Source organism: Mchenga conophoros, linkage group LG19 (genome assembly GCF_057382185.1).
Source record: "Mchenga conophoros isolate Kocher_MC1m ecotype Shallow Benthic linkage group LG19, M_conophoros_male_GT1.1, whole genome shotgun sequence".
In the NCBI taxonomy this organism is placed as follows: domain Eukaryota; kingdom Metazoa; phylum Chordata; class Actinopteri; order Cichliformes; family Cichlidae; genus Mchenga; species Mchenga conophoros.
In genome coordinates, this window is record NC_140544.1 from 25,867,179 (window position 1) to 25,985,669 (window position 118,491).

The following is a 118,491-nucleotide window of genomic DNA, read 5'->3' on the forward strand; positions in this document are numbered from 1 at the left end:
GAAACTGAAATGATGTATTGTCTTCATATGTACGCATATAACCTCTCTCAGACTGATTAAAGTCTCTAAATTTTCCCACAAATATGGATTTTCTGTCCCCTTTTTAACTCATGATTTTTTCCTCATCACCCCATACCAGTAGAGGCAGTCTGACATCACTGACTGAGTGTAGTTCTGTTGAAGATTTCTTCCTGATAACAGGTAGGCATCCAGGCAACTGCTGGCACACAGCTGAAAGAGTTTATTTGCATTTCCAACTTTGCTATTTAGGGAAATAACAATAGTCAGTTGTTACAAAGACCTGTAAAGTCAAAGATTGTGATTGGGGATTTTTCTCTATGGATGGATGGATGAGATAAACTTTTTTGGTTATTTGGAAGTACATAAATATATCTGAATTAACTTGAACAGTATGTTACAGAACAGTGTGAGTGCACTGAAGGCCCACCAGGAGCCACACTGTTTCTGAGGAGGAGCTGGTGCTGTGGTGTCCATGAGCTGATGTTGGATGGCATGTGATCAGTTGGTTAGCTGAGCTGTTTGCTAGATTAAGGCTACCAGACTTCACACACTACCTAAAAATTCTTCCTTGCTTGCTTACACTTCATTACTGAGTTCCTATACGTTTACATTTGCCAGTCAAATCATCTTTCACTTTTGCATCTTTATTTTTTAGTGCTTTTGATGAATGATTCAGACTCACAACCTTTCAAAAGGCACAAAATACTAAAAATAAAAACAGTAAAACTGTAAATGGAAACATTAAGCAAGAAATGTTACTTTAAAAAAATAAGTTCAAACACAGAGGAAACCACAACGGAGACATTTCTCTACAAAATGAAGTTCCCACTTCTGAAACTTCTTGCCCACAGCTGTTATTTTTCACCTTAGGTTTGCGAGCCAAATGTCAAAGAAGCAGCCAGTATGTGAGGGTGCATCTCATTCCACATTTCAGACTTTTCTAGTTCGTTTTGAATTAATTAGCCCAGCTTAAAGTAATTTATGTCAGCTGAAGCTCAGCTAATGTGGCCAAAGAACCATGAATAAAATTAAGCAAGAATCAGTATAACATTAAACGCCCCTTTCACATATTTTGAGAAAATCATAATTGATTGTAAAACACATAAGTTCTGAGTGAGGTGAAGCAAACAGACGCTACTTTTCTGTAATCTTTAGAAAAAATTACAAATACATAATTTGAGATAATGATCAAGTATTCTTTCTATCAGGTACATAACTTCATCCAGATAAGTTGTTGTTTGCTTGTTTGTTTGTTTTTTAACTGGTATACTACATGCTTATTTGTTTGTTTTTTATAGAAATTCATAAAGTCTACCAAACTAAACTTCTGTCTATAAACTGTTGGACAAAGACACAATTTCTATAGATTTGCTGCTGCACATCACCGCAATAACTTTTAAATCAGCCATATTTCAGCTTTAATTCGGTGGTTTGGCAAAGATTTTAATTAACGTAAGCACCTGTTAATTAAATTTTAATTACGTGTTTATGAATTAGCTGCATCAAACTGGCTGAAAGTATTAGCTATATTTATACATAGACCTTATTTACAAACATTCATTCTGTTTAGGAATAAACTAAGTCATAAATGCAGCCTAAAGATCAGACGATCTGTCTGACTTTGTTTGTTCCATCATTTGCACCAACATCTCTTTAGGTCCTATCTTGAAATTACAATGAAAGGTTTAAAAAAAACAAGGCCGCACTTGCCACAAAACAAAACTGTTTGTCACTGACTTCTCTAATTACATTTGAGGCTCTAATGAAGAACTATAAAAATGACTATAATAAAGTAAAATGTTTGTTAAACCTGCTGAACTAAAGTTGAAGGTCTGCACTTCAGTCACATCTGAACTGTATGATTTAAAATTGTGTGGCGGGACAAAAAAAAATCCCACTGAGGTTGAATATCTCTGTCTGGATAAACCACTGAATGGTTACAAAGCCAAACACCCCCAACAAAGAGAAACGCACAAACAAATGTTTAAATCACTGTGAAATATTTTATTTATTTATATTTATTTACAATTTTATATACCTTTCTATTAAACATAAACCAGGGCAAAGGGTGACTCTTTACCCTGAAAAAAAAAATGAAATAATAAAAATAAAATTAATGTTGATTACATGCCACTGATCTCCGCCTCACTGAGGAAACCTGCAAATGTAATCAATCAGTCAATAAACTGTGGGATGCACAAATATTTTTATATTAATCTGTGCACATGATCATAGGTTTGATATGTTTAAAAGGAATTGTTAATGAAATTGTTAAAAAAAAATCTTAGTAGAGCTAGAAAGAAAAAGTAGTTTAAGTTTCTTCTGACCTCTTCAGACCAGAGGGTAGCTTGCTGCAGTAGCAATCCCACACTGGTTGGATTTGTTCCTGCTCATCTTAATGTATCCCTTGTCTCCCCATTCAAGACCCCAGCTGCAGAAAGAAACAAATTAATAAACATTTAGCAGATTAATATGTAACTGAATGAAGAGACATATTAATCTACATGTATAAGATGCCTTTATTCAGTTGTGTATCAGCCCTCAGTAACTATTAGAAGAAGTCAAGAACATGAATTAAAATATGAGCATCACATGAAATCATTTACCTGTTCTTGACCAGCCAGTAGTCATTTCCGTCCTCAGTACCATAACCCACAGCCAGCACACCATGGTCCAACTCTGAGCTGCTGCACTGGGGCTCATTGTACACTCCTAGAAATACATATCATTTAGACTGAGAGGTTTAAAAATCAATAAGCAAATCTTCACATTTCTTTCTCTATATAAGATTTTTATTTGGCTCTTTCAAAACAGTGTTTTACCTGATTCGTAGAATTGGAATGACATCTGAGAAGCATCAATGGCTACAGAAACGGGTCCGATGGTGGCCACAGCCTCTTTCAGGGCGTCTTCATCGCCTTGACTCACATCAGTATAGCCGGTGGATGTGGCTCCAATATTATCAGGATTATAACGGCATTTTCCATCCTAGTCGAGAAAAAAATATGCAAATTATTCACTCACACATTTTCCAAGTATATTGCAAAGATATAAGAGATCAGAGCATTTACCAAGTACTATAGTTTTAAATATAGATTTAAAACTAGTCAATAAACTGGACTTGAACAGATTTGCTGAGCCACTAGATATATAGTGTTTTTCCACAAGGTGGCAGTAAAGTACACCAGTTGCTTGCAAGTCTATCATGAATAATTGTCTTTTCATCTCCAACTCTGTCATTTGTCAAGATAATGACAGTCAAGTGATGAACAATAACATTATAACATTATAATAAGCACATTATTCTCCACTCTTTTATTACCTCGGCCTCATAAGGGTAGGACTCCTCAGTGTCAATCCCTCCATTTGCTTGGATGTACTGGAAGGCGTAGTCCATCAGCCCTCCCATGCAGCCCATGTTGCCATAGTCTCCCGAGCAGTCGACCAGCTGCTGCTCGCTCAGAGACACCAGCTTTCCTGTCTTCCTGAAGTGCTGACCCTCCAGTGAGCCAGTCTGCAACAAGCGTCAGTCAGTTTGAAGCCAACAGTCGAGCAAAGTTTCCTGCTTTACAATAATAGAGAAGACTACGTTATATGTACTCACTGCACTGAAGGCCCAGCAGGAACCACACTGCTTCTGATCCTTGACATCAGTGACATATCCCTTATCTCTCCAGTCAACAGTGTCGGGCAGATCAGTACCTTCAGGTAGTCTAAGTCTGAAGAAGGTAGAGCCACGGTGAGGCAGAGAAGCATTGAAGGAGTGAAGGCAGCCCTGGGAAATCACTCGCTTGTACTCTTCATTTTCCTGATGAAGAAGAACATAATTCTGGGCTTATTGGGTTGTTATCCAAAATGCTATTCTCTGTGTCGTTCTCTGCTAATTGCAGTGAAAAATGCTGATGACCTACACATAAAAACCTAAACAGACATACAAACATACCATGTCAGCAAAGTAGGTCATGCCGAGGCGGTAGGACTTCAAACCCTGGTCTGCCAAGATGTTGTGTACAAGCACAAATTTGCGGTTGTTGAGCCAGATCTGCCTCCGGTGAGCCTCCTCTGATGGAGAGTGGTAGGATCTTTCTGCCATTTTGAAAAAACAATTGTCAGAAAGAGAATGAAGGAACCAGGATGAATCCTTAAATATTAACAATCTAATTTCCAGTAAGAGATTTTCCTTTATTCTAGTCTTATAATGTTTTACAAGCATGTGAGCGTGAGCAAGGCCAAATTTAAGGGTTCCTTTAAGACCACGAAACATGATGAATATCATTTGACAAAAAGCTCAAACAAATAGGAGAGGAAGAGTCTGCTGTCTCACCAAACTTGAGTTTCCAGGCATGAAACTCCAGATCTTCCAGAGAGATGCTGGCACAGCTGGCCACAGCCAGAACAGCAGCAACAACAAGCAGCAACTTCATCTTGACTGGACACAAGCAGAAAAAGACACAGATCCTGTGTGGTGTGCAGAAAACCAGACAGATTGTTTCTGATGCCTGTCACATCAGCTTTAAAATACTCTCTATCGTGATGTTGGATGTCACTTCCACACTACCACAGTATCCGCTCTACGTCCTGGTTTCTTTAACTTTCTGTTTCATCTCTCCTTTCTATTCTTTCTCAAATGAATGACTCTTTCATCATTCTGTCACTAAAAAGTGTAGTCTGTGTGTGCAGTCGTCTGTGCTGTAGCTACTCACCTGGCTCGATGTCAGTGTACGTGCTGAAGACTGAGGTAGAAGCACCTGTGGGTGTTGTAGAGCTGTCTGAGGAGTTCTTATATAGCCAGCTACAGTTATGACTACAGTATTCCAGTCAGGTGGCTGTCAGCAGGTCACAAAAAATATGGCACATGAAAGTCAATCACTGAAACAGACAAAGGTGGAGTTATACATTAAGAGGAGGATCGCACGATGACACTGTTTTGAGGAAATATTTTAGTCAACCTCAGCAAAAACACTGAACATTACTGTCATGAATCCTGTTTACTGCTTTTTTCTTTGGTTTTTAGGTTTTTTTGAGGGCATGATCAGTTTTGGTTTAGTCATATGGATTCACGTTCAACAAACACCATATGTCTGTATGTGTTATTGTTATGTGTTTTCCCCTGTAATCTGTTTCCCACCACAAAGAGATGGGAAGTCTCCAAAACGAACAACAGCAGAAAAAACAAACAAACAAAAACAAAGCAGACATACAGAAACAACACAGCGTGTGTGCTAATGTGTCATCCACCTGCGAGCTGAAACCTTAAGAAGAAACAGATTACATCATTCTGGAAAATATGCAAAATCCTCATAGAGGTGCTTTTATTTCTTGAAATTGTAGGTGGCACCTCAGCTAACACCCACTCAGTGAATGTTGTTTAATGAGTTACATGAATGATCAGGATGTATTTGAAGTGTTACCCCATCTTTTTTCTTCTTTAAGAAACTGAAATGATGTATTGTCTTCATATGTACGCATATAACCTCTCGTAGACTGATTAAAGTCTCTAAATTTTCCCACAAATATGGAATTTTTGTCCCCTTTTGTCTGAAAGTTTTCTTAAGGTTTTGAGCTACGGTGCAAACAAGCACACAGCCACACACAACTTCCGATAAACTCTATTCTGAGTTTGATATTGTTTGATTTATGATTCATGCGGGTTTCCACTGACAGTTATTCAACACTTCCTTTCTGTTTCCACAAACACATCCTGTTTTTAAGCTTGACTGTAAGGCCTGATTTTCTGGGCAAATCCCACCCATCTTTATCAGTGCAAATACAAAAATGTGCATTTTGTCTTTAAATTCTTCCCTGTAAGTAAGATATCAGCCTTTTTTTTTACTGGCAATTTATCTTCTGTAACTGACGTCTGTCTGTCTGGCTGACTAGTGGTCACAAGGCTTTCAGTGTTACGATAGCCATAAAGAAGATGTGGAGTGGGTGGGAAACTAAGAACTAAGCAAAAGGTTTACAGATTTCAAGGAACTCTTATTTTAGTTTATGTCATGCATCTGACATCCCAACTGAAAGCACAGATATCAGTATTTTGTACACAAGATTGGGGTTATTTCTGTCAGAAAAGTGCAAATAGTTTGAATTCTAATACCTCTGGATCAATAAAAAAAAAAACAATATGCTGTTTTCTTTCTATGATAGAAATGCATAACTATTGCTACAGTGTAGCTTTGCAGTAGTATTATAATGCTTTATATATTTTCAGCAGTGGCTAATGTAAGGCATGAGAGGACAGTTCATTAGTGGTAGAAGAACACAGTTTTTGTTTCGTTTTTGTTTGTTTTTTCACTTAAGTGAAAGTAATACTACTCTGTAAAATATATTTAAAATTAAAGCCTGAAAGTCAAAATCCTCTAAAGTGAAAAAACCTATAATGTGTGAAAAAAAACAACTACAGCTGTTAGTATGGGAACCAGACAAATGTGTAGAGTCATGAAAACTATTCACAATAGACGATCGTAGACAAACATGAAGATTGTAATAGATAATAAAGTTATCTTTTTATTATTATTTTTTATTATTAGGAAGGTTGATTTTATTGATTTTATGTGTTTAATTATTTTATTATAATAAATAAATGTCATTATTTTTTTCCTGGGGGGTGGCATGTCTCCCAGCTAGATAAATTAATCTCACATAGTATTAAAATGATTTGTTTTTATTGTGAAGTCCAGCAGAAGTGGTCAGGTGCAGCATAGCGTGGATGCATAAGAAGTAACAGGTTCACTGTGAGTCAGCACAACAGCAATTACGAGGATGGAAGTTCACAAATCAAAGTTTGCACATTTTTGTCTGCTTGTTTCGGGAAAAATGTGGAAGTAAAGCATGTGAACATGTTATGGTAAATGGGTCTAGGGACTTATCTGGAAAAATTAAAAGTGAAGAAAAAAAGTTTTGTGTGTGTTTTGTGATTTCTGCTACCACTTGTTTATACTACATCACATGTGTTTCTTGCTTCATTTTTATTTGTCTCCTTTACCTTGCACATGATGATTGTATCAGTTAGATATTAAAAGTTAAAACAGCAGGAAAGTCACATGTTTAAGAAATTCAGATGAGTAAAGCACAAAACTCAAGTTTACTGTGTTTTACACTCAGTAATCAGGTTATAAGATTCCAGTTTATTTAAAGCAGGGAGGATGACAGTTGATCACTGAGTGAATCATATGATTATTAAAATAAAAGTTGAAGATTTGGATCACAAACAAGTAGTAAATCTGTATTTGTATATAATGTGCCATTTGACTCTAGAACCTGTATCATGTGACTACCACCAATGAGCCATCATATGACTATTGTTTTGAATCTGGGTCAGCATAGGGTTTGTCTTATTATAAACTCTTACTGAAACCAATGCATAGTGCAAGTGAGGCAATCAGTGGTTCTCAGAAAGTGCTCAGTAATGTCGGCCACTAACCTTTGCTCCCATATGTTGAGATGTTGTCCTGAACATGTTGTTCTCAAATTTCTGTGCCATGTTTTTTACACATGATTATGTATTATTTTTTATTAACAGACAGTCTGTGCACATTTATGAAAATGTCTTTTGAGTGTAATGATTATATAGCTGGAGCAAATGCAAGGGGGGTTTTTTTTGCATTGGGCTCGTTAGTAGCTATTGATAAAGCTATATATAATCAACCAAGTAATCAACAGTGACCTCTGTACTAAGAGATAATACTGGTCAAATAGTTATAAAAAATGAGCTAAAGTAGTTCTTGGTTTTGACAGTTGATCTGACAGGTGCTCTCCAGTAGTCACGGATAAATATGCAAAGCAATTTATTCGCTCAAAGAAGAAGCTCATGCTATTTTTTAATTCTTAATTTTGTGTTTTCATAGCTAGTTTTAGTTAGTGTTGCTGTAAAAGCGCCATAAACTGTGTCTTGGCTGCATTACAGCAGCTCAACCTGTTGTAAGTGTGCCCTGTAAAACCTTTATTTGTTGTTGGCTTTGCAGTGCTATAAACACACCAGGAGATGTCACTATTTCATTTGGAATATTTCAGTTTACTAACAAACATGGAAACCACCAAACCAAATCCACTTTCTGTTAGTAATAAAACTAACGAATCAGTAATTAATCAAATTAAGCTACAACTTTAGGTTAAATCAATTTTAATTTTAATCTTGGTGTTATCCATAGTGAGTCAATTTATGCCTTCCTCATACAAACTACACTTGAATGTGCTGCTTCACATTATGTGGGATTTATTGACAGCCATGTACTGTAATGTGACAATATCTGTGGCTGCACACTTACTATGGATTAGATCCTGGAGGGTAAAAAAAAAAGAGGCTAGTGCCAGCAACAATACTAGCATGAAAAGGCTGTAAGGTGGTTGGAATGGGAAGCTGACAGGAAAGCTATCCCTGGTAAACTCTTTTAATTTTATTACTCTACATGTTTCCTCAGATTAAAGCCAATCACATAGTTGGCTGCTCTCTTAAGGGGGCGAGGGGTCACACATAACAGCCACTAAATTGTGACGGTGGCCAAGACTGGCATACCTTAGGGCATAATCTGATTATCAGATCAATAACACAGCAACATTTGGTGCATAGCTGGGATGGCTTGCTTCTTCTCTGGTTACACGTGGCTGGCATTTGCCACTCATTCCCACTTTATAGGTGACAAAGTGTGAATGCAAGCAGGAATTCAAATGGAAGGCCTTTTAAATAAGACGAGGTGCACAGCGTAACCTTGATCACATCTGGCTCTGCTACTGTATCTGGGAATCAGACAGCTATGAAAATGTCAGGGCACCCAACAAGTGTGCAAAATTAGAAACAGACCGAAAAGCCTTCATCACAGATATGTTACCTGACACCTGGAGTCTTCCCATGGAGCCAAATTTCTTCAGGCTAATATTAGTATTTATTATCTAGAAATATTACTCTCTTATATTCATGTTGCTAACATCGTTCAAGGTAAACATTTATGAGATGTGACAATGAACCATAAAAATATTTATTGACATCACATTCTTGGACACGAAAAAATGAGCACACCGAAAAAATAATCCCACAAATATTAAGAAAGCCAAAATTCAAAATTTCCACGAATGACAGAGAACAAAAGGACTAAAATGGAACAGCATCAAATTGAAAGTTCAGTTTTACCTGATAGTTCTGAGCAAACAAATCGTGGTAGATGCGAGAGATATTCTCCACATAAGATAGATGATAGATCTGGTATGGTCAGCTTTATCACCTCTTTTAAAATATATATATATATATATAAAGCACAATCAGCTTGACACAAAAAAATTCAGAACACTGGCCAACCTAATATTTTAGAAATGCACATAAACACCAATAAATATAAACACTTTATTTCAGAGAGCAGTATTATATAATAACAAACACAAAAGGCCTCATGATAACAGTCACAGAGCTTAAACTGCCATAATTGCTGCTCTTGTTTATCACTGAATGTTGCATTTGTGAAATGCAGATAAGTGGATAATGAAAACCACTGTACCAACACAGAGCATGAGACAGAGATAACCAGGGACATTGGAGGAAATCCCTACTCTCTGCTATTCATCCCTCTGTCCCTCCATTCATCCTTCCATCTCTCTGTCCTCTGCAAAAAAAAAAAAAAGAAGTCTGTTGTGATCCTGTCTTTCTCAGTCCAAACAGGTCACTGTGGCTCCCACCTTGCCAAGGTCTGTGCAGTGACAGCAGAGGGAGACCAAAAGAGCTGAGAAAAAGAGAGCAACAGCACAGATTACAGACAGTTCGGACACTCTCCCTCTCTCGCTCCCTCTTTCGCTTTGCTTTATCTCCATGGTGCACACATGTCGACCTGGAGCAAGGCTGTATACTGGCAGGGGAGGCTAGAAACAGAGTGAAGGGGGTGGGTAGATGGGGATGCAAAGTGTGTATGGTGGAGGGGGGCGGGGGATAAAGGGACCTGCTGCGACAATAGCAAAGTAGGTCCAGGGACTAATTGGATCTGGTAATGGCTGGTCACTGTGACTGAAGGGCTCGTTAGAACCAGTAGAGCTCCTTGCCTTTCTTGTGCTGCTGGAGACCTGAGGGGAAAAAAAGAAAAGGATACAATGAGGAGGACAATGGTGAACACAGAACACAGGTTGTCATGGAGTCTACTTGTGCCAAACATCCTGTTTTTGTGGGGTGGCAGGGCTCCTGTGATGATTATGATGTGTTGTGTGCATTTGTGAGTGTGTCTGCATGCGTGGGAGTGTCTATAATGGTGACTGAGTTATTTAACTTCCTGAGCGTATATATGTTTGCATCTGATCATTTGTTTTCATATATAGAGCATTACAGGGGCTGAAAGCTGGTATAGCAGTGTGCAACAGAGTGTGGGTGTTTGTGTAAATGGTTATTTGACTGTATATTATTCATGAATCTTTGATATTTTAAAGTCAGGATTGCTTGGTGTGTTGTGTTGCTAAATTTAAAGGGATGAAAGTTCAATCTTGCACAAAAACTGCACTGTACCATCCAAAAGCCTCACATGGTTGAGTGGTTACCTGCATCCATGTTGAGGGCCAGGGTCTGGCTGACATCTCCTGGGGGGAGCAAACTGGGCCATGAGGTAGCGGGCTCCAGCTTGCTCACTTCATAGTGGCTTGGCAAGGTGGGAAGATGTGGTGGCCTCACGGTAGGCATGAGTAGGGGCCCATAGTGGGGCTCCAAAGCCGAAGGTGAATAAAGTTCATGGAGAGGCCGTGGGGGGCCGTAGGCTTGGGCCTGAGGATATCCCCAGCTTTCTGGTGGGTGAGGGTGGGAGTGTGGATGAGCGTGTGGATGAGGATGAGCGTGTGGGTGCTGCAGGCTGGGGTGTAGCCCTGATGCGTACGGGTCCATGGAATAGGAAGGTGCACCGGTCTCACAGTGGGAGCGACTCTGAGGCGAGGAGTAGTTACTGTCCCAGAAGGATGGGGGGAAGCTTCGTCTACTGCTAGGCGACGGGGTATCTAATAAGGGAAGAGGTGGGAGAGAAGAGGTAGGAGGAGGCACAACAGTCAAACTTCGGCCAAGTCATGAACTGTTGCACAACTGCGTAGTGAATTGAATTGATTTATAGAAGCAAATGGAAAGGCTGGAGCTGTGCAGGAGGAGCAACACATACTAAAACATAGATGTCACTCACATGACTGCTACACCCTCTGGCCCAGATATCTTCCCCATTGGATCATACTGTCACACCGTCCTAGCCCCAACAAGACACAGAAATAAACACAACCACGTTCGAGCAGACAGAGGGGAGTGAGCGCTAAAGAGAAACGTAGAAAGCGCGATGTCCCTATACCCTGGAATTCTATATAAGGCAGGCGCTCTGACCTGGAACGAGCCCAAGACTCACAGGGTCTTAAATCACTTGCTGTGGTGACATCGCTCACTCTCCTGTCAGCTCACTACTTTTGAAAGTCTCACAACACACTCAAGCCGACACAGACACACACACACACTCAAAAAGCAATTCTAGCCCCGTTCTAGCACCCGCCAACCCTCTCTTCTGTCTCCTGCACCCCCACCTGTTGTTTTCTCTGCTCCCCCACCCTCCTCGCCCTTGACAGAATGTCAGCAAGCCATTATATGTTTTTAGCAGTATAATTTTCCCATGGGATAGTTATATGAAAAAAAATGCCCTATGCATCCCCCCAAGAGGCAGCGTTTCCCACTGCCCATATCACAATGACCGCAACTTATATAAATCTGACTGGCAGGTGGGCAACTGACTGAGCAACCATTGTGGGGCAAGAGCTGGAGCAAGAGACAGAATGGCAGCCATGGAGACGTTTGAAGGGGATACCGCAGCGAGGCTGTGCGCTTACGGTCATGTATAAACATAGCATCTGTTGTGAGGCAGGGAGCGTGCACTGGTGCTGAAATGAAGACGTCCGACTCAACAAGGAAAGAGACTAAAACCGACAGAGCAACAGAGTGAGTAGACGCTTTAGGCCCTACATGGATATCCAAGGGATATCGTCAAGCTGGCAGCAAAAAAGAACACTGGCATCTTTAAAATATTCATTTCGACATTTTTGTTTACTTTACATCCTGGTGCAATCAGATTTAAAATTGTAAAAAGAGGAAAGGAACATCTTTACTTAACACTAATTTGAGCTTTTATAGGATTCTCTGGATGATAGTTATGGATTATCTGTACTTGGTATTAACATAAGCCACAATAAACTCATAAATCCATAGCGTTTCGTGGAGATAAAGTTGCCAAAACATACTGCAATCACAGAGTCATATTTAGACCCGGGAGGCAGATATTAGAAATCTGACTATAGCTAGGTCTGATTTTGGGATTTTCACAGACAAAACCAACAATGCACGCTGACTCTCTTGTGTCTTTTTTAAACCTTTTGGCCTGGAAGAGTCAAAGTAGACCCATTTGACTTCCAACTGCTCCTAACCTTCCTGACCCGATGCCCCGACCTTTCCAGGGACAACTTTTTGAACAAATGAGCCCTTCAACTGACCAAATTACCTGTGTGACACTCTGCTGCGCTCCCTGTCAGTTCAGCATGTGTGGCCTCAAAATCTCATGCAATATATCTCAACTGTGACAAATATGCCACCTGTGCTTCCCTAAATACATGGGAGGAGAAGGATTTAGTTAGGAGAAACCCAACAATCGTCATGTAAACACGCCTAGAATAAATTAGTCTATTAAAGATTTGATCAAATTGATTGGTGTTGCTTTATTTTTGTGCATATACTGCACAAATTTGATTTTTATAAATACATCTTGAAATCTTTTGTTTTTTGTTTTCAGTTTCTTTAAGAACACCAAACATTCACTATGACTTTGTATTGCTGGTACAAGGACCTTTATTTGAGTCAAATAATCTTTCTGCATGCGCAATGAAATTTACCTGTTCCCCGATGTTCTGGTGCTCGACGTTTGCCCTCACCATCCATATAGGAGCTGAGGGCTCTGGAGAAGTGCTCATCCACAACGCTGCTGATGTCTCCCTGGTAGTAGGTGAAGAGGACACAGCGAGAAGTCAGGTATTCTGCCTCGGGAGCTTCCTGCTTCTCTTTGGGGCCTTCTTCTGGTCTTGAAGCCGCAGGAGTATAGGAGGAAGAAGAGCTGGATGAAGCAGAGGAGGAAGTTGATCCTCCAGTGCCTGGGCCCCCAGACATCCCCTCGGGGCCGTTGGGAGTGTCCATAAAATCCCGGCAATGAGATGAAGTGCAATTTAGACCTGTGGCAGCCTGGCGCGGTGTTAGAGGGCAGGGAGAGGAAGAACAGGGAGAGAGTTGAAACAGGTGTTGCAGAAGACAGTTCTGGAGCTGACTATGAGACATTTTGACACGATGCTCTTCTTTGTATGAGGCAGCACTGGTATGTGTAATCTGTGTGTGCGTGCGAGCTGCTGTGCGCTAATTAGTGGGTGCAGAGTGACTTCTGTGCTTGGTGTGACATGTACAGATATAAAGAAAAAATCTCAATAAATCAAACTAATTCTTAAATCACAAACTTAAACAAATAAATAACTTTTTGAATCGGGTTGTTTGCTTTTACGCACAAGCTGCATAAATTAGCATATCTGTTAACTAGCACAACAGGCTCCAATACTTGAGATGAGAGTTATCACAAGAACGTTTCCACATGTGCTCATTTCTTACCTGGAAGTTACTGATAAAAGCGGGAGCAGTCGGTGCGTACGATGCGTAATGTCCATAGGCTGGGTACATAACATCCAAACAGCTCATGGTAAATGAGCGATGTCTTCAATGCTCTGTTGAAACCGACCTTAGTGAGAGAGAGAGCGTCAACATTCCGTTTATGTCGGAGAGAAATGAGCTTCTTAGTCGCCGATCAGTGCACAAAAGCCCGTTCCAGGCTCGGCATAGTCACTCCAGGAGGAGCGCACCTCTCCGCTTTCATTGCGTGCGCCACACAGCTGCGGTACCAAAATGTGGTGAGGTTTATGGAGCAAGCATGAGGGTGTCCTGTCCTGTACATCTTTGTGTCAACCCCTCCCACCTTTACCAGCTCTCAACACCCCACATCACCGACATTAAGACTCCCACTGGCATAACATCTATAACAGATCGCTTTCGAGCAAATTTGACACACTACTGAAATTAACTGCCTGATGGGTGTAATCGTGTAAAAGCTCATTTAAAACATATAGGCGTAAATTATGTCAATATTTGTGAATATAAAATTGAAAGAGTGGGCAAGAGTGTATTCTAGAAAAGCTGTAAGCACACAGTAAATCATTATGACTCCAGACCATCGTAATCCTGGTGTAGAAAAAAAAGGGTTAAATAGAATGTCATCTAGTTACACAAATAGATTTGGATGAAGTCACTGAGCTTTATAACTGGCCACACAACAATGAGCACATGATACACGTGGTTCAGCGACTTTTTATTCGTCTCCATGTACTTTGGATACTTAAAAACTTTGTGTTCAGTCCAGGTCGAAAGTGTATCCATGGTCTTAAAACAGCTATCGGTTGCCAAGTAAACCCTCAAGTCATCTGAAGTATTTAGTGGGTTCCGAGAATGACACATAGGTGTCAACTATAGGTTGCATACACTGGTCATACCAGCATAAAGGAGAAAGGGACTCTGCACAAATCTATGACAAATTATCACCTATCAGAAGTGCAAATAAAAAGATATTTTCACACACACTAACACAAACAGTGACAATCACAAGCACCACAGAAACACGGATTTCAAAACAACAACCATTCAATGTGAAGAACACTTTTTCCAATAGTGCAGCCTCTTTTGCTTGTTTTAAGTGTTTACGGGTGCCTGATGTTTAGGCATGCCAGTCTTTTTGACAGGCACTTCAGAATGCCTGGGAGAATAGTGTGGAAAGTTCGCAGAATTCCATGGACGAGTGTCAGATGAGGTGGAATGTCTCTGATGTATGCTAGTGGACGAGCTCCTCTGGAAGTTACATCGTTCCTTTGCTGCGTTCTCTAGATGCAGAACATGACCAACATCTTGCTATGCATACATCATACATACTGTGAATAACTGGTAGCAGGTTATTGGCATGCTAGTTAATCAAGTATGCTCTCAAATAGCAGTGGATATGCTTAAATATGTAAGTTTTCTCTTTTTCTATCAGCTTTTAATCATTATTATTTCAAAGCTGTGTGATATAATTCTCTATAATGCGCGGCACAGCATTGTATATAATCCCAAGACAGCAACAGAATCTCACTTTCTAAGCCACGTAAGTATTTTAATAACCTTATTTGGGCATTAGCCCTGCTTCCAGTGCATTGCCCTTGCAGTAAGTTGTGGAATAAGGGCTACCAGATCCATGTGCATGCAGGGTAATGTAATGCAGGACGCCACAGGAGTCAAGGAGAAAGAGAGTGATGCAATGCTAGAAAGCTCACTGTTACACCAGCGTGATCAACAGCTGCAGCTGACGGAAGGGAAGGGAGGCCACTATTAGTATTAATGGCCATGACTAAATTTCTCTGTCTCTGTAACTCTTTCTGTCTCTGCTCCCCCCACCCCTCCACTTGTCTTCCCTAGTGATACACACACCTTATCTCTATTTAATCACCCTGTCTTCCCCAGCCATAGCCAACCCCTGTGCACATTTGCGATTGCGTGTATAAGAGAGTGCTGCTGAGTGTGTGTGTGCACACATACATGTGGCCACATTTGTCATCAAGTGACCAAACTAGGAAGACAGCGAGAGAGACAGTCAGCCTGCAAGAACATGGCATTGGTCCCAAAGTCCAAAATTTAGTCAGCTGCTTCATTTGTTTTTGTCAGTGATATTTAATAGTGTATGCCAAACTCTATGCATGGGAAGAACAGTGTGCACACATCTTTAATTTATCTTGTGTGTGTTTCTGAGGGGAAATGTGTTTGGTGGTGTCTACATTTACGTGTATAGGCTGAAAATAAACACAGGTTACATCATTCCTTGTGACCCCTCAGCACATTTAAGCCCCGCCTCTCTTAAAAGAGGTCTGACCAGGCAAAGTCTTTCATTGGCTGAGATTTGCGGGCCGGCTGAGGTAGTAATGGCAACCAGGTTTTATTTAGACCACTATTCAAATTGCAACACCACCATTAATAGTTTATACTCTGTGCTAGAAATACCTGAGAACATTAAAGAAATAATTGTGAATGCTCCGTGTACCACTGTCTTTTTAAAGATCACTGAAGTTAAACTGTCAAAAGGAATATAAAGTTTATTAAGATGTAAATGCCACTGAGGAAAATGTGATCAGTAAGCATATGGTGATGGTCTGTAAAGTGGGGCTTGCAATATGAACCTGAAACCATATAACCTACCTCCTGAAACAACAAGTCCTTTATTAAGGTCTCAGAGTGGCTTGGTCCCGAGGGGGTCGGCCCCTCAGGATTCCACTGTTGTTTATATGCTTCAGTGAGTATGTGTGCCTGTGTGTGCGCGTACGTGTGTGTGTATATGTCCAAGACAGAGATGTACAGCTGCCCCGTTGTCCAGTTCACAAACTCATCTCAGCTGTTCAAAATCATCACCAAGTGTCATCAGAAACACAGACACCCAGGCACACACACACACTCACACATGCATACATACAAAGGGCCACATATGGACAGGTCTGGCTCATTCAACCTTCTACACAAATGTTGGTGATAAATCCTCTGTGATAGAATGTGCATGTGTGCAGCTATTTTCTTCGTCAAACAACCTCCGCTTTGTCTCCGCGGACCACCGAGGCCCAAGTTTCCAGAGTTTGAATCTACAAGTTAGTTAACAAAAGTTAAGAAACATGCACAAATTTACCGTTTCAGTAGAAATCACATGCATTTGGCATTAATCGCCATTTTCCACAGCAGTGTTTACAGTGAATATAGAATGTATTTTATTTGAGGAAGTCTATGGTTTCAGGAGCCTACAAGTTAAAAAAAAAAATCAATTCTGTCGCCTAAATGCATCTCAGTCTGTCAACAATTTTTTGGTCTTAAGTTGTACATTACAATTCAATGTTTACAGCAAATTTTTCTGTATTTCTTGAAATATTTAAGAAATAATTTAGAAGGTACAATAGATAATCATCATCATATTACACAACTGCCACGCCCCAAAATGATATCCATTTTCAGGTAATAACACAATCAGGGAGCTGTTGCTCCTTCCAGCACTAATTTACAAGAATTACCTTCTTGAGCAAGCAACCATGCAATAACACCAGTACTGTTGAGGGCTGGGAAAAACGCTTTCACAAATTTAAAACCAAGGTTTGATTTGCAAAGAAATCAGCAATAATGTTTTGGTTTATTTTTAGAATCAATGCTCTTAAATATGCAAAATCGCTGGTTATTTAGAAGTACACAGACAGATTTAAAAGGCTTTTTTAGAATATATTTATTAAACAGATCTGTAATACACTGACAGAAAATAAAATTTCACTATTGCTGGGGAGTCAATCATACAACAAGCAATGTGCTCCCTAGCTAAATATACTCAATTCCCACTGTATTGGAGGCTAACCTTATTAAATGGGTAGAATGTGAATTAACAGCATCCTCAGAGAGCCTGACAAGTGCTACATTGCTAACATCCTATTGCTGAGACAATTTTGCCGCCACATAACTGCATTGGTCATCGGAATGAGGCACACAAAAATACAAAATTACAAACTCGTTGAAAAGCACACACAGATATACAGTAAGGCCAAAAGAAAACATACAGACACAAGAAAGATGCACACAGGACCTCTCATCTGAGCATGTGGGATTGTCACCTTACTGCCTGACATTCCTGCTTCAGGGTGCCAGCAAGGCCTGCAGTTAGAAGGGCAATGCTGGTGGCAAGGGGGTGGGGGGGAAAGAGATGCGAGGGTGGACAGAGGGCAGAATCAGAAATTTGTCGTGTCACATGGTCAAACAGGGAAGATTTACGACAGATCAGGTTCCTCATCAGCAGCATAGTGTTGTGGCTTTAGAATGACAGGTATGGGAGTGAGATCAGACTCCGGCTTTAGTTTGTACACCCTTTCTGGCAACTGCAGCCAGTGTGACTGGCTCAAGATGGCAGTGTTGCGGATGGTAGGCATGAGTAATGCAACAGTCTTTCCTTGTGCTCGGTTTAACATCGTTCTCAGTGTTTACACGTGAATCTGAAAATGCAGACGTGCCAAATTCATAAAGAGTACATGCAGAGACTGACACAAACTTAGACAAATTAGGTCGAAAAACAACAAGACAAACTTTCAAGAGAAATTCTTGAAAAAAAAAATCTCGTGCAAACATGCAAAACAGAGATTAGCAGTTATTTAATCATTTTATGTCTCTCTCTTCCTACTCTCAGAAGCTATGATTTACTCACCGGCGACATCATGGAGACCACAGCTATTTTTATTGGCTGGTAAGCAGCCAGCTCTTTGCCATGCTATGCCACCTGTCCAATCCACAGCAGTCAACAAGCCCCAGGGGAAAAAAAGTCAAGCACCCAAAAATGATTGAGAGATGAAAGGTGGAATATGAGACATGCATGCCATTCTACTGTCCTAGGCATGTTTCACAAGTCAAATGTCTTGTCACTGCTACTGGTTTGTCATCCCTATTTGCATTTGTTCTTCGTTAAGTCTGCTATATTTTCCATTCTTCAACACTTATCTGCGTTACTTCATCTCTGGAGTAATGGCTTTTACGCTGCTCTTGGACCATCGCTGACATTGTCTGAGCTGCAAAGATGGGGTTATTCCTGGCCCTGTATCGTGCCTTCTTAGGTGCAATTTAGTCACATGCCACGTACAGTAGATTGGGGTGGAGGGGGTCACCATTTCACTCAAGTGCCCTGCATGATGTTAACTATTACAAACTAAATATTACAGAGGCTAGAAGCTGGTGACATAAATGACTGTATATAATACCACATGTTTTGGAAGATTACAGTTTGTTAAAATATATTAAAAGTTGGTCTTGAGATGAAAATGACTCTGGGTCTTTGAATGAGTGGGTGTATTCTTAATAAGTTTATAAAGGATGACTTACAAGCTGAGGCAATATCAATATAGACACATTTGTAATTAGTGTCACTGAGTCTTGCATGGTCAAAATCAAACACATGATAAACACATAAAGAAAAAGTTAACTTCAAGAAAAGGATCTTCTTGTGAAATGCTTTTTATACTCGTGTAAGTGAGCAGAGTTCCTTTATAATGGAACTCATGGGAAAATAAGTGGAGGATCATTTGTGATAATTGGATTTCTTGGCCTTGCCACACACAAGAAAAAAACAACAACTTGATTTTAAAAGTTAAATTGAAAATTCAGGATTGTGTCTAGGTGTCCATCTTGTGGAAAGAGCATGAAATAGCAAGTACTAGTGTTGGAGTATTATCCTCTGAAACAACACTAGTGGGTGATAAAGACCTAGAAAACTAAATAGTGTCTGCAAATGATGGACAACTGGATGATTTGGTTTTTGTCAGAGGAAATCAAAGTTTTGGTTTATTTAGGGAAGTTCCAAAGAGTTTCAGCTGTCTTTGCATGCCCCAAAAAATACATTCACACAGTACTCAGTACTCATAAAGTACATTCATTCATTCAGAGGCTCAGCTTACAACCAGGCAAACTAGGCAATCGCTAAGTGCCCAGGGGTCTGTGCGTCCCCAAGGACCGACAAACTTTAAAATACAGTAGTAGCAGTATGCAAAGTTTGCAATGACAATAGTGGAGCCACACTTGACTCCACTCACGCTGTTCCAAGTAGCCTGTGTGATTCAGATTACCACAAATCAATAAAACAGCAGTGTAGTTTTGTAGCGACGAAAGAAAAACAGCAGTGAGTGCAGCAGATAGCAACAATTACATACAGTCCCGATCCAAAGTTTAAGATCACATGAAAAATGGCAAAATGGCATTGTGTACTGTAGCGTTGTTCAGTTGAAAAACCCAGTCGTTACCACACAGACAAGGGTCCTCAGTCATGAGGGATGCTCTCTGCAACATCTGGACATAGCCAGCAGCCGTTTGACACCCCTGCACCTCCTGAAGCGCCATTGTTCCACTGAAGGAAAAAGCACCCCAGACCATTATGGCACCCTCTCCACTGTGCCGCGTAGAAAACATCTCAGGTGGGATCTGCAACGTTGGAAACCATCAAGGTTAAATTTTTCTCATCAGAGAATAAAACTTTCTTCCACTTTCAATGTCACATGTTTGGTGTTCTCTTGCAAAGTCCAAACAGTCAGTTTTGTGGCTTTCAAGGAGATGAGCCCTTTGAAGACATTTTTTTGTTTTTGAAGCTCTTCAGTCTCTGATGTCTGATGGTTATGGAGCTGCAGTCGGCACCAGTAACAGCCTTGATTTGGGTTGAGAATCATCCAGTGTCTTGACAGACAGGCAACTGGATCCTCCAGCTGAGTGTTGGTGAAATTTTTGGGGGTCTTCCACTTGACGTTTTTGTTCCCTAACTCTCAGGATCATTTAAGAAATTCCAAATGTCTTACTGCATCCCACCTCAGCAGCAATGGCGCACGGCGAGAGATCCTGTTTATGCAGTTCAACAACCCAACCAAAAAGGGAGAGGTTTTTTTTGCCTTTGCCATCAGAAAGTCATGACAGGGTGACTATCTGACAGAAAATGACAATGAATCCACATTTTTTGCACAGATTTAGCCTTTAAAGGCATGTGGTCTTAAACTTTTGATCAGCTGTAAAACAGCCTGTTTCAGTTTAAGCGCTGTTTTCAATAAACTGCATGCTAAAAAAAACATGTTTTTTCTCTCTTTTTTCACTCCCATTTCTTCTTGTTGCAAGTTGAAGCTCTACTTGGAACCTTTTTATAAGATCCAATCAAGTAAAATGTGATTTTTTGCCATTTTTTAAGTGGTCTTAAATTTTTGATTGGTACTGTACAATATTAAATAACTAAACTGCTGCCAGATTAGCCTTAACTTTTGGGTGAGAAATACTTGCTACCCACTAACGTCACAGTATTTATTTTAGTCTCTTTGACATTTAATATTATTTAGCTAAGCTAGCAGAGCAGCCAAGGGTGTCCAGCTGTGGTGGCTGTGACAGTGAGTGCGAAATTTCTTTTAATGATGTCAGATTTTTTTAAACCATAATTTTAATGAATGGTGGTTGAAGGGGCCACCTGTGAATTTTTGCCTAAGGCCACTATAGACTCTAGAATCGGCACTGCATTCATTCATACCTCCAACCTGTACAATCACAGACTTCACAAGCTTGTAGCTCACACAGCAGCTCCCCTGGGGCAGGCTGGGGGCTTCTCTGAAGAAACACGTAATTTTGCAACCTACAACATTCACTCTGGGGCAACCTTCTGCTCTACTGATTTGGAAAGCAGTGCAAAAACAGCATGAAAATGATTTAAAGGTGCAACTGTTTCAGCAGTGAATTTTGAAAATAAATTCCTGGGTAAGTAACAGTTATATAACAGATTAGTTTTTAGGATTTTTAGATTAGAAATCCTGATTTCCTGATGTGGTTTTGTTTATCAGAATCAGAATCAGAGAGACTTGATCAATCCCAGAGGAAAATTGTTGTCATAGCACCACACATTCAGCAACCATCAAGCACATATATATGAAACATAAATAACATATTTATGTTATATTGTATATTGTTATGTTGTATTCTACATCCTACAGTGGTTTTATAAGAAATTTATATCTCAAATATCTTTCAGATGTTGATGTTTTATAATGAAAATAATAGCCTCTAACATCACCCTGGCTCCTCCACACCAATGGGGGGCGCACGTTTTTTGTAAATAAATACCATCGTGGGTTGACGAGGGCCGCCCAGCCATGTTGAGGAGTCTGTCAAGCAAACTGCAGCCCGCCATTGTGTAGAACCAGGCTCTGTAGAGAGATAAGGGTGCTTGGCTGAAACGCTTCAATAGCTTGATAATTATTTTACCCTGCCGCTTTTATTTAGGAGTAAATACAGTTACACAGGCTCCGGGGGGGGAAAGACATGTCAGCCAGCAGTCTTCTTGAACAGGTAAAGAGAGGTATTTTCTGAACATTTACGGGGGCCAAATTTCTCAGCATCGCGACGGGCTAGCGAGGATAGCTTAGCTCAGAGGCAGCGGCTCCGTAGTGCAGTAGGCCTGACCACCTGCTAAAGGAACTGACTGCTGAAAATATATCTCTTCATCTATTTTTTCCCCTTCCTCTCTTCTCATAAATCAAACCTTCATGAATCACCTGGACCCAATCCAGAGACCGAAAGGCCAAGCTAATAAAGGTAAGACCAAATATTATCTAACATTGTCGACTTGGGTTTGAGAGAGTGCGAATCTTTTTATGTACCTTTCGCTTTAGAAAATCTTGCGTGCGCGAACGCGATAGCTGGCTTCCTAGCTGCTCGGGTAGAATGGGCCTCTGTGTACACGATTTAAAGGTTTTCATATAATTTATCACTTGAGTGAAACGCCTAATGATACTGTGTTTCAGGTTGGGATTTTTCAGGCTTTAAACAAAGCAATTTTAAGTGTCCTTTACATCCCAGAAATCGCACAGGTTCCCACAGGTAGCTTCAGGCTAGCTGTCTCCAGAGTGGCTAACTTTAAATGGCAGCATGATACACATGAGCATCCTTTTCCTGGTTCTACTTTTAATGCCTTTTATCACCCATAGTTGCGTGGAAAACACCTTACTGCTCAGTGTCTTTAATTATCAGACATTATGAAATTTCTTTTGCAATATTAGGGCTACAGGTGCCACCCTATAGCACGCTGGCGACCTGGCTAATGTTAGCCAACTCCGTCAAGTTGAAAGGACTCTTGGCGCTCGTTAACATGGAGACGCTAGCGTGCTAATGTTAGCTGGTTGCTAGGTTAACCAAAATGACACGTCTTCCGACATGCTTTTCCTGTGTCAGAAAGGCCCTCGCGCTTTCCCATCATTATGCTGTCAGTCTATAATGTTGAATAAACACATTGAACAAATAATTTTTATTTTAATTCTCTGTCCCTTTCTCCGAAAAGCTCTGACAATCTCGTGTTTTCCAGCACATGAACATCACCTGTAACAGAGAGCGCTCTTTAACTCGCGGGGGCGGGGGGGCTCGCTCACACGCACTACTCATCTACCTGCATTTTAACATGCATTTTTTTTTTCTCTCGAAGTGATGTCAGTATTGGTTTTATCTATTATTTTAATGTGTCTATTGCTGTGGGAATCTAAATTTCTTTAGTGCTCTTTTATGCCAGTATTTGACTACTTCCAAGTCCATTTAATTTTTCCTGGGCCTGATTCAAATAATTGAGCATACTATGTAATCTGAAGCATACTGAGCAATTATTGCTTTTTTTCCCCCTTGTTCTAATTTCAGGGAGTGGTTTTGTTATGTAACGAGTGGCGTTGGTGCTGATGTTAATTGCCTGATAATGTCTAATCCATTGCACCTCTGGGGTTGCACAGGCCTGTTAACACAAGTGTTGTTTCATTTACAGTGCAAAACGGAGCTGTGACCCAAAAGGATACTTTGAATGACGATGAATTTGAGCCTTACCTGAATACTCAGGCCAGACAGGTAAATGTTTTCCCAGTGTGTGAGGTTTTTGTTTTGTTGGGTTTTTTGTTTGTTTTTTTTTTTTTAAATCTGAATCTTTCCCTTTTTTTTTTTTTTTTTTTTTTTTTAAAGTAGTCTGTTACTGGCTTATCCTTAAATGTTCTTAGTTGAACACGAATCTTTTTTGTTTTATTGCACTAAAATTCAGATAAATCTGATAAGGGTTAACTGAAATTTTGGTTTAAGGAAGTTAAAATGGTGATGTAGAGATCAGCTGATATTCTCTAGCTTGCATCCACGACAAGTTTCATGACCGTGCATATATGAATAAATATATCCTAGTTACTGTAATCTTAGCACATCTGTTAAACCCAATTTCAGCCATATTATTAATTGTAAGTGAAACTATAAAAAAAGGTTTACTTTGCACATTTTTGTGTTTTGATTACGAAGAATATTAATGTGCATCTCTTTATTCACCTTTTTTATTGCTTTAATTTTTGTTAAATGTGGTTGTTCCCTGTGCAGTAACTAACACACGTACACATGCACTGTGAAGTGGGCTGTAGAGGAAAATAATAGAGCCTGTCTTTTGGTCCACTCAGAAGAATAGCTGTCCTTATCTTCTTCCAAGACACTCTAAATGGTGGTGGGGGAACAGTTCATTGTTTAGTTCTGTTTATTTATAGATGAGTTTAAAGGAGGAATAGTGAGAGGATTGTTTACATTGTTGTCACAATCGGTGGTGAGCAGTGACAGTTCAATTACTTTACTTATTTTTACTGTGGTTTCACTCCCTGGATGAAGAACAAGTTGCGCTCATGTTAAGAGGAGTGTTCAGCTGTTAATGTTACAAAATATGTTGCTTTAATAATTAAATGCTAGGGTGCTTTTCCACAAATTTTTTTATTTATTTATTTTTATTTATTTATTTTTCCCCATGTTGTCACTAAATCACATTTTTCTATTCCATTTAGAGCAATGCCTATACGGCCATGTCGGACTCGTACATGCCCAGCTACTACAGCCCCTCCATAGGATTTTCCTACTCCCTGAATGAGGCAGCATGGTCCACAGGTGGGGATCCTCCTATGCCTTACCTGGCCTCCTATGGACAGCTGAGCAATGGGGAACCCCACTACCTCCCGGACGCTATGTTTGGCCAACCAGGCCCCCTGGGGAGCAACCCATTTCTAGGTCAGCATGGCTTCAACTTTTTCCCCAGTGGCATCGACTTCTCAGCATGGGGTAACAACAGCTCTCAGGGACAGTCGGGGACACCGCAGAGCTCTGGCTACAGCAGCAGCTACGCCTATGCTCCCAGCTCACTTGGAGGTGCCATGATTGATGGACAGTCCCCATTTGCACCTGCTGCCAACGAGCCCCTTAACAAGGCACCTGGTATGAACAGCCTGGACCAGGGCATGGCGGGACTTAAGATAGGTGGTGCTGCTCCTGGTGGTACCGGGGACTTGGCGCCTAAAGTAGTTGGCTCTGGATTACCCGGTGGGGGTCCACTAGGCCCTGTATCATCTGTTGGACCTCCCAGCATGCCTCCTGTCTCAATTGCCCCTGCCAAGCCTGCCTCTTGGGCTGATATTGCCAGCAAACCAGCCAAACCCCAGCCCAAGCTTAAAACTAAGGGTGGCATGGCTGGTGCTAATTTGCCTCCTCCGCCCATTAAACACAACATGGACATTGGCACTTGGGACAACAAGGGCACAATGCCTAAAGCCACCACTCCTCAGCAGGTGCCCCCTATTCCCAGCAACGGGCAGCCGCCCAATCAGGCTTCCCCGCAGCCTGGAAGTACTGCTGTGGGGAATCCACAAATGCCCCTGAGCAATGGACAACTGGTTCCACCTGTTTCCCAGATGGGTCAGCATCAGCTTCCACCCACTGGGCAGCCAGGTATGGGTCAGATGCCCCAGCCTCCTCTCTCCCAGGGTGGTCCTCCTCCACCAAGCCAACAGCAACAACAATCTCAACCTACCCGCTGGGTCCCACCACGGAATAGGGCCAATGGATTTGGGGATACGAGTGGGAGTGGTACAGGCCAGTCACCTCCCTCTTCTTCAGGAGTGGGTGTGGTTCCAGGGGTCCCTTCGGAGCCTCACCCAGTTTTAGAGAAGTTGCGTATGGTCAACAACTATAACCCGAAGGACTTTGACTGGAATCCCAAGCAGGGCAGGGTGTTTATCATCAAGAGCTACTCCGAGGATGACATCCACCGCTCCATCAAGTATAACATCTGGTGCAGCACGGAGCATGGCAACAAGAGGCTTGATGCAGCTTACCGTTCACTGGGTGGTAAAGGACCACTTTATCTTCTGTTCAGTGTCAATGGGAGCGGTCACTTCTGTGGTGTAGCAGAAATGCGCTCACCCGTGGACTACAACACGTCTGCTGGCGTGTGGTCGCAGGACAAGTGGAAGGGTCGTTTTGATGTGCGCTGGATCTTTGTTAAGGACGTTCCCAACAGTCAACTGAGGCACATTCGACTGGAGAACAACGAAAATAAGCCAGTGACCAACTCTCGGGACACACAGGAGGTGCCACTGGACAAGGCCAGGCAGGTGCTAAAGATCATCGCTGGATATAAACACACCACTTCCATCTTCGATGACTTTTCTCACTACGAGAAGCGTCAGGAAGAAGAAGAGTGTGTGAAAAAGGTAACAAAGTCACTGTTGAATAAAGTGAATGACATAACAAATGAATGAAAAACAAGTGTGATCTTCAAAAAAGGTGGAGTGTTTGAAGCCTGTGTATGTGTGTTTGTACAACATTGATGTTATGCATTACAAAGAAACGGTACAATACAACCCTTTACAGATGGGCTGAGAGCTGATTTTCATGTGCTTATATGGATTAGAACAATTTGTCATCTTTTTTTCCTTTAGCTTTTATGTTCTACCTGTTAACAGTCACATGTAATGTTCTACTTTAAGAGTGGACAGCAAGAGAAAACATTTACAAAGATAAAATGGATAACATGCATGGTGTTTAGTTGTGTAATTATAGCAACTTTATCAGTGTTATCTTGTTCACAGCTGAAGCTGCTGTGCTGCTAAAACTATGAGAGATGTGGTCCCCTTTACTGCTTTATGATATTGATAATCTCTTTAGCTTATTTGAGCATGAAGGTAGCGGAGCAAAAATGGAAAAATGTCAAACCGAAAAGGGAAATTTGTTAAGTTTATACTGGGATCGTTCAATGGTTTGTTTGTTTTTTTTCTAGGGTTTCTTTCTTTTTCAAGCAAGCGGTGTGTTTTGTTTTTTGTTTTTTTTTTTCGTGTTTTACTCTTTTTCTTTTTTCTTTTTTGACTACAGATACATTGATCAGTTAGTCTTGATGCCAAAATAGAGACCTTGTCTTTAGTCAGTTACTAAATCCAATACCTGCGTTACTTTAATAAGCTCTGTTACGAAGAGCACCAGATATGACATAACATTGCTTTTCTAGCTAACTGAAATGAAAAGTAAAATGTATCGATTAAAATTTACTTAGTTGTCCGTTATTAGAAGGATAAATGTCAATGGGACCTCTGCCCTCTCCCACTAAAACTCAAAAGGGGGTCAAATAAAAAGGTGGGGAGGAGGGAAGTGAGTGCTTAAAGTATTTGTATGCTTTCATGTCCGTCAGATGAGACATGTGTTTTGTCATTTTTAATCGTAATTATTTTGCCTCCCCTGTTAGTTTCTCTTCCCGTGAGCCCATCCTCACACATGGAGTTGAGAAAACGGGTGAAGGAAAATGTTACTCACTTTGGGTACAACTCATGCCACTTTCCTATTGTCAACTCATTTGACCAGTGTCAGCTGGATCACAGCTAAGCCACAGACTGGTGCAAGCACACAAAACTTGTTGGTGTAGTAAGCAAGAAATGACTCCATACTGCCAGCCCTTATTTCATCTTAATTGTGCGTTTCCTCTTTGGCAAATGGATTACATCCAAAATATGGGCGTATCAAGGTGGAGACAGTATTTAAATTTACATAAGCATACTCTGTATTGGAAATTACACCCACCCGTCTCCAAATGCTTGTTGATTTTCTATTTGTTGGGCAAATCTAGGGACAGTTGTTTTATTCAGTGTCATCTTTAAGTTTGCCTTCAATGAACTATACTGAACCCCAAGTGTGTGTGACACAAGGGTGGGGATTGTTGCTTTTGGGATTCTCCATCAGTTGGCTGGTGAGTGGATTATTCAGACAGAGCATATCAGAAGAATAATGAATGGCGAAAAGGCAAGCGGATACTGGTAACAAAGATCCACAATGCTTAACATCTGTCATCATTGTTGGGCCACAAAGCACCCACGTAGCAGTGTTGAGCTGGAACCTAATTTAAATTAGCCTCTTAATTATTTTTTAATGGTGTGCACTGGCATTATATAGATGCATCTATTGACATGATTTTGCATTTTATTTTTCAGAACTGCTGTGATTGGAAAAACACGTGTAGCTTGCTAAAAACCCAAATGCGCTGCCTGGAGGTTACCACTTAGTATCTATGAGCTTGGATAGATTTAAATATAACTAAAATAACAAGAGGGGGAAAAAAGCAAAAACTTATATTTTTCATGAATATCTTTGTCTACACAATGTTTATGCTCAAATACGTAAGCTCGACTATTGGTGGAGGTGAATTTGCAGTATGTAGTTTAAATTAAATTTTATTGGGTATTTTGGCTTTCTCCTTCCTCGCTTGATGGCAAGACATCTGTTCAAAAATGAATTGAGAGCATAACTGCTCTTTTGTGGTCTCTGTAAGAAAGGGAAAACCTTTTAAATTTTATCCCAGGTGTTCGAAGTCTTAAAAACAGCATTTTAACCTGTGGTGATTTGTTCATTTTGAGTTATGTTTACACCCAGACTTGAAACTGAGCCACTTAATTGAGGACAGTAAACCTGAATTAATTGCTTACTGAAAAATAAAAAATGATAAATGGACATTTGAAGAAGATTCATCTAGGGTACATTGTCTTATATATGTCAGTTTGAGATGGACAACATTTGGTTTTATCTATTTTAATATCTGTTATCTGTATATAGTTATTGATATTTAGCTGTTGAGCTAGGCCACTCAGAATCTGCTCTGTTTCCAAGTAATCCTTTGGGCCAAACTACTGAATGATCTTACTACAAAGACCTGGCTCTTTCAATCTGAAGTGCTTCAGTTGTGCTCAGTTTTTGCTTCTTTTGTGACAGGTGGAGGTCCAAGGCAGTGAGCCATATCCCAGCAACCCAAACAACAGAAGTCATTACAGGCTTCAGGTAACTGTATTCTGAATAAATTTAGCCTGTTTTCATACTTTGAGTCTGTGCCACTTGGATATTTTTCACATACATTACGTAGTTGATATTTTGGTACCTGTAACGCTGCTAAGTTATCGAGCTTTTCCTCCTTAAAACCCACAGCTGTTTAGGTTGTCGTTTGCAAACAAGAGCCGTGGTTTTATGAAACTATTAAAATGTGTATTAAGTGGATGCCCACATTTAACAAGAGAAACTGGAAGGATCTATTGCAATGTGCCTATATTTTGTATGATGTAATTTCTGCTTTGTGTGTAACACGCTGTCCTTTCATGTTCTAGGAGCGCCAAGGACGAGTCAAGTAACAGTTGGTGCTTTGGTCAAAGACTGCAATGGCCCCCTTAAAGCCCTCTACCCCATTACGTCATTACATCCAGATCTCTTAAAGAAATTCTAATAGGGGTGAAGAATTAACAAAGGACAGAAACTAAATGAAGACTTTGATTTCTTTTGACTTTAAAGACTTACTTTGAACTTGTAGTAAAAAGAAAAGGAAACAATTATTCATAGGACTACAACTAAATGCATAGCATCCTTAGGTGATTTTTTTTTTTTTGCCCTCCCCCATTCCACTACATATGCTTTCTCCCCTTGTATGCTGCTTTTTTTCCTTTTTGAAATGAATGGATCAGCTTGTTGTTTTTTTTCTTTTTTTTCTTTTTCTTTTTTTTAAATGGTCCAAGAGCAGGTCTGTAATTCTCACACAAACACACAAATCAAATAGAAATTGTAGTGTTGACTAATAATAGTGTCCCAAAGTGGAAAAATGGGCTGTTTGTCTCATTTTCTTTGTAACCCCACCACCACCCCACCCCAATCTGTCTTTTGAGGATGCTCAAATGTTCAACCGGGACCCAGCAGAGTTTCCTCCTTGGTGGATTTTCATCGTAGGCGTATGCCAGCTACACTCACTCCAGAATCTCTCTACACGCTTACCATGTTTTTGTTTGAGAGGACTGCAAATGTTCAGAAGGCCCTTCATTTTGTTTTCCCAGTGTGTTGGATGGAGTGTGTGGGGTGGTAGGGTAGGGAGGATCTAGAAGGGGATGGAAGAGGTTTAAGAGTTCGAAAGTAAAAGAAATGTTAAGTTGATAAAACCTTGCCCACTGTATAATTTTTAAGGTCTTAAAAAAAGGGGCCCTCTGACAGTCTTTGGACCTAATTTACCCCCCCCTTTTTTTTTTTTCCCTTCTTTCTATTGGACAAGTTGATTCGTTGTTGCTATGGGCTGCTTTTTGTTTCTCTCCTTCCTCCGTTTTCTAAAGACAGTGATGCGAGTGGTCTTGACCCACTCTTTCTATTAATCAGTTCAAAAGTAATAAATGTGGTATATTAAGCAGAACGGTGTGCATTCCCCTTGTTTGGAAAGCAGTTTTGTCATGCAGCATGTCTGTGTGGGTTTTCTTTTTTTTTGTTTTGTTTTGTTTTGTTGATTATTTTCCCCTCCCCTCTCATATGGGTATCTGAATGTTTCTTCCTGCCATTCTTCATCCTCCAACACCCCCCCCCCCCCCCCCCCCCCCCACCACTGTGCTGCCCTGCATTTCTTACCTCTACTTTCCAAACCCGCCTTTGTGCTACACACTCCCGGATTCCCGTTTCTGCTCAGCCAACCATACATACTATATCACAATCAGCTTCGACCATTTTCAGAATGTCATTGTTGGTGAGTAAAAAGCGCAAGGTCCTCTTTCAGAACTACTGGCTTTTATTTGTGGCATAATAAAGATGCTCCACGAAGTCATGTGTGGTTTCTCATTGGGCTTTGCTTCCCCCCCTTTAGTACCTAGGTTGTTTATACAGACTTGTCTGTGTGCATTGTCTTTGTGCTGATAGCAGGCAGGAATGCCATTTGGGATGCACAGTAAGATTGTTTTTAGTGTTTTGTTTCATCTGTCGCTGGGCCAGACACCACTTGTATGGTCTACTGGCATAAAAGACTGCAGGTGTACAGTGCGCAACACATGATTTGCAGCTCATTGTAAAATGAGCCTGATCGTCTTTAGTTTCAGATTCTACGCACTCAAAGGGAGCAAAGAACCGGAAAAACTGGTTCCTCTTACCTTTTGATATGGCGGAAGTAGAGTGAGGAAATGTGATGTACAGCTGTTTAACGTACAGTCCGCCATTTTCTCACCTTTGCTGCTTGCACTGAACATAGCAGACACAAGAGGGCGACACAGGACTATTTACTGACGCTTCAACATGATCAAGGACGAGGATTTTCAGCCTGGGCTCGATGGCGTTCCGAAACTGGCCTCAGCATCAAGGGCCTGCTGCGACTTTATTTGCTCTGAGATTCGTTGGTTTTATTCTTCCTGGCATTTTTCTTTTTTTTTTTTTTTTTTAAATTCCTCCAAAAGTTACTGATAATAGAAATGGCACGTGCTCTTTAACCCTCATATTTTGTTTTTGTGAGACCTTAAACGCTGCCAACAGCTGGATAAAGATATGTAGTCTACAAAATTTCTAATGTATCTTTAAAATTGAAAAGCTGGTAGACAAAATTAAACAATTTAGCCTATTTCTGCACAGATAATGTAAACACTACAAAAGAAAGTCGTCGGTTTTTAATGCAAAACGCGTCCAAAGAGCCGTTCAATATTTTTAGAGCTTATGCGGCTTTACATCAGTCTTGCAAACACTGAAAATGTGGTATGCTGTAATTGCGAAACACTATTACTACTTCTTTATTTGCAGCCATACACGTTACATTCATAACTGACTTAACATAGATTCCATAGTCTGTCAAAAGAATATACCTCATAACGCTTTTATTTAAAGGAAGGGGTCGTTGCTTCAGTTCAAGTCCTCTTTCTTGCACACTGCCTGGAAAGCTGTAAGGACCTGCTGGTGTTGGACAACATAACTACAATGTGCTCAGTGATGGGCTTAAAAATATATATATTATTAAAGTACACAATGTAACAGAGAGAGGCCTGAGAGGAAAATATGAGGCGACACGGGCAAGCATCCTTTTGCTCTTTGGGATGAAAGTGCGGGGTCTGTGTAAAAGAACTGTGTGTACAAAGATAGAAGTAGCCTGCGAGGATCTGTGTGTGTTTGCGTGTGTGAGTGTCGAGAGGGAGGTCGACGGCACGTGTCGTGTCTGCGTGGAGGGTGCGTGGCAAACATGCTGCCTCGAGGGGATCTCCCGTGACCCTTATCTGCGCGTCTCTGGGGACGCCTTTTAGCCCCTCCTGGGATGCAAATGAGCGGCCATAAAACAGAGGCAGATACTGCTACAGAGACGGTGGTGGAGGAGAAGAAAGGGAAATGGGACCAAGGGGAGAATGGAGGAGGAGGAGGTGGTATAGAGGGGGGTCACCACTCACATCTCAGCGCGCGCATGAACCTAAATGCATGAAGGAGGTGGAGGCGAATATATATATATATATATATATATATATTTTATTTTATTTTTTTTATTTTTATTTTTTTAAACCCAATGTAGATATGATGGCTGCGTGTGTTGGTGGAGGACTTCTTGTGTTTTTCCATGTGTAGAATTCGGCATATTGACTGAATTCACAAGAGGCACTTGAATTATTATCAGTTAAAGTCCCTTTCCTGACTTCTGTGATTCGGAAAAAAATTTAGCTGTTAATACAGCAGCACCACAAACAATCCAATGGATCTGTCAGCTGATTAAAGAAATGGTCTGATGTAGGCCCGTGGCGGGTTATTTATTTCATATTTCAAACATTAGTCCCTGCAAATTTTTCACACAGGGGAAAAAAGATTATTAAATATTTTCTGTTGGGAAGTATTGTTTAGAGAGAGCTACTTGAATGCGTTGTGTCGGTGGGTTCATATTGCGCTACAAGGTCATGGATCTGCTTTATTTTCCCCTCATTATCATAAGGCATCCATCTCTTTCTTCCATTAGTGACGCTTCACCATGTCGCCAAACCGACCTCTATTTACATGACTAAATTAGATTTCGTGCATTTTGTTTCAGAAAGCCTGCCCATAGCTAAAAGTAAAAAATAGAAGCAGTCCTGAAAGAATAAGGCACTTAATATAACTAATATGTATATGGACTGATATTTTTCTAATAGAAAAGAATAATATATGCATACACTCTGTGTTCTTGGACCTCACTGGCTGCAATTTCAGTCACTTTATTATATTTTGCATCTAATTTTCAAAGTGGATTTTTTTAATCAGGAATTTTTCACTATGTATACCTATATATATCTATATATATAGATATAGATATCTATATATATATATATATAGAGAGAGAGAGAGAGAGAGAGAGAGAGATAGATATATAAAGAACAGTCAATTCATGTTTTTTACCACATGATGGGGGGGTTTACACTCAGTCACCTGCTCTCCATTGCCAGGGGTTCCACACCGTTAATATATTTAGTGGTACCCCCTCATTTTGCCCATAGTCTTCCAATCGTATTGAGAGTTTTACAAAAAATGCATAATGTGTAGACAGCCATAGGGGCCTGAAAACAGTTGATGACCTCTGTCTTAACATATGTGGCACACTTGCCCTGTGCACGCTCTAATTATGTGCAGATGACAGTCAATAATGAATTGTTCTTCACCAGCATATCAGCATAACGCATTTAGGCCTACAACAGATGCAGATTATTCTCGGGAAAGAAAACAAAAAAAGTCTTTTGTGTTTTTAATCTTCAAGTCTCTTCAAAATGTTGTCTTTTGGGGATGTTTTTATCCAGTTTTCCTATACTGAACACACTGAATCAAATTTTGAATATAAACTTTAATAATCGAATAGTATAGATATATAAATAAGTAAAATTAAACAAAATCAATTTATAAAAATATATATATATAATTTTTTTTTTTGCCTGTTCTGCTTCCATCATCCGAGATGTAGGTCAGCTCACATCTTTATTGCCTACAGCGATGTACAGCTTGAATCATCTGACACATCTCTGTGATTATAGGAGTAAAACCGAAGCTCGTCTTTTAAATTACTTTATTCGTTATGTTTTTTTATTTACTTCTTCTGAATTTTTCTCTTTTTTTTTTTGCTTTGAAAAGAAATACTAGATACTACAAATAGAAATGTTGTCCATGAAACGATGTCTTTATTGAGACTTTTTGCAGAACAAAAACACAAAGGTGTGACACAGAAACTGACAAACAAAACAAATATCATTCTAAATGAGCAAAAGTCATATAAAGTCAAGTGAAATCAAATTTTAAAAAGCCGTATTTTCAGACTATGAATAGCAACAGAAATCGGTTCAGTGGAAAAAGAATAAATCGGCATGCATGAGAATGGTGGAGGTGGTTGTTGTGTTTTATGATAGGCCTAAAAACAATAATTGTGTAGTAGCACATTATCCCCTTGTAGCATTTTCATCCTGTTTTTCATCTTTCTGTCAGATAGGGCAAGTGTACGCTCATGCGGAAATACACAGACCTTTGAAGTGGCTCTCTGTCACCACATGGCAAATCCCCCTAGTGTGATCCCTCTGTCCATTTGGCCAAAGGACCAACACTGGTAGGCTGCCTATGGCTCTGTCTGTCCTGACGTTATGGAAAACCAGTTTATTAGTATAGGCTTAGCCTGGCACCCAGTGATTGTGGTGTCCTTATTTCGCCTATTTTCCCTCAATGTCTAAAGAATATATGTTCTGTGGTTTGCATTAACTCATCTGTACACCTGTCTTAGGCCACTGTTTAGTAGCTCTGCCTAATGCCTACTTTCCTGATTCTCTTCCTAATCCCATAGGATGGTAACAAACACCCATCTGTGCAGTTACCAGTGCCACTTTCCTGTGTTGGATGGGCTTTACACTGTTTTCTCAGGTGAGCGAAGACTGTGGCTTCTCTCTTGGCATTCACCGCGTGCCTTAATTGTATTGAAATTAAATCAAGGTCCACTGTGAACACAAAGAGCCCAAACCGAAACTTCCAAAATGTTCCCAGCTACTTCGATGCCTCTAATCGCTTCACTTACCATGCTTGCACTACAGCAATTTTTAACATGCGCATTCTTTGCTAAACGCTGTCACTTTCTCAGTCTTCAATGGGCGTTTTGTTTTGGATTTCGCCACTCCGTCCCTGTTTGACTTTGTCATTCCTCTCTCCTCACCTGTGATTCCTTGTCCCTGAAGCCTCAGGGGCTGCTATGCGGTCCTTCTACACGACAAAGTACATTGCATGCTAATCCCACACTAACATGCACTCTCCCTTTGCAACGAAAACACATTTTCAATATAAACAATACAGAAAAAAGCATACACAATACAAGCCAGTGACATTGTGATTCTTCTAATGGAACAGCTCACAGTATGTAAATGCATGCATGCAGTTCTAGCTGTGCAAAAGAAAGGGTTTCCAGCAGAAAAAAGATGAAAAAAAAATACATTTTGTGATCATCAAAATAGAATTCACACCATTAAGACATGTGTACACATTTTGTATACACATACTAAAGCATATCATAAAAACACCACAGAGAGAGGAAAGCACAGAGAAACAGGGAGGGAGATAGAGCAGGCGAGCAAAGCTACCTTTGTTGCACCATAAAGAGAGCAGCAGCCCAGCTACCTGATTGCTACCATTCCTGCAGACCATCTTCCCCTCAGAGCAAAACAAAGGACGACGACTAGATATTTATGAGAACACGTTACGATGCACAGCTACGCCTTATCCTCGCCATAGCACTGCCTCCACTGTTCCTGGTTAAGAGCTTGGTACGGTTTAACCAGATCAAGCAGTTCTTCATTACAGTTGGTAAAGCTGTGTCGTTATCTCCCCCTTACCCTCCCTCCCTCCCACTCTCCATCTCTTCTCTACTGTTCTCTCTCTCTCTCTCTCTCTGTGCTGCTCTGCGCATGCAACTATAGCTATGTACAGACTGGAAAACAGGATCTAAATAACAACACTCTCCATCCTGTAATTAAAAACTATGTATGTATAAGTAAATAAGTAACTAAAAAAAGTGAATATTAATGTTTGGCCCAAAGCAAAAGCGCAAGAGGAAAAATTAAGCTTGTTTGCCATTACGCAAGACTCTCCTGAAAAACTGATAGCGTTACAGCTAAAATCGCTCTTTTTACAACTCTTGATCACTGCCCTCAGGTCCTTTCTATTTTTAATACAGTTTTTGTTTTTTTGTTTTTCAGATCAAATATATCCTTCCTCACTAAAGACGTAGCAAAAAAAAAAAATTGCAAAGAAGGTGCAGTGTATTTCCTCCTTCGGGTCCTTGGTCCTGATTCTGTGATTGTTGTCGCTGTAGTTGTAGCTGTGCCTGCGCAGCTCCATCCTGTGAAGGTCCTTGTGGGTTGGGAAGAGCAGGGGAGCAGTCACACAGGGGGATGGTGGGATGGCGGACAAGGGGCTGAAGGGACGGGAGGCAGGCAGGCAGGTGTCACGCATGCAGTCAGGGGAAAGAGGAGAGGGTAGCAGGAAAAACAAAAAAAACAAAACTAAATTCTACCCAGTCACCACAAAATAGAAAAATCCATTCGGATCTGCTCAAGACAAAACCAAAAAGGAAGACAAAAAAGCCCAAGATGTAAAATATACATATATAAGCCAGGCAGGTATATATGTATAAGGATCCAAGGGAGAAGGAGGAGAAGGAGAGAGATAATGGATGGACGGACGAGGAGGAACAGGCAACTGGCTCACACACAGACACACTGCGCCGAGGCGAAGGCACGGGCTTCAATTTATGCTTTCTGGTCGACACCACCCCCCACCTAACACACACGCACGCAAACACACATGCAGACAGATACACGCGCACACACGCACATAGAGTGTCCCGCCCCTATCTGCCCCTGTCCCTGTCCTGTCCCGTACTGGATGCGTGGCCCAGCTGATCAGTGCAGAGGGATTAGCCAACAGGGCCAGCTGGCAGGGATTACACAGGCAAAGTGGGGGAGGTGTGTGTGTGTGTGTGCGTTAAGGGGGGGTGGGGGGTGATGGGAATGGGAGGGGGCATGAAGGGCGAGGAGGGTATGCCTACTGGGGGAGGGGGGATGGGAGGCCTTGTCTTGTCCTGGTAACACACAGGCGTACACACAACCACACACACACAGATGTGCAGGGAGACACACAAACTTGACCAGATAGTCGGCGCATAGATGTTTCATGCAGATGCGCATCCACGGCATGCACCAGTGCCTGGACACAACATAAAAAGCTTGCAAATATGATTTGAAGGAATGCATGAGCTGCAGTAACTGCAGGGGTAACGCAGCGAGTAAGCCGTGCAGCGCAGCCTCTTTCCCGACAAAACAGGGCAACACACAGTGTTGATAAATGTATGTAAATGTGCAGGAGGCTCCGGGGAACGGATGGCAGAGGGGGGCAGAGAGAGGGAGGGAACCCCACGGGAGAGTGGGGCCAGGCTGACAATGCAAGGCTTTGACCCTTGACCCTTCTCCGCTCCTTCATCCGTAGCCATCAGCTGATCCAGAGAAATGGACAGCCACAGTAATACCCCCCCCTCCCTCCGCTATCGCCCTCGCAAACACATGAACACATGCACACGGGGCGCTCGTCTGCTAACAACACTAAATCCACCCAGACCCATCTCACCTCTCTCTTTTTTTTTATTACCACTCCTTTTCCATCTCTCGCTCCCTCCATCCCTCCCTCCATTTCTCTTTGCCGTCTCATGCCTCACTTCACCACTTAGCTCAATCCAATATCCCCGCTCCTAACCTTTCTGATTATTTTGAAATGTGTCGACATCTACAACTTTCACATCTCTGCAGGAAGAGATTCAGCCTGCATGAGAATATTTTTCTCATACGTTCATGTTTTGATTTGTCCCTGTGTTATACTTAAAAAAAAATCCTAATTCAACCATTTTTAGACTTATTTTCAGCTATGTCACAACACAGTGACACATACTGTAGTTAAATTTTATATTTGTAGGATGAAACAATTTTTGCTTTTATAAATCAATCTTTTTTTGGAAAGTGTGGTAACTGTTTTACAGTAATAAACACTGAACAGCACGTAGTGTAAATTACATGTGCGGCTCAAACGATTAGAAATCATATAAGCAGCATCAGATTCTAATCTTTTACCTCCTGTATGTTCAGCTATCTATAATGATGCAGTTTAAAATAATCCTGGAAGCATGAATCATATGGTTTGGCCACTGCTGTCAGTGTGATTTTTGTCAGGCATTACCAAAATCACGCAGGCTAAACTACCCGCAAGTCTCCACAGTAGCAATTTGACACACATTTACTTCACACCCCTTTGATCTTCATTTCTGCAAAAGCGTCAAATATCTGCTTTAAATATCGCACAGAATTACATACCTTGATGGAGTGAAATGGTGTAGAATTTGATATATTATTTTTGCACAGAAAATATGATCTGTCTCGAGCCCGTCACTAAATCTGCCCAAACTGCCACATATACGGGGATAATTCGGGGATATTTTCAGTTAGCGTTAGCTGCGTCGAGTGTTATTTTGTGAAAAGCTAAAAGTCAAAAGTTATTCAGACTGTCAACAGCAGTTTGAGCTACAGTTTGTTAGACAGAGACACACATCAATCCAAACACACTCTTACACAGACGGGTACAAACACTACGCAGAGGTACACACTCACACACACAGTATGATTTATGAAAAATCAAAGAGACATTGTGTGAGGCCTTACAGGCAAAAAAGAAAAGAAAGAACTGTGCCACTGTTTTATAATAAATATATAGAATTAGACTTGGTTGACAATAACACCGCAGCAGAGCTCAATAGCTTGGCCACAAATGGAGGACAGCTTGGCCTTCTGTTTATGAGGCATGGGGAGATGGATTTTATGAGGTAACATAAGTTAAGGTTTACCTCAGAGGCATTTAGAAAAAAATTGTTTTATGTTTTTGTGGAATACACTTTTGTCAAAGATATATATACTTTTTTGTCTATGAACTGACAAAAGCTTGAACTTAATATTTATGCTCATCAATTACATGCCATACTTTTCATGCATATTGCAAATTTTATTTGTTTGTATCAGGTGTGTTGAGGATTTTGCACTTTCGCATGGCATTGGGAAAAAAAAAAGATTTGCAACTGCATTTTAATGTCCTTACAACCCCGTCCTCCATTTTAAAGGCTTGTACACGTGAGGATGAGAGCGGGCGAACAGGCATGCAACCTTACAAGCGCACAGCTCGGAGGATCATAGAGAGGCTAGCAAAGACTTTTTTTTGTCTTATCATACAGAAAAAATAAAAGGAGAAATAGACGAGCGATTATACAAAGAGACAAGCTGTCAGAGACAGACAGGCAGGAAGACAGAGAGACAGGCAAATAGACAGTGCTCGTCCCTACTTTGGTAATCTGATGGAGAGATTAGCAAGCAGGCAGCATTTGGGTCGGATTATCGAGTCATTAGAAAAGACTGATGCTCCAGAGCCTCTCTCATGTGTTAATGTGGCTTTACAGGTCCTCCCGGCAGTCTGTGCAGATTGTCTTGTATTGAGAGTATATATAGTAGATAGTCCTTCAATATGCAAATTCATAAATCTCACGCACCAGTTTCTGTATGTATGTATGTATTATTTACATCCCACCGGGATTATAATAGTCTTTATGAGTGATGTTCTAATTATTCAGAATATTTTAATTATCTTTTAAGAATGGCTCATAGTCAGAATTACACACGTTTTCTTTTTATTTGTATCTATTTTGTAAAGGTTGTAAAGGTAGCTCGTGCAATGCTTTAAATGTGTTTTAAAGCATGGTTGTGTTGGTACAAGAAAACAATATAAATCAAATTTCAAAATTGGAAATCTTTAGTTTTTTTATAATCTATATATTTTGAAATTTATCACCTGTAATTAGACTGTATTTATGTTAAAGTACCACAACATAGTTTCTTTTTTTTTTAATTGAAAACTTTATTTTTTAACTACACTGAGGCGTTAGTAAAAAGTCACTGAGAAAATGCATCTTCACTGTCCTTAAGTGTACTGCTAGGTAAGCTGTAGCATTTAGCACCATGTAGGTCAGTGGGGAAAATGGTGCTATATGGCCTTCTTGCACTTGCAAATCATATAGATGTGACGTTCAGTGATGATGGGATTTAAACAGGCTCAGGAAGGAGCCAGAGAGCTTATGAGTGTGTGGGTGTCTTTGCAAGGGAATACATGTATTTACAGTAGGTTATATGGATTTGGGGTATTTGCTCTCTAAATATCGGCGGTGACACACACAGCTCAGTTGTATGTGTATGTGTTTTGTTGTGTCAGGGGTCGGGGCAGCTGGGCTGTTCATTGACAGCTGATCAATGCTGCTGACGCTCTCTGTGTCAGTTGCGCTGATATGGTCGAGTGACTACAATATCAGTTTCAGTTTCACTAGAGTAGGCAATACAGCTGCTGATGAGTGTGTGTGTTTGGGTAATATTAGCTAGCCTTTTTTTAAAAAGAAAGAAAAAAGGAAAATTCCTCTCTGTCCAGACTCCTCATTTAGCTTGTGACCACTTCGCTACTTCACTTCCAGGTCGATCATACGCGCGTTCAGCCACTATCAAACAAACACACACGCATGCACGTGCAAACTCACACTATCTGATCTGCGTGTTCCCAAAAACCTTCCCTTTTGCTGCTGCCTCTGCATACAGCATGCCCCAGTTCCCCACCCCCATCCCTTTTTGTCAAATAAATTGCTATGTGACCTACTTCCCATTTTGCACCATTTCTCTCATGTTGAGATATTATTGTTTGAATGCGAGTGATTTGCTTTGGGGCATACAGTTTCAAAGAAATCGCAGTGTACAGTAAATCTTATGGGACAATCCATACTGTAAACTGTAATGAATATATATTTTAAAAAATATGAAAAAGTTAACATCACCATTGATTTTTTTTTTTCATGAATTGCAGTTTGGTGTTGTTGCAGTGTTGCACGTTCTTTTAATGTATAGGCAAGCTTTTTTTTTTAAGGCTTTTGTTATTAAAATTGCTCTAGTATGATTTGTAATTAAAATACATGGTTCACATATTTCCCGATTAACACATACAATAATACTCATAGCCCTCATAATAGCAGGATGTCTTTGTGGTTGTCATAGACTAAAGAAATAAGGTAAATCAATTTTGCAGCCTAGTCAAGCAGAAAGCACAGTGGCAATTTCCAGTAATAACCATGGCTAATTCATTGGACCTCATTGCATTTATAAACCAGTTATGTCTGCAATAGTTGGCATCCAGTGTTTTCTTTGGAGTTGAGGTGGATTTATCAAATCACTTCACGATAAACGGGCTTTTGTAGCAAAGGGTTGAAAATCCAGAAAATTACAGATAGGCAGGTTAAACAGCAGCTGAGCTTTACTGACTTATTGTGTTTCGTTATTTTGCTTTAATTCAATTTTAATATATAATACTTCAAAAATAGCCTTTCATAATTTGTTTCAATTAAATCTTCTTTATAAATTGTACTCATTAACTCATTTATTCATATATCTTATATTTCTTGTTCATCGTTTTGAGCCTTACATTTAAATAGCTGTCTTCGTGAGAGTGTGTGTGTCCATTATTGTGACTTTCCATGTGTGTATATTTGTATATGTGTACCTTTTCCTGCATCTCAGTGTATCAGATCAAGGCTCCCTTGTGCCTTTGCCCAGCCATGAAGAGATGGCACCGGAGACCACACTGACCCTGATTTATTGGGATCAGAATCCACATGACAGCAATTAATTTACATCCATTAACCACATCGCTCGCTCGCTCTTTCTTTCGTGCTCTCTGTGGACGTTTGGCACTCTCGCACAATCGGTTTGAACATTTTTTCGCTTCTTCCACTTGCTCTAAGACTTTCTCCCATCTCAGCATGTTCTCTCCGCTTTAATCAGTCACTCTCACGCTACCGGTAGCTCCCACATTTCCCTCTTAGTGTACCGGGATTTCATATTCCTAATCCATTTAGCAGACCTTTAGCATCACTTTTGACCTAGGTCTCTACATAAACGATAATGCCATCAAGTTCATAGTATTTGTCTGTGAGTTTGTGCTAATATAGTGTGTATGAGGGAGATAGGGAGGGAGGGAGTGTGTTACTGCCTCCCGAAGAGCTGAGGAATCTCCTGTTTAATTGTATAAATAATCCCTGTAAATAATCATTATGTTACATATACTCACTCTTTTTAATAAATGAACACACATTGTGTAATCAGAAGGAATTAAACAGTGCTCAGTAAATTGTCTGATTATGATTAAACAAGGAATTTAACATTAACATTATAAGCTCAGCACCTTTTGTTCATTTGAGTGCATCCTTCATGCTGTTTTATCGTTAAAGCATCCAAGTTGTGCAGTTTATATGCTCAAGGGTGTTCCTCTCTTCCCCTTACATTAAGTCTCTTTATTGCTGTCCTACATCTGTCGCTGCTACCCTACCTCTTACTCGTCTTTTCTACCAGTATCTGTCTTCCAAATGCTTTTTGCTGGCCTTTCAACTCAAGACAGGAGACTTTGCTTGAGGGAGAATTTGCCATTTATTTTTGGAGACAAAAAAAAAAGGAAAGGGGCTTTAGTGCTTTGTATCTTTTCCCCTTTTTGTCTTCTTTTTCTACGCATCTTTGCTCTCAGCACCATTGTGGTGCCTCTTCATCCAACTCAGGCCTCCATGCCTTCACTTTGTCCTTGGGGTGAGAGGAACAGAAGAGCGTGGCTGGCTAAATGTGTGCGTGATTGGGACAGTACAGCAGAAGATGAATTCTCTACTGTCTCATTTATTTCCTTACCCTATATTGACAAGCACTCACGTGCAAACACATAGCAAGTCTTTTTAAAATAAGGCTGCTTCCTATGTATAGTCATGTATTACCGCATGCTCATATACACATACCCAAGCAAGCGTTTCGTTTTAGCATAGTGCGTGTGCAAAACTTGACACTTCTTGCCTAATTCAAAATTTATTCTGAAGGGAGAGACAATGAAAAAAAAATCCTTTTCTTGCATCTCTTAACCAGCATAGCTCGGGGACAGGTTCTACCAGTATCTGTTTAAGGATTGGCTCAGGATGTGGTGCGGGAGGAAAAGTTGCAGTTGGCAGCAGGCAGAAAGACACTGCAAAGGGAGCGGGGGTTCACAATAAAGGATTTTAAACCAAAGCCTCTTTGGTAAAGAGGAGGGAGGAAGGGAGGGAGGAAAGAATGGGGCTATGGGGGTGGTGGATAGAGACAGGATGACACCAGGTCCAGATTAACCCTAATCTCAGGCCTGGTGCTTTAGGTGAGGCTGAGCGACTGAAGGAAGCTATCCCATGCCAGGTGGTCATGAGGAGGTTAAAACTGGGAGAGGGTGGGGGGCACTGGGAGTATGAGGATGGGACTGGGTGTTGCTAGGGAAGGCGGGGAGAAAAGAGAGTGAGGGGGAAGCGACTGAAATGTAGGTATTTTGATATCTGCTTATCCTGGGCTTTTTTTTTCTTTTTCTTTTTTTAACCGATAAAACTAAAACCAAAAGTCCAAAATGACTGACCGTAAACAGAAACTGAGAAGATGTTATGGATTGAAGTGGGGGTTACAGAGCTAACAGAACAGCAGGGACTGTGGTGGTGGCTGCAGGGTGATTGGGTGGTTGGTGCATGGTGACAGTGGCACATGCCCTAGTGCATGGGATTAGAGGGACAGCCAGTAATCTGCTGTTTAGGCTGTATGTAGGGCAAGAGTAGCTTAGCCCAGCCACTCTTAGCATGGGTGAAGCACCGGTGTGAGAGGGAGAGGAAGTGGGCTGGTGTTACATAGCTACACTCAAATCACCCCTGGCTTTCTCTGTGCTTATCTCCCCCCCTTCCCACTTTATCCTTATATTTCTACACAGAGTTGGCTGATCAACTTTTTCATGACATCAATTTAAGGAGAAAATCTTTCTAATTTTTTTTTATTTTTATTTTTTTTTGGGGGGGGGGGGGGGGGGGGTGTCATTCACTCATTTGCTTAGGCAAGTATGAGTACATCACAACACATTTCCATTTAACCCCTAATTATTAAAAACAAAACAAAGAAACAATGGAATAGTTACTCAAATGATCTTTTTTGTAAATCTTATAAAATGTTACAATTCCTATTACAATATTGTAATGTTAAATTGTCTATTTGGGAGGAAAATTGCTCTATAAAAATGTTTCTAAAAAAGGTTCTGCAAAAAAAAGGGACTTAAGTATGAATATGTGTGAGCCCGTGTTGTAGCCCTTCTGCCCCCAACCACAACAGTGGAAAAGCCCTTAATAAATACATTACATTTTACTGAGGGGAGAAAAAAAAATAAAGGTATAAATATAGAAAAATCTGATGGGTGCAGGTGCAAAAAAAATAAGTGCTCCCACTTACCATCACTTGAGAAGGATCTATTAAATATAAAATCTAGGCCTTAACAACCCCTTTAATACTCCATAACGTATTTAGTTGCAGTAGTGCTCCAGATTTACAACATAAGTATGTCTTAGACTACAAATGTTTTATAGTGAAGTAAAAATCAGTGGGCAAAATAAATCTAATTATTTGAACCACTGACAAAACAAATGCAAAACTCTCAATAAAATGATATGCTAGATGACTCTAAAGAGAGAGTACAAATTGGCCGACTATCTCTGCAGAAGCACGGCCACATCCTGACCGAGTTTACAGTATAGTGACTGTCAAATGAGAGGGAGAGAAAAATGCAACAAAAAAACGAGTGCATACAGTTTGTAATCACTGTTGAACAGGGACAGTTTAGACAGAGATGCACTTTCTCCTTCACTGTGGAAAGTTCTCATTGTTCTCGTTGTTTTCTGAGCTGACAGAACACACTCCACAGAAATTCCCTTTTATCTGTCAAGACTGAGAACATTTATGAATAAGAAAGCAATCTTTTATTATTCATTGGCAATACCTCTTGGCTTCTGCATTTTCTGTTGCTCTGAAACACTGAAATTATTATAAAATCAAAATAAAAGTATTTTTGGTACTTGGATGTTGTGTGAGTGAGTTTTTAAGCAAAATTCAGGTAATTGGTGGGGCTGAACTATTCAATCGTTCAAGCTTCAAAGACTATGAATATTTTTCTTTTTTGGTCTTCTGTACACAGAAGTAATCCGAGTATCTTGGAGCTTTTTGTTTGTTTTTGTGTTTTTTGCTTGCACAAAATCAGATACTTGACAGCATCACAGTGATGAACATTTGTCACTTTCTTAAGACATTTTAACAAAATTTGCAATAGTTTAAAAATTAATGAGGAATAAAATTAAGTGATGGTTGCAATTATTACCTGCACAGTCAACATTAATAACAGACTTTTTATAATCCATGCACTTTTTGATGAATGACGAAGCATTCTGCAAACACAACGTCCAGATAAACAGAAACAACTTTTTGAGCTATTTTTATAATTTAGGTTACTGCCTTTGCCCTTGTGTCAGTGAAGTTCATTGAAATCAAAGAAAAGAAGAGAGCAATGAGTTTATACAGTCATGGTAAAAGGAAACGTCACCCCCTTTTTATTCTATTATTTTACATATCAGGCATGAAAAATAACTTGGTCTAAATTAAATGCTCTTAAATAACTGATCAACAGCAAGCGTGAGCACCTCGCTAAGAGCAGACGTTTTGGCAGTTTGCTCCCTGAGCCATTTCTATGTGTTAAAACAATGCCAAGGAGGAAAAACATGTGCAGTGATCTTAAGTAATCATTGTTGCCCATCAATCTGGGAACGTCATTTCCAAACAATTTAAAGTCCATCATTCCAATCTTCCTAGCAAATTTAACCCAAGGTCACGCTGTGAAATGCCAAAAATAAAAGGAAAACACCTCCTCTCTCTTTTTCCAACACAGCATATCAGCACAAATGCCTCATCCCAACTGTCAAGCACAGTGGTGGAGGGGTTATCATTTGGGTTTATTTGGTACCCACAGGAGAAGATCGCTTTGCAGTCAGTGAGTTTGACGAGTCCATGTGACTTTTGAATACATGAAAAACATGTGAGGCCATCTGTCGAACAGCTAAAGCTTGGCTGAAATCGGGTCATGGAACAAGGCAAGGATCCCAAGCACATCAGTAACTCTACAATGTAATGGCTGAAAATAAGAGAATCAAGGTGTTTCGATAGTGCAGGGAAAGTCCAGACCTCAACTTGTCTCACGTGCTGTGGCAGGACTTAAGTTTCACTGAACTTATAATATTGTAAAGAAAATTCTTATTAAGCTTGCAAATCATGGGTGTACTTTTCACATAGTTTCTGTATTTTGGCTTATTTTTACTAAATAAATAGTGACACTGTGCAATAGTTTGTAGTTTATTTGAGATTGTATTTGCCTTATTTTAAGGCCTGTTAAAGACTACATTATTATTAGTAGTAGTAGTATTATTATATCCTGATGCACAAAACCTTGCTTTCTTTTTACCAAAACTGTACTATTAAATCTAATATAACATGGACAAATATTATATTATCATCCATAGTAGCTGTCCATTATAGTGTATATTTACTTTCCTGTTGAAACAAGTGAAGAAAGGTACTGCCATGGCTCAGCCTTTCATGTCATTCAAACAGGCCCCCATCTCTTCTCCCTATTTTCCAATGAGCCAAGTGGTTTATGTCAAGTGAAGTCAAGCATGGGCCAGCATATGAATCAAAATTTGTCAAGTTTGTTTTTTCCCACTCTGCTGTATGAATTGATACAGCCTTACTTTTTAATATGAATCCCCGGAGAGCGCCATGTTGCTTTTAACTGACTGTAGGTTCAGCAGAGCAATCAAACCCTTTGTTTTTTCACACCATCCCACAATCCCACCTGCTTCGACGATACGATAGAGGGCCCTTTGAAAAGAACGAGGCGGCATGATTTATTATTCTAATTAGGTGAAGTGAGACTTTTGCAAAGCCACAATTACACTAAATCGCCAAAACAGTTTTCTGGTTGGCTGGCTCCTGTTCTGTTTAGATGTTAATCAGAGGCAGCTATTGAGTTGAGGTGCAAACTGCTTGTGAGTCACACTATTGCTTGGTAATATCTTCAACAAACACACAAACAATCAGATGTTTGGAGTCCTTTACTAAATTGCAAATAGGCTTTTTGTCTTATTAAATAAAATTGTGTAAACCAGGTATGCAAGCCTGCTTCCCAACCATGTCGCCATCTAACAGAAGGCTTAACATGCAATGATACCGAGTACTGCAGTGTTTAATTCCAGGTCATTTCATAATTTCTTTGATACTCACTCACATCTGCACATCTCTTTGCTCTCACTCACTGACAATCAAGCAGCTGCAAGCTGGCATGCTCACTAAATCCTCTGCTACTACACACGAGTCACACGCCAGACATATGCAGTCGCTCTCCGCATGCATATATGAGCACGACCTGCACTAGTGCCCATTACGGAGCACGCACACACTCATGCGCACAGGCCCTCATACATGTTTACGTGGATGTAAGCACTCAGGCACAAGCAAATCCAAGTGCAGGCACAACTGAGTACTGCACTCGTGGAAAAAAAAACACTATGCATATTATTAGAAATTAATGTGTTGGCAGAATGAACATATATACTTTTACAGACTCAGACTGACACGCAGGAGGAAATTAACCCACAACACAGAGTCCTTTTAGATCCAATCCATTCCTGTGGTTCTCATCTTCCACCCCTTCTCCCCTTTCCACTTCCTACATTCCCTACAACACCCTGAAAACACCCCAATCATCCTGCATCAACAGGCATGTGAACCTTGTGCTTGGTTCATCTCCTTCTATCGCTCTCTTTCTCCCTCACTCCCTCTCTCCGCTGCCTCCTCTATTTTCATCCGTGTGCTTCCACTCTCCTAGCTTTCGGGTAATTACCTGGCATTTGCATTGCAAAGTCCCCAATGCCGCCCTCAGCTCCTCCGCAGGTGATTGAGCTTCATTTCCCCAGCAGATAAGAGAGAGAAAGAGGAAGAGGGAGAGGAAAAGAGGATTGCGGCAGGGTGTGATGTTATTCTGGATTGCAGGATATAGGAACAATGCCCCAAATTCTTTGTTATTCTCATTGTCTGGTTCAGAGCGCACACAAAAAATTTTTTTTTAAGTTTCCGCACATAAATAATCACAGTCATTACTATCGCATCACCTGGTCTGGCTGTATTTGCAGTAAAACTCTGCTTTTTGACTGTTGCAGACTTGTAACTCTGAGTGACTTTTTTTAGACTAATAGTTTAAATAGTTTTGTGCCTTTGCCTTTTTCTGTGGGTTATAATTGCAAATCACACATCATATTAGTGCCAGTTAAAGACAGTGAAGGACACAATGATTGTTGTTGACTCCTGGGTGAACTTTCTCCCAAAGTAGGAGTTTTATCTGCCCAACAGTCCTAAACTAAAGATTTAGGACTTTTTGTTTAACAGACAAAACCAACAGATTCTAGAGTAGAAATTCTGGCACAATTAATTAGTTGTCCTTAGTTATCCATCAGCTGACCAATACTTTCAACTTTTCTTTACCTCTTAGTCTCTGTCTCTTTTGTCTGTTTCACAAAACTGAAATTATGTTCAGCTTTCAATCCAAGGCATCAGCTTTCATTGCTAATGAGATGTCAGATGATTGATAAGTATGCCTTTCTTGAAGACTTCAGACTGGAATTTGCGCCTTTTTAGTCATCGAATCATCATGAATGATGTCTCCAGACATAATATACGTGCACTAGTTGGGATTTTACATTCCCTCATCCAAGCATTTGTAAGTACACATTCTTCATTCTACATATTCTTCCATATGATTTTTCTAAAGAAAAATATAGGTGTCAGGTTTATAAGGCGGAAATAACCAAGAAGACCTGTGTTGTCCTCGGGATTCCCATATACTTGTTTGCCATTCACCTAGGGGTCATTTTTGACCCGAGGACAACACAAGGGTTTAAAGGGCATGACTTTTTCGATATTTTAGGATCGTTTATGTGGTCAGAGTTGTGTCCACGAAAACGTGGCCCATCTTCGTTTGCATTTCATTTATCCTGCAGGGCTTAGAGCCATTTTGTTAGATATTAACTGCGAGCTCTTAATGCTGTTTCTCATCAACGTTAACCACAAACGAGCATTACTTTATATAAAATACCACAAAGGGGAAATAACCTTCCATACATCTATATTCCAACCCGCTCCACCAGTAGCACCTCCTACAGAATGAGCGCTGATTACTGGCGAGTGCTCATTTACATGCTGGACGCCGTGGATATTTATTTAAATTTAATTTCTTTCCCGCACACGGTGCTGTGCAGGCTTTTGTGCCAAAGTCATATTAACCCCTTGACTAGTTAATATGCAGTGCACGGCGTTGCCCACGCGCGATGAATATTCATATTGATGGCGTTTTCGACGACGTCTCTCCATCCCTTCCTCCCTCCCCTTTATCCCGCTATGTAACGGAACGACGTGGCGCTATGGAGGCATGCCGGAAGACTCGGGCAACCTCACATTTACGCCCTCAAACACAAACACAGATCGTGTGGCTCCTCGTAGTTTACGTGTGCTTCGCTGTCGCTGAAACAATGAGCGATAAAACATTTGATAAAACTCAGATGCCGAGCAGAGAGGCCGCGCTGAAAGGAAGGGAGGAGAAAATGGTCGTGGCAGGTAAATATCGCACGGTGGTGAGTTTGTACCAAGATAACAGTTGGCACGGGGGTGACACCTGGTGCTCCAGGTTACCTGTGGCACACGCACACGAGTGACATCAGAACAGCTCGTGTGAAAAATAGTGACAGAAAACAGCGTCGTTGTTAAGAAATTTTAAGTTCAGAGCAAGCAAAGTAAGATGTGCAGTTGGTACTGCTTTATAAACTAATTATTAAGTGTATAGATAGTTGAAGTACACAAGTAAGTAGCTGAAGTATACAAGGATTAAGGTGACAGCTTCCAAACAGTCGAAGCCTCTGCTCCATCTGCAGAATACCTACCAGCTGAGAAACTTGTTCTGCTGTTATTTTCCACTCTTGGTAGGAGGTGCTGATGCCCTGCATGACCACAGGTTTGAACTCGTTCCATTCTGCAGAAAAATAGGGGCAGCACAAATGAAAACAGTATTTTTCAGATTATAGTTATCAAGGAAAACCCAGGTTTCAAGTGGGTGTTAGGTTTCGTTATTTAATTTTTATTTCTTTTTTCACTTGTAAGTCCTTGACTTCATCTTGGCACAACGTAGGTGTTGGACGTTTTGTTCAGGGATCAATCCAGCCATATTAAAGGTTGAGACATATCACAACAGACACACTGGTTTGTGTTAACTGAAGTTATATCCCTGCGCACTGCAGTGTGTGCAACTGATTGTAAGGGCTTGTGACTGTTTATCCCGGACATTATGGCTGTCTTATGACAGAAATTGAAAATATGATCAGATCCAGAATCACGTGAAAGTCTGTCTTGGTGGATTTTCAACAAGTAAATCTTCCTCCACTTTTGTAACTGACCAGACCTGTTGTGTTGTCAAAACTCTGCAGCACAGTGAAAAATAGAAAGGCTTTCAAAAGTCAGGCAAAAGGAAGAGTATATATATATATATATATATACATATATTTACTCTTCTTCTTCTTTGCATGCAACTTATTAATTTTGTGAAGCTATTAGTTACTGTTTGATGAACACTTACTTACAGAAATGAATGCCAACACATTGCAATAACCCCAAGGTGACACTGAACATAGTTTAGCAAACCGTGCTGGTAAACAACAATGGTAAATGTAACATACACGCAATGGTCATTTGCTTTAAGATAACCTACTACACACACACACACACACACACACACACACACATATATATATATATATATATCATTTGTAATGTTTTGAGTGTTAAGAAAGTATTTTACAGACGCTATATAGATGTTGATAATGGTGGCAGTTTATATAGCAAGAGTTAGGCACCAGACATACATACACTACGATCATTATAGTAAGAGAAGATTATCAGATTTCGGGTTGATTGGTAGTCAAGAAAATTACTTAGGTTCAGGAAAAGCTCGGGGTTTGAATTAAACCACTTTCACAATGTTAACCACGTCTTAAAAAGCCTTCAGAAACCCCTGAAAGCGTACTTCTCCTGAAACTATATTTTTAGCTCATCCTGCCTGTGAACTTATTCCATGGCGGGGCATTTACAGTTCGTCCGTCCATCTACAATTCCTCAAGAATCGCTACTCCTCCTACAGTATTGGTCAGAATTTAATCAAACTTGCACACGTTTATCACCTAATGGGCCCTCACCTAAATTGTGCTCAAGGTGAAGGTCATACTTGTCGTTTTACGGGCAATAACATGAATTGCGATGGATTGTGAGCCGGATGAGTTACAGTGTCATTGACGTTCTGGCTCCAGTCTTTTCTCCACCTGAGCTGTAAAACTCAGCACAGCATCCTGAACAGTCAGTTTTTCAGTGACGGTTTTGGAGCAGCATTAATTACGGTGGCGTAAGAACAACACCAACACATTGATTCATTCTCCATTTGGGTTTTTCCCATGGAAGCTCTAGTATACTACAACCCTTCCATCCAGGCAGACTATGTACCACCATATATAGTTTTAGTTTTGTTTTCCAAGCATTGCACAGTAAGTGAAGAGGCCATTTTACGATGACTAGAATGGATGCAGTATTTGTTGCTTAATTTATGTTGAATTAAATGTGTTTGAGCTGCAGGTCAGAATTATTTACTCTTTAAATTACAGTTTTTATTGGGTGGAAATAAAAATGTTAGTATTTGCTGGACTTTTGACATCACACTATGGGTTGCTGATATGGATACGATGACTAAGTAAATTGTATCCACAGAACTCTTGTGTTAGCCTGACATTTTCACAACTGTGGAGATATAAATATGGAGGTTTGGAGCTTTTTTACCTGCCCTGACATTAACTTTCCAAATCAAGTACCTCAGGATACATTTGCTGTGATACTATTTAGTAGAGTTGGAAATAAAAGTTATTTAATGTCTTTTTTTTTCTACAAAAATGATAATAATCAAGCATGCCAACACCTGCCTTAAATGTGTCCTGAAGACGGAGCCAGTCTGCTATCAGTCTGCGATTGAATGGGGTTAAGTTAGCAATTACATGCAACCTGTTTCTGCAGCAATTAACTGTGATAGGTCATAGAAAAATCACATAACTGTTGCTGTCTACATGGACAGAAACTAATATTTAACTATTACATTTGTGCTCAGCAACTTTCCCTTTGTTTGAGCGGTTTGGTCGAGTAACATTATCTCAAGATGGTGGTGCATGAGATCAGCCCTCGCGTTTGTTGTATTTCCATAGTAGTTTGATTTAATGAATAAAATGTCGATATTTGGTGTCACTGTACTGTATCTGTATTTTTCCCCTCACCCCTCTGTTTAGCCTGTTTAGTGAATGTGTGTGATGTAGTCTGTGGACAGTAATAAAATCTTTCAGTCAACAACAAAATCTGTAGTGGCAGCAAAAGCCTGTTGGGATATGTGGTGGGATTGTGTACAAATAGTTGTTGATTAAGTCAGGATAACACAAATCTGTTTGGATCAAGTCCTCAGCTCTGTTATAGCCATCCTGGCACAGAAAATGTCACGTTTAAACAACTGAATGAAATCATTTTACTACTTTTTGCTGAACTGTTCGGAATATCATTCATTCTGTGAGTCAAACATCCCTGCCTCACCTCAGCTCGTCTTGTCGTTTCATTCACTTTTTCGTCTTATTAATTCGGGACCGCAAGGCCAGTATCAGTGTACCACCAAGGGGAATCGTGGTGTGATATGAACATAGATAGCTCTATCCACAAAGTGCATTGTGGGACCTGGGTGTGAGCGCATAGGATGAAGCCGTGCCGCAGCGTCCAGAGGTCCATCTGGGCATTATGCGCATGAAGGCTCCGCCCCGTCGTAAGTTCCTTCTCCGTCTGTTGAAGCAGCTCGGAGACACCGCATGGCAGAAATCTGTTCCTCCCCTTTCACCATGGGGGAGCAGTTTAGATGGGGTCGTTCAAGTGTGTGTATGTGTGTGTTGGAATAGCATGCTTCTGTGTTTGACGGTGTGAGCCATTAAGCATGAGTAATTTAAGGATTGCAAGAACGGTCTCCACATATGCCCTGTGCTGTCCCAGCCTCGTGTGTGTCCGAGTGCACGCACTTGCGTCCTGTCCACAATGAAGATCGCTAATTTTGAAAGCTACTTCTAGCCTTCCATTTAAAGAAGCACCCCGTTTCTTGTTCAGATGTCCTGTTGTCCTGTGTTCTCTCCCTTCCTTGCTCCAGTCTGTATAATGTACTCAGTGACCTTGGCGAGAATGATCCAGTGGCAGATTGCTACATGGTAGGGGCACAGTAGCTATTATTTTGAGTCAGTGCGGGATAGACTGCCAATATTTCTTCTAAACAGGATGGGGGAGGTCAGCTGACTAAAATCAATCTCTGCTACATGTTTCACTATAACTCTTAAAAGCAGCTTCATAGAGAAGATATATTTCTGGTGTTATACCTCTGTTGCTTCTCTTCCGTCTCTCGATGCCCTTGGGTTCCTAGTTTTGGAAAGAGCTTGGAGGGGGAGAAAGCATGCATGCGTTGAGTAAACATATAAATTAAGTATCCAAACAGAAGATAAATAAATGAGAGATTTGCTTATGGGCGGTCCTGCAGCTCACTGATTTTTACTAGAATGTCAGCGCAAGAACATAACCTGAAATCTGTCATTTGATTCTTGTATGGTTTCCATACCACAGTCAGTCAGTGAATTGGAGACCTTTACACTCTTCATGCATCTTGGTCAGTGCACTCTGGAGTAAACCCCTCTGTGACACTAGCTGTATAGAAAATCATTGGATTTGCTCTCATATATGTGTAGGGGGAGAATGAGCATTTTTCTTGGGCCACTTGGAGACTGTTTTATTTTTTTCCCATCACACCGGCTTGTGTTAGATTTACGAGCAGGCCCAAACAGGATGCTCCTCCATCTTTGAGGAAGGGGAATAGTGGAGCTGATGTAATAATCGCAATCTTTTTCCAACCCAGAATAGTGACTGTGTGAGGTGTATGTATGCATCACAATAACAAGTTGGGTTAGTTGTTTACAGGCCACAGCAGCAAAGTTTTCATTACTTACCTTTTAATGGTATTTTTTTTTATCCCCCCCTCCCCAATTTGTTCCACTCTTTCTCGCCCCTACCCACCCTCCCATTCAGCAGAGGAGTAGTTGGCAGCGGCATAAAGCATCAGCCTGCTCCGACGACTCGTGCCTGAGTCCCTGCCAACCTGTGTGAAGCTAGGAAGGGGAATAGGAAAGAGGGAGGGAAGGGGACGAAAGAGAGGAAAGCGATAGAATGGATTTTTTTTTTGGAAGGAAGTAAACAGAGCAGCCTGGAAATCAACCTTCCAATGCCAGTTTTGGCATCCAGGGATAGAACCTCTCCCGGGTCCCTGTGAGGAGGCAGGAGCGCTTGGACTTCAGTTTTACGGGTGAGAAACACGGGATCACGGGTAGAAGCGGAGGTTAACAAAGACTAAATACCCACTAAAACAAGTCAAACTGGGCTTTATTGTCCGCTAAACAACAGACAGATTGTTGTCCCCTTGACTGGTGGTAAGCTTGATTCAAGCAGAGTGGCAGGGTGTCCGGGTTTGATTTTTCTGGTTCTGGTCCAGCCGCCTACAACCGACATCCTAAAAGCAACAAAAGGTGACCAACGTATTCCGCTTCTGTCCTGCTGCACTGTATAGAAGGCGCAGTGCTTTTCAGATATCCGAGAAAGCAAAGACACGCAAAAAAATTACGCCCATATCTCATCCAAGTTGGGAAAAAAAGCCTTTTCATGAATCCTTCCCCCATATTCAGCCTGTTTTCTCCTTTTGTAAGCCCAGTCAGTCACCCTCCCTGCTTGTTTTTTTTTTTTTTTGTCGTCCTCTGTTCTTTCTTTTGCTGGCGTAGTGAGGGAGCGTAGTGAGGGTATTCAGTTCTTTCTCAGTGCCTGCGTGTGTTAGATGGGGTAATTCTGGCAGAGTGGGGTGTGGGCGCTGGTCTGGAGGGGGAGGGCGGGGGGTGCTGGACCAGGCACAGTGAAAGGAGCCAGCCTGGCACTGTCTGGACCTCTGCCAGATGCTCCCTGGGAGAAACACCCACTGCAGAGGTTGGTGTGCAGGTGATTGTGTGGCTGGTTGCGTGCATGCAGGCAGCCGCGCACATGTTTAGCAAGAAGGGAGTGAGGGATGATGGGAAGGTGGTGCGAGGAAGAGAGTGTGAAGTGAAGATGGAGAGCAGCTGACAGAGATGAGAGGGCGGGGAGATTTGGCTCTGAGTTTCCTTCTTTGGACAGTGCTGTGTCGGCATATTCTTGGCTAACTTTGTTTTTACCTCTCTCTCTCTCTTTTTTGTTTGTTTATTTGTTTGTGTGTTTGCTTTCTCCGTGTTCTCTTGGATGAAGTGCTTGGTCTTTTTATATAGCGCCCAAAGGCATGGTGGTCCGAAAGCCAAAAAGAATCCTTCACTGCCTCTCTGCTACCCTCATCTGTTGCTTCTCACTGGCTATTTACGCCTTTTATTGTTTTGGCAAGCTTGATCTCTCCTCCTCCCACTTCTCCTCCTTCTCTATCGCACACTCTTCTCCCTCTCACTCTCTCAGTTTCGCGCTCTCTTTCTCTCTCAGTCGTTTGGCAGCTACAGTACTTTTTATCGTCGTGGCCAGAAACAAAGGACAAGAGGGTGAGAGTGAGCGGAGGATAGAAACAATGCAAATTCACAGGGGAAAAACGGAAGATATCTAATGTTCTCACACCTCCTCAAGTCACCTCCATCGGATGAGAATATTTTGCCCGTACAGGCACTCATATACTTTGACTGGAGTTAACTGTGCTCGTGAACATGACCTAGCACTGCCAAACAACCTGCTGCTGAAAGACAGCACTGTCGCACAACAGGAGGGCAAGAAGAGACCGCCTTAGGGCACCCAGGCCCCCGTGACATTTTACTTCTTTGTGCTTGTGCAGTGTGCTACTCCACAGTAAAAAACAAACAGTTTTTTGTCAAGTAACAGAAGTGCCTTAGCACGCCAAGAAAGTATTATCAGCTCAAGTGTACTCTTTTATTGTGTAGTCTTCCAAACACTTAATCTTAAGGGCCCAAGCATTCAGAAACTGTTTCTTTTCTGTGCTCTGCTGTCTGGGTTCGGAACGATTTCTGGAAGCCTAAACTGAAGGTAGCTGCTGTTCTTTGGCCTTTTGTCGCAGAGGGAGATCATCCCATCTAGGAAATGAACTATTATGTCCATATCAGATTAGAGATTGTTTTTATTCAGGTCAGTGTTGCACATAACATTTCTGAGCAGCCAGAAAGTAATCGCACATTGAACTCAGCGCAAGCGTCCATTATTGGGATGTGCCTAAGCTCTTAGTGTACCCCGTGGCCTGTTTATCTGTAGACTAATATTAGTGGTTGCAGTACAAACCAGCCTTGCTTAGTGGAGATTTGCACGCTAAGTCACCTCAGTCTTCTTAAACCCTAATCCCCCTCACACATCTGCGAGCTACACACTCACACACACACTTCCTTTTTAGCACTCTAATTCCACTCAGCACAGTTGGCAGTAGAGTGCTACCTCTCAGCACTCCAGTTTGTTTTACTTATTGGGTATTTTTAACATGATGAAGATTAGGGTGGCATTGAGTCTACTTGCAGTGCTCTTCCCCACATGTGAGGTTATACAGGCTCACGCCCTTGAAGTGTAGTCATCTTTTTTGCTTTGTGGACGCCCAGTGGTGTCGAGCTGCACACTAAACACGCTTTCATTCCACATAAAGTGAAGTAAGAGGGAGAGAGATCAGACAGAACTGCTGCTTTGTGTTTAATTGTGTGTATTGAGGAGAGGACAGCAGGGATAGAATAGCAGTCAAAGCTGTGTAATCCCTTAAATGTCTTTCCTGCACAGAAGCCTCTGGCTTTGATTTGCTGGCCCGGGGCAGCCTGTAAAGACTTGTGAGGCCAAATCGAGGCGCCTAATAGGCCTCTTTGCTCTCGTATTGTAATTTGTACTGTTGCAACACTGTGTTATGGTCTGAAGCCATATTTGCACACTGTTTCTCTTCACAGACAAGCATGCAGTCAATGGGAATCCAACTGTGGAGCCTTTCCCAGAAGGGATGGAGACCATCATGTTTGGTGAGACTGCACAATCACACTTTTGAAAAATCAGAAATAAACCAATATGGCATCCTCTTTTACCAGTTTGTGGTTAGTAACACATTTTGGCGAGAAGCTGGTTTTACTGTAGCGCTGAAGCAGGGGCGATTCATGCATTTGTTTGTGCGCATCCAGGAATGGGCTGTTTCTGGGGAGCCGAGAAACTTTTCTGGCGACTTCCGGGAGTCTTCTCCACACAAGCGGGCTATGCAAGTGGCTTCACACCAAACCCCACTTACGAAGAGGTCTGCTCAGGTACTGCGCTTTTACGCATTTGTGTAATTATACCTGCACTTTGATTTATAATAACCGATCATGCTACCTTCCCCTGAGCAGGACATTTTACTGTTACATCTATGGCCAAAATAAAACAGATAAACAGCTGGAAAGGTTGCTTTAAGTAAAGCTATCTCTTCCTCTTGCTCCTTCCCTTCATCTGCAGTCAACTACTCAGAATGCACCGCTCCAGATGGGCTGCACCCACCCGTCCCCACCCCCCCATGACCTACTTGTAAGGATTGGGCTCTGTACTGTGCTGTACTGCGGCGTTTTTGCCAACAGAGGTTACTGTGTATGAAGTAGTGAGTTTGATTTGGCGAACGTGCCGGAGATGAAGGCATAAATCCTGAGTATTTGCAGTCGGAGGCTTTGAAAATGTTTGGCTACCTGTCTGAATCCCTCTAAATTAGTCTCTCAGCGGTCCTCATCATGACAGTCGAAAAGATTTATGTAGGCAGTTGATGTATATATTCAAGAGAATATGTTAGATTTTACTCTCCTTTTCCCTCCCTTGTGTTTTAGGAGATATGAGTGTTAGTTTGAGGCTTCTCCATCACTCCATACTGGCATAATGTCTAGGTGAAGGCACAGCATGTGTAAAGGAAGGGAAAGATGCTCTGGGCTTAGTTGGCAGATTTTCTGAGCAGAGCCCTTCATAGAATTTCTATGTTTCTATCTGTTCTCCTCCCAGTCCTGCTTTCTGTCAGTTTCCCAGCAACACGATGGTCAGCTATGGAGGAAGATGGAGATGGAGACAGATGACAGAAAAAGAGAGACTGAGTGACGAAGCAAGTGGGGAAATGGGTAAAATAAACTTTTGAGGAAAAAAAGTGTGAGAAAGAATGGTTACCTGTCCATCGGCTGAGAGAGTGCAGGCGTCGCTCCATTGGCCATGACGGAGCAGAACACTGCGACGGCATGAGACCGAGGAGCTGTCAACACAGCCAAGGCAGGACAGACAGACAGACAGAAAGAAGGGGTTGATGGAACTGTCAGAAGAGCCAGGGAGGGATAGAAGGACAGGCTGGATGCTCTGACAGACAGAAATAGAAGAGGTTGAGGTGCAGTCAGATTCGACAGACACAGACAGACAGCTGGGAGTGATGAGAAAATGATGTTATTATCAATGAGCATATTTGAACTAATTTGTAAAACAGTCCATTGCACGAGATGTTTGCGATACAGAATCAAAGGCTAATGCTGATACCTTTCAGTTCTACCGTGCTGCATGAAGATGAATCCAGTCCTCCAACCATAACAGTCAGATAGACTGCTGATCATATCAATGGATTTTTAAAAATCTCTCATTAGTTTGTTATTTTCTGCCAAACCTTAGTAAACTAACAAGTGGTAAAATTGGTTACAAAAAAAGGTTGGTGATTGTTATTAGAACAAAAAAAACCCATAAATTCCAGACTCCAGTGTTTTGCTTATATCCTCACAGCGACACAGCACCACTACACGACTTCCATGTTTTCCACTTTAGTTCAGTTTATATCTTACAGATAGAGTTAATGGAGGCCATGTGTAGATCTCTAAGGTATAGGCCGTAAATTCTATTTCAGTGCAGGATCTGAACTATTAATATCACAACCACTATAATAAATAGGAGTGGAAGAAAGGAGAAAGACTGTGACTGTTTATATAGTCTTTCATACACTTTTGATTTGGGTTGGAAGGTCAGTTGTGTTTTGTGATTAAATATAGGACTTTTCTATAAGGAACCACTGTGATTATGTTGTGTCATTCACTGTGACTTGGAGCAGTGAGCAGAAAGTTTGCAGTAAATATGGCTTTGCTATAGGGCCATTACTGCAATAGAGAGTGTGTGTTTTATTGCTTCATGCTGTTTTGGCTCTGGATGATTGCTACTGGCATAAGAAACTTGTAAGAGAAATGTCAGAAGGCAGTAGCCCCAATGTGAAGTTATATTTTTCAAGAATGCATTCTTCAGCACAGGCGTAGCTTCTGAGTGCATTCATATAGCCACTGTGGGTGAAATAACAATAATTATACTTAAGACTCTTGTTTGCTCACTGAAGGTAATTCCAAGTATTTCTGTGGATTTCCAAAGCTTTTTCACTCATTGCTGTTTATAACAGCAGATAACAATTAAACTAAAAAGGCCAACGGGATGCCATGTTGGGCTTTGAGGTATTTTTCACCCAGAGGGCTGTTCACCTTGCTGAAGGGTCCTTCAGCCAAAAATTGAATCTCTAGCAGCTTTAGTGTTGCTGGCCTTTTCCACTTTCACCCCTTTCATGTGCGACAACCCTGAAGAGTCATACCACAGTCATATTATTTCAGATCTTAACAGCTATTTTTGCTCCAGCTGAATTTCTACCATTTTTGTTGAGTTGCTCACAGCATGACTGCCAGTCTGCAACCACACTCACTGTTCTGTGTTTGCAGAATGTTTGCAATCCCACAGAGTTAGAGGTTTTATACAGGTAATACATATTAAATATGCCAAGTCCAGTATTATGCATAGTCTCGAGCCACCCCTCATTTCTTTATATTTTGCTAATATATTTAGCTAACTGTGTTACACCAGATAAATGACATCTGAAAGTGATGTCATTAAGAAATAATCCAGACCTGACCTAACACAGGACCCAAGAGATGCATCTGGCCCATCAGCTGATCCACCAGCTGTTCACTGAAGTCATAAGAAATGATTTCAGGGTGAGGGTGGCTGTTAAGAATTCAGTTCAATTCAATTCAGTTTTATTTATACAGCACCAAACCCCAACAACAGTCACCTCAAGGCACTTTATATAGTAACGTAGACCCTACAATAATACATACAGAGAAAAACCCAACAATGATAAGATCCCCAATGAGCAAGCACTTTGGCGACTGTGGGAAGGAAAAACTCCCTTTTAACAGGAAGAAACCTCCAGCAGAACCAGGCTCAGGGAGGGGAAGCCTGCTGCAACAGAGAGTATTTAAAGCATTTTTTAAAGTATTTAAAGGTCTTTTGAGACGATTATTGCAAATTTGCAATTTTTGGTTTAAATTGTCGTGTAACTGAGATCCAACAGTTAGTGTCTTCAGCCATCTATAAAACACAGTGGAGGATCTGTCATAGTGGTGTTGAGGATCGTATCATAATTGATGGAATAATGAATGCAGAAAACTGCCATCAGATTTTTATCCACTATGCAGTGCCATCTGGAAAGCATCTGAAAGCAGTGGCTCCATTTTCCAGCATGATAATGATCCCAAACACACTGCCAATGCATTTAAAGCATACCTGGATAGAAAAACACACAGAAAGCTTGACTAAGAGAGTTCAGACTGTGTTGAAGAATAAAGGTGGTCATATGAAATACTGTCTTTCAAGCTCCTATATACTGTACTTCTATGAGTATTTGCACATTTCATTAAATAGCTCCACCTGTTTCCAATTTTCCTTGCAAAATATAAACACTTGAGGAGTTTTGCTGCACAATATGCTTATATATTACAATCTAAATCTAAAAATATGCTTAAAGTTTCTAGCATCACCTTTTTTTTCAGAAATTAGTTAATACACACTCCTTGACTTTGGTAACAACAGTTTAAATAAACGAACTCCTCCATTTTCATTTGGCACACCATGTTCCTCTGAGCATCATTTAGAAAAGAGAAAGTTGGTTTCAAACCAGATGCATGAATTTGGCAGACATTCATCTATTATCTGCAATGCACCTGATAAATCTTTCTGTGTGGGCATCTTTTGTGTGTGTGCTGTATACTGTACTTACAGTTTCTTCTGAAGCAGTTCCAAGCTGACACCTCTGTCTTTATGTTTAGAAGAAAAATGTGTTTGCAAAGGGGTGCTTGGCGTTTGAGATTACCTTTTCTGCTCTAAATGTGTTTCCCGTTGCGGATGCACCTACATGTGAGACTTAAAGCAGCTCCTACTTTGTGAATGCCTGCAGGCAGCTTGTTGAAGCTTCGGGGTCCTGGCAGCTGCAGACAGGAGTGAGTGCTTTTGGCAACCTCCACCATAAACCCCAACATTGACTGCTTTCTCTCTTGCTCTCTCTTTCTATCTGAATCTCTCTTTCTGCCACTTTCTCTCTCCCCATTGTGCCATGAGCAATGGCTGACTGTCTTCTACCTGTGGCACCTGAACTCACTGCACAAGCATCCCACTCATGAGCTCTCCTTTGCAGTTTTCAGTAGGCAATTGTTTTAAATTTAATCAGCTGTTACAGTATGTCCAGTGTTTGTGGTGAAATGTAGGAGAACAGAGTGAAATAAGGAGAACCTGGATCGAGTGGACATCATAAGAGGGGATGTCGTGTCACTTTACTTAGATTAATGCAAATTTGTGCTTCTCCACTAGGTCTGACAGGTCACACCGAGGTGGTGAGAGTGGTGTTCTCCCCCCAAGACATCAGCCTTGAAGAACTGCTTAAACACTTTTGGGAGAAGCACGATCCAACACAAGGTAGCAGCGCACACATACACTCACAGACAAACCCCAAAGTTGCCCTCAAATAAGTCCTCTCCCAAGGGGCACAGGGTGTATTAGAGCAGAAGGATGATGCCCAGACGTGTGCCTGTGTGTGTGTGTGTGTGTTGTGGTGGGGGGAGGTCTCATGGGTGTAAGTCAACGCCAGACAGTGTTAATGTGTCTGAGATCCAGCCATCCATGGAGAGACCCACCAGTGCGGTGCATGTTCAAGCTCCCGAAAACCTCACTGAGCATGTGCGTCTTTCTTACTTTATTATATGTATACCAGCCTTTTGTCGTTCACTACACATATTGGATTCTGGGTGACGCAATGATGATACTAAATTCGCTCATTTCTAGGTTGAATAACGTCTTTGGATTTTTATGTTATTGTGCTCACTTGTGCTTCATCCGTGGGTTTAGTCCCTTAACGACATATCTGAAGTAGTCAGTGACAGGAAGCTGGTGACTGTTCAGAAACTTTGGAGCGACGTCGTAACAGCTCGCTTAACTAATTCAGATGCTTCACTTGTGATCACTATTCCATCGCACTTGCACAGCATCGACAAGGACCACATCCCCCAAAAGCCATATCTCTTCTTTTCTTCAAGTCTGTTGCTCTCTTGTTTTCTGTGCTCACTGGAGGAGGTGATGTAAGAACATTAATGCACCGGGAGGATATGTAGAGGGTGTGTGCATCTATGTGTGTGTGAGAGACAGAAAGGACAGGCAAAGAGGTACTGTGCTCACTTATATTGAATGTAGGGAGGGGCATGACAACTTGGGAAGAGATGGATCAAAGATTCATAGGCCCAACCTTCAGGCTTGTGTGCACGCACGCAACACTCACAGTAACGTTGCCCGTGACGGTTTTGTCATCCCTTTTGCATCTGTCATGATTGCTCTCTCATGATCGCTCCTGGTGTGACCTACATACACTGGAATGTCAGCCATGTTTGTGCATCTACCGCAAATACCCAGATAAATACAAGCATAAGCTTTTCACTTCGGCTGTTCTACATGAGGCAGGATTTTGGAAGGATGCAGGGGAAGAAGAAGCTACTGAGCGCTGAAGATCATCCAAGAGCCCCATCCTCCTAATCAGAAGGGATTCTTCTCCTGTTGACCACAGCTGAGAGCAGAGACACGTCTTACTGGGGGCAAAGAGTCGAGCTGACACACCACGGTGAAAAAGCAGTGAGGCCAAAAGACTAGTCATGCATTTCCCTTGACTCGCTGCCTTGTCTCATCTCATGTTTTATTAATAGTGTGCAGCTTATTGTCTATGCACTATGTATTTTTATTTTTATTTTTTTGTCACAGGTAAGATCAGACGACATATTTTGGAATAACCACAAACTCAAATGTACTTTTTTCTCAGTCTCCCTGAGTGTTGCTCCTTTGCGCGTGACTTAAATGTGAATCCCGGCCGTTTCTCTCTTCTCAGATTCCGGGTTCACGTGTAGCAGAAATTCCTCTGATTTGACAAATGTAGCATGGAGTGGTGGAAAAGGGCCCGCTGGCTGTGCCTTCACGCATGCTTAAGCTCCAATTTATTCTGTCCACCTTAGAGCTGGGCTTAAAAGAGAATGGAGAAATTAAGGAAGTTCACTCTTTTCCCTTTTAACTGCACACATTCACTAGAGATCGTATATGAAGACGAGCCCGGGAGCATTACGAATTCTGTTTTCTCCTGGCACGTATCAAAACAGCAGAGGTTTGATAGATATAGATATATATCTATAAAAACATATGCGCGTGTGTGTGTGTCGGGGGGGCAATGCACAGGTGCATATTCAGTTGCATGTAATGCTTCCCTTTTAATGCGTTCATGTGGGTGTGTGCATGCACATATGTGTGTGCGCACGTGTATGTGTTTTGATATCTGTGCCTCTCTGCTTTGCCTCAGTTCAAAAGGGTTTAGTCCCGACAACGTGATGTCGGGCTGCGTCAGCTCCACCAATCCCAGCCTGGATAGCAACATTAGCAGCCAATCAGAAACTCCCAGCAGCCTTTGCTGTGTGCCCCCTTTCCATATTCAGCAACACTTGTCTCAATCTGCTGGCTTCTTTGGGATGTTGCATAAAGCCACCCCCACACCCCCCCATTCCAACATGCTTCCATATTATAAGTTTCTCATGTCTACGTTCAGTCAACTCTTCAGGAGCACCCCTCCACGCCAGTGAATGACAAACTCTCAACAGTCGGGTGACATTGCATGTCAGAGGGCAGCAGCCATTTTGTTGCATCTTGAAAGCTGAAAACGTGATTTCGTTGAGGATGATCACCGCTGACTTGCGAGCACATCCAGTTTTTCTTTCGCTTTAATGCGGACTCCGGCGCAGTAAAATTTGACCTTATGCACAAGTGCCCACTATGCCTACTTTAAGCTTTAATTAAGCTTTGCCTCATTTGAACATACACTTAAGAGCACACCCATGCATACTGTGCATGCAGAGAGTGTACACAGCAGCATAGGCTGCTTGTCAGTGTATTCACTGGACGAGTCCTTGTTACAGAGGCCTGTAGGCCCGGTTTCACTCTCTGTTTTTGCTATCTCCGCACTCCCTGTGGAAGATAGGAGCACCTAATCTGGTCATTTCTTTATCCTGCCAACCTTTCAGCGCAAACCCCACTGTTTCTCTCTGTTACTTCAATATTTGCCTTACCACCCTTTTTTTTTAATCCTTAACCCTTTTAAACAAGCACCCCCCCCCCCCTTTTTTTTCTCTGATTTCTTATTCTGTTTTCTATCTTCTTTCCTCCAATTCTTTCCTCTGTGTTTGCACATTCTGTCCCAGTTTCCCCCTCTCCTCCTGTCTCATCCTATCACCCCCTCCGCCTTCCCACCCCACCCATTTCACCTGCACCCCCTACCCCTGTCCCTTTTGCAGTGAGTGGAGCGGAGGGGCAAGTGAGAGAGCAAACGGCCCGGAGCCCGTCAGTACATCCGCAGAGCAGCACAGTGAGTCGACCGCTCCCTGAGGCCATCCGCTCATCACACAAACACACTCACATTCACTCACTCCTCTTTTATCTCTTAGTCACTCTCTCCTCCCTGCTCCTCATCCCCCCCCTCCCCCCCGCTCTCCTCATCTCTTCCTCCATTCCCCTTGTCCCCCACCCTCTCCGCCGCCCTTCATCTTAACAAGCGAGGCTTTTCCCCTCCTCATTGTTTCCTCCCCATCTCTTTTTCCCCTTCTTTGCTTCCTCTTCCCTCATTCCCTCCATCCTCTCTATTTTTTGAGGCCATGCAGTATTTATGTTGTGGGCTGCTGATGCTGCGTCAGTGAACAGACATCACAGGCGTACGCCGATAGACACAAAAACACAAGTGTACAACTAAAATGGCCGACGCATCTGTCCTCATTTGATAGCGTCTGCACCATACATGCATGCTAACCTTTGTAAGTTAGATACTTTAAATAGTTTAGTTAAAAAGAAGAAAAGAAAAAAATGATTGTGAGGGGTTTTTTACATTTGAGCTTGGGGTTTTTCTTTTTGTTCTAAAATCTATATTTTACAATATGAATGTAAGTTGCACAGCATTGTTGCTGCATTACATTCTATATGACAAGCTGTATTTAAATGGATTATTGCCTATCACACATAAACATGATCTATTTGAGTCACCCTAGCAGCGGTTACTTTCTGACAATTGCAATGAGCATGAATATTCCTTTATGTAATATCTTCACCCCAGCTGGCGGCGACACACGTCAATTCCCTGTTGGGGTACCCCCGTGTCCCCCCCGTGTCACCACATCCCTCAATTTCAGGGGTGCCCGTGCACATCCAAAGCCAAAATCCCACAGGAGATGACCTTGACATATAACCCATGACCTCTGCAACCCCCCACACTTCTAATCCAACCCTGTTTCTCTCCTGTGGTTGGCTGAGGTTGGCGGGCTCATTACCAGGTGTCGGTTATTACACCCTCACACATGCTGACGGCCTTAATTTATGGAGATTGAGGCACGTGTGTTCACAGCGTGGGGGTTGAGTTCTGCATGTCCATTTGAATATGTTAAAGTTTTCTAACATTTTCATACGTCAATATTTCGATGTATTTTTTTCAATTTACAAATTTGCAACCTTTCTTTCTGTGGGTTTTTGTGAACGTATTCATATTTCGTGGTAATAACCCAACACTGATGACAACTGGACTGAAAAAATATATTTAAAACAAACAGAGCTAGACATGAGATTTGGGGTTCCAAAGGTAAGTGTGGTTTCTTCTTTCAAAATTAAAGTCTAAACTAAAGTGTTTTTCAGAATAAAGAGTGATAGTGTCCTAAACATTTTAAGTTTTTTGACTGCCTGTCGTACATTTAATTTGACAGCACACAAAATGAGATCAAATTTATTAAAAGAAAAATAAGATGTGCAGCATTTGAAAAATCAATATTTAAAAAAACATTTTCCCTCCAGGGAAGAGAAACTGCATGTACTTAATTCTGGACAGAAACTCAAAGAAGTTAGAGTGTTATTATTGTAACTGTTAATTTGGAGCAGTCAGGGTTTTTTTTTTTTTATATTTCTGTTTACTTCATTTTTACATAATTATATAATATGTAAATTTGATCCCAGTAGGAGGTTTGGGTTTGCTGAAACTGCTGACCTGAACTCTGTCTAAAGTAGAGAGGGATATAACTCGAGGAATCCAACTTATGCTCTCAGTATGGACTGACTGGAGTACAATGGTAGAGCTCGCTTCACTGTTGGAGCAGCTAAAAATAAACAGCTCAGGGTTAGAGTCACAGTGGTCTGACAACATGCCCAGAACTATGAAGTGATCATGTTAGAGAGCACTGCTCCTGTATGGAGAAATTAAAAACAGTAAGATGAGGCAGCTTTTCAAAAGAGGTAACTGCAGCGATCTACCTCATGCATTGTCACATAAACAGATGTAGTCGCGGTAACATCCCTGAGAGTCACAGCTCTGATTTAAAACTACCTCCTTTCAGTGTTGTGTCACTACCTCACAGCAAGCTTTGCAATGGCTTATTTTTTTCCTTTGAATGGTTATGTTATATATGCATACAGTACATCTGTCCGTATGTGTGCGAATGCGTTTGCACGTGCAGGAGAGAGTGTGTGTCCGCTGGGGATGCTCTCCTCATCCCATCTCCGTACTCTGCCTCTGTCTCCAGCGCATCAGGAGCGTCTTACATAAGAACAGGGCAAAAATAGCATCTGAGAGTGGAGAGGAGGAGAGAGCTCTGCTGGCACGCACAGTCGTAACAGGACCGCGGGGCACGGCACAACCCTGAGTACTATCACACACACACAAATGCACAGGGAAGACTGCAGTTATCAGTCATTATACATCTTTTTGTGTTTCCGTGCGTGTGTGTGTGTACTTTTCTGACAGAATAGTAGAAATGAGGACTCCGCGAACACCGAATAATTCCCGATGATCTTTCAGCATGGGCACAGGGCTGTGTTAAACCTCCTCCGTAACCAGAGTTGTGTATGCATCGCACTAAACGGAGGTAGAGAGTAAGGAATCAAGAGTTGAAAAATAAAAAAGAAACTACATTAGTTCATTAGTTTTCACTGTGCTGCAGTGTAATTGGTATGTGCTGCCAAGTGCAGTAGTTCTGAATTCACTTCACATGTTTTTCCCGCCGTGTTCAGAAGCATGCAGAAAGTCACCAATTATGCAGAAGCGTTTCTTAATTGCAGACACCTACAGAAGCTTGACTGCTGAAATGTTTGTTGTTCTTTCTTCTAATGATTTTTTTGTGCCTCATTTTCTTGTTTTACATCTATTTAAGTGTCAACTGCGTGTTTGAAATACAGGGATGGTAGAGCAGCCGATGAAGACCGAAGGGGAGGTGGGAACGGTACGTGAAGCGGTGGAGTGCTACCAGATGAAGGATCACGGATAAAAAAAATAAGCCCCCACTTCCGTAGGATGGCGGGAAAGTGGAGCATGTTTAAAGTGTGCCACTCGCTCTTCCCTGGCTTGTAATTTCTACCTTCATCACTTGTTCGTCTCCTCCCTCCCTACCAGTTTGTCACAACACCAGCCTTCATTTTAATCTGATTACTTTCTTACTATTTCATCTCTTTTCTTGGCCTGCAAATAATTTTTTTTTTAATTCACAAGTCTGGCTACTCGCTGGTGCCAGAACACGCCCCTCTCTGCATCCTTTCAGCACAAAAAACATATACGTGCATATGGCAAAGAAAGCAAGGAAAGAAATCTGGAAACAAATTAGTAAGTGGGCAATGAGGCAAGAGCTAGAGAAAGAAAGTGAAAAAGCCCAGAGTGCTGAAGGAAGGAGGGAAAGTGAAGTTGGGAGTGGGAGAAATGGCGTGCTTTTATCCCCAACAGCCAGAAGGGACAAGCTGAGTGGAGCCTTTTTGTGTGTGTGTGTGTGTGCAAGGACAAACATTGGAAGAAATTGTATAGAGTTGCAAGAAATCTCAGCAGGTTTAAACGCAACAAGACCCAGAAGAGTTTGCTTCTGCATACGCTGGTTTGTGTGCAAGCGTCTCTTGAAGAGAGTAGCTACTCCCTGTGAGACTTCCGCCCTCCCTCTTTTTCTCACTGTGGCTTCCATTTGTGTTAAAAGATACACTTTAAAGGTTCTCATTTGGTCAGGGAGGGGGGTTGGAGGTATACATCAGTAACCCAGAGAGGCAGTGTTCATATCTATCCATTCACTTCCGTTTATCCTTTCCAGGGTCGAGGGAGGTGCTGGATTCTATCCCAGCTCTCATAGGGCAAGAGGCAGGGTACACCCTAACACATAGAGACACAGACAACCATTCGCACTCACATTGACACCTATGGGCAATTTAGATTAACTGCAGGTTTTTGGAGTGTGGGAGGAGTACCTGGGGAGAACCCACACAAACACAGGGAGAACATGCAAAGTCCACACAGAAAGACCCCTGCCTCAGGACAATTGAACTCAGGACCTTCTTGCTGTGCGGCAACAGTGCTAACCACCGTGCCAACGTGCTGCCCTATAGATATATATCTATATATACATATATATGTGGATGAGTGTGTTTGTGTGTGTGTACATGTGTCACCTGTAGCCCCTCCTCTTCTGTCCACCCCCATTACCCTCTGCTTTCAGAGGCAAGGCTCTCATGCATAATGCAGAGTGAACAGGGAGGCTCTCATTAATAATTACTGCTGCCTTTGATGGATGGAGAAAATAACGAAGGGGGCTGTTAAAAATGGAGAGACTGAGAGAGACGATGGAGGCGGGAGGGGAGAATCAAGAGTTTTTGGGGTGTTTCCCCCCCTCCTGTTTTTTTTTTTTTTTTTTTTTTTTTTGCCATCATAGTTGAGGGCTGAATGCTTATGGGGATGGATTTGGAGTTAGTATAATCAAAGGCTAGGCTCATATTTTGGATGGTGTTAATATTTTGATTAGGGAGTGACTCCTTCTGATGGTGGATGGATCTCAGAACTTAATTGTGTTGGAAGCTGCAATTACCACTCCAGGGTGTTTGTCTCTTGGCTTTTCTCTGATATTCCATATCGTCTACCACTTCTTTGTGATGAGAAGCCTTTTTCATCTTTACTTTTTTATGTGAGATATTAAGCTTCCACTGTTTCTGTAAGGTGGAAAATTAATTATGTTCAGCTGTATAAGAAAAAAAAAAAGCTTTAATCAAATTAAAGCGGAGTAAATTTCGAGATATTTGATGGTGTTCCCTGGCATAATTAATATATGTGTTGCTGCATACGACACCATGCACGTGCATATGCAAGCGGTGCTCTGTGTGTGGTCAGCATGCTCAGGACCACAGGTCAGCAGGATAGGTCAGAGGGAAGCGCCAAGCTGCAAAACCCCTTCGAGTTAACCAATCAGAGGAAAGACTCTGAGTGAGAAGCCAATGGAAGATTGAGTTGGTAGCCTTTGATAGAGGGGCAACCATTTACACTGAACAGCAGTGCTGGAGGGTGGGGGGTGCACAATGCAGGTTTACGGAAGATGGAGTTTGAGGGTATAGATGCAGTAAATGCTAAATTAAAGATATAAAAAGGTAAAATTAGAAAATATTACAAAATTGCAGAATATTTGTATTTGAGTTCCAAGCTGGTGGATCATAGAGAACATACACACTGATTCCAAGCAACAGGGTGACATTTTGAAACTTAATTACTATTAGTTGGTTTTTACTGAAGGTCAGAGCAGTTATGTGTTCATTTTATTTCACTCACTATCCAAGTTACTCCAAGTATGCACTGTCGTAAAATTTACCTGTATATCACTTTTACTTAGGATTGCCGATTTCAAATGTATTTATTTTAGTGCTGTCAATAGATTAAAAAAAATTAACTAACTAATCTCACAATTTTCTGTTATTAATTGCGATTAATCTCAATTACTTTATTAATAGCCTGGCTCCAATTACATTTTTTTATTCTTTATATTTTAAGTAATTATCGTTGTTCACCGAAGTCCAGTGGTCTCCGGTGAGAGCGACATTCCTTACTTGCACAAGCTTGCTGGACTGCTGAGCCCTCTGGTCCCCATACAAAGTGTGCAGTCTCGACACAATGGTTCCTCTCGAGGGCAGATTGTAACACTCATCTCCTGATGCAGCACGAATGACTTCTCTCAGTCCATCATCTTCTACTATGCTAACTGGTCGGCAGTTTTTAGCTATCCAAACAACCAAGGAATTGGTTACCTTTTCTCTCACATTTTTTGTTATTCGTCCACAAGCACCATACTCCTGAAGCGTAGACTGGCGAGGTCCCGTAGAGGTGGATTCAGTTGGGTGTTTTGCTCTCAGGTGATACGCCAGTGATGAACTGCTTCTGTGGTACTTGAATTCAGCGTTGCAAATTGTGCATCTTACTCTCGTTTTGTCCAACAAGCCATCAGGCAACTTCTTAAAGAGAAACTTTCCACCCAAAAGTCCGCCCTCGTCCATGCTTGCGTGTGTTAGCTAGTGTTAGCTAGATAGTAGCATGGTGTCACTTCTTCTTCTTCTTCTAATCATTTCTGTCAGGCCAAACGCCAGCATAGCACACTGTTGCCCCCTCCTCCAGAGGTGCTCATGAATTTAAAGGTCTTAGATTACAGGAAATTAATAAAAAAACAAAATCAGCGTTAAATTTTTTTAATGCATTAAACATTTCGCGTTGATCTTAACAATTAACGCGATAATTTTGACAGCACTAATTTATTTGTATTGCATTTATGATATGTATGCCTTCTTTGTTTTTAGATCATGTTTTAAGTGTACGAGCATTTGATATTGTTCCAGAAATATTCAGTGAAGCAAATTCCTCAAGGCAGCAACATTAGTAACAGTGAGTTTATTCAACGTGTGTCGGAGAGCAGTCAATGCCTGCTTGTCTGCTCTGATTTGAATGAAGACCAGATGAATACTTATAGCCATTATGCCTGAACAGACTGTGTCACAGATAGGTTGTGACACTCTATGATGTAAGGTAGCATTTAGTCTAAAGAGAACACGATATGCAGATCACTGTGTCAGGGAGATATCTTGTCCGTACAGTGAGTGGAAATTGTTATTCTGCCACAGTATAGATTGAACACCCACATCTGAGATGTAACAACAGACATCGCTTACAGTGTGTTGTTTTACCTTACACGTACAACAAACCTTACATTTAGTGACGTAAATATTTGAAGTATGACACGTTTTTTTGTCGTTTTGCCATTTTCATACATAGTTCCACATAATAGGCTGAAAAAGTAATTGGACAGTTGACTTACAAGAAGCTCTGTGACCAGGTGAGACCTGTACCTTTGTTTTTCCATGATAAATTAAGCGGATAATAGATCTGGAGTTGCTTTAAAATGTGGAATTTACATTTTTTATCTGTTTACTGGAGCTGTCAGCTCCAGGTCCAAAGAGCTATTGATGCAAGTGAAGAAGGCCATCATTAGGCTGAAAAGTTAAACCTATCGTGGAGATAGGAAATCTTTAGGAGAGGGGAAATTGAAAGTCTGATGCACTTTTAAAAAGAAGCGCTGCACTGACCAGCTCAGCAAACCAATCCCCCCCCCCCAAAAAAAAAACACCTAAAGACAACTGAAGCCACCATTATTCAAACTCACAAGGCTGTAACCATTATTTTTACGTTAACAATTGGTTTGAGGAACACTTGTAATGAGAGCAGTTTCATTCTTAGTGACGAACTAGCCCTTATCATCTCTTTACCATCTTTCAGCTCATTGTTTTGGTTTGAACAAACAACACAAATGTACAATATGGGAATTTTGTTATTGTTGATGTCTGTAACGTAACTTCAAAAGCAAGACCATTCTCACCTTTGTTGGTTGCTTTTACAACTTGTGATTTTAGGGGTAAATCAGATTTTGAAGGTGGTTTACTTTTTGCGAGAGTATATCACCATGGTAACTTGTGCTGCAGACCTAACCTCCTCTGGAACAGGTAATGTTCAACATTAGAGATCTGCAGCTATGAAATCACCACATAAAGATCAAGCAGATCTATGGAAAATAGCTTTACCATTGCATTCATGGATCCAGAGATAGAAGGAGGAGCTGAATTTTTTAAGAGCATCCAAAGTCTTTGCTTTTCCCTCCTGAGCCTTAGTGATAAATATAGATTCTTAATGCACTTTTATTCCTTTATGCTTTTTCCCTGTTGGCTGTAAACTATTTTACAACAGTTGTTTTGTTCTATAAGCATTAATATACAAATTTAAAACAGGACAGCTATTTGTACTTGTGGATCTTACACTAAATTTTTGAATGTGAAAAAAAAATCCTAAAACTTACTTACTTACATTAAAAATGTTAAAGGAATTTAACAGAATATTGAAATCAAGTTTTCTCCCACGTCTTCCATTATAAAACTGTGATATCAATAATTCTCATACCTCACACAGTCTGTATTTTTTCCGGCTTTTCTTCCCAGCTTCAAATAGGCTAGACTTTATTAATGTGGGAGGTGTTTTCCAGTCTTACTGACAAAAGTGCTTAAAGTGCTCACACATTCATACAGGGCTTTTAATACTAAACTACTGTTCAGCACTTTTCCTCTCACACACACACTCTCATACTAGCACACATTGTCTGTGGCAGTCGGTTTTATATGTGTTTATTCTCTAAATATTTTTCTAATATCATTGTATTATCTTTCTTTGTAAGATCAGTTGCTCTTCTGTCAGTAGACCTGCCCACATTTGCAATGCCTTTCATGTGAACACACTCGTAGCTAGATTTGGAAGTCCTGGGTTGACTTACTGAGTCGGATTGCCTTGCTTTGGTACAGGGCCCAGCACAGTTTCAAAATACAACACAAATGAGCAAAACTGTTGTTTCAAAATGTTGTGTGACTTTTTTCAAGAGTTGCTTCTTGCCAGATGTCTGAAGAGGCAGATGTTTGCCAAAATGTTCACGCCAGTTTGATCCCATGCTGCTGCTTTCTGGCCATGTAGGATATGGTGCCCCAGAAAAATCTGTGTTAAAACAAGAAAAAGAGAAAGGGAAGGAGACACAAAAGCATATTACCTCTACATGACAAAGACACAGCAAAATGTTCTGAATATGGTGACAGAAACATGACAAGCTTTAAATGTAAGAATTAACCATTTGTTTTGCTTGCCAATCGCTGACCAGTAGCCAAAAGTGCAGTAAAATGAGAGTGGCTGGAAGGAGGAGTAAACGTGTTGTCCACATGAACTAATCCACCATCAAAATCAGGCTGAAAGGCATATCTGACAGGCCTCTAAACAAGAACACATGTATCAGTGATTCAAGCCCATAACAAAACGCCAATGACTGAAAAAGACAAGGATTTAGAAAGATAGAAGAAGACAAGAATGACACACTTCAGTAAAGAAAGGAAACAAATGCAGAGTGGGAGATGTGTCCACGGATGTCTGAGCTGCTCAGGAGTTTAGCATTTGAAAAGCATAGAAAGGATGGCAGCTGTTTGGCCCCCTAATCAAGTTACAGTATACCTGGATATCCTCCCAAACACTCTGACGTAAAGCTGATGAAAATGTTTGACACTGTCACATAGATGACAAACAAGAGGAAAATGTGTCCACCTTCATTTGCCCATATACCTACACGACTCAGGCCTTCCTAATGAAAGCCTGAATCTGCTGTGAACTTTGAATTCATTCGGCCTCGTGAATTCAAGACGTAGGATGATGACATAATTATGAAAGCCTTTTGCATGCAAATCACATTGTGTCTGCTCTGATTGTGGTGCTTCATGCATTTTTGTGGGGTGTCTTATTTTTCCTTTGTGTGTGTGTGTGTGTGTGTGTGTATGTGTGTTTTATGCAGGTATGAAGCAGCACAATGACCAAGGTACTCAGTATCGTTCAGCCATTTACACATCCAACCCCACTCAGCAGGAGATTGCGCTGAAGAGTAAAGTGGCCTTCCAGCAGGTATGATACCCCCTCACACACATCAGGAGGTTTTATTATTATATTTACTCAAGTATGGGATTGCATATAACCAAACTATAAGCCAAGTAAAGCAGTAGCCACGGAGCGACTCTTGAAAAATGTGAAGAAAGTCTCACACACCTTTCCAGTTAAAAGACTAACGTAATGCATGTATATAAATATGACTGAGTCATCATATATAGGTTTTATCAGTATATAGGAACCTTTTTGAGTGTTGCAGCAGTCTAAGTGGTAGTTTGGAGCTTTCTTTATTATTTGAATGGCAATTAAAAATTAGTGTCTGGAGTAGCAACCTCTTATGCAGTTTAGTCAAGCAAAACCATCTTTTTAGGTGATATGCATCTAAACCGTCTTTCTTAAACCGAAAGAGAGGAAGGGGGTCAAAAGGCCATCTTAACTGATTTCTAAAGCTCTCCCTTTCAGTGGCGCACGCGTGCTTCTTTTGTTCGTTCTATTGTTCTGCCCATCAGCCTGCCGATCCGTCCGTTGTTCCCGGCATCACCCTCTTCGCTCCTCCAAATGGTATTCATGGATGAGCTGGCAGGGGGCAGAGGGGAGCAAATTATGATCGTTAGGGTTACTTGGGGCTCCCGGGGTCAGCAGCCAGGCGCTGCGGGCCTGTTTTGTTGCCGTGGCAACAACCTCCCAACCTTGGCCTTGGGCTTGGGTCAGAGGTTAGAGAGGAGTGGCAGCTGGGACCATAAAGGTGGGGGAGGAAGAACATGAAAAGTACGAGAGAGCCAGTTAGATCAGAGAGTCATCGCTGACAGGTTATCAACTGAAGATGACCCTGCCCTTTGGCTGTCAACTGACCACGACCTCATCACACCCACACGCACACAAGCACACATACCACCAAGATACACCCTTGAAGTATTTTTTAAAAAGCTAAAGAGCATGGGGCAAATGGATGAAGCCTGTAACAGTCAACAAAGAAACAGGGAGAGAAATGCACAGATGGCACACATCTGCATAGTAAGAGACAGGAGGAAATTACATGTGTATATTTTGAGTTTAAAAGTTCATCTTTGAACTTAGAAACGGCATTCGACCAAACAATCTTACCTGTGATCTGTTTGGCAGCTCTTTGGAGTTCACCCGGTTCACTGTAGGGCCTCAAATGCAAGTGAAAGTGAAAACTTTTAGGAGACCCAGAATAATCAGTAGTTGCGAAGTGCTTACATTGAATTTTCTTGTTACCTGGGACCAATAGCAAGTAGTTTCAATGACCCATTTTCACCTGGAATTTGAGCGTGCGGCACCCTCAACCTCTGGATGCTTGCAGTTGCAAGGACTGCACAGTTCACCTGGTGGGAGACAGCCTGTCTCATTTCAACCTTAACTGGCAAGAGTCAGTCTCGAACAGATTGGAGAAAGGCCTGCAACTAATTGCTATTCAATTTATAAAGGCAGACAGATTGGCATGTGCTCCTTCAAATAATGAAACACACAAACCTGAGTGACTAAGGTTTGTGGCAGGCAATTAACTGTAAATTATGCTTTTTACACCAAAAGCATGTCTTATTTTGTGGCTGATATGTGTGTGTGATAATTGCCTCTAGGAGTGTTTATTTATTTGGAAAGACGGGGGAGATGTTATCAGAATGAGTGTGTAATTGGCATGACTGGATGGCTCAAAGCTGTGAGCACAGTGCTAAAACTTTGGCTCTGTCCTGTCGCTCTTTATTCAGTCCCCGCTCTGAGTGTTTAGAGACGAGCCACATATTCCTGCTCCACAGTAATACTGGGATTTTATTGAAGCAGAGCAGAACTGAACTGAACTTAATGGAGCGATGGAGGGAGGGGAGGAGGAGTATCCTTGTATGCAAGGCACATACAAGGATACATCTTGCTTTCCTTTTTACAGTGAGCAGAGCCGGTTCCAGTGTTTCAGACATTTCTACACAGACGTCAGGACATAATTCAATCATCTCTCCATGGCTTTTTTTCCAGGGTTCTGTTGCCTTTATCCCATTTATCAATGCTCCCCGTCTAGCCCAAACTCAAATATATGTCAAAGGTAGCATCATGATGGTGTAAAATCTTTATAAGATCAAACAAAAACATCAAGAATGAGATTTCCATACCAGATCGGTTGGGGCCCCGAGTTAAAAATGACCTCCTCCGGTGCTGTTTGCCAACAAGGTGCTGGTGGAAACTGATCTATTGTTGGCTAAAGACAAAGAAAGCAGAGATATGGAAGTTGTGTTTGGACTCAGTGAGAGAGAAGGATGATCTGTACATGAGAGTAAGAAGCAGGTGAAAGAGAGGTGGAGGCATGCTCTGGAGACAAGAGGAGTGAAAGTCTGTAGAAACAAGGCACAATACATGCGTGTGAATGAGAGGGAGACAGGTATGACAGTGAAGCTGCAGGTAGTGAAGGTATATTAGTTTCAATACCTGGGATCAACAATCCAGAGCAAAGGAAAGGGCACAAGAGAGGTGAAGAAGAGGATGTAGGCAGCGTGAAGTGGGAGGAGATGAGTGTCAGGGTAACTTGTCACAGAAGGACAGCAGCATGAGTGAAAGGAAAGGATGTATTGTTTGGAGATGGTGGAACTGAGAAAAAGACCAGAGGAGGAGCTGAAGACAGCAGAGATTTTTTTGGGACTGACCAGACAAGATTAAAAATGAGTCCATCAGAGCTTAGCTGAGGTTGACCAGTTTGGAGAGAAAGTTAGAGAAGCAAGGCTGAGATTGTTTGGACATGTGCAGAGGAGGGATAGTGGATATATTGGGCATGTTAAATACGGAAGCTGCCAGAGAGGAGGAAAGGGATAGTGTGAGACGGAGGCAACCGCTAAAGGGAGAACCTGAAAGAAGAAAACCCAGACCAATGCACGCATTTGGTACAGTAACAATATCCTCATTAACACGTGGATCTTATATAGCGCTTGTCTACTGTAAGTACTCACAGTGCTTTACACAACATGGCTCAATCACCCATTCACGCTCCTTCATACAGGGACTCTTTTCTATACTAAACATCTGATATGGACGGCAACAAACATCCACAGATTTGTGATTTATCACAGTTAATCTCTGTTTTATTGCAAACACATTGCATGTAAGTGCCAACTTGACCCAATTCAAAGGAAAAATCAACAGCACGCCGACTGCCTCTTATTGCCGTTTTGTCCCTGTTTTATCGCCTTCTTGACACACCAAAGTTGCTTTGAAGATGGCAACTGACTGAGTAGTCTCAGATCTGGTCCCCGTCTTTGATGTGATCATTTCAAACATTGATGGTACACAGTCATAATAACTTCGGTCACATACGACTAAGACTTTAGATGAACGAAATCAGGCAGATATAAAAGGTTGCTTTGGCGTTTTTTTCTCCTTAAGTTCATTGTTAAATATCTCTTTTTTATTAGCGAGGATAGCAGCCATGCTAAATCTTTGCGTTATTGTCCAGCTGTTGTGTTTCCTTATCATTACTCAACACAAAACATTAGTTTTAAATGGTAACTTGCTACTTAAGAGGACATGTTATGTCTGTATATTTGAAACTTTTCACATGTCATTACATTATTCATTCATTCATTTGTTACCAACTATGAGCAGGGAAATTATATCATCTATTTATTGCCCCTCCACTTTGAAATAATTCAGCCATCCTGAATCTCCTGTAGAACTTTCAGTCATTTTAAACATTATTTTGTACACCGAAAAGGCATAACATTATGATCACGTGCCTAATATTGTGCTGTTGCCTAAACAGCCCTGACCTGTCGAAGCGTGGACTACATGAAGGTAGAAGGTGTGCTATTTTATCTTGCAGATCCTTTTAAGTCCTGTAAGATGCGAGATGTTGGGTTTGTTTGTCCAGCACATCCCACAAATGCTTGATCAGTTGAGATCTGGGGAATTTGGAAGTCAAGTCAACGCCTCAAACTTGTTGTTGTTCTCCTCAAACCATTCCTGAACCTATTTTTCTTTGTGGCAGGGTGCATTATCCTCTCCATTAAGGGTGTACATGGTGTACAACAATGCTTAGATACGTGGTACGTGTCAAAGTTTCCTAGAAGAACATTGCCCAAAGCATCACACTGCCTTCACCGGCTTGCCTTCTTCCCCTAGTGCATCCTGGTGTTTCCCAGATGAGTGACGCGCACTTACCCCATCATCTATGTGATACCCCAGACCAGGCTACCTTCTTCCATAGCTTCTATTGATCCATTGGTCTAGCCATCACAGTTTGGCCCCATTTGGCTCTGGTCCAACTCAAATCCTTATTTTTCCTGCTTCTAAAACAACGTTGAGGACAAAATGTTCACTTGCTCCCTAATGTATCCCACACAGTAACAGGCCCCATGACCACCTGTCAGTGGTCAAAATGTTATGCCTGATCGATGTATGATCCCCAGCAGGTCAGCAGATTAGGGTCATCTTTTCCAGGCAGCTCTAGACTAGAGAGGTTTTGTACATTGTACTCATTCAAAGAATATCAATATCACCCTTAAATATGTCATTGCATGATATGATATGTTATTGTAATATTATTAAATGATTTTCTATTATGAATTTGAGATTTTTTAAGACAAGATGAGATGTTTTTCTTTTTTTTAATAATTAAAATAGCCAGAAAAATTAAATGTAATTATTTACAAGTAGATGAATGTTAAACAAACAAACTGAGTTTGTATCACAGCACAGAAAAGGCTGTTATAGTGAGCATTATATCATCACCTGCCTGAGAAGGGCTGAGAATAAATAACCAGTCCATAGAAGACCCTTCAAAACACACACACTCACATTTGCAAACTTCTAGAATAGAAACAGTATTCACTCAATCTCCCCGACTCTCTGGAACGCTGCTGACTCCACCAATCTGTCAGCCACTTCAGTGGCACCCCAGTTCCATCTGAGGGCCACTGGGACCACTGGGATACGTGTCTTCCCAAAGCAGCTGACACACTCTGAACCAAAATGGCAGCTTCCTGCCCTGAAATGGTTGCCTCGCCACATTGATGCTGAGTCTCAAGAACGTCTGGCTTGAAAACAGCATCTCTACGGAGGAAGAGCTTGCTGTGTGTGTGTATGCGCTTGTGAGGTTGTATGTGAGTGTGTATTTTATCCTGAAAGCCCAATGCTGTCTGGGAGAGCATCAGGAGAAGTGAATGCATGTTCAAGAAGAGTGACAAGAGAGAGTGGGTGGAGGCGATCTAAGACAACCAGAGATAAGGCATCACAAAATCCCTATTCCACCCCACTGCCAGCACATGACTCACCCACACTCGCGTGTACATACAGACGCACACAGACATACATTTGGCACATACAGGCACAGCCCAATGAATAATTAACCCATACGAAGAGTCTCTTCTGCAGGGCTTTCAGTTTCTTAACTTCAGCATTGAGAGAGGGGGGGGGGGGTGCATGGAGGCTTGGGAGAGTGAGGCAGAAAAGCTTGTTTAAGCGCGAGAGCAGAGAGGGAGGGGGGAGGGGGTGGGTGAGGGAGAGGAGGGGAGGGGAGGAGAAGGGGGTTCTCTATAATGAAATTTGAAATTTGCAGAACATCAAAGGCTTCTGTAGCCAAGCTGCTGTGGCAGCAGAGCAGAGAGGAGGAGTGCATCACTTTCTCTCCCTCTGTCTTCCCCCATCCCTCTTTTCCCCCCCATCTCTTTTTCTTTCTATCCCTCCCTCTCTGCTAAAATGTGTCTCCCTTGAGCTAGGGTGAGGGGCGTGGGGGTGAGTGGAGGGTGAGAGAGAGAAGGGATGGGAAGAGTTGATTAGGAGAGTCGGGGGGTGGGGGTGGCTTAGAGATGGGTTAGGGGAGAGAAAAATGGATGAACGGGGGGTTCTATATATATATACACGTGTGTGTGTGTGTGTGTGTGCATGTATGAACAATAGGTTTTATCAAGCCAGCTTGAATACTGTGTGCGTGTGTATGCGCACATGCATGTGTGCAGGGCCTTGGAGGGGTGAGTGTGCCCTCTGATAAAGCATCCTAACTTAATGAGCTTGAAATGGGTGGGGGGTGGAGGGTGTAGGGGTGGTGCGCAGGGGTTCGGATGATGGCTGGGAAAAAAAAAGGAGGAGATCATTTGAGGCTGGAAGTCTTGAGGAGAAGCCCGGGGGCTGTTAAAACAGGGCACAACATCAGCAGGTTTCAGAATCACGCTTCTCGTCGCACAAGCTCACGTTCCACATTTTGGAAAGTCGTCAGAAAGTGAGATTTACCCTTCCAGTGATTCCCCGGCTCTAGCGTTCTCAACCCAGTCTGTGCTGCACATTTTTTTTAAAAAATTGTTTAAATTTAGCCGCACGCCGAACTGATCAATATTAAAACAGCATTATCGGCTTAGATGAATTAATAGGTAGAAAAATTTTAGTGGAATATTGTTCGCAGGCAACTTCTTTTTTTTAAGTCGCCGCCTGCGAGTGAGATGTTGCCGATCGCCTTGCAGCTGCGATGTTCGAAGGCGATCGCTTTTCACGGGAACGTCGAGCTGATCTTCTGCATTTGGGGTCTTCTGATAGCGAGCTACTTGTTGTCTGCCCTGGGAAAAAGAAAAAAATGCAGGAGCGTGCACCACCTTGCTCCGAGACTGAAGAGCGTGCATCCTCTCTCTCCCGCTCGAAATGTAGGAGTGTTTTTTTCTGCTCACAAAATGTAGGAGCCCTCGCTTAAGAAGCCCAGCTAAAATGGATGCCTGACCCATGATGACAGAGGGAAAGAGAGATGAGCAGAGCAGGCAAAAAAAAAAGAAAAAGAAAAATCACAGTTGCACACATACAGATGCAGCGATGTGCATGATGAGTTTTACACTCATTGCATTTCACAAAACCTCACATGAACAATACAATATCCTTTTTTTCTGTTATTGTGTATGACCACACTCTGGTCACTGATCTTCACTCCATTTCTTCAAAAGTCGCTCTTTTGCTCCATTTTTTTCTCTTTTTGTATTTCCCTTAGAGTCCTTCCATCACTCTCACTCTGCCTCTCTCCCCGAGGTCACTGAGGGCAAGCATGGTGCCGTGGACTGGAGCATGAATATCACGTCGGGCTTTTTCGTGTATTTGCAGGCAGAGCCGCAGCCCGGCATTTCGCCACAGAGCAGGTTTGCCGTCCGTAGTACTCAGAGTGTATTTACATTTTTAAGATGTTGAAGAGCTTTTTGTGCTCCAGAGTTCATGTTTGCAGCTGCAGTCAGTGCCGTGCTGGCTTTTAGATCTGAGCGAAAGGAGATGGATAGCGGGTAGGAACGCGCAAATCTTATTTTGTCTTTGCGCAAACATGCGAACAACTGCTTTGCTCGAGTATTAACATTTTATGCTTCTTTATATTTCCACTTCTTTTGCCTTTTAGCTGTTACATTCAGTACATTTACACGATAAAACATTAATTCAGTATTATAGAATATATACTACCCAACGCTTCGTAAAAGAGTCAAAACTCGCCTAATTACGCAACTTTAAAGTCTGATTACACAGTAAGTCATCAACACAGACAGGCAAAGCACGATGAATAATTAACCCATACGAAGAGTGTTTTCTGCAGGGCTGCAATTTTGCTTAAGGTCTCAGTACTTTTTCATCCACAGTTAAACTATCAGATTTACATTGTAAATATACTGAAATTTATGGCAACACTGTACTTAATTATGATAATGGCAATAAAGCTAATTGGAATTAGCGACCAAGACGGAGGTGAGAGCTCAAAAGAAAAATGGAGAGACCCAAATAGCAGCAGTGACACACCGGTGAAAGTATAGCAGACTAAGTCATGATTACATAAATCACCGAATTGAGGTCATATCCCTCTTTCAAATGTCTTCACCATGAGTCACTGAGTGTCACAAACTCTATGTCAGTGCCTGACTCTTCCCCACCACTCTGCAGCCGTAGGCCTTCCGAGGGAAGACGACACAGAGAGACAAGGCAGTGGGGTAAGGAAGAGAGAGAGGGAGAGAGTACATTTTTCCTCCTCCACCTCAACCCTCTCTCGGGGTGTCACGTCCTATTTGTGTCCCGGGGCCGCCTCTCTAGCGATGGCGATGGTGCGAGGGGCTCTCTCGCTTGGATGGCGAACGGGGAGGACTTGGTAGCACGAAGCAAAGTCCTCTGTGCTCACATGGGAGAAAGAGCGAGAGAATCGGCAATGGAGGGAGATGCAGAGAGAGAGAGAGAAACAGACATGCACCCATTCAGCCATGTCTTTGACATGGGAGTCTTTCCGACAGGCGTGAAGAAAGGAAGGGCTGACTGGGCTGAGTGAGCTCAGCCCTGGACACACACACAAACATGTTTTTGTCACTTAAGAGGACATTGCATTGACTTGCATTCATTAGCTTCAAATTTAATCCAGCGTTAACTGCGAGCCATGACTAGCTGCAATGCTAACTATGATCTTTGCTAAATAAAAACATATTAACCCTAAAATACTTCGCTTTTTGGGGATCAGGTCCCCATGATGTGGATTTGTGACAAGATATCTGACTCCACAAATTGACTAACAGCACACACACCTTTTGCATCAGCCGTCTCACACTCATATACATATTTGCACATGCAAACACGCTTCTGCCTGTCTCTCGGTAACCATCATTTGAACGTCATCAACTTTTTCCTATCTAGAATTTTCTCCCCCTCATCTTTACATCCTTTCCTACCCTCCATATTCTTCCTTCCATGCCTTTGCTGCTGCCGCCGCTGCTGCAGTGAGAGAGAGAGAAAGCAAAGCCACATAAGGTTATACACAGTGGCATGACGCCATGCATTTTGATTTATAGATCTAAAATGGCCGCCGTGTTGTGACTGCTGTACAAGGCTGGATGGAGAGCGAGGGAGTGGTGTGGGGGTGTCAGGGTGGAGGTGTATGTATACTCAGAATAGCAGACCTTTGCTTGGACGTGGCGCTCCCTTCACACGGAGCATCCTCTGCCCCGGAGGGTTCTCTGCTACTGTGGTTTGGTGGTGATGGCGGATTAATTAGGCCATGATGTACAAAGCTCTTTGCTTGTGCCGGCTGGCTAACCACAGTGCTGGTGGATACAAGCAGGAAAATTGGTTCTTCTTTAGCAGACTGCTCACAGTTTGCCTTTTTAAAAGGTAAATACGTCTGTGCTCCTGAGGCTCGGGCTCTGTGTTAAGGACTGCATTGTGTTGTAGTTTGGATTGTGGACACTGGGTCCTTCCTGCAGGGAGATTAGAGCCCTCACATTGTAGCGGCAACCACTGAGGAGTTAGAGGTCAGCTGCTGCCTCAGCCTCTCTGTGGGGTGCAGAGCTTTGATTTACTGACTCCACTGCATCACCTCCAGCAAACCCGAGCACACACGGTTAGTACCACACTGCCTCCATGTGGGCAACATCACACACTACCCTGCTGCTTTTCACTGACATTAGTCTCAGTTAGAAATTATATTTTTTCTGATATTGTCTCACTCTCTCATCACACAATTACTGATGACCAAAGGTATGAGGTTAGCTTGTTGAACTCTCACAGCTAAATAGCTCTAGGCAGTGAAAAACAGCATACCGCTGCTTCATTGTGAGTTTTTATTGTTTCTCTTTTCCAACAGACTCATCAGCTCAGTTATAATTAGTAATTTAATCAAAGAAATTGTAACAGTTTTGATGATGGACTGACTGATTTAACAAGCAAAATCTGGTCATGTGGGTTTTTTACTAAGTATAGTCACTGTCTACTTCATTGGCTGGAGCTATTCAAGTGTTTGTTAATACAAATATCTAATCAGCCAATCACATGACAGCAACTGTATGTATTTAGGCATATAGACATGGTCAAGATGATGTGCTGAAGATAAAACTGAATATCAGAATGGGGAAGAAAAGTGGTTTAAGCTGCACAGCCGTCCCTTGGGTTTAGCAGCAGTTCTCTGAATGACAATGCCAAAGGAGAATGGCCAGATTTCTTCGAGCTGACAGGAGGGCAACAGTAACACTATAACAACTTGACACAACCAAGGTATGCAGACCTTCTGTCAGCTTAGAACAGTAACGTGAGGCTACAGTTCACAAAATCTGACAACATAGAAAATTGGAAAATGCTGCCTGGTCTGATGAGTCTCGATTTCTGCTGAGACATCAAAATTTGCCATAAATTCCTGAAAACACAAATCCTTACCGCTGGTGTTTCGTGGCACACTTTAGGTCCCTTAGGACCATTTGTACATGGTTGCTAACCATGTACATCCGTTTATGACTGCAGTCAATATGGAGCAAAATCCCTGATTATGTTTCCATTGGCGTGAAGAATTAAGGAAAAAGGGATCCAGCCTAGTGCTGGCAATATGTACCCTATCCCTAACCCTAAAGTGACCGGCGAGTGTATAAAAATGTCAACTTACAGTTTTTTCTGATTGCTTAAGCACATTTTTTGTAACTATTGGCTAATTTTGCAAAACTCTTCACACAAATAAGAAAACCTGTCACCCAATAATCAAAACATTGTAGTTCTCTTGCAAAAGCAAACACAGCTAGATTAACTCTTCACACCTTCGTAAAAATGGTGTTTCCGTATCAAACAGTACACACAAGCCATCATCTACTAAGCACACAATGCGCCAACTGCACACTGATGGTATGAATACAAAACACATCTGGCTTTTGCTTTCTCTGCGCACAAGGTAGGCTATGTCAGTTTGAGCTCATACTTCTGTCATAGATCCATAAGCATAGAGGGATCCAAACTTCAAGTACTGGTGTTTATTCAAACACATCAAAACAAACACAAGTGTTTATTTCCAAGTATAGGATTATTTGCAATCGCCATAATGACTATATGGGTTACTTGGTCTGCAGTGAACATGCTTCCTCTGCCCCCAGCATCTGGTCATCTAGCAATTCTGTAAAGTAACAATTTCAGTATTTTTACATCAATGGTATTGGTGTGTTTCTCATTGGCATATGGCAGTGCTACAAATCTTTGTGCGAAGTGACTGTACTAACCGATTCTCATTTCAAGATGTCCTTATGATGCTTGCTACAGTGTAGCGGCTCGAGTTAGGCTGGACCCGTTGGCCAGCTACCCTCAGGGTCATTCCACGGTTGATTACATGGTCCACTATTGTAGCTCTGATGTCATCAGCAATTCTATTTCTTACTCTTCCTACCCTTCCTCTCCCCCCTCCTCGTCTTCCTCTTGCTCCTCCTTGTCCTTGTCGTCCTCTTCATCCTACTTCTTCACCTCCATGTCCTCTTCCTCGGCCTCCTCTACTTCTCACTCTTTCTGCTCCCTCCATTGTACTCCGCACACACAGCTTACCTGTATTATAGTGCTTAGGCTGATTGCAAAGTGAACTAATTATCTAAAAAAGTTTTCACATGTGAAAGTGTGCCAGACAGTTGGCAAATTAGTGTTAATGATAGCCATACATGTGTATACTTTTGCTAGGAGTGTGTTGGAAATTTGGTAATTGAGTGTTGTGCAGTGAATTGTGCCTACAGTTTTGCAAAGTGTGTGTTACAAAATTGCAAACTGAGTGCAAAGCAGTTTTTGTGCTTTTAGTTTTGCAAACTCAGTGAGTGGTTTTGCTATAAGTCTGAATAGTTTTAGAGATTGTGCTACAGGAATCACAGTTAGGGTTTAAGCATTCAGAAAAAACTGTAATACAAATATCTAATCAGCCAATCACATGACAGCAACTGTATGTATTTAGGCATATAGACATGGTAAAGATGATGTGCTGAAGATAAAACTGAATATCAGAATGGGGAAGAAAAGTGGTTTAAGCTGCACAGCCGTCCCTTGGGTTTAGCAGCAGTTCTCTGAATGACAATGCCTTGTTGATGCCAGAGGTCAAAGGAGAATGGCCAGATTTCTTCGAGCTGACAGGAGGGCAACAGTAACACTATAACAACTTGACACAACCAAGGTATGCAGACCACACCCAGCGCCACTTCTGTCAGCTTAGAACAGTAACGTCAGGCTACAGTTCACAAAATCTGACAACATAGAAAATTGGAAAATGCTGCCTGGTCTGATGAGTCTCGATTTCTGCTGAGACATCAAAATTTGCCATAAATTCCTGAAAACACAAATCCTTACCGCTGGTGGATGTTTAATGGTGTTTCGTGGCACACTTTAGGTCCCTTAGGACCATTTGTACATGGTTGCTAACCATGTACATCCGTTTATGACTGCAGTCAATATGGAGCAAAATCCCTGATTATGTTTCCATTGGCGTGAAGAATTAAGGAAAAAGGGATCCAGCCTAGTGCTGGCAATATGTACCCTATCCCTAACCCTAAAGTGACCGGCGAGTGTATAAAAATGTCAACTTACAGTTTTTTCTGATTGCTTAAGCACATTTTTTGTAACTATTGGCTAATTTTGCAAAACTCTTCACACAAATAAGAAAACCTGTCACCCAATAATCAAAACATTGTAGTTCTCTTGCAAAAGCAAACACAGCTAGATTAACTCTTCACACCTTCGTAAAAATGGTGTTTCCGTATCAAACAGTACACACAAGCCATCATCTACTAAGCACACAATGCGCCAACTGCACACTGATGGTATGAATACAAAACACATCTGGCTTTTGCTTTCTCTGCGCACAAGGTAGGCTATGTCAGTTTGAGCTCATACTTCTGTCATAGATCCATAAGCATAGAGGGATCCAAACTTCAAGTACTGGTGTTTATTCAAACACATCAAAACAAACACAAGTGTTTATTTCCAAGTATAGGATTATTTGCAATCGCCATAATGACTATATGGGTTACTTGGTCTGCAGTGAACATGCTTCCTCTGCCCCCAGCATCTGGTCATCTAGCAATTCTGTAAAGTAACAATTTCAGTATTTTTACATCAATGGTATTGGTGTGTTTCTCATTGGCATATGGCAGTGCTACAAATCTTTGTGCGAAGTGACTGTACTAACCGATTCTCATTTCAAGATGTCCTTATGATGCTTGCTACAGTGTAGCGGCTCGAGTTAGGCTGGACCCGTTGGCCAGCTACCCTCAGGGTCATTCCACGGTTGATTACATGGTCCACTATTGTAGCTCTGATGTCATCAGCAATTCTATTTCTTACTCTTCCTACCCTTCCTCTCCCCCCTCCTCATCTTCCTCTCCCCCCTCCTCGTCTTCCTCTTGCTCCTCCTTGTCCTTGTCGTCCTCTTCATCCTACTTCTTCACCTCCACGTCCTCTTCCTCGGCCTCCTCTACTTCTCACTCTTTCTGCTCCCTCCATTGTACTCCGCACACACAGCTTACCTGTATTATAGTGCTTAGGCTGATTGCAAAGTGAACTAATTATCTAAAGAAGTTTTCACATGTGAAAGTGTGCCAGACAGTTGGCAAATTAGTGTTAATGATAGCCATACATGTGTATACTTTTGCTAGGAGTGTGTTGGAAATTTGATAATTGAGTGTTTTGCAGTGAATTGTGCCTACAGTTTTGCAAAGTGTGTGTTACAAAATTGCAAACTGAGTGCAAAGCAGTTTTTGTGCTTTTAGTTTTGCAAACTCAGTGAGTGGTTTTGCTATAAGTCTGAATAGTTTTAGAGATTGTGCTACAGGAATCACAGTTAGGGTTTAAGCATTCAGAAAAAACTGTAATCTAGCTGTGTTCGCTTTTGCAAGAGAACTACAATGTTTTGATTATTGGGTGACAGGTTTTCTTATTTGTGTGAAGAGTTTTGCAAAATTAGCCAATAGTTACAAAAAATGTGCTTAAGCAATCAGAAAAAACTGTAATTAACCCCAACCCTGATTACCAGCGGTGCTGGTTAATAAAAATGAAGCAGAAGAGCTCTCATAAAACCAAAGTGATGAGCCAAAACCTGCTGAGAAGGAGTGTAAAGTTTAGGGATAGATCTTTGAGGTTTGTACAATCACAACCTTCTACACAATACTCTTATCGGATATAAACAACATACTTAATGACTTACATGCAGAAGGTAAGAACATGCTCATCCTTCTTGAGCACATTCAGCTCTTGTTTTGTTGTACTTTCTGAGCCCATCTGACGCCCCCACAAAGCAAAGCACCTCAGTGCTGCAAACTGCTCTCTCTGAGGTGTAGCAATCTGTTGTACACACAAGCTACTTGTTGCCCACAGACAGTCCCAGTGCAGCTCAGACTTGTTGTTTGTCAGCTCTCAGGAGCACTGATCTAGAGAGGCCTGAGTGCTTGTATTATTAGATAGAGAAAACCACTCAGCACAGCAGGTAAACCTTTGATATATCTGTCAGAGGTGTTTTTCAAGGCGTTATGAGTGTCTATGTGAACGAGCGTGCTGCTTTAGTGGGTTTGAAGCCTTCTCTCAAGGTGTTTAGAAAAGGCTAAGTGTGAAAATGTCTTAAAGAGGCCTCAAAGAGAGCGGATACTCTTTGATGCTTTGTCCCACAGAGAGAGCCACAGAAGCACGCTGCACTACAAAACAAAAGATGTTCCTTTCTTCTGTCACTCAATCACCCTGCTTTCTAGTTGAGGAGCAGAAACCCTTTACTGTATGAGGGAGATGTATTGGAAGTTCACACGCAATACACTACAGAATTTGAAAAAAAAAACATTTAAGAGGTGTGTTCATTTGAGGAAGCTAAGGGAGTTGGAGAAAGCAATGCTGAATATATTTCATGAGTGTGGTAATGAAAGCAGTGTGGAGGATACAAACCCACAACGTAATGACAATGACTAACCTCAGTCAATGGCATCACTGTGCTGAGCATCAGCTGAATAACAAACAGTGTACACTATGAACAGGTGCTTTTTTTTCTTTTCTTTTTATTTCTCAGTTTGCATTCAGTTTTAACTAAAGTGGTGAATGTTTGTGTTTTGTCTCTAGGAGCTGGAGAAAAAAGGATATGGTCCCATTACAACTGAGATTCTGGTTGGGCAGCAGTTTTACTACGCTGAGGACTATCACCAGCAGTACCTGAAGAAGGTACCTAAAGGCTACTGTGGCCTCAAAGGCACCGGGATTTCCTGTCCCATCGGCGCCAGAAAGGATGAACTGTGAGCCACGTGTGGTGAGAGAGGGAAAATACTCAGCTCGCAGAATATGCTTCAAGGCACTAATTTCATTGTTCGCAGTCCATGCATCTAATTTATTTTCTTTTTCTTATAAATGGACTGTATCTACAATGCATCTGTCCGTATTTGTAAGATAATAACACATTAGTCAACATCATTACTGAGCCTCATATCTGTTATAAGCTTCAGTAATTCCTGGCTGCCTTCCAGCTATGGAGAACACAAACATGTGTAAAACATTTTTGAGAGATTTTCTAAATAAAACAAAACAAAAAAAACCTTGAAAAACTTGGAGAGCAATGACACAAAATAAATGTTTAAAAGCTGCATAAAAATTAATTTGAAACATGATTGAATTTTGTATTGCAGTGCTCTTTTTGACTGCAGTAACTAACAGCTTCCAGAGGGTGGCGAGATTTCACAAAAGAAATCCATACGTTATGTATAAATATACATATAATGTGGGATGAGTGTATAAACATTGTCTTGGTAAACTGGAAGATGAAACGGTTTTCTAACCTGATCCGTGTAATCCGTCTCACCTCCAACACTGCCACAGCACTGTGACAAAGCTCAGTTTCTTATACTTCTTAGCAGGCAAAGACACCAATACTAGCTTGATTTTAATGCTGTTTTTCTTTAGTTTTTAACTTTTCTAAACACTGCAATTTAATTCCTTTTATTACTTGTTGCCTTTCTTATTATTACACTGGAAATAAAAATGTTTCTCCTCCTACCTTATGTTTAGTGTGCAGGTGTTTGTGTATATATATCAGTATGTGTTAATTTATGCATATGTCTGCCCACAAAGCTCTGTATATATACACACACAGATATCTATATTTATAAAATAAAGAAAAACCACTGCGTAAAGTATTTTGTCCCCTTTTCAGCCCCATTTGAGAAGGGACGTACCACTGGGGGGACAAATGGGTGACTCACTGTGATAAACAGATGCACATTCAAAGGCCATTCATTCTGAATCACACAATGACACACTTGAATACCCGTGCATTCAATATGATACACGGTTTGCTTAAACTTTCACTCTACGCTACGTAGCCCATAATTAGGAATGAAAGGCTCATTATTTGACATACTTAAAAGAATTGAATTTCCGATTCTGCCTTGTGTGCAGAATTTCTTGTGTGTTTTTTATAATTAAACACATCAACATGAAAGTCTGTTTAAAAATGAAAATCACACACATGGTTACACTCCAAAATACAGAGATGATATCTAGAAAAAGCTTTCTGGTCGACCGCAGTAGTGTGATTCACCCCGCTCTTGTTCTTCCCCCTCCCTCTCTGCTATCTCTCTCTGTCTGTGTGTATGTGTCACATCCTGACACCTGTGTGTAGGTGTGGACCAGGGCACAGGTGCAGGTGCAACCTCTGTGGGCCTATTTTAGTATTGGGACAGATATTTTTGCATGTGTCTGCATGCAGCAGCTCTGTATGTGTGTGCGTGTGTGTCGAGGCATGTGAAGCTGTGGCTTGCTTGATCGAACCGCGCTGAGTGGTGTGTGGTTGGGCCAGCTTGCTGTTTTCCAGTGCCTGCTTATATTTTTGCATTCTGCTTTGCGTCTCAAGTGTGTGAGAGGAGATAACCTTTTAATGAAGCGAGCTTCATTTCCCCCGTCTTTGACGAAGAGGGTGGCATTAAAGCCTTAATCGCGCTGTGACATCAGGTTTTCCGCCATTTGTGATGATTTCTGACTGAAACAAGAGATGCCTGAGTGAGCCACGGTATGATTCTCCCACAAAGCAGAGACGCCGTTATCACTAACTCAGGTTATGAGTTGATAATACGTAGGGAGAGATTTTTGTGTGGAAAATTACCGGCTTTAACACAGACATGTAAAAACGAGTGCCATTTAGAGTGTAGCTGCGTGAGTAAATGTGTTTTCTCTGTATTCCTTTGTAATAGATTAAAATGGGGCTTGGAAATGCTTGGTACTCTCATGTACGCATCCATACACAAACACAGTGAGGCAGAACAGGACAGGAACCAGGCTGTGTGCGCCCTTCAGACAGAGCCTATTGTCTGCAGATGGGCCTTTAATGGCCCCACAGCTGGCCACAAAGGGCTCACCGCTCCAGCGTGCTGCTTTGCCTCTCACTGGCCTATACTCCAAGAGAGGGGGCAGCTCGCATCCATACCAGCATCACGCATTTGATATATTCTTTTTTTCTGTCACAAGAAATCTTTTTTGTGTATTACCCATCCGTTTTTAAACAACTGTGCTCATGAAAATCGTTGCCAGATGATTTGAAGAAAGCTTTTGCAAAGACCTGTGGCACTGTGGAACAGTGGGCTGAAGCTGGTGCTGGTTGTTTATGAGAGGTACTCTGCACTCTTACCCACACGTGTACACTCAACCCTCACAAACACAAGTCCCAACCGCTACCTCGAACTCCGTCCTGTACTGCCGCCTAATGCAAAAGGCAGCGCCCACGCAAAAGAAGCAAACACACCAAAAAGACACCTTGCAGAGACGTGCACCCACACAAATTCTTGCACTCTGATATGCTCTCTAAGGTGTCCTCCTTTCATAGCTTTTCATGTATCTTCCCTTTAAGAGCTTCAATCGAGCTAACTTTATTTATATACCATACCCTATGTGCATACACCATTGGAGAGAGCATTGTATACCATTTCCTGTTTTAGATACCATGTGGTGACATAATCTATTGTTTTAGACACCAACACAGCTTTTCTTGGAGAGCTATATATAAAGAACAATAGCACAGAGCGGTGTATACTGGTGCTGTCCTACCAGCTGGAGGATTGTTGTGCCTTCTTGTCCTGCTCCTCACATAATTATGAGAATTTGGAGCGAGGCAACCATTTGGTTGTGTGGGGGTGCGTATCGTCTTCCGCACGTGTGATAGCGAAGGGACGGGAGCGCTTTGCTTTTCTATAGGGCCTGTACATTACTCCGTGATGATATGAGAAGTTGTGTGCGGGTTTTGCAGATGCCAGATGTGTTTGCATCCCCTCTGTTGCTCTCTCTTCCCCTCCCTCTGGTTCCTGCATGGGCGCAGGGTCTCAATCAGAGCATCAGGGCTCCAGGAACCAGAGCACAGCAGTCTCTCTGTGCTGCCCAGAGAAGTGCAGCCTTGTCTGGGTCGATGCATCTGTGGCCTGGGGGCGAGCTGGGGGAAGAGGGCAAACCCTGGTGCCCCTGCATGCCGGTTTCACTCGAGGTCGGCTCTGTTAGTGCAGCCTGACCCTTTAACTCTGAGAGAGAAACACGAGCATATTACCAAATACGGCAGATCAGCTACAGCATGCCAGTCATTGACAAAGCAGTGATGTTGTGTTTAAAAAATGTACTCTCAAACAGGTTACTTTGGTGCAGCAGAAACGCAGGCTCACACATGTTCACATACACATGTGTTTTCCCAAAAAAGACAGAATGTTATAACTTTGTTCTTCTTTGCCACTGGGAATAGCACTGGGGGGGTGGAGGCCAGCACGTGCTGCAGGGCCCTGTTGGCTGCTAACTGGCCCACAGGCTTTCTGGCTGACAGCCCACTCCGTGACACTCTGCACCTGGGAGCCTGTGTGTTGTCAGCCATGCTAGCTAGCTCAAGCTACCACCACATGACACACAGGAAACACAGAAATAACTGCTGAGTGTCTTCAGCACAGTTATCACGTACTGGGAGTGTGCTGCTGACAGAAAATGGTTGAGAGGAGCTCTTAAAAGAAAGCAGAAAGATGTAGGAGTAATGGCTGGAATTGGACTGAGTAATAGCAGTATGGAGCAAGAAGAGAGAAAAGTGAAAAGAAAATTGAAACACCAAGATGCTTAGGCTCTTGCACCTGTGCCTCTTTGTGTTAGAAGAAGATTCCACTGGCCTTGATTCAAACACTGCTGAACATTTCTCTGACACATGCAATGCATCCTGTTTATCATGTCATTTTTATAATCAAGCCACTACAGAGATGATTGTGTAACAATCAAAAGATTGACATTTTGCAGCTGGGGCGCCCATATAACAGATACATTTCCAAACCATCTCTCTTTTATGTAGTGTGTGTGTGTGTGTGTGTGTGTGTGTGTGTGTGTGTGTGTGTGTGTGTGTGTGTGTGTGTGTGTGTGTGTGTGTGTGTGTGTGTTTTTTATAGCTTTATCTGCTCTGTCCATCAACTGCTTGAGTCATTGCAGCTTCACATCGCGCAGGTGCGCAAGTTAAGTAAACTCTTAAAATTGCTAGCAAGCTCTCAATTAGAGCTCAGTGCAGGAAAGTATTGAGTAACGTTTGGGCTTTCAGGTGGCAATGTGCTGATGTGTAACCATTCTAAGGAAAGAGGGCAGAAACAGGACACACACACACACAGTCTTTGCATTGCAACATGCGCAAACTGTTTTCCGTGTGCTTGCCACAGCCAACTAATTTCTGTCAACGGTGCAGATTGAATCTTGGGTTCAGTTTCCTGATGAGACTCATCATAAAGATGGTGGCATGATGATGTTGCCTATTTGCAACTAAATATATGTTTCTGTCTAGGAAGTGGCGACAACAAAGGAAGATTAGAAATAAATGTGTAGGAAATGAGTAGATGGTGGGAGAGAAAAAGAAAAGGGAGGAGAGATGGTGCTCGCTGCACCAGGAGGAAGCTGGGTCTGATGCCACTCCATGCAGCTGCTCCCAAACACCCACACTCTTCCTGTTGGAGTGTGTGCATATGTGTGTGTGTGTGTGCGTCTATGTTTAGTTTCTTTGTATAGAAATTTACTTCCAACAGGTTCCAACACAGAATTATGTCATTCTGTGAAACATTTCAGTTGATGCACGCAAAAAGAAAATTATAACCTCCATGGTGTATGAAAGAGAAAGGGTTCAGCAGCGAGGCACGAAGACTCTTGGTATCCTACTGAAGACATAATTTTCTCCTGTGCGGCTGAGGCCCTCTGTGTCTTTTCAAAGAAATACTGGCCTCAAAAAACATCCGCTGGTGGAAACGCTGGCCTGTCAGTCAGTGAATGGAAAAGTTTGAGGTGAGAATGTGGCCACATTGAGGTGTCAGGGTGTGCAATTGTGTATGTGTCAATATATGAGTTTGGCGGTCTCTCTAAGTTTCCAATACAATAAAATGCAAAGAGTTTTCGTTAGCCACATTGCACTTGTGCTTTACACTGCACATTTGTCTCTGATCACACTGACCTCTGACATATACATAGTAACATGCACCATGTGCATCATTTCCTATTTATAGACCTCTGTGGGAGAAAAAAAAAATATCAATACCTCAGAACGTTCAGCATATACATGATAAGTAACTATGACATATTAGACTATTAATGGCTTTGCATTTTTCTCATTTAACTGAATATTAAAAGTAGCAAAGCTGCTTCACAAAGACTGACGAAAAAAGAAAAGGCAAAAAAGGTTAAATTTATGCAACTTAATGCGTATTTATCAGTGAGACACCATCAGGGCTGTTACTTTAGATGCAGCCATAATGTCCTATTGTGTCAGCTGATCAAATATTGTCCTATAACGTGCTATTAAATTGGACTGGGTCAGTCGGATGATTAGAGACTTGTGCTACTGATTTTTGTTGTTTTATTGCTTTTTTTTTTGCAAATCTCCTTAATTGTTCATGATGATCCGAGTACTGTGTAATAGTCTATAGTAGACTATTACACAGTACTGCAAGTTGGTGTGTGGTTCTTATTGAAGAGAATCAGATTTTAATCAATTAATAGCATAATATGTATGCCACAATTTAACATACATATGTTTTTATTTTCGATCCCTAAGACTGACTGTAACCATGCTCCAAAAACATTGTGTAGCAGCCTCAGATACGAGAAGTGGACTTAGCCTAGTCCAAGGCTAAAAATGCTTACAGGGGCAACAAAAAATTGTCATTTAGTTTAGACTAGTTTTAACCAATGTCTACGAAATTGGCTATAAGGAAATAAAAACTAATGCATGAGGACAAAAAGTGTGAGGAAATGAACTGACGCTCACTGTGCATGAATAAAAACATCTCTGCAGAGATGAGATCCAATCAGAACTACTTAATTGCGTAGAAACATGGGACGAGTTTGGAAGTGTGCAGTAAGATTAGATGCGCACATTTGAGCTGCCCCGGGGAAAGGGTAGAGCTTTGTTTATTCTGGTAAAATGCTTTTTAAACTGTGTAAACTGTTACACTTTATATTTTATTCAAATGACTCAAGTTTAGATCTAAATTTAGTCTAATATAATCTCACGATATGCAGTCGACTAAAGCAGAGTAAAAAGAATTTAGATGACTAAATTACGGTTGAATAAAACTGACGTTTTAAATAAAAAACTATGACTAAACCTGCTTCTTTAGCCATTTAACCATGCATTTTATACACCTAAAGGACTTTGTCTGCTTACCTCACCTCCGTGGCCAATAGATGTGCATGTGTTTGGACTGTAGGAGGAAGCCCTAACTGGCACAGGAAGAAAGTGCAAGCTCCACGCAGAAAGGCCCCAGCTGGGGTTCAATTCAGGAACCTTCTTGCTGTGAGACGATAGCACTAACCCCTGTATCACCAGGCCACCCGTATATGGTAGCCTAGAAGACGCTTAGGTTTTAGGAAATCATGACTGGTGGGACTATATATGCTTTTTTTGCTTAAGAAGTAATCTTCTTCACTGTTGTATGAAACAACATGTATTGGCTCCCTTCCCAAGACCTCGTTCTGTGAGACATTTTATGAGAAGTGCAGTACTTTTGAGAAGAAACACACCAGCACCAGTACAAATGGAGGCCATCAAATACGAATTAGGCCAGCGGTGCATACTGATTTGTCGGGTATTTTCTAAAATCTCCTGTAGTGTGCAAACCTTTTGATGACAAATTTATTTTCCTCCACCTCATCAACTCGTTCTTTATCTTATCTGTATTTTCTGATCTGTCTTTCTCTTGTTCACTGGCTTCTCAGTCTGTCACACACTTTTTCCCCTTCTTCTGTTGGGGCCATGTGAGATGAGTACAAGACAGAGGAGAGTGTGAGCTGTGGTGAGCCACAGACCAAAATAACTGGTACTTTTTTCTTTTCTTTTTTTTGTTATAAAAACACATGTGCATCCACCCACACGTAAAGTCACACATGCGTGCGCTGTCCCACGCATAAGCACAGTCACAAAGAGGTCCCTTTTACTTTAGGATCCCTGGAGAGGGGTGTCACTGGATGTATGTTTGGCTCTGTCAGTGGAGATGCAAGTATTGGAAATGAACCCCCGTGAGGTGACACTGTTTGGTAGAGCAGCGGAAAGTCTTTTCGGCTGTCTCGACTTAATATTAGAAGGTACCATTTGGAAACAAAGCAATTATTTCATTCTTTCGGTTTCCTCGTTTTGTGCGAGATACTGCTCACTCAGTCGGGCTTGCTTTCTCTCTCGGTCTCCGTTGCCGTCTCTTGTGACAGATCCTGCAGCCTCCCTGTCAAGCTGGCATAGTGGCATCATTCTAAAACTGGTATTAGGCATTTCCTGCTGCGTCCGTTGGCGGGTGTAAGGGTGTGTGTGTGTGTGTGTGTGTGTGTGTGTGTGTGTGTGTGTGTGTGTGTGTGTGTGTGTGTGTCAGCGCGCGCGTGTGTGTGTGTCGGGGCGGAACGCACCTGGTCCGCGCAGCTGTGGGGATCCTAGCAGGGGGGAGAGAGAGAAAGAGAGATATAGAGGAAGGAGAGAAAGAGAGATGGATGGGAGGAGACGAAAAGGGGGCCCTGTGTGCTTTATCGGGGACCCAACAAGTTCAAATAGAAAGAAAGAAAGATGCGGGTAGAAAAAGGGGAGTTTTTTTTTTTTTCAGTCTGTTGCCGTGGCTTGTCGCGCAGGTCTTACACCGTATTCATTCCACAAGCTTCGAACTTTGTGAAACTGCCCTCTTAGATTGAGGTTTTCGGGCTGTTGAAGACAGATTTGTGTGTCAAAGTTTCTCCGTCAGCCAGATGCAACTGTGATCAGCCAGATGCAACTGCGACGGAAATCTGTACGCTCTGTTTCTTCTCTCCTGGAATGGTTTGACAATCATCCCAAACACCCCACTTTTTCTAATAAATTGTTCCTGTGTGTATTTGAGAGTCATTTAAGTGAGACCCGTCCAAATGGCATTATGCATATCTCCACGAGGAAAGGAAAGGAAAGGAAAGGAAAGGAAAGGAAAGGAAAGGAAAGGAAAGGAAAGGAAAGGAAAGGAAAGGAAAGGAAAGGAAAGGAAAGGAAAGGAAAAAGCAAATATTAAATACTAGGTAGTGCGTCATCTATTTGGTTAACATGTAAAACTTAACAATATTAGGAAGTAAATGCAGCTCCTCTTTCGTTTGCCTACTCCCAAATGCCTTACTGTAAGTTGTGTCAGTCTGCGCAAATGCAGTTCCTCTGGTCCTCTGCAGAGGGGGCAAGGAATCTAGGGGGAAAAAACCTATGGAAGAACAACGATAATAGTAAAGATTCTAGCATGCAGATTTAGAGTGAGCAAATAGGCCAATCGCAGGAGGAAACCACGTAGGAACCCACACTGTGAGAAAACAAACAGATGTGTTTATGAGGCTTTTTCATTTAAAGAGCACAGAACTTCTTCAGGATGTAACCAAAGCGCAGATGTGCACAGTCTGTTTTACAGCTGGATGACCAAGGACGGGTCAACACTGGAAAGGTCAAGTGACCAGGCCGGAGGTCACGCTACAGAGAACCGCAACTCAGGAAAGATGAGCACAAAGGAATCTAGTGCACAATACACACTCACACCCTCTCGCACACATTCACTCAAGCCATCATTAAAACTGTTGCAACTCTTGACCCTTTGCTCCACATGGGTAGAGAAAGCAGATAGTCTCAGTCTGCATTCTGACGGCAGACACACACACACACACACACACACACACACATCACCACCCCCTTCATTAGGTCATTTGATTAGAAGCCACTGGGATGACATGGGTCAACATCAAAGCAGCATCTCAGCAGAACAGATGCAAATAAAGTTAACTTCATTCTCTGGAGATTAGATTGTTACAGTCAAACTCGTGCAATAAAATATGGAACATACGGGGAAATGTTAGGCTTTATGAGAAGAAGGTTGCAGATATCTGGTGAGCTCTTTCTAACTCAAAACTACCAGCTTTCCTTCACTTCCAGACATATTGTCACTTATAACAGCAGAAAAACAACCAAATGCTACCTTACTCACAACATCTGATCTAACCCATTTTAACATTGCTGCAGAACTTACACTTGTGCCCCTGGTACACCATGTTTTACCATTTACTCTTTCCTTAATGTCCCTTAATGTTACTTGTAGCTATAGTTACTACTGTTGAGCAGAACCTAAACTGTCTCCTTTTAACTAATGTGCAAGTATTTGCAAACTATTAACTGTGGCCTTTTTTTACATTCTCACACAACCTCGAAAAAGCTGCTTTTTAATGATATTCAGGAGATGTCGGGTCACAGCAGGTGAAATGAAATGTCGTAATTACATAGAGGTGACTGGACTAATGCATTACAAATTGTGGTACTACTAAGTGTTCTAATTAGAGCAAAATGGATTTAGCAGCTATTTCAATTTGCCTAATTGCTACCTAATTTGACCTTTCAGTAGTTAGACTTTTGTATGTATGTGTGAGTTACTTTTTGGCGTTTCTTCATGTGGGCGGTTAATGCTGGCCATCTATTTTGAGAAGGATGCAAAATTAAATTAGAGAGCATTTGTGGCCTCTTAATATGCGTACAACATCCAAAACATCAGGGGGGGAAATTTCCTGAGATGGGAACAAACGCTGGTTGTGATTGTTATTGTCCAGTTACATGCATGAATGTATATACTTTGTGTTTGCATGGTTTGTTTAATTGCAAGCTACTTCCAATTTAAAACCTCTTGTTCTATAAACAGCAGTGAAACAATTGTGGTTATTATCACAGCAACGTGTGAAAAATGCCTTTGATGGTCTGTGAATGTCATTTCCCGTGACACCTTAAACCACTTAACTGTAGTCATTCCTTATTATGGCTACCTTGGGTTCTGTTTGCTGTTTTACTTTAAATTACCTGCAATACACACAACCACGCGTGCACACACACACACACACACACACACATGCACACAATCTTATCAGTAGATATGCTAAGTAACACGGTCAGTGATGCGCGTTAGTGACCCTGAGTTCAATTAGCCTTGGCATGCAGCCTAATTTCACAGTGTGACCCCTGCCGATGCACAGACACACTCGCTCAGCGAAACCAGTACGACTCTCTTAAACTGTCTATCCACTGATGATCAATGTGCGCTTTGAAGGAAGCACTGGAGCGGGGGAACGAAGGAGGGGTGAGCAGTTGCAGGAACCATGGATGACAGTGTTGAGGAGGAGGAGGAGAGGTGCATTATGGGACAAGAGGTGAGGAAGGTGACATTGGGTCCACTTTGATGAATGGCCATTCGCATGCAGAGATAGTAACTTTAGAGGCTAAGTGTCCTTTGACCCAGCCAGTAAAGTGTTACGTGAAGATAACAGTTTTAGCATTTGTTTTAAAGCTAAGAGAGAGGGAGGGATTGTGTGTCTGAGGTGTGTGTGTGTGTGTGTGTCTGTGTGTGTGTGTGTGGGGGGGGGGGGGGGTGTAAAGGACGCTAGGTTGTAACATCGTCCAATGCACTGAACTTCCATCAGTCTTTTCCTTACAATGCTCTTTTACTTTTCACATATAATCCTATGAAACTTGCCTTTTAAAAAGAAAAAAAAATCTTTTATTTCTGCACCTACTGGCCAAAAATGTTGCTTATACTTAATTATTGTAAATACTACATGTAGCAAGCTGTAGTCCTAAACTATAAAGATGTGTCAATGGGCACTGATACTTTATTAGGTTGTACTAAATAAAACCTGTCATGAATAATGTCAGACAATAAATTGCGTACTTTTGTTTGGTTATAAGGTGTATCAGAACTACAGCAAACTGTTATGTACAACTTTGTGAAGTTTTAGTCAAAAATATCTCGTTTTTAATCTGTTAAATGTTGTTTTAGCAAATCAATGCAACAATGAAACGTAAAATAAAAATAGACAAAACTGAAGAATAAACAGCAAATGAGGACAAAGAAAATTGCTAATGCAAATGTTTTTTTGAAAGACGGAATTTTTTGTTGTTGTAGTGTTTTTATAATGAGAATTAAAACTGTGCAGAAGTCAAATTTCTTCATGATCATAAAATTGCACACAAAGGACAAAAGACACACACAAAAGTCCTCCCTAAGAAAAAAAGCTAACATTTTAAAGATCAAATAAGATCTGGCTTATAGTGAGGTGAATGACAGTAGAAGAGGTTATGAGAGCCAGTCTCTCAACATCTGGACTGTTGGTACAGCACAGCTGGAAAAATGGATAAGAGCAGGCGATTTAAGAAAAGAAGAAAAAGAACAGTAAGATATGATGGTGACAAAAGAAATATAATGTAAATTAGAAATATAGACTGAAGGGGGAAAATAAGATGATTAAATTATTTTCCAGAAAAGCCAAAACATCATAGCCATCCCTCCAATATTCATTTTAACATTTAGGTCTCATTCACTTTATAACAGAATAAAAGACCAACAGAAAATGAAGAAAGGGATAAAGAATCACAAGTAAGAGAGATTATTTTAATAATAAATTGTACATAAAAAAATAAATAAAAGGTATATAAGTAAAACTATGCAGCAGTTAATAACTCAAAAATGTAAATGTAACAAACACATTTTTCTTTCTGTTAAAATCATTTTTTACTAATTGAGTAACTGAACCAAATTACATGTTATTTATACCTGCAACTCTTAATATTTTAAGCATTTTTAATAGAGATTACAAAATGATCATTGCTGGTCAAAATGATGAAGTTAATTTCTATCTTTATTAACAATCAGTTTATGATTAATGAGCACAACCTCTAAATTGGAAAAGAAGGACTGAAGCGATTTAAAAGTCGGCCCATAGATTGTTGACAGTTCAAGATAATCTCATCATCAGGTTTATGTTTATTACTCTCAGTTACTGAAGAACGTGTCATTTACATGAAAAGTAAAAAGAACAAGCCTCGGTACTGAGTCTTCTTGGACGCCCTTTGCAGTTTGCACAAATTCAACTGTAAGGGTTCCCATAATCAGACAATGCTGCCTGCCAAGAGATCACCTATATCAAATCTGAGAAGATCCCTGAAAAGAGGCGCAAAGTGTTTTTTTCTATTCAAAACACGAATGGTGTCAAAGAGCAGCAGTAATGACTAACAGTAACTCAACCGGTGTGTAAAATGTGCTGAGAGGAATAATGATGGAAATTCTATTATATCGCTAAGTGCGATAACTTCCACTGCCCTCATGTAACGAGACATTAGGGCACTTTATCCAGCCTTGGAAACTGATTGGTTAAAAATATATGGTTTGTAGCTGAATGGAGCAGATGACTCTATCAAAGGGTTGCCAAGCTTATCTTCACCACTGGAGTTCTTTAAATCTGCTTTGCTTTTGCATATTATATACACAATATTATATGTATATCTATCCATCTATCTATGTGTGTGTGTGTGTGTGTGTGTGCGTGCGTGCGTGCGTGCGTGCGTGTGTGTGTGTGTGTGTGTGTGTGAGAGAGAGAGAGAGAGAGAGAGAGAGTGTGAGAAACACAGATGCATAATCAAGCTTAACCATAACTCTGTTTGTGCTCTTGCATCTGTGTTTGTGGCAGGTGTGAGTGTGTGAGTGTGTGTGTGCTGATGATTTTCCAGTGATCATGTTCAATGCACAGCAGAGAGTGCATGAACACTGGTTAGCTTGTGTGGCGAAACACTGAGTGTGGCAGGAAACAGAAGAACCTGTGATCTCTGCAAAAACGCTAATGGAAAACCTCACTCAGAAAACGTCAGCGTGTGTCCATAAAGACTAAGTGTGCGTTCGCGTGTGTGCATTCCACCTCTGAGCACAGAACGTCTTGCAAAGTTTTCTAATTTCACAATTATTCTCAAAACTAAGCAAACCAAAGGTTATGTCAGGCTCTCCAGAAGAAGAAGAAGTGCAACGTACAGCTGCGCTTGCAGCAATTAACTTGAGAACCACAGACCTTCCTTTACAGATAACAAGTGAGACTTCCCTCACTTTGTACAAACAAAACAGACGCGATCACAAACCCTAACCTTTAAATAACATTTAACGAAAGCTTTTTTTAACAACAAAGATTTCAAAGATACTGACTTGTTTTTGACATTTAAGCTGCAGCTTAGTTTAATAACTAATTTTAGATAAGAGTTTTTAAAAAACTCTTATCTGTTGAAAGTGTGCTCTTTTTCATTCTCTGCTCATTAATCTGGCTTATACTGTGATTACTAATGGCATTTAGGTATATTGGTGACAATTTATATATGATAATTTTATGAAAACACTTGGCCCTGTTTTCCTGTAAACAGGTTGCTAAAGGTATTATCCCTGAGTTGTTTGAATAGAGGCACAGTAATCTACTAATCTAGATATTCCCCTGGACTAAAGACCTCAGATGGCAGTGCTCAGTGACTGATCTGAGTGTCATGCTTTTGAACTTTAACTACTAACAATGACCTGAAAGTTGCTCTTTGAGTGGCGCTTGCCCTGAGAATTGAAAGTAAGCGTCCCATGGTCGTGTTCCAGCTTTGAATAACTCTCGATTCAGCGTGGAAGTTAAAAAGAGATTTAACTGGGTCACCAGCAGAAAAATCTGCATGCACCCACATTTACAGGTCTACCAATGTGAGAGGTGGTGATATGTGCGAATGTGTGTGCGTTGTGTGCAAGGGTGGGAGGTCACAGGGATGTTCTTGACTGTGTCATCTCCAGCAGCTGTTTCCCTCAAACCCTGCCTCGCCCACTCCACCCCCCTCCCACCCCATCTTCTCACAATGAGACCAATACAAAGGAACAGGAAGTGCCTCCCGTTAAATGGGGCCCAATCAAAGCCATCATTATTCCCGTGTCAGAATTTTTACAGGAAATAGCTTCTCAGAAAATATGCCAGCTGTGCAGGGAGTGTGGTATTATTGTCTTATAGGTCTTGTCTGTTTTCGCTTTCTTTTTCCCCCCCCTTTTTTTTTCGTTCATCAGTCACTGCTAACAAAAGGGCACATAGACTCATCTCGACCACGTGCGCGGCACACTGTCACTGTTGTGCGTTCACTAGGCAAGCCAGGCACTGTGTTCTCTGGGGCTGGGTGGTTATTGTGCACTCTGTGAAAAGGGCATTCCTGCTGTGCCTGCTCCGGCTTCTTGGATTCCCATCCTGAACTAAGCGATTGTCTTTTAAAACCATGCGAGCAGAGCTGAGCCCAGAGAGTGCGCAGATGTGAGAGTTCATATATGATCACACGCTCTCACACACACTCACAGCCAGCTTTGCCTATTGAAGCCACATCTGTAAGAGCGCTGCTCAGATTACAGCATAAACGGTGGGTTCAGGTGAAGCCTAACGTTTGCCAGATGCTGCGATTAAGTCACCAGGAGGTTAGCCTAACACTGGAGTGTTGTTGTTGGTCGGGAGGGTGGAATCATCAGCCTCCTTAACAAGAGGGGCGCACATCTGGCGTGAAGCAAAGTAATTTATGAGCATTATCTTAAACAAGCGTGAATAACTGCACTGATGCTCTGGTTTATCTTCATTATTTAACCAGCACAATGGATCAGTAATCTCGGGATTGATTTGAAAAGAAAGGTAGCTTCTCCTGTTTATCTAATCCTCGGCTTGTAATCTCTCGGCCTCTGAGGCCCTGCAGACGTCTGGAGGACAATAATTAACTCAGTCCCTCAACACGTTGACACAGGTGAGCACTGCTCGAGTGGTTAAACACTCATTATGAGGTTGTTGTTACGTGAATGAACACATATGCACACTCACACACTCTGATCAGCTAACTTTGTCTTAGCTTGTCTGTCACGTCAGACTTTGGCCTAATCAGCTACAAAATGCCACTGCTGACTGTAGTAACACCGATTAGATAAGCTCCACACCTCCATCCTCTGCTAACCTTTAAAATATAACCCACAGGAAACCGAACATGTTGCACCCCTTGGATTTTATGAAAACAATGCAGAGCTGCAAAACTTAACGCTAACCTCTTAGAAACTGTTTCTTTCTTGAAACTGAGATGTTGCTTTGTGTCCTATAAAGTATTTGAAGTGTCGTATTTATGTGAGATCACGTGTTTCAAGTCATGCAATGTAATCTAACAAGTGAAAGATCCCTGGTTCAGTTCAGAGGTTGTGTCACGAAGGGCTTCTGGTATGAAAATATGCCAATTTAGACATAGCAAGCTGCCCAATGTGGTGAAAGTAGCATATGTGTGTTGAGCTCATCTTTCTTAGGCAGTGGTCTTTATCAATGTAGTTAATATACATCTCTCACTTCTGTCTTTTCAAATATTTGACTAAAAAAGAAAAAGATCTCAAAATCTGAGCAAATAAATCATCACCGATCACAAATGCTGAATCCCATACAGGAGTTGAGTGAAATAATCCTTTTATGTATCTCATATTATGCATTGATATTTATTGTATTCAAATTAACACATATATATTACATGTGTCAATTTTATTATGAATTTCAAAGTCTTTTTTTAAGTGCTTCAAGTTCATGAGAACTTTCTCGCAAAGGCCATATTCCTCTTTTGGCCATCCTAGGGGTTTGGAGGAAGCAACATTTTTAGAAATCTTCAGTGGCGTTGACCCTCCACTTTTGGTCAGACTCTTAACTTAGTGGTGTGAGGATATTTTCAGTAATTACAGAGTAACCAGGGAATGCTCAGCAGGAAATGTCCATAATACAATACACACACAGACCAGGCACGGCTAAACAGATATAGCAGTTTCCTGGTAGTGTATGTCTCCTCTGGAGTGAGTCATGCTTCTATTACTTCACCTTTTACTCAGAAGTAATACTTTGTACAGATTTCTAAGCTTTTCTCGGGGGGGGGGGGGGGGGGGGGTGCTGTTTGTAAGCGGTAAAAAAACAACGGGTCACAGAGCCAGGATGGACTCACGGGGCCTAAAATGATTCACAGACAGAACACGAATAACAAAACACACTGGACCATTATATGAGCTGAGAGAGGTGACCTTTCAGCGATGGTGCCTGAACATGGCAATGCAATGATAACCAGCTGGTGCAGTATCCATTTTCCCCAAGTCTTTATGTCCATCCCGTGGTGGCGTTCACATCACAGCACCCCAATTAAAACCACTCGGGATAAAAAACATGTCTTTTTGGACTGATTAGATCTGAGCAGAAAATTCACAAAAACCTATGAAATATTTCTGATCACTGTACACATAAGTGGACAAGTATAAAACAACCAGAAAGTATTAGAAAAAGTCCAGTAGCTTGCCCAGGATGTGTGTCATTTGCTTGCTTGTGGAGATCACTAGTTTGTGTAAGAGCCTTTAATCAGGTCACTGAGAGCCCAGGCCTCTCTGCTCCCACTCTACGCCCTCCGCCTGGAGGGCTCCGTCAGGGGTGACCAAGAGGGGCACCGCTGACCCAGATTAGGAAAGGGTAAGTGTGTGTGTGTGTGTGTGTGTGTGTGTGTGTGTGTGTGTGTGTGTGTGTGTGTGTGTGTGTAAGAGTGGGGGAATCAGCTGTGCATCATGTCTCAGTCTGCACCGTTCCAATTCATTAGCAGCACAAGGAGCAGACAAGAGAAATGAGGAGGGGTGGATTGTGTGCGTGTATTTGTATATGCATGCATGTGGAGTGGGTGGGGGGGCAGAGAAAGGAAGAATACAATGTCAGTGACAGAAGGAGAAAGTCACTGCTGCGGTTCATCTTAGATTATCAGGCACCCACTTGACCTAGAAACACATGACACACAGGTGCAGAGATACCCACCAGGGACCTAATGGCCTCTGTATGTGTGTCTCTGTGAAGCCTGACCAGCTGAACCCCTGCAGCATCCGCCACAGCGTCAGACCCCTCTACAGCTTTCTTTCTCTCAATTCCTCTCTTTCTTTCACAGTCTGAGTGTCTCTTTCTCCTTTCTGTCACTCGCCCTCAAGTGTGTTCCTCAGACATTTTCCACACCAATTTTCTCTGCCCCTCTCAGCTCGCTCCCTTCATTGGACTGCTTTCTCATCACCCAAGAAAATTTCCTGTTTGTATTTCTCTATTATGTTTCCCGGTCCATGTGTTCTTCATACAAAACCACATGTATTAACTTCCGTGGGGTCTGTGAGGAAGTTGGACAGCCATATTTGACCCTGAACGCCTCAGCTAGTAGATACAAGTAGATGTCAGAATTTTCAACCAAACTCTTTTGTCTTAAAACTTTGTACCAATACCATTACATCATGTAATTGGTCACAAATGTTGGAATTAGTTTATTTCCATCTCGATGGTAGCTTGCAACCGCAACATGCCGGCTAGCACTACAGCAAGATAGATCAGTATAACAGACTTGGACCCCGACTCTTAAACTCTCCTCGTGGTACTGGCCACACTGTGTGGGTATGTCACAAGCGTGGATCAAGACAATCTTTAAATGCAAGGTCAGAACTCTAGTTCAAGTGAGTTTATAGTGCACCACAAATACCCCCTTTGCAAAAACTGCGAGAGGAACAGCTATTACACGAGAGCATTTGTATCAAAAATAATTATATAGTCATCATCTGGTAGTAATCAGCAAATAGTTGCCTGGATTGATTCTGGTTAAATGTTAAGATTGTAGCTCCACAATGGTGAGACCAAATGAAAACTGTGGATCAGACTCATTCTTTCCTAGCATTGTGGAGACAACTAGCAGACACAGCCAATTTGTGCTGTCTACAGAAGTGCATATTTTGCAACATTGAAAGCAGAGATTTGGGCCCAAAGACCTTCCATTAATGGCCAACCAGCTGTACAGTAAGCTCAGTGTCTGATGGAAGAGTGACTGTTGATGAATTTCTTGATTAAAGAAAAAGAATAAACCTACAGAATTCAAGTCCAAGCCCTTTTTTGTTTACAGTTGAAGACCAGTGGAAGGTGTTGTGACTAATCAGACCAAGTCAGACACCAGGTGGAGTTGGTGTAGATCCTAGCCACAATCACCAGGTCTGAGTTGTGCGCAGAAAGCCAGATGTTTATCCTCATTGAATGGCTAGAGAATAAACCAACTGTTCCAGTCTGTTGATGAAAATGACAAAACAGTAGTGTGACCAACACCTGGTCTCCACCCGCCAAGCCGCACTCAACATTATACTCAGCTTGTTTTGGACCAGTGTGGTGATCATGGATTTAAATGGCCTTCTGTGGCTTGTCTCCCACCTTCTATACAGTTCCACTGCCTGGATGGGTTCTTGCATCTAGAGAGCATTATTCATACCCAAGGACATCAACAGGGCCACCTGTCAACATAGTTATGACAACTACCCTGTTCCCGCAGCGAGCAGCACAATATTTCCTTACATTACCGACTTCTGGATTTTTTTTTAAACATAAACAGCAGCTCTACATGCTGTACTTCTGATGTATGTTTAATGGGACACATGCTGCTTAATCATTTGGCGCCCTCAGTGCTGGACAACGGAGATTAATTCTCTATTCAGTAGCAACAAAGACCCAGAACCCCTGTTCACACACTCCATTCGGATATTCAGCAAAACAACAGAAAAAGGCACATAGTGGGCGAGTGTGTGACTCAGTGAATGACGTATGGGTAAGTTTATCTTCTGACATATTATGTACCCTCTCATCTACAAATCCAGCAGGATCATTATGCGCAAGCTTGAACAAGAGACTCTAACATAGATAACAAGTGGCCAATACAAAACAACAATGTGCATAAAATGTCATGTCACTGCCTGGGTCACTAAGGCGAAAAGCTTGGGATCTGTAGGCTGCTCAAAGCTGATGGAGAAGACTGAGGCGTCTTTGATGAAGGACAGAGTGAAAACACACCAACAGTGCATGGCGTGTACTTGCACACACACACACAGACACACTTGGGATATAAAGAATTAAGTTTCACTGAGTTTCTTGCCACTTAATTATCCTCTCAAGATGAGTCTGCACTTGCAGATGAAAAAGATACCCTTCTGTATACAGAGCTACCTCTCCACGGGACAGTATAGAGGTTTATCTTTGCTGTCTTGTTCTGTTTCATCTCATTACCCTACACCCTGTTTTCGTGCAAAAGGAGGCACTTTGTTTATGTTAACACAAGGTGCTTTGAGAGATAAAGACGAGTGGGAGTGAGATCCTGCATGTGAAAACTGATTTTTTTTTTCATAGAAGAAGAACTGATGTTAATATCAGACTGTATTTTTGCTTCCTTGATAGTAATTGAATTTTTTTTTTTAAAGTGAATTCAAATACCAGAGAGAAGAGAAAGAGAGAAGGGAGAAGAAGGGGGTGCTGCTAATTATGCGTGGCGATTGTTGATGGCTTGATTGTCTGCGTCCAGCTGCATGGAGGAGCAGGGAGAGGGAGGGCGGTGAGAGAGGCAGACTCACTGACGCCGGGCTCGGAATTCTCCCATCCATTGAAAGAGAGACCCGATTGTGTCCGGGGCCTTTCCGACAAGCACCTGATCCCTGCCCAGACACACTAGTGCGTGTGTGTGCGTTTTCACAGATTTACGCACTAGGAACTCTGGAATCTACAGGCCCCTGGCAATGAGTACCACAGGAAAATGCTATACTACAATTTTTAACAAGACAGAAATGGCTCCTTGCTCTCTAAAATGACTAAGAAAGTCATTTCTGTCAGATTAACAAACGCCAAATCTTTACCCAGACCCTGTCATGACAGCTGGCTCGGTCAGCAAACGCAAACAATTATTTTCCCACCAAGCCTGGGAATTTCAAAGCAATATTTGTCCTTCCCTTCAGCAAATTTAAGAAAGATACTTTAGGTCAAAGTCTTGTTTAGATACTCAGCGCTGCTCACACAATATGATTTTAAAATAGTCTGGATCGAAGTCCCGTCTCACGGTTCAATGTGGTTTGCGCTAAAGTGAGGTCTCTGAATGACTCCTAATACAGGGTCAACTGCCGTGAGGAGGAGGGGGGTGCCACAAGGAAAGCAGCGAGTGGAACATCTGTTGAACCTCTGGGCAGATGGGACATCTCTGGGAGCATGTTTGTGCACAGATTTATAAGATTATGAAGTTTTTGTATTACCCAGCTATTTTAATCAGCTACTCCTGTAGCATGCGGAGCGATGTTTTTGGGTTTGTTTTTTTTTTCAAATTGTTGCCACCTTCGCTACAGTTAAAAAGAGCCTATGATAAGTTTTAGTTCTCTGTGGTGGAGACTTTCAGAGTGGTTGCAAAATATCGCATACAGGCTACTTTTGTGGCACCCACAGACCACTGGGCAACACTATTGTTCAAATCATTTTTTTCTCTTCACACTGAAATGTTACATTTGGACTTCTTCATTAGGAACAGAAATAGAGAATCTACAGTGCTGTGCTGTAACTTTTCATGATTCATCTCTAGCTACAGTTGCGTATATCCAGCATTGCAAAAGCTGTGGATATTTAGAAATACTTTCCCTTCGACTTCTGTCTCGAGTCCATCTGTAGACCCAAGCAGAGAAGCGTGGACGCACAGAGTCCGGTTAATGAGTGATAGAAGCGCTCAGCCAATCCGATCTCCGAGCGCCTCTGCTTCCCTCCCTCCCCATGGTTCACGGGGGAGGGCGGGCCGTCTGCCAAAGAGGGGAGTGCGCGTCGGGGTGAATGGATGACGTCGGGAGGCTGGCGCCAGCATGTCTGGGACTGGCGCGTTAGATCAACACAGCTGGGCCGGGATAGGACACACAGCTGGCTCAGGCCTGCATTCCTCCACAAAACAGGATTGTGAGAAAAGAGGAAAATAAGACCCAAATAGGAGCAGAACGGGGCGTGCTTTGATGTAAACCAAAATGGAGCAACATTCTACATGGTTATAATATAACTTTTATAAAGAGTCTCGCCCAAAAGAAGCCCGATTTTTACATTAAAGGACATCTTAAGCACACAAGGCTTCAATAATAGGAGTGATTTTTCGTTATTCATGGCACACAGTGAGACTAAACAGTAGGCTGTGAACTATCACTGTACCCTAAATGGACAGCCGGGGAATAAGTGGATGAGCCTGTGATTCTTGGAAACTAATTTCCTCTGACCTTTTGCCTGTAATCGGATATAAATTTCCAATATATTTGTATCTTTGTTAGGGAGTGTGTATCTAAAAATGTGGAAGTTCATAAGATTTAATATAGAGCTTTTTTGTAGGGCCGTACTGATGTGCTGAAGCGATTCAGAAGCCTGTGAGAGAGGTGTTTCCAGGGGCTGGACATAGACACATTTCCTGAAGGGCCAGTGATCACGGATAACAAAGTGTGATGAAAGAAGTAAAAGTCCAACTCTAAACCACGTTCCTTGCTATTATTCACAAGGCAGAACCCCATAGGTAATAGAAGCCCTCATTTACACGGTATTCTTCAAAGGGACCTACTTTAAAACCTTTCATCTGTTTAAAATAAAGAGCAATATCAGAAAACGATAGCTTAAAAAATCGATTGACAATTCCCTTCAGGCATCCCTACCTTATTTCCTCATACCTTCCAAACGCTTCCCCAATTCCGTATCAGCCAATGGGATTAGGTTTATTCTTTACATTGGCCAATCACGAGAAAGGGGGCGTCTGCAAGCGTGTGCCTTATAAAAACCAAAGTGTACGCCGCTGTCACTGCACTGTAGCTGTTCAGGACACTGATCGAAAAGACCTCAGCAGGAAATCTTACAAGCCGAGTGAATCGCTCTAGTTTCACCTGCGTTTTCACCATGAAAGCCATCAGTCCCGTCCGCTCGGTGAGGAGCTGCTACAAGGCCGTGTGCTGCATTTCGGAGCAGAACCTCGCCATCAGCCGGAATAAACACTCCTGTCTGGATGAGCCGGTGAGCGCCCTGTGCGACATGAACGACTGCTACTCCAAGCTGAAGGAGCTGGTTCCGAGCATCCCGCAGAACAAGTCGGTCAGCCAGGTGGAGATCCTGCAACACGTTATTGACTACATCTTCGACCTGCAGATCGCGCTGGAAGCAGAGGACACGGCCACGCCGGAGATGGTTTTGTCAATAAAGGTGAGGGGAGATGCGGGCTGATGCTGGGTCGCTTTCCGACATCCTCAGTCACTCGTCACGATCACTGGCAGGAATTTGCCTGCTGGTTATTTGCACTGCATGAATCTGGACTGCAGAGTCATTTAAAGTTCAAGGCCGTGCGCTGTGAATTTTCCAAAGTTTGTTCGCATGCGTACGTGCGCGCATCGCGCTGCTGTTCTGCTGTAGACCGCAGTCACACAGCAGCAGATGGTGCTCTGCGATGTCACACCTCTGCTCAGGCATTTATTATATACTTCTGTTATTGCCAGCTTCTGAAACTTGCTTCTCTTCTCTGTCCTCTCCATTCAGACTGCGGACATTAGTCGCAATTTCTCCAAAGAAGAAGGGCGGTTGTGCCATTAAGATGGAGATGGCATGTTATGGTACGTATATATTCCTAATTGATACATATATATATGTAAATATATATAATAATATAATAAATATATATATGAGGCAAATGTGCCCTGAAGCAAATCATCATATCTTGAATTACTCCTTTTTACTTAAGTTCAAATAAATCTATAAATGCCAGAGAGAATAATGTAAGTACTGATATGCTTAAAAGTGAAAGTCTTCACTCCTCCACTTTCATTATGCTCGCCAATTAGACAGGCCAGTGATTGTGTAGTGGATTCATTGCTATCTGCCTGGGGTTAATGAAAGTTCCATGCTAGGCGCCAGTCTGTCTGCTCCCCTCTGCAGGGAGGGAGAGAGGGAGGGTGAGAGATCTGACTTCACTTTTCTTCCTTTCTCTCCACGCAGGTGCAGGGAAACACATGTCTCCACTTCACTCCGGGCAAGAGGACAAGAGGGGCAGAACGGGTGGGATAGGTATTTGGGAGAGAAGGAGAAGAAGAAGGAGGAGGGCTTGAAGAAAGAAAGAGGAAAAAGTGGACTGTTTCCTAGATGAGTGGGGATCAACAGTATTGCATGAGCAAGAAAACAGAGACTCATTCTTTGGCCCGTGGACAGACAAATCAACACACCAAAGTAGAAGCCAGGATTGGAAAGTGAAAGCTACCAGCTTTGTATGCCTTCCTCTTAAAAAAAACAACCTGGGATTCCTTATAGATAGTCGGAGGAATTGTTCTTCTTTTCTTTTCTTTTCTTTTCTTTTCTTTTTGTATTGCATTCCAAACAAAAGTTTTTGTGGACACACAACCTGAACTTTGTATCCAAGTCTCATATCACCTCACACAATTATCACCCCCCCCCTTTCCCCCTTCCCCAAAAGCAAAACACATGTTTTCTAATAATCTTGAGAACTAATCAAACTTCTTAAGAAGGTGTACATATCTGCTGGGGGTGTGAAATGTGAATCAATATGGATGTTTCTTTTTCTTTTGTTTTTTTGGGGGGATTGGGAGTTCGCGTGTCTTAGGTATAATCAGAACTCTATACTAGAGTCAATTGTAAATGTTTGCAGGGATTGTGTTATTTCTACAGACAATGTGCTGTGAGTTTCATAAACTCTTTATTATAAAGTTTGCTTTGTATGTACATGTATGTTTTTATGTAATGAAATAAAAAAAAAGAATGTGAAACCGTTTTCCTGGTGTGGTGTGTTTGGTCTAGAAAAATGAATGAGTTTGAACTAGTATTCTTCTGAAGACGATGGGGATGCTGACGTGACTTTCTGGCTTTGGATGACAGTGAAATGCTGATACAACAGGATGTATTTAGATGAATCTTGAGGTTGAGTGGTTGGAAATCAAACAAAGGGAGTTTCCTCTCAGTGTTTCTATTTTTCCAAAGAAACCAGTTCATAGCGATTGAATTTCCTAAATGGTGTAAAAGAGAGAGGATGTTATGTGATTGTAAAACTGTGCATCTGATCATTCATAAATCCTGTTAAAATGTCACCTTCATGACACCAGTGTATAGAGGTACAGTATGCTGCCTAGCTAAAGCTACCACTCTTGAGGTAGCACTATACAATTTTTAAAAAAGAAGATAGGAAGATGTTTCCATGGTTTTTACAGAGAAGCTTTCCTTATGGAATCATATTAGAAAGTGAAACAATGCATGGGAAGTATGACTGTAGACAACTGATTTCCAAAAGCTGAACAAACGCTTGGATCTGTGTGGAATTTCAGGAATTAGATGTTGACACACACTACCGGTATCTCTCTAGAACAATAGTTACACTGAACGGAAGCTTTGTACTTTTGCACTTTTCTTTCTTTCTTTGTTTTTATTTGTTTATTTATCTGAAAATAGAAGAAAGCTAACAACAACAAAACAACAAGGGAGAAGAGTTAAACATGATGACCCAATTCTAACCTTCCTCGTACAGCTAATAATGAAATAGCAACGCCATCTAGTGGTGCAAATGCGTTATTGGCTTTTCTCGCCGTAGGAAGTTATCACGGTGGAGAATATTTTGTGATACAAAATATAATTATTACTACCTATATGGACTTCATATTTAATATTATATATGTTCTATACTTTTAAAATGCTCATGTACGTTATTATTAATAGTAACAGCACCACAGCCTGAAGTTCAGGACAACAAGGTTACATGACAGCTTAACTGCTATCAGACTAATAAGTGGACAGTATGCGTCATAATAAATAGATAATACATGGATACAGTGCAATAACTGAGCACACCTCAGCTGTAGATTCTATTTTGTACATATTATTTTTCTTCATTTTGTTTTCTTTGACTGAACGACAGTCTTTTTAAACCCTGTCTTGTTTTTATTGTGACGTTCTTGTTTTTCTCTGTGCATATAATTTTGTTCAGCAATATATCAGTGATGTAGTGCTGAACGATAATACAGGAATCAATAAAGGAATGCATTTCGTTAGCTTCATAGCATAATTGCCTAAGTCATTTGACTAAGTCAATGACTTAGGCACTTATGCTATGAAGCTAACGATTTTAAAATAACAGTGTTAGGATGGCTCATAGCAGGTGGCTTAAAATAGGAGGCTTGTGGTAGAGATGAGGTGCAGACCACCCACGTGTTTGTTCACCAAAGTCAAAAAATAAAAAATAAAAGCCAAAACATTACAAAAAATAAAACCACCTAGACAGTGGTGGGACCTGGTTCCAGCAGGATGTTAACTGGCAGCAGTTAACCCAATTAACTGTTGCTAATTGGGTCTCAAGCCATAGGAGACATACATGCTAAAGTAAAATAATAAACTGCACACAAATCTTTTCTAATAATGTTTCTTAACATCAAATCAATACTGTAAAAATAATTACAACTATTATTATGAAATATTTTCCCACTTGGCCTACCACCTAAAATCTACAATAAAACTATTATGGCTGTTCATTCCCCTGTTCAATCACTAGGTGCTGCCTGGAACCTTTAAAAAGCACTTAGGAAGTCTTGGGACTCTTTTGACTGGCAAAAACATTGGGAGAAAACACAAGTAGGACACAATCTTGTCATCAAAATAGTCACTTGGGATATAAATTGGCTCTCCTACCCATTAGAATACACACCAGGTAAATATCAAACCAGTATTTTCCACCAGTAAATTTACGCACATATTAACCAGTGCCAGCTGAAAGATTGCCAACAAGAAAAACCTACAGACAAATAACCACTAAAAAACACGTCAAACTTTTTTGTACTTATTCTTTAACACCAATGTTAAACATTAATCATGTATGTTAATCTGGTTAAGTAATGAAGAAGACTATTGCAAGCAGCAAACAACATGAAGATCAGCTGCCAGTCCACACTAGATGGGGCTGTTGGATGAGGATGGAGCCTCCTGACATCAAGAACTGTTGCTTTCAGTGTCAAAATGAAGCAGCCAACCTCAAAATGTAGGATTGCACAAGAATTAGAAAATGATCTTTCTTCTTTACAGCAGCACAGTGGACAAATGACTGACAAGCTGTCTCATGGCCAAGTAAGCCCAGTTCTCTTCTTATTTTGTGACAAATTCAGAAGGTGAAAAATCTGGAGTGGATTCCAATTGTTGAACTTGCTGGTGAAAGGTGCAAATCAGTAGTCTAGTATATTCTTAAAAATAATGAATACCCTGACAGGCTCAATAACATAGAAATGCCCAAAAGACTGAACTAGTGCATGATTATAGGATAACCTTCTTTGTTCAGAAAACGCTGAAGACACGTTGAAAACATTCTCAAACAGGTGGGTGTATCACTCTCAAGGTCTGTTATTAAATACAGAGGGTTTATAACTAACTACTGGTGTCCCTCCAGAACAATGAGGAGAGATTAGTCTATGCCAGGAAACAGCTCAAAGAGTTTGTACAGTACTGGGGGGAAAAAATGTTGGACAGATGAAACCAAGATTAACTTGTACCAGAATGATGGGAAGAGAAAAGCATGGAGAAAGAAAGGAATGGCTCACGATGGTGATAAATAAACTGGTATTATATCATGCTTTTCTACTTGGAGCACTCAAAACACTTTTTACTGTCATTCACCCAATCAAACACATTATTACAAGGGCTTTTTTTCTGTATACCTAAGCACCACGAACATTTGCTCTAACGTTGATTGACACAGCGGGGGTTCTCGCCCGAGGATACTTCGATACAGAGTGGAGTAGTCTGGGATCGAAGCACTGACTTTCCGAGTAGGCAATCTGCTCAACCTCAGCTGCAGCCACCCATGACCAGAAGCATACCACATTGCCAAACATGGTAGAGGGGATGTTATGGGATGAGCATGTACAACAATTAGGCATAACATTATGACTGCCTGCCTGATATTCTGTTGACCATCCTTTTTGCTGCCAAAATAGCCCTGATCCATGGAGGCATGGACTCCACTAGACCCCTAAAGATGTGCTGTGATAACTGGCACTAAGATGTTAGCAACAGATCCTTTAAGCCCTGTAAGTTGTGAGGTGGGGCCTCCGTGGATTGGACTTGTTTGCTCAGCATATCTCACAGATGCTTGATTGGATTGAGATCTGGGGAACCATTTTTGCTTTGTGGCACAGCGCATTATCCTGCTGAAAGAGGCCACACCCATCAGAGAATATAATTTCCATCAAAGGGTGTACATGTCTGTAACAATGCTTAGGTATTTGGTACGTGTCAAAATAACATCCACATGATGGCAGAACCCAAGTTTTCCCAGCAGAATGTTCCCCAAAACCTCACACTACCTCCACTGGCTTGGCTTCTTCCTGTAGTGGATCTTGGTGCTCGCTGTTGTGCCAGGTGAGTGACACCACGTAGTGGGCTATCCATGTGATGTAAAAGAAAACATGCTTCATCAGATGAGGCAATTTTCTCCTCCAGTTCTGATGCGCACTTGACCATTGTTGATGCTTTCGGTAGTGGACACAGGTCAGCAAGAGCCCCCTGTCTGACACCTTTCTATCAGAACCAGCATCAACTTTTTCAACAGTTTGAGCTAGTCCCCACGTGCTTCGGTGAGCCTTAGCTGCCCATGACCCTGTCACTGGTTTACCACTGTTTCTTCCTTGGACCACTTTTAAAAAATATGATCACTGCAGAACAGGAACACCCCACAAGAGCTGCAATTTTGGAGTTCTAGCCTTCACAATTTCGCCCTCGTCAAGCTTGCTTTAATCTTTGTCCATATTTTCTGTTTTTGTCAGCTTTGCGGACAAAAATGTTCACTTGCTTCTTAAAATATCCCACTCAAAAACAGGTGTAATGATGAGGAGATAACCAGTGTTATTGACTTCACCTGTCAGTGGTCATATTGTTATGCCTGCTTGGTGTATGGCTCTAAGTGGAACTAGATCACTAGTGTTTATCGATTATATGAATGCCGATATAAGCAGCATGAATTCTGAAATGTGCATTACTATACTCTCTGCTCAGATTCAGTCAGATGCTGCAAAACAGATGAATGATGACCCAAAAGCATACAGCAAAAGGTACCCAAGATTTTCTCAAGACAATGAGATATCAAGGGCTAAGTTGGTCACCTGACTGGCAACCCCATCTAGCATGCACTTAGTTCACTAAGTACAAAAACAAATGCAGAAAGACCCATAAACAAGCAGCAGCTGACATTTCTGCAGTAAAGGCCTAGCAGAGTGTCTCAAGGGAGGAAAAACAGCATTTAGTGATGTTTTCTGGTTCTACTTCAGTCATCACTTGCGCCGTTACTGAAAATAGAGGACTCTGTATACAAATGGCTATAAATAGCACAGCCATTTGGGGGTGTAGGCAGCAAAGCTACAATAAATGTGTAACTGTCCAGACACTCATTTAACTCCACGTGAGTTTCATAAAACAAATTCACAGTTTGATACACTGAACACATTTTGAAGCATCACAAATTTTGATGTGACAGAGAGAAACATCACTAGTGATTTAAAAAAACAAAAGAAACAAACAACAAAGTTAAAAGTACAAAATGTACATCACTAGAATGCTGTGAGATGTTGCATGTCATGCAGTTGGGATGAAACATGAATCTGAATTTCCAGTATTGCTAGTTATGCAAGAACACCTACAAATTGTGCAGGATTTTGTGTGAAAGAGGAAGAAACATGAGGGTGGGGATAATATACGTTGCACTCTGTGGGCATCCAGTGCAGTAACAAAGCAAATTTCTTTCATCTGACAATTAAGAATTATCTCCTGATCTCTAATCCGGTGTAATAAGGAGGCAACTGTGTCAGCTTTTTTCTTCACCCTCGGTTTTTTAAAGGCACAGATGCACAACAAACAATCATTTTTGTTGTGCATTCAAACCACTTTCAACTTTGATTATTTCATTCAAAATGCAGTTCAGATTGACGCTGGACAATGGGGCTGCTTTGGTGGAGAGTCTACTTTGTCTTGGCCAAGGGGGTCAAGTCATATGGCTTGGGTTTGGTTGCTGCTAATGGGGGAGGGGGTGTTTTCTTTCAATACCTCCTCTGAGCCAATAAGCAGGAGTGGTACTGAGTGAATCCAATTATCATCTATAAATCTCCTTGTAACAGAGAACAATACACTTTGATCACATGGAATACAATAAAGCAAAATTGTCTTTATTGTTTACAAAAAAAACATACAGCGTATATTTAATTATATTTAAAAAATAAAACTTGTGAAAAAAACTTTCCAATCCTTTCTTGCCCTCTGATTTCTAATACACATATTTCATTATGTCCTGATTACCCAGAGAGCAATTCGGCACTATTTGAACATACTGTACATGATTGCACCGTTTGCAGAATCAGACTTCATTTTAAAACACTACAAATTTCATATAAACATATGAAGTTAATGTTTAACCGTTTTTGTAATCTTTGACTGTCAAGGAACTGAACTGGGATGCTGTAAAATGCAAGTAAGTGGTTACAAGTGGAGTTAAAAAGGTAATAAAAAGTGCTCCAACAACAATAATGCGCCTCTAACGTGTGATTATAAAGTCTGGG

The 118,491-nt window shown here is 41.6% G+C and overlaps 5 protein-coding genes across 9 annotated transcripts; 3 read left to right on the top strand and 2 right to left on the bottom strand.

The window, feature by feature from the left end:
• Positions 1-2,010: 2,010 nt before the first annotated feature.
• On the bottom strand, positions 2,011-4,873 carry LOC146552393 (procathepsin L-like). 2 transcript variants are annotated; one of them, XM_085256867.1, is made up of 9 exons: positions 4,725-4,873; positions 4,346-4,450; positions 3,965-4,107; positions 3,626-3,829; positions 3,344-3,535; positions 2,844-3,009; positions 2,628-2,733; positions 2,349-2,452; positions 2,011-2,179 (listed from the first exon to the last, which is right to left on the bottom strand). In XM_085256867.1, exons 2-8 carry the CDS (start codon positions 4,443-4,445, stop codon positions 2,353-2,355), a joined length of 1,011 nt encoding a protein of 336 aa, XP_085112993.1. In that variant the 5' UTR covers positions 4,446-4,450; positions 4,725-4,873; the 3' UTR covers positions 2,011-2,179; positions 2,349-2,352. The 2 variants fall into 2 exon arrangements, with proteins under 2 accessions (XP_085112993.1, XP_085112994.1); XM_085256868.1 differs by having other exon boundaries at positions 4,346-4,479; positions 4,725-4,862.
• A 4,109-nt stretch (positions 4,874-8,982) lies between these two features.
• Positions 8,983-13,938, bottom strand: vgll2b (vestigial-like family member 2b). Its single transcript, XM_085258001.1, has 4 exons — positions 13,649-13,938; positions 12,892-13,234; positions 10,531-10,977; positions 8,983-10,065 (listed from the first exon to the last, which is right to left on the bottom strand). Exons 1-4 carry the CDS (start codon positions 13,733-13,735, stop codon positions 10,022-10,024), a joined length of 921 nt encoding a protein of 306 aa, XP_085114127.1. The 5' UTR covers positions 13,736-13,938; the 3' UTR covers positions 8,983-10,021.
• A 7,838-nt stretch (positions 13,939-21,776) lies between these two features.
• ythdf2 (YTH N6-methyladenosine RNA binding protein F2) lies at positions 21,777-30,158 on the top strand. Its single transcript, XM_085256475.1, has 6 exons — positions 21,777-21,982; positions 22,204-22,228; positions 23,439-23,518; positions 24,475-26,172; positions 28,712-28,777; positions 29,098-30,158. Exons 1-6 carry the CDS (start codon positions 21,956-21,958, stop codon positions 29,119-29,121), a joined length of 1,920 nt encoding a protein of 639 aa, XP_085112601.1. The 5' UTR covers positions 21,777-21,955; the 3' UTR covers positions 29,122-30,158.
• An 18,951-nt stretch (positions 30,159-49,109) lies between these two features.
• On the top strand, positions 49,110-89,772 carry msrab (methionine sulfoxide reductase Ab). 4 transcript variants are annotated; one of them, XR_014889878.1, is made up of 7 exons: positions 49,123-49,383; positions 56,850-56,918; positions 57,075-57,194; positions 61,555-61,659; positions 73,944-74,050; positions 81,000-81,144; positions 88,844-88,975. XR_014889878.1 is itself a non-coding variant. In XM_085256398.1 (6 exons), exons 1-6 carry the CDS (start codon positions 49,191-49,193, stop codon positions 66,936-66,938), a joined length of 678 nt encoding a protein of 225 aa, XP_085112524.1. In that variant the 5' UTR covers positions 49,110-49,190; the 3' UTR covers positions 66,939-73,931. The 4 variants fall into 4 exon arrangements, 3 of the variants coding, with proteins under 3 accessions (XP_085112524.1, XP_085112523.1, XP_085112525.1); XM_085256398.1 differs by lacking the exons at positions 73,944-74,050; positions 81,000-81,144; positions 88,844-88,975 and adding exons at positions 64,560-64,630; positions 66,819-73,931 and having other exon boundaries at positions 49,110-49,383; XM_085256397.1 differs by lacking the exon at positions 81,000-81,144 and having other exon boundaries at positions 49,144-49,383; positions 88,844-89,772.
• A 20,932-nt stretch (positions 89,773-110,704) lies between these two features.
• id3 (inhibitor of DNA binding 3) lies at positions 110,705-112,685 on the top strand. The gene is made up of 3 exons (XM_085257489.1): positions 110,705-111,112; positions 111,443-111,516; positions 111,899-112,685. The coding sequence occupies exons 1-2, from the start codon at positions 110,813-110,815 to the stop codon at positions 111,494-111,496; spliced, it is 354 nt and encodes a 117-aa protein (XP_085113615.1). The 5' UTR covers positions 110,705-110,812; the 3' UTR covers positions 111,497-111,516; positions 111,899-112,685.
• The last annotated feature ends 5,806 nt before the right edge of the window (positions 112,686-118,491 follow it).

What these genes read in the sequence shown, in the direction of transcription:
- msrab (XM_085256397.1), top strand. Translation starts at nt 49,191, where the DNA reads ATGGAGGCATGCCGGAAGACTCGGGCAACCTCACATTTACGCCCTCAA. An exon ending in GATGGAGACCATCATGTTTG is followed by an intron (nt 56,919 to 57,074) that starts GTGAGACTGCAC and finishes GTGCGCATCCAG; the next exon opens with GAATGGGCTGTTTCTGGGGA. An exon ending in GAAGCACGATCCAACACAAG is followed by an intron (nt 61,660 to 73,943) that starts GTAGCAGCGCAC and finishes TGTTTTATGCAG; the next exon opens with GTATGAAGCAGCACAATGAC.
- id3 (XM_085257489.1), top strand. Translation starts at nt 110,813, where the DNA reads ATGAAAGCCATCAGTCCCGTCCGCTCGGTGAGGAGCTGCTACAAGGCC. An exon ending in AGATGGTTTTGTCAATAAAG is followed by an intron (nt 111,113 to 111,442) that starts GTGAGGGGAGAT and finishes CTCTCCATTCAG; the next exon opens with ACTGCGGACATTAGTCGCAA.
- LOC146552393 (XM_085256867.1), bottom strand. Translation starts at nt 4,445, where the DNA reads ATGAAGTTGCTGCTTGTTGTTGCTGCTGTTCTGGCTGTGGCCAGCTGT. An exon ending in TGACCTACTTTGCTGACATG is followed by an intron (nt 3,830 to 3,964) that starts GTATGTTTGTAT and finishes CTTCTTCATCAG; the next exon opens with GAAAATGAAGAGTACAAGCG. An exon ending in ATTCCAATTCTACGAATCAG is followed by an intron (nt 2,734 to 2,843) that starts GTAAAACACTGT and finishes ATGTATTTCTAG; the next exon opens with GAGTGTACAATGAGCCCCAG.
- ythdf2 (XM_085256475.1), top strand. Translation starts at nt 21,956, where the DNA reads ATGTCAGCCAGCAGTCTTCTTGAACAG. An exon ending in GAAAGGCCAAGCTAATAAAG is followed by an intron (nt 22,229 to 23,438) that starts GTAAGACCAAAT and finishes TTTCATTTACAG; the next exon opens with TGCAAAACGGAGCTGTGACC. An exon ending in AAGAAGAGTGTGTGAAAAAG is followed by an intron (nt 26,173 to 28,711) that starts GTAACAAAGTCA and finishes CTTTTGTGACAG; the next exon opens with GTGGAGGTCCAAGGCAGTGA.
- vgll2b (XM_085258001.1), bottom strand. Translation starts at nt 13,735, where the DNA reads ATGAGCTGTTTGGATGTTATGTACCCAGCCTATGGACATTACGCATCG. An exon ending in CTTTTATCAGTAACTTCCAG is followed by an intron (nt 13,235 to 13,648) that starts GTAAGAAATGAG and finishes ACACCGCGCCAG; the next exon opens with GCTGCCACAGGTCTAAATTG. An exon ending in ACCAGAACATCGGGGAACAG is followed by an intron (nt 10,978 to 12,891) that starts GTAAATTTCATT and finishes TTCCCTTATTAG; the next exon opens with ATACCCCGTCGCCTAGCAGT.